Source organism: Chroicocephalus ridibundus, chromosome 1 (genome assembly GCF_963924245.1).
Source record: "Chroicocephalus ridibundus chromosome 1, bChrRid1.1, whole genome shotgun sequence".
Classification (NCBI taxonomy): Eukaryota; Metazoa; Chordata; class Aves; order Charadriiformes; family Laridae; genus Chroicocephalus; species Chroicocephalus ridibundus.
In genome coordinates, this window is record NC_086284.1 from 192,966,488 (window position 1) to 193,109,628 (window position 143,141).

A 143,141-nucleotide genomic window follows, 5' to 3' on the forward strand; every position below is an offset into this window, starting at 1 on the left:
GCTGACATGAAAAACACAAATATAACAGATATCGGAAATGCATAAAGCATGTTAGACAAAGCCAGAAGGCCCAGCAAATCATTTTGTTATAGGTGGGAAGTCTTTGATTCTCAGAAAAAAAACAAAGTTGGAACTAAGTGTACCATAAACTAATGTATTTTAAATCCACAATGTGGACAGAAGGAAACTTCTCCACAGTTTGTTCTTTTTAGCATTGCAAAACCTGCAATAAAAAGAGGAGGAAAATCCTCAGAGATGAACACAGGCAGAGACCTGTGACAAAGTGTACAAAAGCATGAGAAATCGTCACTTGTGCAAACAGCAACATGAGGGACCTGAAGAGCCAGCTAAAATGGGGAGAGAAAGGTGTCTGAGAGCGTAACGCCAGGACCTGCTGCTGCAGCCCAAACAACACGCCAGGTTCTGAGTTAAAAAGACAATATATTTATTTTTCAAAAAACTCTCGGACCCCTTTGCAAGAATGAGAACAGGGGCAGGAAAAGATACGACATTCAAGAGGCAGTCATGCCAAGCGTTAAGAAACTAGTATCCAAGCAAGATAAAAAAAACCTCCCACGCAAAACCTTCTGGTCCAAATACCTTGAAAATCAGCCTGAAATTGTTTGAAAGCAGTTGTGGGTAATGTAAAATGCTTGGTATTTTCAGGCAGTAAAGTGCTTATCCTACAGGTTCGTTACGCAGCAGAAGAGTTTGATCACCCAAGTGCAGGGGGTCAGTTCATGTTTCCCAGTTTCCACTGTGTTCACTACTTTGTGTATGTAAATCTCAGGTGCAGCCATTTATAATTTCACCAAGCATAAGTCTTATAAAACTTCCTCTGGCGCAGCACTGACCAGCGCTCTGGCAGAATGAGCATTATTCCTTAAAAAAGAAAACCAGCTGATGTTATACAAACTCTTTTTATCACACTGTTTTCTAACAACTTTTCAGCTAAATTAATTTCTTGGCGAGAAATAGCCATTTACCGGACAAAATTTCATTTACCGGACAAAATTTCATGTTTTTCAAAAAGCGGATTACCAGAAATCTAAATCATCTTTTTCTTTTTTTTTTTTTTTTTCTCCTTTTTCCCTTAAAAACCCAAAACATTTCAGGATTGTCCCAGTGGTGGTTCATGAACGCTGTAGCTGTCTTCAGTCCCCTCTGTTGCCCAGGTTTTCTAGCTGGACTAGGTATCATGTAACGGGTCCTACAGCCAGGAACTCATACAGCAGGTCAAGGGAGGAGCAGTTTGTTTAAGAAGCCCACACAGCTGAAGGTTTTGGAGTACGAAGCATGCAGACTACTGCTCCCGTGAGACACTTGAGGTATCAAAACAAAACCATTTTCAATTGAAACCATGAGCTTCATTTTTCATCATAGAGCACAATTTTCATTAAGAAAAATAATTTCTGGGCAGCTCCAAAAACAACAGCCCAGTGGCATACACAGTTCAATGGCTTATTAAAATCAAAGTGGGGAATTTGCATGTTATGAAATTGGGGCATGGCCAGGATATTCTCGGAAAAAAAAAAGAACCAGGGGACTTTCGCTAATCATTAACAGTCATGGATGCCAGTGATAACACCTCGTCCAAAACCTGTTACCTCCGAAGTGATGCACCTCCCCAGGACCCTGTGAAGGAGGTAATCAAGAAGGATTCAGGGGAAACTTAACAATTAATAGATGCCTATTTTTGCCAAAGCTGAGTAAAACTCCTTTCTTTTGCCAACAAGCAAATGATTCAACATGCATACCTCTTTCTCCGTCTGCATTAAGATGGAACACTCTCCTACATTTGATTGTTAGTATTATTAGAAATAATGAATCAACAGACAAGATGCGTATTAGCAAGAAAAGCATCGGACCTGTTCAGCACAAACTGAAGCAGCTCCCACAAGTGCATATTTGAAAACCCAACCGAGTGCGGCACAGCAACTCAAAGTACTTTAAGATTGCTAAAAAGCTCTTTGTTCCCTCAACATCAGGCAGCTGGAGTTGTTTACCACTGCGGGATTTATTGGCAGCCCTGAACTTGTAAAGGCTCTCAGAAAGCGGGCACTACCTTAGGGTCATATTGCAGCGTCTTAATGAAGTTTTCCCAGCAAAATATTTGCCGCCCAATGGCTCTAACAGCCAGGACCTTTCTTTTCTCTCAGTGTTTTTTCAGCATTCTCAGAGAGTACGTGAGAGGCAGGATAAGAGGAAACGGCGAAGCCCTGGGGAGCATCGCCAGGAGGTGGGTGACTGTCTCGAGAGCAATCTCCAGCCCGGCGGGCTGGCACCCTGCCCCAGCGCTGCCTTCGGCGGAGGGGTGCCAAGGACAGGTGACTGGGGCAGACAGGAGGACACGAAGCAGCCACCGAGTCTATCTGTAATTGCTACAACCGTCCTAATGTTTCAGCAGGCTCTGAGACAGAGAAAGGCTGGCTGAGGCACATTGAGGAAGGGTTAGATAACAAAGACAGTGGCTTGCCAAGAGTAAAAGCCCAATCTGAAGAGGAAAGCCTGTAATAGCTTGTCAAATCTATATAATAGGTCAAAAATCTGCAGGAAAATCCCCCATTAAAAGATTATAGTTGCAGAGCTGTCTAAAAGAGGGGAATATTTGAGCCTTCCTACATTGCCATTCACTACAAACTTCGTATTACTTTTCTAAGCCCATTCAAACTCTCAAGACAGATTTTTTACAGAACTTCTGTACCTACAAAAAACAAAAAAGCGAAACTCAAGTGAGAAAACATGCAAAAAAAAAAGGTTAGGATGATCAATGATTCATTTCCAAGCTGTCTAGTGTTTGCTAACTAGCACTTTTTAAGCAGAATTTATAAAGATATTAATATATTTATAGTTCATAGTGCTTAGCTCTTTGTATATTCATTCTATATTCATTTTTCTATAGAATGAAAAATATCTTTCTGTATTCATTTTGCCTTGGACATTAAAAGATCTGTTGGCATCAGACTCCTTTCCTAAAAATTTTATATCTTCACTGATTTACATTTACAGTGTTCCTTCAGGTGAGAGAAAGTCCTAAAACACAACCCTCTCTTACACAAAAGCTACATTTGAAAGTATAACTACACGCTATTCCCTAAACCCCACTTGTTAATGTTCAGTCCTTTAATTATTTGCTGACAGATGAGAAAAACATCAAACTGCACACTGGTTTTGAATTCAGAAACTAGCGTTTGGCCTCTGCCTACGCTGTGAGATTAAGACAGGCTTGCAGACAGGCACGAGGACGTTGAGCCTCACGCCATGCTCACCACCCGTGGACGGATGCTTTCCATACAGATGGAAAGTGCCTATTAGTTTCACTCAAAGCACTCATGCTTAGGGCAACCCATGAATACGCTCTGGCCGTAGACTGGTCCAGGGAACCCGACCTCCCGAGTGCTCATCTGTTCAGGTCACTCAAGTGTGCGCGGGTACCAAGGCAGTGACCAGACCCAAGCTTTCCTCACAAGCATACACTGAATATCCACCTGCGCCCACAGCCAAGCACATACCTGCTCCTAAACAACGGGGAGGCTGGGCTTGAGCAAGGGCTTGAAACTAAAATAGCAGGTTAGACACCTCAATGGTGCTGCTTCCACACACGGCTGCAGCAGTGTATTGCACGTTACCCATCCATGTCCACAATTATTTCTTCAGGAAAGAGCAGAACTCTGTAAAATTCACTCTATTTGCAACAGTATACAAAGAATCTCGGTCAGACACAGTAGAGAAAAGTATTACTTGGATGCAAACTGTGCTGCTTGTATTTGCCTATGACAACAATAAAAAATACAACACTTAGGTGGAATTGCTGACTCTCTGGTCTTTTGACTTTAAAATATAATATCGATATTGACTTTAGATCTTGCCTGATTTACTTTAATTTGAGCCGGGCCTCTACAGAAACCTGTTGCCTAGGTAACAAATGCTGTGCACCATAATAAGGCAAATTGCTGTTGAAATAAATAGTAATTATGGCCCTGGTTTCAAAAGTATTATCTTTCTCTTTATTTTAAACTATCCTCGGGTAAGGCAGTAAGCACCGGCTTTGTTCATTCGCGTGGTCTCATTGCTTGGCAGCTGGGGGAAGGGAGAGCACAGACTCACCTCCGCATCTCCCCTCTGCTCCCCCAGCAGCGCTAAGCGTGTACGTATAGATATTTCCAAATGGTATTTAATTCCTCGAGAGCGCATCAATACAAAGTGTGAAATTCCCATCAGGAAAGAGCAGGGGTTGACGTTACTCCTGCTCGGCATCTCTTACAAGCATTGCTTGCGGATGAGCGCCGTGAGCGAGGCTTGGCTCACCCGAGGTCTCACAGGCTTTTCCAGGCAGCCTGCAGAGTCCTGCCCTGGCCTGGGGCCTTGCATACCCTGTCACATCCATCCGGCACCGCATCCGTTCAGCACATACGGCTCTCCGTCTCATAGTTTGGTGATTCACAGACAAGTATGAGCTCGAAGGAGTGAATAACAATGTCATGCCTAATATTCATCTATTTGTACTCATAAAGTATTTGCACTGGAAAAACAAATGTGGAAGGGGGTTTTCATGGCTGCTTTCACTTTTTCCTCCCTTCATCAGTTTTTTGTGGAGCATGGTGGTCTTGGCTCTCATAATGTACCACAACCAGCTGTAGCCTGTCCAGCTGCCCTGGTGGGTGCCCCAGATGGGCTGGGAGGGGGCACCAACCACGGGGAGCACTCATTCACCCACCACCTGGGGCTCCTGACACAGCCCCACCACAGCACGCAGCCCAGCCAAAGGCCCGCATCCCACCTTTCTCCATAGTAATCAGGCCCCAGAGCAAGGAAAACCACTGCCAAGCAGATACGTGAGGAGTGAACTGCAGTAAGACCCCACGAGAGACTCTGTAACCCCGTCACATGTAGGAAGCATCAGCCAACATATCTGTGGGAAAGGGGTGTACAGCATCCCTGCTTGGACTTATCACCCACGCCGTGAAAGAAGGATGCTCAGGTTATCACTCCACACGACTGCTCCTCTGCAATCCGCAGATGAGGACTGATGCTCCTCCTGTTCCCCTTTGCAGGGAGTGGGCTGCAGAGGACAAACATATTCAGCTGTACAAGGTATCTGTCTGAAAAGAGTGACAGCAAGTGCATCCCTAGATACACTTGCTAGCTTCTACTGACACCAGATTTACTGGGTTGTAATGAACTAAAAAAACTAACCTGCGGTTCTCCCAGGTTGGTAGACCTCTGGAGTCATGGCACTGTCTTTAAAACATTCTTCATCTTAATGATTTTCTTGTGATTTCCCTGGTGTTTCTACCTCTGTCATATGTTTGCTTCCCAGAGCGTTCAGGCGTTCTGCCTAATAATCCTGATTTAATAACACTGATGTGGCAGCAACCAGGGAAGTGAAAGGATATGAATAAAATAAATATTCTAAATGCCACTCTGCTCAGGAAGGTATCTTCTCTCCTTTAGGAGGAGCTAAGTCCTGGGGTGAGGGCAGACTTGGCTTTGGGCAGAAGAGGTAAGGCCAGTCCTCCTCTTGGCTTCTCCTCCACTCTCAGGAGGAGCTGCAGCCCATGGGGACACCCCCGCATGGTCATATCTTCGCATCAGGTTTTTCCAGCATGGCTCAGATTTGGTCAAGGCTCCTTTCAAATTGGGGCCAGGGGTACATTGTGGATATCCTTATACGCCTATTCCTGGTAAGCTTTGCACACCTCTTTGGAAATTCAATAGGAGTTTGGAAAGCAAACTGAGCTGAAGCAGCAGTCGGTGTGGTGTAAGCTCTGGGACACTGCCCAGGCAATGGGTGCTTAGTCAGGCTTTAAAAGCTCCACACTGAGAATAGAAAGATCAGCCATGGAAAGTGAATTTTCACCTACTTTGGCTACTTTTTGAGACTTCCAAAAATGTGCAGAGCATGGATTCATTGCCCCGTTGAGAAAGAATAACATTTTCTAGAACTATCAGCCTGGCTTATTTAATGAGCCCTGAAACCACTTAAAAAGTGCGTGTGTGTGCGTGCGTGCATGTACGTACTGAGGGCAGGGAGGCAGAGGGAATCAGAGACACTTTATCAGAAAACATGATCTGTTCTTTACGGAGTTTGACACACACAATCTTATCTAATTATTCAGAACATTTAACATCACCTAACTCCGGATAAAAATCTCTTTCCTCCTCCCCTGCCCCCTCTTTGCTGAAACTTAATACATGGAGACTAATACGGCACAAAACCGTCTCATTGAGCTTTAAGATGTAAGACGACAACTCGCGACCTTTGCCATTGATTGCCAGCCAAGTTACATACGTCTCGGAGTCTCAGCGGGCCACCATTTGTCACCGCGCTGACAGTGAAATACGGCTCAGCCTATTGTTCTGCAGAAGTAACCTCAGCACGGGCCGGTGTCAACGGGGGGCAGTTCGCAGGACGTTCCCCAGGAGACCCTGTTGTGCTGTGTACCCTGGATAATCCATGGGGTCTGGGAGAAGCCACAGCCATTGGGGTGATGAGAGAGCTACTCCTTGGAACAGCTCTGGAAACCAGGAGTGCCAGCCCTGCCAGCCCAGAAAGGGTGGACAAACATCATGCTTTGGTAAAGATCATTACAGCTTGGATGAAAAAAGGCTTCCTCACCAGAACAGTGTATTTCTGCAGTAGGCTGCTGTTCGCGAATCCTGTGCTCTCCAAACTGGGGGTTGCCGAGTGCCTCCTATGCACATTTCATCAGGCAAAGGAAAGAAACTCTGAATCAGGCTGTTTACTTGGGTGTAGCTGCTCTTCCACTGTGCTGGCCAAATTTGCCTTGTAGGCTTAGAAACACAGCTAAAAGCCAAGCAGGCTGTCAGACAGCTATGCTACATCATTTGGTGCCCACAACTGAAGGGGTACACTTGCAAGGATGCTTTGCGTTATGTGAAACAGGGGTGCACATAGTCCAAGCAACCGGGGGCTTAATCTGATTCCTGCTGTGTGGGAAAGCTGTTTACCTCCAGTTACTCTCTGAGCGATTGAGTTTCCTAACTGGCTCCTTAAGTCCCAAATGAACGTCCTTCAAACCTCCATTTAACACTAGAGACACAGAAAAAACCCCCACTCCTGACTTTCTACATTTCTACAGATGAGTATACCAGAACAACCTACATTTTGGCAACACTGAACTGTTTAAACACTCATCTTCCATTTCAATCCTAGTAGCACTGCTCCGTACCTACCACCACAATATTGTGGTCCTTGCTTATCCTTTGAGAACTGACTTGATAACTAGGAATGCTTTTAATCGCATAGAAACCATACTGTGATGAAGATGCCGGTATCCCAATTAATGTTCTGATTAAGTATCCATTTGCACCTATTTGGGATGGCAGAGTTGTTTTCCTGTCAACTCAAGAACTGCAAGAAAACCATGTGCACCCACATCAATGGTCCAGTGCCACCAGCATCTCCAGCAGTGACAGCCTCTGACCTTCCAACTCTTTCAACTGGACTGCTGGGTCATCTAAATAAAGTCGCTCTCGGTTATTCCCAGCTGAGGGTGCTTCTGATCACACACATAAAATATTCAGAGGAGGCAGAGACTGCCTCTTACCACCTATGTGAAAGCTCTAATCAATGCTCTTACAGTGCTCAGTATTTATGCAACGCCAAACAGAAGCACAAGAGAAAATGGCAAGAAACACCTTGGAAATGAGAGGTCTGGAATCCCATCCCACCAGGCGGTGGAAGGATCTGAGTGCTGATCCCCCTCACCTCAAGGTGAGTCCCCAGACGGACAAGTTACCGAACAGAAAGAGAAGGAAAGCTCTCCAGATTGGTTATGAGAAACAAGATGGGGGTACCCCAGCTCCTAACTTAGCCAAGGTTTCCAGGCCCACAGGGTAGTACCCTGGACGTGGTACCTTCCCATCTTTTAACATCCTGGGCTGCCAAGTTTATCTCACATGGTGATTCTATATATAAAAACGGACAAGCGCATACGCTTTGGTAAAAGAATAAAAGCCTTAATTCTAAGTGCAAATATTTGTACTTCTGCTTCTAAGCACTATGGTATTTGACACTGCTCAAATTAAAGCCCCAAATGTTAATCCGAGGCTCTAGCAGCAGCAGCATGAATACAGGCTTTCTTCTTTGTTTTCCCAGTGACCTTAACCATTTTCTCTAGAAACAAAAATTCTTCCCTAGGATGTCTCCATGATTTCTGGCTCGTCAAAGGAGTATGGCTGTGATAAATCCAGCAGGGACTCTCTCTTGTCACATGTAAAAAGACCGACCATTTCTCTTTCTTGTGTTTAGCCATATATCATTGCAGAGTAAAGAGGAAGGGATTCCGGTGGGGTTTTTTTCTATTTTGGTCATTGGTGTCTTACTGGGAAAAAACCCCATAATTATTAATTATGCTAGGAGGTTTTATTCACGTTAGTATTTTCAAACTCTAAAATTAGCTTACAAAATTAGTGTCCCTAATTTAATAATTTAACAGTAGAGTAATAATAATTACTAACTACTAATAATTACTCATAATAATGTCCCTAATTTAATAGCTTAACAGTAGAGTAGCAATCAGAAGAATATAATAAAGACTGTACCATGTCAGATGGATAGGTCCACGCACCCCAGTACTCTATCTGACAGCAAGCTAACCTTAGAGGCCTATGGAAGACTATTAAAACAGGGTCAGCACCCTGTAATACCCCCTCAGGCTCCAACAATTTGCAGATGCTGAGTTTCAGTTTGCATATAATAGACCTTGGTGGGTTTTTCTTCCTTGGGTTTTTCAGGAGAGAAAAGTCACGCGTAAGACTGGAAAATACACTGAGGAAATGAGATAAATATCAGAACTCTGCTAAAGTCAATAGATTTACATTTGAATAAAGCTGGTGGTAGAGAAAAAATACAGGTACATTTTAAAATAGACTATGGACAGGCACAAGAAATTATCTTGACTGGAATCAACAGGAATATGTCATGATATTGTTTTATTCATTTTCAAGCTGACTCCCAGCTTCAGAATGTAAACTCCAAGTAGTCTATAGTTTCCCTACATACTGTTGAACGTCTGCATTCTTCCGTTTGATTTCATTTCAGCACATTTGGGGTGTTTTTATCACATAAACAGTAAGATCTACAGCAGTACAATTTGTGTTTTCATTTCTGAAATCAAGCTAATACCTCTTGGATATAATGCATGTCCTACAAAAAAAAATAGAATAAAAAAAAAACCCTGCCATTTGTGTGCATTGTAGGGAGAGGTCATAGTAGAAAAGTCAAACCATCTCAAAGAAGGTAGTCAACTCACTTCTGCATGGAGATGCACCAGTGGTGTGCAACGCCACTAGCCAGGTGTGCTGGCCACTTCTGAAGAGCTGAAGAGTGGGTGCAATGGCCCCACCATCTCCACCCTCCATTCCTTACTCCCAGAAATTAGGGAAGCAGTGAGCATGCGTGGCTTGGGTGCATTGCAGAATTTCAGAGGAGAGGGCAATAATCCTGGCGGTCAGGGATGGGACAATTTGGAAAGTGAGCGTACAGTACTGGCTAGGTCTCTGAAGGATTATCTACAATCTGTCTCCTTTTAGATTATTGTCCTACCCTTTCCCTCAAGAATTTTCTAAAGCAGAGCTACACCAAAAAGAACAAAGGATCGTGTTATGATGGATATGACACAGAAATGTATATTTTTACTTTCACAGTATGAAACCAAACTGTGCTGCCCTTCTAAAAATCCTTGGATTTGCATGTGATCAAGCTAAAAAAACATCCTGAGAAAGGAGATTTGAATTCTGAATGTCATGGGGCCGCTACAATCACAGGATACATCTCCACCATACTCACCGTGAGTGTTTCCAGTCCTGAGAGATGTCTCCGAGCTAGTTTTAGCTTAGTTGTGCTACTGGCAACAGCATAGCATGGACTAAAACAGGCCAAAATACTTGAGGCCCTGGCAATTTTACAGTTCATAATGAAGCTCATATGAAGCAGTTCCTTATTGCCATGAAGAACACCGATCATTAAGTTGTGTTGTGTAAAACATGAAGAAGAGGTTCAGTCCTGGGTATAACCATCCATCAACTTCTGTCTTCTGAAACCATTTCAAGAGCCTTAGCCCAGTTTCGAGTGAACATGTTCAGGCCACAGAAACACTGTCACACCTTGTACCTACTCACATCTCACTTGAGCAGTTGCAGAGGGGCCGTACTTTTGCTCTGAGAAATAGTTCCTCTGTCAGAGCACTGCAGTTCATCAGTGCAGCAGCATTAGGGAGAATGTAATTATGTTCTTCAGAAAGAAAGAAAAATTCAGACTTACAGTGACATTGCTTCGGGGAGTAAAATTTTAAACAACCGCTCCCTGTTTCAAGACTATAAATAACTCAAATCTCTTAACTTGTTATGCTATGACTGCCTGAAATAACATGTGTTCGTCTCCCGTATTTCTAAAAGTAACAAGAGGACCGCTTCTGTGAAAAGCAAGACAGGACAGCCAGTAGCAGAGAAAGTCTCATCCATGAACTTAATTGCATCCTTACAGCTGAAACTTAATCAGAACTTTAGCTATACAGAAAGCCAACAAATAATAATGGCAGGGTGACATTATGTACCTATATAACAGAAGAGGTTCTCTAGTCTTCACATTCAAAGCCAGATTATTTAAGCAGCCATCTACTGAATACCATTCCCTTCATTAGGAAACAAAGTGCGTATAAATATATATATATATATATATATATAAATATATACTTATACTAAGTATAAAGGTAATTTCAAATAAAGAGGCACTGGCATGTAAATGTGCTGATGACAATCCTTCTAGTCCCAATCCCGTCTAGTCTTACAACAGCCTCAATAAGCCTTTTTATGGAATACCTGTCTATAGACCTCTTGGTGCTGCTTCAGAGGAACTTAGAAAAAAAGAGGTTCTTTTTAAAATGGGATGTGTTTCCTGTGGTAAAGAAAAGATCAGATTCAGTGGTGAGTATAGTGGTGTCCCTTCATACAAGTGCCTTGAAGGAGAAGACCTGCAGGTAGTTCTGTGTCTTGGCGTTGTAGATTATGGACCCTTACAACTTGTACTGAGTAGTTCATTTTTGTGTGTGTTCTCCTGTGTTTTCTGGAGCACAAGTTAGAATGTATCACGGAAGGTGTCAGTTATAAATGCATAATTATTACCTGGAACTTCTTCCTAAAACAGAACATCAAAATGGCAAGATCAGACTTGAGATGACAGTAATCACTCCTGTTGTTAAACTGCAATGTTTATTTCAAGTAATAAAAAATCAACTAACATTTGGGCTAATTAAAAAATGAGCAGTGATAAGCTGAAGGTATCCATCATTGTAATATTTGCATCATCCTTGCAGAAAACAATATTCTTCTTAAGAAATTGGGGAAGTTTACTTGGAGATAGTGTATTTTCCTCCAGAAAACGTTTCTATACGAAAAGGTAAGTCCCAAAAAATTTCTAAATCTTTCTTCAAAACTCACTTTTAAATAAGATTCTATTTATTCAAATTCACAAACTTTCCTTTCTGAAATGCAAAGTATAACAAAAAACATGAAGCTGACTTCCATGAAGCAAGATGATGAAATCTCTTCCAATATGATTTCCAGCTCTCGGATTTCTCCAAAATACTGTTTTAAAGCCCAGGTCTCTACTAGGAAAATTTTTGTTATCAAAGTCTACAACAAACTAGTTTTAAGTTTGCCTAATCATATAGGCCCTCACTGCTTTTATCAAATACATTGTGCCTCTTCAAATAGTTAATTACATTTGTAAGATTCAAAATATTCTCACAGTTATTACAGTTTGGTTTGGCATTCACTTTTGCCTGCAGTGTTTTATGTATTTTCTTAGTTTCTTTCTGTATTTTTGCCCCATAAAGTTCTTTCTGAAATTTATGGTGTCATCTTGCCTCCAAACAGACTTTTGTAGTATCTTTCCACTCTCTGAATTATTATGGTAGAGTTTCTCCAGTTTATGTGAAGTGTTGCATTAACCAGTGTGTTTCTACCTTGCAGTGCTGGGAGTCAGCCTTGAGACAAAAGCCACTGCCCTAAGGAGAAGTTAGCCCCACAGACTGTTTCATTTGGTCGATGCCTGGACTCGATGACCTTAAAGGTCCCTTCCAACCCAGACGATTCTATGATTCTATGATTTATGGGGAAGCCTCGCCTTGCAGAACAACCGTCCAGCCTCTAAACACCCTGGACCAAACCTGTTCGCAGAGAGGTAAGGTGTGCACCTGGGGGAAGGTAGTGAAGGTGAAGAGTTGGAGCCTTCCGAGGATGCTGCTAGTGGCGCCTCACTTCATCCTGCCTCTGAACTCAGCCACACAAGAGCTGAGTCCACACGTCCACCCACAGAGCTGCCGGGAAATAAACACGTACCAGTTCTGAGAAATGCCAACGGAAAGCTGAAGCTGCAAGACAGCAATGTACAGTGTCTGGTATCTGTTCTTTGGGAGTACCTGTTGACTTATCTTTTTCATTTCCATCTTCTGGGCTGTACCTTTTTAAGACTTTGAGTTATAACCATCCTCCCGCTCCTAGACTTTGCAATTGAAGTGAGCAGTGCAGTTAGGAGCTGACTCCAGCTGCCTTCAGGAGAAGAACGGGACCATCTAGGTGATGTGTAAGGTTTGCCCTTAGGTTTCTCATTTGCTGTAGTCTTGTCCCCTTTACAGGTAAGTTGGTTTTCCATCTGAGTACCAGTCCACGACAGCTCTCAGGGTGGGATTCACCTAGCATCCATGCTAACCTTCTGAGAAGTCAGCTCTACAGCTGTTGTCCGGGCTGCTGAGGGCATGCTAAAAGTGAAGTCTGAAATAGGCAGAGTGGCCACTCTCCAGATGCGTCCATGTCTCTTCATTGACTACAGATAGGATTTGACTAGTTTACATTACAGGCCAGGCTTTCACACTCTCAAAATTAGGTGAGGTGAATCTCATTTTCAGCAATTACAGGAGCTTGAGCTTTATGTTTTGAATTCTGAGGTGATGAGCTCTGTGAAAAGCAGCTCATCAATGAAATCCGGGGGCCTATGTCAGCTTAACAGCTCTGGTGGGCATCAACAGCAGGCACATCCAAGCACTTGGCTTCTTCCAAGCCCCCTGCACCTTTTGTCTCTACTCTAGGTTTTAATCCAAGCATGCTCTGGGTAGTTTTCTCCCTATAACGATTTCAACAAATACCAAGCACAGGAAGGGTAACAATGGCAGCGTTTTCAGGTTAGTAAAAATCTTCACCAGAATAGCCTGTGAAGACACAGCAGTATAAAGCAAAGCTTTTATTCAAATTTTAACCTTAAAGTCCACCTACACACACAAAAAAAATGTTACCCTCCTTTGGAAGTACCCTGAGAGCAAGTACATTATCCCACTGCAGACTACAGTTAGACCCTTTTCTTTTTCAGCTGGTGTTTTGCAGCGAGGATGCTGACTAACTCCTTCGAAAGCTGATAGTCTGCCAGTACTTTCCCATAATTTCCCTTGAGGGATAAACAGATTCTCCCCAAATTGACCAAGAAAGCACAAGGGCTAGGAATTACACAGCCAGATACATGCAATAAATTGCAAAAACAACGATTGTGCACCTGTGGGTGTGCAGTTCACACCCAGCTCGCATTAATTTGGCTTCTGAGACCTGAGTGATGAACTCTCAGGCTAACTTTGAATGAAAACGTACTCCAAAAGAAACCTGTATACTCTCAAAATCTGAAACGTTATATTATTATTAAGGAAAGTTTATTGGTTTGGAAAAGATTTGTTTTCATGGGCTTCTGGGACTGACATTAAAACATGGTGGAACTAAAAAAACAAAGGGGTTGAATACAGTGACATGGAGAGTGTTCAGAAAAGACACTAAATTTATTAGGATTTGCCAGCTTGGAAAAGTGACAATGAGGGGAAATGTAAAAGGTACAAAGAAATTAAAGTATCATGGAGAAAAAAAAAAGCATGGAAAAATATTCAGTATTTCTAAAGATACGGGAGAAGAGATCCAACAAAATGACAAGGCAGAGGGGTGACAATGCACAGGAGGAAGTGTTGGAGGCTTTTTTCACACGCAGATTCCAGTTAAACAGTGGAACTCATTGGCAGAGGACACTGAAGGGCAGAAACAAAACGTACAAACGTGTACAAGTACAAAGTACAAACCTGAGGGATCAGCAGCTGGCTCAGGATGTCCTCCAGCCACAGACTGTTGGAAACTGGGCAGGAAAACTGGGGAAAACATCCCTGTATGTTTACCTTGCTTTTGGTGTTCGACCCCAAACACATGCTGTGGGCGACTGTCAGCAGTTTCATGGGGTTTTTGGACCTTTGTCCTGATCCAATATAGCAATTTTTATATACTTATGTAGTTGGTGTCTCTCCCTGGATCTCTCCTTCATTGCTGTGGTTATAAATACTTTCTGAAGTTTCCCAGTGTAACCATACCTTCAAAGTGCATTTTCTCAAAGCTGGTGAATTTTCTAATATTTCCCAGGTCCGTTCTTCTCAAGTTATCTATCGGGCTTTTGTCTCCACCAATTCACTAACTTTGTCATATTGAGGACTCTGATCCATATTTCTTGATACAAGCTTTGGGACACAATGAGGCTTCCTCTTCACATGTGTTCTTTCTTAAACCTTATCAAAACAAAATGAATAATTTTTTTGTGAGAGGAATAGGAAAAATATATTTAGTGATATTCTTGCCAATATTAAACAATCAAACTGCAGTAATGAGTAAGCATGTTACGAATACCAAGTAAGGCGAAAGCAATGATTAAAATAAACAAACAGAAAACTCCTTTCAGCAATTTGAGGACCATATTTGATGCAATGCCCTTTTTTAACTAGCCAGCAGAAGTGTGAGTATGAGTAAGACGCAAGAGCTAAAACCAAAACAATAAGCCAGTGTTCAGACTTACAGAAGGAGGAAGTATGAGCAACTTAAAAAGCAACTGAGAAGTGGTAAATAGAGAAAATAATAAATGCAAATAAATCACAGCTGCAGAGGGAATTACAGAAAGTTAAATGTTTGATGATGCGAAATCTAAGGAGTTTAATTTTAAGTGTTAATTATTTCAAGTGCCTTTTGCAGCATGCTGAGTCTAGTGAAACAGTATGAATCACTGTCTAGCCTTAAATACGAACCATAATGGATTTTTTGCCAGTGATGGTGTCTGTTTTCCCATTTTTTCTACTAAAGCAGTCTTCAGGTATTGTTTATTTAAAGGGTTTAACACCCTTCCCCTAGCTTCTGTTTTGTCGTTGTACAGCACACCTCTTCTTTCACAAATGTTTTCATAGCTGACTTTTAAATACGCAGAAGTGAAGTGCTATTTTTCATTCTCCTAAAGGGATGAGCTGTCTTGGTACAAATATTGATAGCACTGGTTTATTGCAGCTGGCAATAGTTTGGTCTTAGAATGGATTCATGCCGCACGTGAAGCCGCAGCAATGTTTTACAAGAAGCTCTGCTTCAGACATTGGCTCCCACACATACGGGATTTGGGCATCCTGGGGCAGTTCTTGGTAAACTCAAAAAGTAAGGACAGCACTGACGTTGCCATAATATGTATTTTTTTTTCATGCCTTGATTCATTAGGCAGTCCCTGGTGATATGCTGGAGTAATGGTTCAGATCCTTCAGAAAAAAAAAAAGACATTCCTTTGCTTTTTTCCCTTTTTCTTGATTCATTGGGTCCAGTAGAATAGAGCACTTCTCAGTGCATGTTATGTATACACCAGAATACCAGAGGTGAAAGGATTCCTCAGATGCACATACCCCGGGCTTTCTCAGAGGTGAATTATGAAATTCAGTTTATATTACAATGAACAATTACACATGGAGAAGTCTTTCATTCCTTCTATTAGCAGCCTTCAACAATTTTTAGAAAAAATTATTCTCAGGCACAAATTAGCAAGAATCACTACATTTCAACATAGCGTGAGCTTTTGCGGGTAGTATAGAGGAACCGAGTAAGTGGCAAGTTTAGACTATTATTGCCTTTAAAGCATGGCTTATGTGAGGATATGCCTCCTGACTTTCAAGCAGAAAGAAAGTGTTAGGAACTTCACTTATGCAGTTGCTTACATAAATCATAGTATGATGTTAAAGTATGTCATTAGAAGCCTGAATATTTGCAACAATCTGGATGCTGCATTGCAAAATTCTGTGGGTAAGAAATGAGCTACTATTTGGCCATGAAGTGTGACACACGTTTATGCCACTATGTAAATAATGACGGTAAAATATGATCTAGATATTATCTCAGAATCCACGAGGTGGCAGTGTCATAGTTTTCTTAGTATCACACCCTGAAACATTAATTTTCTTTTAAAATATCTAAATGTCATTGTGATGTTTATCACCTCAGTTTTGAAAAATTTGGGTTAGTATTTGAGACATCTCCTTCATTTCCAAAAGAGACAATGAAAAATTATTTGCCTAAAAAAAAGGCAGAAATTGTTGTGTAAAGATGGGATCCGGCTTCCTGAGAGGCATTTGTCATGTTCCTGGGTGCTCAGTGCTGCGGCGCCTGCTGAATTCATACACGATCCTATCCCGCAGAGGAATCAGAACATCATACCCTGAAATCGTCCAGTCCTCAAAACCTACTTTCAATTACCGTAGAAAAAGTAAAATAAAAAATTAATGGTGATTTCTCGCTATTTCAGTTTTACTTAGAAAGCCTGATCATTCCCGACTTTGTATTTTGCAAAAATACTGAACGTCAGGCCCCTGTTAGCTTATATCAGATCTCTTTAATAAAAAGCTCCTTGTTTTGAAAGTGGAATACAAAATATGACCCTATGTTCATGAAAAAAATATCTGCATTATATTTTTTAGAATAGTAAGAATGCAGAATCATTAAGAACATGGAAAGGGAGAGATACCCTTGTCCTATTCTAGTCTTCCCAAGGCAACACAACATCCCTATAGCAAATGAAGGAAAAGGTCATGCAGAATCTAACAAGTGGTTTCATTTGAATTCCCTGGCTGCCGTTGCCTTCGCACCCGCTGTAAGGCTGCTCCCGGGCTGTTTTGCTCCATCCCAAGGGCTGGGGTTGTGGCCATCACCCTGGCTGCTGGCTCTGTGCCGAGGCGGAGCCGGGTGGCCCACGCAGAGTTGCCGTCACATTGAGAAGATTAATGCAATTGGATAGATCGCATCCGTCAGGATCTGTCGGACTCCCAGGAGGATGATTAATTAATGTAATCTTCTTTAAACACAGTACATCAATTGCAAACTTTTTTACATCCAATGTCATCTTTCCTCCCTTATTCTAGCAAGCCCTTCAATAAACGCCAGGGATGTGGGGCCATGAATACACATATGGAGTTGTTCTCAGCAAAGTTGGTGCTGGGATTTCCTAACCACCTCTTGGAGCAAGAACTGCACCATCGGCTAGCTCGACCTGTCATCTCCTTCCAAAATTACTAGCTAGGCTCCATGGCAGCTATGGTGCTCTTCTTGAAAACTCACACCTGTGATTGTACCTCTTTCTCTCTTCCGACCACTCCTTGGTGTGATCTTCTCCTCTTTCCCTTTCCAGCTCTCCACATGGCTCTGCCTCTTAATCCCCTTCTCTGGTTTCTCTTCTGGCATAATCCCACCCTCATGTAACATCTCAGCTGTTGTCTCAGTTCTCTTGCTGTTCCAGATTCTGCAGGTAGAGCTCAGCTCGGTGATGAAGGCACCTGCCTGGAGATGCCTACTGGCAGGCATCTGCATGTGAGATGCGTGCTCAGGCCACAATACACGGAGGTATAATTGATACCATCAGCTATTTCAGGAAACATGCAGACTTCTAAAATGAGTCTCTCCATCCCCAAGACACACCTCACCCCTCTGTCCAAGTCAGCCTTTTAGCTTCTCTGTGAACATCTCCCATCTCCAGCAGCTCAGGTCAAATCCAGTTAAGGCACAGCTTTCAGCCTTCCTCAAAGCTTTGTCCTTCTGCAAGCCCAAGGCACATCGCCACCTCAGACCTACCTCCAGATGCTCACACCTGTCCTGTCTCTAAATCACAGGTTCTGTCTGAGCGAGATCTCTGCAGCCTTTCAAACCCACCCGTAGGTACTCAGAGCAGTGGTGCTCAGCTCTAAGACCAGGCAGGGGTATCAGGACAGGCAGAACCAGCTCTGAGTCCCTGCAAAAGGCATGGAGGCTGCTTCCCACCCAGGAGAGAGGCATGTGAGGTTTACACTCAAACTGGTGAGAAAACATAAAGGTTTGATTAGGAAATCCCTTATTGGAAATGTTCAAATTTAGAAATGGCAACCTGCTCCACGTAAAGTAAATGTTGATCAGACTGTTGGAAGTGCCAGGATATCAACAGCGGAAGGAACAACATGGTCCATGCGCCAAAATCTCTGCCATCTCTTGGTGTCTATTTAAGAACTACCTCCAAAACTACGGTGGCAGAAGTAGATCGGTAGTCCAAGTTTATCTCATTAGCCATGCCTTTAATGAAACTTTAATGAAACTGTTAATTATCACAACTAGTGAATTTATCCCTGTATACTTTGCTGCCTCTTTAGTCTTAAAAAAAAAGAGACATAACTCCACAGTGAGCTCTAAAAAAGAGTGACAACTCCACAGTGAGCTCTAATGTTACCTTTAATAATGAGAAAAAACATCAGCAGTCTTGAGCCAAGAAATTTAGGAGAAATTTGGGAGCTGTGTAAGTGTTGGGGTTTTATGTTTTCATCTGTGGGTTTTGTCTGCTTTCTCCTTCAAAACAAAAATGACCTGCTTCAGAATCCCTTGGACAACACCGGAGATAACAAAACTTAGCTGGAATATTTCCACTGAGACTTGATCTAAATTAATTGGTTTTCAAACTTCTGACTCTTGCATTTGCCTCAGTGCTTCTCTGGTAGCACACAGGGAAGGTTGGTTCTTCTTGTCTGACTACCCATCTGTAACTGAGACCCAGATAGGAAGCATTAGATGTCCTGTATCTTGTATGTAGTGTATGTAGAAAAACAGTGATTCGTATTTTAGATGCAGTGAATCACATTCTCCAGCATTTTTCTCTGTGCTGCTGTTTACTACAAAAGGACACCAGACTGACAAGGTCCCTACCTTGGGCATCCCAAAAGGCATGTGAAGTGAACTGGCTCTTGCCCAGGTGAGGGGAGAGGTGGGGAGCAGAGGAGAACCCACCCCTGACCCAGAGCTCACCCCACAGCAGGGTGGTGGGGCTGGAGACCTTCCTTTCCTTCCTAGAAAGAAGCAGCCTTTCCTTTTTATCTCCAGCCACAGCTCCACCCCAGCCACTCCCCGGACATGTTTGGGTTGAGATTAGGCCTCTTCCCTGATTAATGCCAATAGGATGTGTGCAATGAGACACATCGCAGCCTTCTGAGATAATGTTAACAGTTATTATGTCATTATTGTCATTAAATAGCACTAACACATACAAGCAAAATGTTTGCAATACACTTTAGCTCTGAGAAAAGCATTGAAAACTACTTTAAGAAGTAAAAGATCTGCCTAGGCTTGCACATTCAGAGGAAATTGAAAACCCCCAACAAATGTCCACTCTTCCCGCATTGCCTTTGGCACAACTTCTGAGAGTTTCAAAGAGCCGATCCTTTATTTCTCAGAGGAATGAGGGGACAAGCTGAAGTGACCTGGATGCTTCAAAGTGGCCATCTGACCTCACAAGCTGACTTGACCAAGGTGACCGAGGTGACCTCCGTTGTCTGGTGACCAGGATGCTCAAGGTAGATGAACCAAATAACTCTGATTTCTTCCCTGTTTCTCAAGAAATAGCAGCAGACAAAAATTCCTGGATTTCACAGTTATGTGAGCAGCTGTCTAAGCAAATAAGTTACTACTGCATAGATTAACAACACAACATTGGCAAAAGGAATATTTTCAGAACTAGCTTCCTAACTCAAAGTCACAATTTGAAAATCTGTCTTTTTAATTTTATTTTCACAGGAGGCGTACCTTCCTGACCTGTTTAGGCATCAAAAAAAATGTTTCCTTTAGGATTTTGGACATTCAGAAAGATAATTCTGTATTAGACCTACTTTCCTCCCTCTGCTTCTCTAGAGGTTTCCTTCCTGTCTTACCTTAGACAAGACAGTGGTTTTCTCTGTTCCTCAGTCCCTCGTCAGTAAAATGAAGCTAATAGCACTTCTCAGCAGCTTTCTTGGGGAGAATTAAGACAGGAGGAGTTTGAGATGTTCTGCAGTATGGGAGACAGCTATAAGGGGGAAGAGCACATGTAAGAAAGAAGAAAGAAAGGGTAAAATCTTTCTTGTCTCTTAGTTGGGAGTCAAACTTTGGGAGCTAACGTGGGAGTCAATCAGAGCTGGATTTGTCCTGATGGTAATTGCAGCTTTTATAGGATCATTTAAATTGTCTGTCAAATGAAAATATTTCTGTATAATGAGCATGCTATTAAAAACACCCCCTGACAAACCGAGGGCAAGACACAGTCACCATATCTATGAGGGGCTGGAGCTACCACCAAGCCGGGTGAAGAGCAACACACGATGCCTGGGCCTCCTCTGGCCCTCTGCAATGGGCTGGGCAGGTAGGCAGGGCCAGTACCGCCATTGAATTTGGAAAAAAAGCATCACCTTCCAGTTCCTCACTTCTGATGTACTCATTATACAGCTAAATAGCCTGAGCTGGATGGATTTTGTCCTACTGGTCCCCTCTTTCCTGCTGCCCAGTTCTTGGTGGGATGCTTTTGTTCCTTCTTGGAGATAAAATTAAACCTATGAAAGTGACCGAAATCAGGAAGGTGTTCTTACAAAGTCCACATTTTAACTTTGAATTTTGCCTTGAGACCATGTGTTAAAAAACGCTTTGATAACAGATAGAGGAAAGTGAAACATGAAATTGCAGTGCTGAAGTAATCACTTTTGGTTTGGCTCAGCATTACCTAGAAACTCCTTGTTTCATTTGATTTGAAAACGTTCCCAAACTCAAAGTTAAACTTTAAACTCACCTGAGTCCCTGCTGGTATGTTAAACGTGCCTTCTCTCTGGATGTTACACAGCAGTGTTACAAGCTCCCAAAGGAATAAAAAAGGTAATGTTTTAATAATAGTACAAGGACATTCTGATTTTTGCCTTTTTTTTTTTTTTGTGAAGAAACATATTGCTATCAGTATAGATGTGTTGTCAAGGGCACAAATGTTTCCTGGCTACACATTATGGGTGTGCTCCTGCCTGATTTAAAATAATGGGATTTTAACGTTGACTTCATTCTCTATAGTATTAGATTCATAATCAGCACATGTGTCTAATTAAATAATGAAAGCTATTGAAAGGAATAATCTCCTATCAAGATTCTTGTGAGTTGGGCTGTATCCTAAACCAGCCTTATGAAATACAGCTTTTGGCAAATACCATATACTTACATCATTACAGAATCAACAATGTTATTCCAAAGTTAACTTAAAAATGCAGATTCTTTAATGATAATGAACCAAATCCAGGCCTGACTTACAATAAATTGGCTTGGTCACAGAACACATTTCTTTATCTTTAAAAATGTATCAGAATAGGTGTTGTACATAAAATGCGACACATTCTAAACCACATCTGGGAAATAGCTCAAATTTAATGACATTAAGTAAAAAGACACTACGAGTTTTTAGAACTGTGTTCTTTTTCTTCATTGCCATGTAGAAGACAAATTTTATACACTCATACGTGCAGAAAGGACCAGGTTTTCCAAATCAACAAATAATTTTGTGTATAAGCCCCTAGAGGTGGTGAAAAGACGATGATGATGAAACCTAGATCCAGTTCTCCAAAACTAAGCATGCCGGGCAAATTCCCACTGTAAACTACATCAATCTGAGGTTTTGCCAAAGACCTCCACTTTGGTAGTTATGGAACGCTAAGCTGCAAGGTCCCAAGTCTGCAAACACTTATGTGTGCAGCTGATTTCATTACCAAACGTGTTCCGTAATGCCTCTCCTTTCTTTCCACTTGACGCCTGGTCAACATTATGCCAAGGAAATATAGGTCGATGCAGGATCTATTTTTTCCTGTACTCCTTGCTCTTTTGTGGAAGTTTTACAATGATAATTCCTGGGTTTAAAATGCTTTCCTCTCTCTCATATGTTGAAAAAATAGGATCATAGAACATCTCAAGTTGGAAGGGTCCCATAAGGATCATCAAGTCCAACTCCCTCTCATCCCAATAAGATCAAGTCCTCTCAAGACTACCTAAAACTAAATCATATGACTAAGAGCGTCACTCAGGCTCTCCTTGAACTCTGAAAAAATTATTGAGGAAGAATCTTTGAGTTAATCTGATAACAGGCAGAGAGCTATAAATGCAAGGAGTAAGTAAGCAGAAAATAAGGGGATTTTTTTTCCTCAAATCTCTCTCAGTTTCAATCCTCTGAGACAGTGCTTATGGCAGCATTATCTTAGGCAGTAGCATTCCGAGATGCTTTCAGACAGAAGAGAAATCTGAAAGTGACGGTTCTCTTGAACTTGCAGGAGCTCACGATGGTGGTACTTGTGGAAATGGCACGCTGTGGCCCTGCGTTGTAGCCTACGTGTGATGAGCGCAACTACAGAAACCAGGCTGCAAGCGCCCACGGCACTCGGCATCGCCAGACTCAGGTATGTGCTTAACTTTAAGCATCTGATTGTCTCCAGTGAAGCTTATGTCCTTCCAAAGTAGGCTGAATCGGGACTGTGTTTGTTCACGCCTGCTCACACGTGTGTTAGTACAGTCACTCTCTGCCCCTCCCTGCTCACCAGCTGCACACATCGCTGCAGGCAGGATTTTAAGGAGGCAGATTTTCTATTTCCAATGATCGGGCTGCTATGACCTTTGTAAACACAAACAGCAAACTGAAGGGAAAAAAAAAAAAAAAAAAGAAGAGGAAAAGGGTGCACCTGAGTCACAGGAATTGAACTTCTGGAAACTTTCTAGCAGTTGGTCCAAAAATAATCCTGGAAATACCATAATCGGAGTGATTTTACTAAAAGACAAATGCCACATGTTTGCAGTCAAAATAAGGTGGGAAAATGCATTTAAAATGTATCGAAAAGAATATGAAGAAACAGGTTTTTAGACCATTTTAAGGCAACCAAATGTGCAATACCAGTGAACATATGAATATAACACACAAAAAATGCCTCACTTTGTAAATAACTGACTTTTGAATATCATTGGGTTCGTTTCGCGTTATACGAACAAATCTACTGTGCCAAAGTGGCATGTATGCGGTGCCGGCGCTGGGTTTTGCCCCTGTGCTTTGGTGGAGGCAGTTCCCGATGAGCTGTGCTTGGGAAGTTCTCTGCTGCGGGAAAGCCTTTGCTTCTGCTGTGTGAGCTCAGCGAACGCACCCAGGGCTACTGTACTTGTATCCATTTCAGGGACGCGAGCATAACACGGTAAAGGCCAATCAGCTCTCCATCCCTGAAATGATTTCTTGTTTTTGTACGTTCAGGGATACTCATTCAGGGATTTAACGTATTTCAACACCATTAGGAAGGGAGGCGAGGCAAAGGTGGGGAGCAGGGCTGCAACCCACACCACCTCCTCCCAGTTCCCTGGCTGCTTTCTGGAGGGTGAGGTGCCTCCTCGGTTTAAACTAACGTAAATCTCGGCTGCCACGAGCCCACCCTCCTCCTCCTCAGTCTCTGACCTCGTCCTTTGGCAGGCACTAGCACTCATGTTACTGCGTAGCAGATCGATTTGAAGAGCTGATCTGTCTGTAAGCTAATCTTTGTTCTTTTGAGTGATTAATTTTTGCTGGATTCCTGAACTTCATCTACCAGCTTCCCACATGGTCAGTGAGGCACTGGGGCTGGCACAACAGGGACCCAGACCCATGGCAATCCAGACTTCAGATGCCCCAATGCCATCCATATTTTCCTCTGTTCTCAAGCAATCCAGTCAGTCGGTGCCTGCACCGTTCAGATTTTGGAGTCGCTCAGTTGTGGTGTTCAGTCACAACCAGAAAGACAAATAAGGAGAAAACCACCATCAGGTTAAACAAAGGACTTCCCTTTGCTTAGTCAATAAATAGAGAAAGGAAAGCACCTGTGATACGCAGCGCAGTGAGTGGGAACGTGTTTGGTTAGGACCTGTGTTTCCATACAAATGGAGAACTGCCCAGGGTAGCTGGGTGATCAGAGATCAGGATTTCTAGCTGGGGACTTCTGTCTCTGGCTTTGCAAGGGACTTTTGCAGCCACGGGCTGAAATTTCTTCTAGTACCATTGTTGACCCTCTTACAAACAAACAGAAAGTATTTATTTAGCTTGCAGAATCTATGGGGCTTAGTTAATAAATGCCCAGATAATTAATAAATAGCCATAAAGCACAGTGATGATCAAATCTTTGGAGCCTACAGTTCTTAGTAGCAATTGTGATATTTAGCCTGGTTTCCAGAGAGGCAGAGGAACCATCATGGGCATGTTTTCTCCAGAGCCCAATCCCCCAGTCAGCACTGCCTGTCCCTGCCCACCGTGTGCTTTTGTGCGCCCAGGGAAGACAGAAGTGAAAGACGGGTTATGTCAGAGTGACTTCAAGGGACAGAAGAGTCCCAGGGAACTGTGCCTCAGGCACCCCTCCCCTGAGTGCCCCCGGCACTTGCGGCCAGGCTGCCTTCCAGCAGACAAGGGTCTGCAGGCATTACAGTTACACATTACCCCAGCAGGCTGTTGCACTGGTATTTTACCCTTGGATCACTGGTCTGTAAGACGGTTGGGTTGGGTGGAGTCATCTAAGGCTCCTTTTTTTGGATAACACCCTGCAGGGAGACTCAGACTGAGCTACTGCCAAGTCCGCGTTGCAGGGTACTGCGGCAGGAGGGTACCTGATACCCGCCACGGCCGAGCTCCAGTCTGGAGATCTTCGTCTCCTGTCTTCTTAAGCATTAAATTAATTCCTTTCCACTGTCTTGCTCCTTGTGAAATCATTTACTCATGAGTAAGCCCCGCTAAGTCAGAAGTCTCTGGAGTCTCACAATGACATTTTATATCCGCTCCCAAAGGTGTGAATGAGTGCAGCAGAGGACAAAGAGCAAATCCACTGATGGCACCATACAGCTGGGGTGCCATATAGCATAGCATGGTCCTACAGAAACGCATAGTAGACCCATTTTTTGTTCTGCAGGTTTAAAAAAGGTGGTTAGATCCAGGTTCAGAGAGATATTTAAATATCTTTGCCTTATTGAAATTAAATAGGAATTGGGTACGTGGGTGAATCTGGTCTTTGGACTCCATTTTGCTACCTGTAGCAAATAATTTCTTAGGGTCTGAACACAAGTCACAATCAAATCCATAGAACTGAACTGGGCCCTGTAGCGTGCTGGGGAGGCACTACTGCCAATGCACAGAAATATAAATCGTCCTGTGTTTTTATTCCTCATCTTTACATTTGAAAGTTTGACTTAAACATAGCCTTGCATTTCATTTTTCTAACTATGGGTTTGTATTCTTGGACAAGTGGTAGTGGTTGCTCATCAGCTCCCTATCTTGAAACACGTCAGAGCATGTGCCAATGCTCTCCCCGGTGCGTTCCAGTTCTCTTGACTAATAGATCACCCCGACAGACTCTCCTTTACACTTTTGAATTGTTTTTCCAGTGCCGTCAGCTTTCTAAAATGTGTCACACCATCATACTTATGCCAGACGCCTTAAGAGAGTACAGAGGACCAGCTGCTTTTGGGCAGGAGGAAGAAGCAAGAAAAAGTTATAAGAAAAACAGGACGATAAATAGGAAGGTCATACTTTCTTTTTCACCAGTTCCTGCACCTTAAAGGCCCTTCAAGCCTCTGAGCAGCTGTTCATCGTGCACACGCATCATTGCAAGCACAGTGAAGGGAGTATCCAAGGATTACCAAAGCTCCGCTGCAGTGTTGTTGTCTCATACAGCTGACCTAAAATAACATGGCATCGGCCTGGTCAAAATGGAAAGGAAACATCTGTTTCTCCTTTTTATGTCAGTGACAACCCATTTGTGAGCTTTAGAATGGCACAGGCTGTCCCACTGATAACAGCTCGGGCGCTGGCTGTTCAGCCCGGGCAGGTGCGTGGGGAGCTGCGGAGCGGGCTAAGAACAGGTAATGCCTGGGGCCATCCTTAAGAGGATGAACATCACACCAAAATCTTTTCCTTTATCACTTCCTTTCAAAACTAGTGAGGAAGATTCTTCCAAATCTGTTGTAACTATATGGATGCTCACTGATTAACTGATCACTAATCGAAGCCCTGTGAGTAGGATCTAATTGTAACCACGCTTTTCCCTCTAGGGGCTGGCACTGCGCATGCTGCTTCTCAGTCTTCCTTCTCTAACAACTGATTTCCAGTGGCTTCAAACAAATGAGATCAGATCAGCCAGAACATCTGTATCATTGGTTCAATTTTAGCAATTTCATCTTTCAGGGAGCAGAAGGGGGGACTGGTTTTATTTTCACTTGGTGTAATTTTTAGTGCGTTGCTAACACACATGAGATGAGGAAGCAAAAAGTATAACCTCACCCGTAGCCATCCTACACTTTTCTTATGGAAACGCATTGCCTTTCTTGCTATCTCTTGTCATTAAAAGATACTGCAGAGTAAAAATTTCGCAAGTTAAACACATAAAAGGTTACATGCTGCTTCAATCACACGGTTTTGCGGGGAATTGGTTTATAGCTAGGTTAGATGTCTTTATCACTAGTGCCAAAAAGCCCATAGGAAAGAGGAGACAGATAAACAAATTGTGAAAGTGCTGCTGATGCAGATTAGTGGAAGGCTGGCTAACTGCTTTTTAAAAGCATTTTGTTCTGATGCACAGCTTTGTCTCTATACACATCACGGTGACATCCCAGGCCTAAACCAAATATATACAATACTTTATTTAATTTTCTTTTCAAAATGTTTTGATGTAAGGTCTGACATTTTTCCCATGGTTAATCATGAGACTGGGCAATGTTTCTTACAGTTCCTCGCACTTTACTCATGCAAAAGGTTCATCGGTTTAAACGGTATGATTAAGGGGAGCAGAGCTGGGGCCAAAAAAAGGAAGCATGCAAAGGGAAAATAGATGTCTCCAATAACTTCTATTGGAATATGAAGCCTTTCACTTAAAATCTGGTTTAAATCAGTAGCTGCTGAAACTCATTACCACAAAAAAGATGGGTCCCCTGGTTCAGACCCCGGTGTCAAGACTTGCAGTCCATCAGCAGCTCCACAAGTGTACATGGCATTGCTCGGTGACTCAGTTTCTCAGCACCTCTGAAAGACGAAGACACCCTCTGCTTTGCAAACCCTGCGAGGGAGAGACCCCAGCCCAAGCCGTTTAGTACCCTGTAGGAGGCACGTCTTGGGGGGAGATAGCTACTTGATGGTCTGTATTAATTGAGGTCATTTACTCTGAATTACACGTGGACAGATGTTCGGAGCACAGCCAGCGCTGACACTGTGACAGGGGCAATACGAGCCGAATTTGTTCGCTGCTACACAGCCTGTGGGCTCCGGGGAGAAGCCTGGGGATGCCCAAGTCCTGCCCTCTCTCCTGGTAAGGCTTCAGCATCGGTCAGGCGCAGACACCTGTCGGTGCCCGGCGGCCGAGAGCGCAGACGGGGGCCGTGAAACGCCCGGGTGGCGGATGAGGGCCACCAAGGGTCCCCTCGAGGCTCTGCCCGTCTGGAGAGCGACAGCCACCCCTCCTGCCCCCAGGCTGGGGGAGCCTGGCCGGGAGGGATGGGGGGGAAGGAGGGGACGGAGGGAGGGGAGAAGCAGGGAGGGAGGGAGGGAAGGAGGCGCCCCCTCCCTCCTTCCCCCCGCCGCGCACCCGGGCTCCGGCGATGTGGTGAGTCACCGGCAGGTCAGGACCGCGCCGGAGGGGCGGAGGGAGCCGAGGGGGACCGGCTGATTTACCGCTGGGAGCCGCCACCAGCGCGGCGGAGGCGCCGGAGGGAAGGAAGGGCGCGCAGAGCCGCCCCGCAGCCCAGGTGACGGGCGGGAGGCCCCTGCCCGCCGGGGCGCGCAGCCCCCGCCGCCCCCAGGTAGGGACGGCATTGCGGGGCCCGGGGCCGGCGGGGGGCGGCGGGAGGGGAGCGGGCGGAGCGGCGCGGGGTAGCGGAGGTGCCGCCGGGCTGCGCCCCGCTCCGCCCCGCTCCGCCCCGCCCGGGCTGGGCTGGGCTGGGCTGTGCCGCCGTGCCGGCTGGCTGAGGCGAGGACGGCGGGAGCCAGCCCGCCGGGGTGCAGCGCTCGCCCCTCCGGCGGCGGTGCCGGCGCGCAGCCCGCTCCGCTCCGGTAAGGACCGGCGAGCGCGGGGAGGAGACGGGGCGAGCCGGGAGCAGGGGAAGGACGGACGGGGAGCGGCACGGGGGTACCGCGCCGTGCCCCGCCCGGCAACTTGGCGGGAGCCCGGAGCCGCCGCTGCCCTCCCCGGGGCAGGTGAGCCGCGATGCGGGGCCGCCGGCACCGGCCCGCCCCTGCCCGGCCGGGATCCCCCACGTCGCGGTGCGGGGCTCGGCGGGCAGCGCTCCCCGGGCCGCTCGGCGCAGGCTGAGGGCGCTGCCCCGCCGCCCCTGCCCGCCCAGCCGAGCCGGCGGCGGCGGGGCTGTCCGCAAGCGCGGCGGGGGAAGTTCCAACTCGGAAACGGTGGCCCCGAGGTGCGGGTCTGCGGTGGCCGGTGCGGTCGCCGTGCGTGAGGCTGAGGGCTCGGGGTGAGCCTGTGGGATTCCCCGGGCTGGGGAGTCGTGCCGTGTGGGTGTGCGGCGTTCGCGGGCTTCCTTGCGCTCATATTCCACTTTCGGCTTTTTTTTTTTTCTTTTCCATTTTTAAAAGCAGAGTTTGCTTAAAAATGGTAAATAATTTGCACCGCATTCCACCGATGTTTCCATGCCAGCATTAAATTAGGTGGTTTTGGGCTCTATAGATGCTAAGTGCACTCCTTACAAATTGGAAGTTTCACACGTATATCTTAAAATAGCGATTAATAACCGAGTAACAGTGGTGTTTAATAAACCGTGCGTTTGTAACCTGCAGGAGGTTATTCAGGCTGCAGTGCATGCTTTTCCCAAAGAACCTATGCCATGTGTGGTACTTCATTTCCTTTCATCCTACAGGTGCTTTTTGCATTGTCCACCAGCAAAAAGAGGATGGTGTCTTTTTCTTTTTTGTCTGTTTTTTTTTTTTTTTTTTGAGATCTGAGAGGTTTGGATTCATAATCAGGCAAGATAAAGTGTCTCACATGTTTCTCTAAGAGCTGGTTAAATGTTTACAGATCATACACTGCGAGAGCAAAAAGCTAGCTTTTGGCAGGAGCTGCATGTTGAAAACAAAGTAAGTTGGAGAATGACTGTATCGCTTGTTCTTTGTGTGCTCTAATCCTTCTTCAGCGCTGTATGATTCTTTTTCTGACTGTCTTCTAATTCAAACTGAATCATTTGGAAAAAGGAATATTTTGTAAAACATTCATCTCTATTTACAGAAAAGAGAGTCAGCCTCTTTGCCTTTTTGTTGGAGAGTGAATGAATTGTCTTTCTTTATTATCCTATAGGGCTTCCTATAGGGCTTTTTTTTTTCCTTTTTTTTTTTCTCCAGAGGTTAACCACTGCACTTTACTGCTAAACTAAATTGCACATGTTGTGGCTGGAGAGTGGTTGGTGGCGGTGTCGCTCGCTGAGGGGAGGTGGCAGTGCAGCCTGTAGATGGAGGGGAGCGCGGTGAGTCAGGGCAAGCCGGCCAGAAAGCCAAAACTCAGCAGAGGTTCAATGAACAGTTCATGAATGCAAAACTGAGCGGCAAATGTTGTCCTCCCAGGGCTGCCTTTCCCAGCCTGATTTCCCTGTGTTTATAGTTTTCTGGTACCTTAGCTGATGACCTGTAACCTCCTCCCGCTGGTCCAATGCAACTGAAGGGGCCAACCCACCTACTCTTGTTCTTCTGTGATCTGTGAGTGACTGCTCTGGATTTTTCAACTCAGAGGAGACATTCAAAGCCTGCTGCCTCCCAGCTCTGGCTTCCAGGACTCCAGAGAGTAACTGGCACAGCTGGCTGCGGTGCAAGAGCCTTCATGGCCACGAAGTGAACCTGATGCCAGCAACATGCTGGGCTGGGGTAGCCCGAGCGCCCGAGCTGCAGCAGTGGGAGTCCCAGACCTCTGGAAGATCTGCTCTGTAGCACCATTGCTTTGTGGTGGGGACGTGTCTAGACTTTATTCACTTCAGACAGAAAGCATGGAGAGGTTCTGTGTCTCCACGTGTGTTTGTGGAATCTCTAGTGTAAGGGAAATCCTGCTCGGGCTGTCTCAGCGCTACAGAAACACACACTGTTTCTTGAACGAGAAAGAGATAGAGTAGCTGAATAGCGTTCTCTGAAACTACAGGAATGCGAAACCCAGAAGGGAGTTACAGGATCTGTCTGGTGCGAAAGAGAAGGAACAGGTTGCAGCGTGATACTTCAAACAAGCCTTCCTAAGATTTTGGGTGGCAACCACACCTTCGTGGCCGGTTCCTGTGAAACCCTTGTGTCCAGGCTTCCCACCCCCAGCTCCCCGACGCTGCCTCACTGGCTGCCCTTCGAGCCGGTGGCATAATTTCATGTTTCATTAGGCTGTTACCACCAGCCAAGCCATTGACCTGTGTATCTTGTCCGCTGTGGCCACAGCCTGTGATTTTGCCTCACATGCAAAGTTTGTAGCCAGTAGTTAAACCTGTGGTCATGCCATGGCGGCTGCCACACGGTCCCAAGCAGCATGTCAACAGCGAGGAGGCAGGACCACGTGGAGGACTTCACGGGTGGCACCTCTTTGCCTGTCCCTCCCCACGCAGCCAAGCCAGGAAGGTTTCTGTTCTTCTCTCCTTGTAAAAAGGTTGTGTTTTTTCTTGGCAATGGTTTTAACAAATCTATATCTTGTACATAGCGACTGATGCAAGCGAGTTAGCAGAAGCCGTTTTTAAATCAGTTTCCTTACCCAGGGGAAATGTAGTATAGACAGGACCTTCAGGAAACGAATAATTAGGTGACCTTTTTCCCCCCAGAATATCAGGTCTGTTTTATGTAGAGCTGTTTGAAGTCACACAAATTCTCATTACTCTCCAAATCTCTAACCTTGCCTTGTTTAAGATACCTTTTAGGAAATCAAATCAGTGTTTCAATCTAATTTCCAAAGGCATTCAAACACATGGTATGTGTGCTAACTTGTTTCCTCTAGCATTAACAAATCGAGCAAATTGCCAAGCTATTTGCCTTCAGGAAAACTATGATGTTGTACAAGAAGATAAAGTATTTTTTCCCTCCAATTTTAAACATTAGAAAAATAAAGGAGAGGTAGAGTTATCAGACCAAAGTGGTCTAGGATATAACACCTTTGAAGGAAACAGTATTCCCAAATAGATTGCCTTTTTTTTTAATCCGTTCTGACACTTTTTAGTCGTGCTGTGATCTTTTTCAGTCACTTGATGTGGCTGGGTGGTGACCGAGTCCCCTCGGTTCAGGTGCACCTTCCTTGAATTAGTTGCGATTGAGTACAACAGGTATCAGAGTGGGAAACAGAAATGGAAATAAAGAATTTGAGGGGTTTATAGCCCTCAAATTTTAAGGGTTTTATAGCCCTCATATGTTGAGGGTGTGCATAACCCAGGCACTGGGTGCATGTGGTGCAAACGTGGAGGTGGTGGATGCCCCAAAACCCCTCTCTTCTGCCTCTCCCCTCGGTGCGCCGGTCTCCAGGGAAGCAAATGCCTCGGAGCATTTCATTTTTCAGGCAAGTGTCAATAACAGAAGAGTTTCTGTAACGCTGAGGTGTTTCATAAGCTCAAAATACTTAAAAAGATCCCATTTTTTGCGCATCCTACAGCTCCATGATAGTCTCTTCTGCTTGCCCCAAGAAAATGAACATGCGATTGTCCTTTTGTATGGAAGACAGCGGAAGGGATCTCTTTGAATTCGTGATAAATTTGGCTGCAAATGCATGCGAAAGGAAAATTGCCAAATGCTTTCAGAAGATTTTCATTTTGCTCAAGTGTTGACACCACGGCCATTGCCATGGTATTTGATAGCTATCCATTTTGTTGTGTACGTTGTGGCCTTAACCTCTCTTTGAAGGGTCACATTGGCATATCTTTTTTCCAGGAGTCACAGAGAAATAACAATTTCTGTGTAAGTTGCTTCCCTCTACCGTAGCTCCTTCATTTTGACGTTTATCCAACTAAGCAGTATCAGAATCTCTTTGACATGTGCTGGTATTGTTTCTGCGAAGGAGCAGTGACCTAGCTTGATAAATTGAAAAAATCAGCAATATAACTAAATACGTGACATTTATTGAAATTCATTCTTTGCCGTGGAGCTACTTTCTTTCAAAAATATTGAGAATAGTAAGGGATTGCAGCTGCAATTTGATTAAATCTACAGTTGTTACCATTTGCCTTCTGAAAATTGATTCCCTCCCCTCCCCGTCCCCCGGCTTGACATGCTTATTGATTAAAAACTCTGCGCTGGCCTAAGCCAGCAGATATTTGTTAGTGTTTGTGTGCTTCCCATGCGAGTTCGGACAGGCTTTCGACCCTGGAAGCCGACTCTACTCCGAAGCTATTGGAAATGGTAAGGTTCCTTAGCAATTGTTTTAAACTATATGATGACACATCTCTGAACCCCATTGTACGAAGGAAAAATACCTTCTGACTGGAGAGAGATTTCCTGTTTATGTGTGTGTTTGCTGGAATTAAGCCTTCCCCTGTGTGTTGGCTGAGGGTTTTTTTTGGTTTTTTTTTTTTTTTTTTGTAATCCAAAATGGCAACATGGCGAGTCACCTCCAGAGTTTATTTTTTGGACAGGATACAGGTCTTTTATTTTCAAAATAGCATGGCTCTGGAGTTGATGATGAAGCGTAGGGGCCTCTCAGTTATGCTTCTACAAGCAGGCTCAGTTAATTGAGGTGGCATAGTTATAAAGACAGCTAGATTTAGGCAATAAGTAATTAACTTTTATTGACAATTTTATACAATGTGAGTTGTTCGCTTCCCACACAGGAAGATTTTGGCTTCAGGCAGATGTTCTTTCAGCATAAGGATATGAAATTTGCCAAATGGATAATTTATTTTATAAAATGGCTAGAATCATAGCTTTGGTTGTGACTGAAGAGAGTCCCGTAAAATCTTCTGATTCTCTTTATGGAGTGAAGAGTAGCCCAACATGTGGCCTCCAGGCGAGAGCCCAACTGCAGGAGGTTTGCATGCAGGACCCGAAAGGCTTCCAGCTGTGTAGACATGGGCAGGTGACCAAAAAACAAAGTATCTGTAATGCTCCTGCCTCTTGGGATCTGGGGTGCCCATGTTTGTGACCTTGTAGTGTGCCTCTGCACCCTGCGTGCCACAGATGAACCCCCTTCAGGTTTGTTACGAGACTCGAAAAGGCATTTTGCCTATAACAGTAACGAGGCTGGACCACCCTGCATTTAGGGAGTAAAGTTATAGTTATTTATTAAATACAGAGTTAAGGTTTCTGGTTTGCTTCAAATGATGCTCGTTTTAAACAACTGTCTGGGACTGGGAGAAACCTGGACTAATGGACTGATTACACCGAGCGTTCATTAGGGCTGAGAGCCACATGGCCCCAGTGCGGGACGTCTGCGCCCAGCTCCAGCTGTGCCAGCAGCTGCCCCTGCCCACATCTGGCAGAACGTGGCCCTCAGCCTGTCCCTCCGTCACCCACCACAATGGCTCGGACCCACAACGCGTGCCACTTTTCTTTTTACGCCTCCTCTCGTGGTTGCGGTACTTGCCTGGGGGTAACTGTGAGCAAGACTATGGCCTCTTGGTTGTCCCCGGGAGTTGTGCCGCTCTTCACAGGCGCTGGGTTTAGCTCTGCCTTTGTGTGTCTTTGCAAAGTATTTGCCAACTGGATTTCCTCTCCTTCAACTTTAGTGGAAGATCGAGGTATCTTTTTCCACACAAAATTTTTCTTGTTAATATTTGTACAAATTACTAATTCCTGCAGGAGCTATTTATTTTTGTCTAAATTTTGTGGAAACAGAAATCCTTTCCGAGCATGTCTAATGAGCAGATGAAAACAATTACCAGCTACACTTAGAATTCCAGACTTACTTATTTTCCCCTTACTTTAGGAGATATTATTTCTTTCATTTCTTTGTTTATTTTTTAGTTTGTTTGAGCTGGATGCTGAACTTCACCTTTCATTTACATCATTTTTTCCACATTGAAAATGTTCTGGCTAGCATGGTTTCAAGCTTGGTAGAGGTCTGTTGTGCCATGTGAATGTCTAGAGACATACATGGGTTTTTATTCTTTTGTCTTTAGCTTTATGATGAATAAGAAAGCTTTTTGGAAGGGTTGTCCCAAAGTAAATCACCAACATTTCAGAACCATGAGAGATTGGGGTTTCCTTCTCCCCCCCGTCACCCACCCCGTGGATGATCTTATGAGGATAAAGGTAGCAGGTTTCCCAGCCTTTGAGAAAATTCACAGATCTGTGGGTTGTCCCAAATGCACGACTAGAAAAGAACGTTTTGCTCTGTAAAACTGAAATAACTTCACAAGCTTCACCTGTCTTCAGATACATGCTGAGGTAACTGAGGCTTGGATTTCTCTCTATCTTTAAGACTGCTATACAGCCAAAATTGTATTAGGATTCCTGTTATGGGAATTACATACCCTTTTATCTGTTATGGGTATTATTATATCATTTTCATGTGCCTTCATGACATGTGTCTCCTCATCCAAAAATACCAGATTCCATTGGTTAGGTCTGATTAAGCAGAGAGAGGCAGCTTTACTGAAGACAATGAAAGGTGTTGGTAGTTAAATTCATGTCAAGAGTTGATTAATTCGTCTTTCCTAATGTCATTGAAAATGTTAAATGAATTACTGGATTTATATTCAGTTTTCCTGTCTACTTCTAGAAAGTGGGTACTAATTTGAAATGTTATATATTACTGTCCTGCAAAACCTTTGCTTAAACTCTTTAGGTTTATTGCTTTTGCTCTTTGGATTAGAGGCTAATATTTTTCCTGTGGAAAAATGTTTCTTGTTAATACTCAGTATTTCATATCATTCTTAGAAATGCCCAGAGCTGCAGTAAAAAAAAATACAATCGCAATATTAATAATGCTTTAAAAAGTAGGTAGAATGCAAACAGTATTGGACTCCAGTGAAGCAGTGAACCAATGTGAAGCTCCCTGTGTGATTAAGCACTTCTGCATCAGAGAGTATAATCCAAATTTCACCCTGAAAAATATGTTTACCATCCATTCAAATCAGCGGAAAACACTGTGAATGTTTGAGGATGCGATTTAGCCCGCAGTAGCTGATTGAAAACTTTATCTTAACTGTTGCTTAACGCTTCTGATGAAGGGAAACTTTGGCATCCACTTTGCTGTTGCCTTCCCGTACGTGTTCAAGGACAGAGTGCTGCAATGATAATGGGTCTTATCCTTGTTTGTGTTTGCAGCGCTTCCAAACAGTAAATGGAGGGTGTTCCCCCAGCCAGGATGTAGGTGCCTTTGGTTAAACTCGAGGTGTCTGGACACAAGTGAATTCCATCACCTTCAGTGGAAACTATACAAGTGCTGAGAACAGGTAGAGGACCCACGCTTCTCTGTGGCTTCATTCCTATGCTTTGCTTTGTTTTCCTCATTTCCTAGTATTTAGTGTTGATTAAGTATATTGTAGTCAGGATCTGAAATTCCCAAATGTCTGTTTTTCCTGGTATTGCAAACATTGGCCTTACATACGAATCCCCAGAGAACATGCCACGGGGGAAACATTTCACTGTGTCCTCTTGCCTTCTCAGAGGATTAAATAGCTCCTTGTCTGGGGATGTCCTCTCCTGTGACGTTCTCCAGATCTTGCCAGGTCTCTACCTTGGCTTCCCAGTCAGATTTCTACAATGGGAAAATCCTATTGAATCTACCCAACTTGGGAACCTTACTATAAGTTTTTGAGCTGTCCTATGAAATGTAATAGCAGTTCTGTTCGTGCTTCAGAACTGCAATATGTTAAAACCCCACCCATTTTATCTTCCATTAAATCCCGTAGACTTGAGTTACTCTTATTTATATCAGATTCCGTTGGATTTTAGTCTTTATTATCCTGTTCTGATGTATACAAAAGAGATGGATTGCGAGGCATGTCTGTTTGCGAGAAAGGGATGATTCCCTCCCTCTCCTGGTTATGTTCAGAAAGACCTGACCAAGAACAGCTCTCTTTTCTCCTGGATAACTATGGAAGGCTGCATGAGAGGATTAGTTCTGAATGCCGAGCATGCAAACAGAAGGTGGGAGAGATGGGAGCCACACAGGAGGAAGGCAAAGTCAGCACAGAGTGCATAAAATCGCAAAAAATCATTAATGACCTTCTAATTGCAGAACCGAATCCCATGTTTTTCCCGCAGGGCCAAAATGAGAAAACACCGTGCATGGTCATTATCAGTCAGGAGGACTGTTTGCCAGTTCTCTGGAGTTTTCTTTCCTTCTGAAAACACATTTACAAAAATAAGTATGTGTTTGTTCTTCTTCAGATGTAAGCTGACATGATAAAATCAGCTTGGGGAGAGCTCAGAGACATCTTTTGCTGCAATGAAAATTGCTGCATGGTGGTGTTTTTTTTTTTGTTGTTGTTGTTGTTTGTTTTCAGATTGGGGGGTTTTCATATAACATGTTTTGAAAGAACTCCTTTTATGCAAATAACATCACATTTCTCTCGTAAACTAAACACAAGCTGGGCCAACCTCTGCCTGCAGATAAGTGCGCATGGCTTCCAAAGTTCCCCTGACTGCAGCGGGAGGGCTTCCTGCTTATCTGAGGAGAGTACTCGCCCCAAATCCCTGCAGGGCACAAAAATAAGGTAACAACCAGTGAATTGTTCTCGCAGTACAAAAAGCCTTTCAGGAAGCAGCAAGGAGGAATAAGAGGTGGCTAAGGGATAAGAAAGTGCCCCTTTCCCTTCTGGAAAAGCCAAATCTGAAGGTAGGTTATTTACCGAGACCTCCATTGCATGCTATTAATAGGGGTAAAAGCCCATCAGTCAAATCTTTGACTAGGCATGGTTTATAGGGATTTCAAAGACATATGAAAAGATAATGCCCGTGCCCATTAGCTAGTTACTTGGAAATGCAATGTAGGTTAATTCAGTCTTTCTTTAAAGAGTAATGATTATCTTCATTAACAATATATAAGATTTTTAAAGATTTACTCTTCTGCACCTATCATCCCTGTTAAGTTATGCCTTCTCCATCTCAGTATTTACCCTGTATCATCTATTGCTCATTTTAAATGAGGTAATATTGAGATTCTGTCATGTCAACAGATCTTCTGCCTTTCAGGCTGTTTCAAGCACCCCGTTTTCTAGTCCTTAGTCAGCTCAACTATCCCAGGAATCGATGAGAATATTGTTTGCATAAAGACTGTGGAGTCGAGTTTTGGAAAAGGTGGTGGCTTCACAGTAAAGGAATGTAACTTATCCCAACAAACCTTAGGTCTGAAACCAGGCTTTTCGTGTGAAAATGAGGGTGCGTACGAGTTTAGATCTCTCCCATCATCACCCCCAACAGCTGTATCTTTTTCAAGTATAAATTGCTCAAGTGAGTAATTGTTAATCACACGAGCAGTCCATTTATTATTTGAACATGACATACGTGGTGCTAATAAGCAATACAATATAATGTGAATATTTGAAGTAGAAGCAGGGATGTAAAAGAAAATGTTCTTGTTAAGTGACAGTGACCTTTGCTCAGCGCCCAAAGTATTGAATTCAGTGCCATCAACTACTTAACTACTCCTCATGCTCAGGAACAAATGTTGTAATATAACGTCCTAAATTAAAAACATACATTAACTGACGTTTCCAATTTTAACACTGCCTTTTGATTTTCCTTTTGGATAAGCAGACCAAGCTTAAAATTATGGGTAAGATCCAGAGAGGCTACTTTGGCATCTATAATGGGGTTTAGAGTGAGTTCAGGGCGTAAGTCCAAGAAAGAGATCCAGAAAGCTAACACTCACTGGCCACAAAGCTCTCAGGTGCTTAGACTAGCCGTTGCCTGCACTTCGTGCGGAATATTCCCTGGATCTCACCTGAGCTTCAGCTCCGCAGGAGAAGATCACGTGGAGCAGTAAGAGGCCCTCAGTCCTGGCCAGGTTACAGCTCCCAGCCACGCTGGTTTGCAGTGCCCAGACAGGATGGAGCCGGGCACCGCAGACATGTCCTGATGCTCACAGGCGTCCTCCAGTCCCACGCTAAATCCCGGCTCTTCCTCCTGGCCCGCTCAGCTCCGAGGCATGAGGACAGCTGTACCTAGGAGGATTCGCATCCGTGCCTTCCGCTGTCTGCATCTTCCCACTGCGACGGGGGGCGGAGAGCGAGGACCGGCCGTCAGGGTGGGATGCTGGATCTCTCGCGGCAGAAGGGCAGGAGAGCGCAGGCAGGGGCTGCCGGCACCCAGGCAGCAGAGGGGGGCAGAGCCAAGCCCTCGTCCCACGTTTAGACCTTTGGCCAACCTGTTCGTGCAGGGACGGAGACCTTTACGGCAGGCACTGTCCTGCAGCTCAGCTTTGCTGTGCTGTGCCTGTTGCAAACACCAGCATGAAGCCCTTTTTGGAGGTGTTTGGTAAGAATGCGCTCATTTATCCTCGTATCACCCCTATGAGAAAGGTAAATACTCTCTGAAGTTTGGAAACAGTCTCTTTGCTTATCTCACAAACTCCTCGAATCTGGCTCCAGATTTCCAAAGGTGAAATCCTTTGGAATTTGGACCCACTCCAGGGTCTGGACAAGTCCAAAACCTGGTACCAGGCCCTGTATGAACAAGAACCCCTGAGGGCAGTGGTTGAGTGGTTGCACATTTAAGCTCCCCAGGTCCCCCCAAAATGAGGGGGGGAGAGGGGCTGAAAGAAAGTAAATGAAGCAGCTGAAAAATCCGTTCAGAAAAAAAAAGACAAATACGCCATTAGCATGGAAAAACTTGGTCTGCTCAGCCATCCCTGAACACCTTCTTCAAACTGTTGAGCTTCTCAGCATCCTCTGAAGGTCAGCACAATATTTCAGAATAAAAGCTGCGGCTGACGGGCCCTCGCTGAGGGAGATCTGCCAAAATACAGGAGCTGAGGCTGCTCCAGATCAGCCACTCTACTGATTGCAGCTGTGACACTGTTGCCTCTGGTGAGAGCCGGGATGTCAGATAGGCTGGTCCCAGGCCATTTCGGGATTTATGAACACCAATACCGTAAAGTCCTTGGAAGCAGATCATGAATCACAGGTTCACAGCAAGGCAGCAGTCATGCCAATGAGCCGTCATTAACTCAGTTTCTAAACCGAGTGAAAGTAGGGCATCAGTTAAAGTGCACTGCAATAACATAAACTTGCAGTGACAAAAGCGAGGTCAGCATTAAAAAGAAAAGGTCGTAACCTCCTAACCAAACACAGATGGGAAATGAACACTCTCCTTGACATTGCTCCTGCTTGATTATCAAAAAGCTGCTATGAAGCTAAGTACACCATCACGTTATTAACTTTGGTATCAGATAAAGGATGTGTTCTGCTAAGCTAAGGCATAAATATAGACTTCATTACTTTCACTAGGTGGTTTACAAACACAGGCAATTCAGTTTTCTCTGTAGCCATTCTGAGGGTCTGCACCACATTTTTTCATGGGGCAAAGGCTACCAAGTTAGTTTTGCACAGAGGCCGTTTCTGGGGGCTAGTTATCTCAGATAGAACATTAAACGATTGTGGTTATGATGCTTTTGGAGCCAGTTTGAGCATGGAAGGAGTGCAGTCTCCTTTCCAGCACTAAACACGATACATGTGGACAAATCACAGTATCAGCCCAACGGGCTGTGCCAGGCCAGACTGGTTCGGCAGCCTCACGAAAGCTCCTAGATGCAAGGAGGGGCCTTGGAGGCAACCTAAAGGCAACACAGGGCCACAGGCAGAGCTTTTCCCCAGCGTCTCCTTTGGCTGGGTAAGGCAGCCTCCAGCAGTCTCATTCCAGCCCGGGGGCCCAGCACACTCTTACAGATGTGCTGATCTCGCTGGGAACTTGCACAAAGTTTGCCTGTGACATCTTGGCTTGACGAGCTATGTATCAAGCAAGGCATCAGCAACCTATTGGAAATCCTTGACCCTGGGTTTTGTCGCTCATTTGCCTTGTGGCTCTCGGATACGCGTTGACTGAGAAGGCTGAAGTCACGGCACCCGGTGGCATGCTTTATGTGCGCCCTCCGAGCAGACGAGCCGCTGCCTGACACCCTCCTGCCAGCTCCTTCAGAGAAAAGAACAGAGCCAGCACAATTTCTTTTGCTTGGTATCCTAGGTATTTGTACCACACCTTGGAGGAATTCAGGGACTTGATGGGTTTTAGTTGCTGTTATTATTATATTCATTATGTTTACTATGACATCAAAAGGAAGCGGAATAATTTGGTGAGCATGTAGATCCTTTGGTACAGTTTTCATATAATATACTTTATCATCACTATCTGTTGATGTACAGAACTCTTTTTTTTTTTTTTTTTTTAAAAAAGAGATTAATGTTTGGCTATGAAGAGTTATTGTCTCAGGGACTCCTAAGAACCATTAGCACCAAATGACAATTAAACTGCAGGAAATGCCTTGCATCAAGATCACTCATAATTGCTGCTAGAACATTTAGATCAAATCTGTATGCTGTCTTGGTTACTCGTGGCTATCTGCCTTTTAATCTATCTTTTTCATTTTATGACCCATGCCATTCCTTTAATTACCACAGTATGGAAAGCTGTTAGCTTTACACGACAGGAAGGGCTTCCAAAATCTGCTGTGCATTTCTATACAAGAATTCAGGTAGATAGATGTTATAGCCATAAAGCATAAAGTAGAAAATCTAAGTAAGTGGTGAGAGTAGTTAAGGGAATTGAGCTAAAACTGTGCTTGGAGCCAGGTTTGCCAACTTGGCTCTTTACGAAAGGAGGAACTACATTCCAAGGAAATTACACTGTCCCCGTTCTGTACAGACAACCACAAAATGCTCAGACTCATGCAAAAAGTCAATCAACAGGATCGACTCAGAAACTCAAGAAAACTGCTTTCTCCTACTGTAAGGTGTTTTTATCACACCTAAAAAGACTTGCATCTTTACCTGAGCTTGTATGACTTCCTTGGTGAACCAGGGCACATGTCTGCATTTATCTCAGCTGGCTAGAATCAACAAATGTCCTTGCTTTGCATATGCAGTGAAAGTACATTAAGAGATTAATTAGTCTGTCCAAACACATGAAAAATTGGGAGCCAAACCCAAATATCTCCATATTCACTCACCTGAAGCAGAAGACCAACCTTACCCTGTGTTATTGATCATACAATTGTACAATAACAAGCATAACGTGTTATTCTACGCCACACACAGCTCCTTTCCTACTTGGACCGAGTAAGATGTTGTCAGTTGTCAGGCTGAATTATTTGCTGCAGATACCAAGCTTAAGCCTGTGCTAGAACTGGGTTTATTTTAGTACCAGTGTAGTGGTAAAGAGCCACAATAGCATCACAGGTATTTTCTTACTGAAGCTCCACAATTGCTGACTTGCATTTCAGGTGAACATAGTGGATCAATAGTGTTGTGTTGTTCAAAGTTTAGTTTCTGTTTTCCTGCTACCACTAAACAATACAATAATGGGGAAAAAAAATATCCATCCTTATGCATCCAGATGTGGAAAGCTGTTCTCCTGTATTTAAAGATCCAAATTCATCTGGAAACATACGCATGAACAAACAAGGAAGGACTTACCTTATTGTGGGTATTTTCTCTGTGTTTTTCAATTATTCTTTGTATATTTTGCACTTCTTTTCTAGTTCCTGTTCTTTGTGGAACTGATTTCTCAGCCCTTAGAATGAGTACCACTTCCTCGCATGAGAAATTTCCCTGAATCCCAATAAATGCTGTATACCACCTTTTAAATTAGTCTTTTTGAGCAACGTATCTGCTCCACTCGTTTGTAATATATCAGTGAGTCTTTGCCGAGGTTCGTTACAAAAGAACCTGTAGTGCCATTGTAGCCCATCACAACAAAAAAATGATTAAATAAATCCAGTTATGCTACAGACCCAAGATACGAGTTGGATTTAGAATGTTAAGATCTGAAGCAAGTTTCCAAGAAAACACTGTGCTTTATTGGACTGCAGGGGACCTACAGAAAAATATTGCTAAATGAGTATAAGAATAACATTTTCTCCACTGCAAAGGATAGATTAGTGTTCTTGTGTTTTAATGCCTGTTAAAAATAAACCTGTCAGACAACGAAAATGCTTCTATTGATAGCTGCTGTGAATTACAATGGCATGTTGGACCCAGTAATGGACCGTGTATATTAAAGAGCATATTTTATGCTGGGAGAATTGAGATTCTTTTTTCGTATTTCAATATTGTAAGAGAAGGCTTACAGATCGGTTGAACATGCTAATGAAAGCAATTTCTTCTGACACACATGGCTGCACTGGGTATGTAGAGGATTTAGTTAATGGTAGATCCTCCAGCAATTGTCTAGGCTGTGCCCTGCCCACCGGTTCTTCACCATCAGCCGTCTGCATGCACACACACCTCTCGGTGTACCATAGAAACCTCCCAGCTCTGTTATGAATGAATTTATGACCTAAATCACCGCTACTAAGTCCTGTGACTCTATGCACTAGGAAAATGCGTCATGTCAGTGTACGTATCGTGCTGCAGTAAAGTTATGTTCCCATCCTAGTGAGGATGAGTAACCTAAATTAGAGTTAAAATAGTGCTGAAGATGAGGGAACGTGGATTTTAACTCAGATTAGCCATTTGAATTCAACTCAGGGATCATTTGTATGTTTGTTGCTGACTTACTCTCTCCAATTTCCTTGTTCTTTCTGTTATTTTAACTCAAGGTAGCTAATTCAGGTTAGCAATTCTGACTTAAGAACATTTTTAATCTGTGGACATGGGAAATAGATTAACCTCAATAAGTGTGTTACATATAACCAATCTTGTCTACAGATGCAATCGGTTAATTGAAAAGTCTGGTGAAGACACGTCCGCTGTGGGCTCTAGTCTGTTGAAGCTGATGCCAGTGCTGTGACAGATTTGCAACAACAGATTAAAGTTGGATGGATGGAGCTGTTCTCATCTCCCCCTCTCATTTGCCCTGTCCTGTTAAATGATGCTGCTGTCTCCATGGCAGGGCATCTGATCCACAGGGAATCAGGTCCTGAACTGGCACAGATTTCAGTCCAGGATGGCAAAGCAAACTGAACTCTCAGGAGCAGCAATCACTATGGTTATCCTGTATAAATTTGTCACCAGGAGTCTGTCAGAGCCCAAAGTAACAAGATGTACTATCCCACTGGAAAAAATATAAAACTATATTACCAAATATTTCCTGAAAGAGGGGAAAAGGCTACCATTTGCTGACAGTAGAGTTTTTGAAATATGAATTAACATGGCTCTGCTGTTACCTAACCTGAAATGACCTGGCTGAGGCCTAAATGTATTCTTGTACAAACACGCTCTACGTGGGATACGCAGGACCCTGTCATTTCCTTTTCTGTAATAATACAAGGAAAAACGGGATGCACCGAACAACGTACAAAACGCTTTCGTGTCAGTGTGTTGTCTTAGCTTGTGCAGATCTGTGGAGTGCTTTGTGATCAGAGTTAAATGGGACCCGAGTTGTTGAAATGAGGGCTAGGAAAACAAGTGTGACTCTGTTTTCTGGCTTCCTTGCATATGACAGCTTGAACATTACTCCGTAATAAGGCCAGGCCTGACTTGTCAATACGGTGGCAAACAGTGTGAAGAAGAGACAGGATGTTCAATGTTTACAAATTATCACCCTGGCCATAATTAGGGAGAATGAAACTTGTAGGAAAAAGATTGCCATTGGGAAGCCATTAATGGTACACAAACACTGAAGACCAAGCCTGGTGGGAAGCATCAGCCATAGCACTTGAGGTTGCCAGGCACACTAATATGACACATCATTACTAGCCACTTGCAACGGTTGACCAAAATGCATTTTCTCATCAGTTATACAAGCCAGTGTCTGCTGAGGGATGGAAAAATGAGCACATCATGACACAGGCTTTGAAAATATCTCTTACAAAAGAAATAATCCATCCACAGCTATTGCTTGCTGATACTTATCACAGGCCAAAGCTTACAAGTCTTCTGTAGACACATGAAAGACACACTGACACACAAGTCACAGGAAGGTCACAAAAGAATGAACAGCATCCATCATTCAAACCAAGTAGAGAAACAAAGGGATTACTTGTTTTCCCTTTGCAGCTGATAGGCAGCAACTGGTTCTTTGACCTGTATTCAAAAAGTGCATCTACAGCCTAAGTATTTTGGTTCTAATTCAGCAAAACTCTTTTTAAGCACACACAAAAAAGTGCTTAAGTGAGCTGAAATTACATTTTAGTATGTGCTAAGGAGAACTGGGACTTTTGGACCTTTGAAGAGAGGTGGGACTGAATTTTTAATTCTCCAAAGTTTTCCTCCTTCTTTGGGATGTGTTCAAGTGAAATGTGTTTGTAGTGACCTGGTCTGGAGGTTACAGAGAAGCATCTCTGTGCTGCAGACTGCAGCAGTGGAATAGAGAAAGACCCTGGGTCAAATACAGACATAAAGACGTACCAAACATCACAGGAGTCTCACTGGGGAACAGTAGAGTTTATATCATGTGAGGACTGTGAAAAAACAAATACCTAAAAGAAGGAGTTGCACATTGTACTCTTCACATAACTCCTATGTCCTCCCTAAGCTATAAATGTCTCACAGTAGAGGATGTGCCTTCTGATTTCAGGCACCTTGAGGAAAGATTCACAGTGTGCTGCAGATGGGCATTGTGGGGAACCATCTTCCCTAAAGCTGCCCATAAATCTGAGCCTGAGCTTCCCATAGGTGGGAATCAGCAGATTTCTGCCTGGGAGGATGCTTGAAACACCTTAAAAGCATACAAAGGAAGGCACAATGATGGAGCTCAAATATGAGAGCAAAGGTGACTTGGTTTTCATTTATTGCTCATATTTTCCTTTCTGTAGTGATGAAATACAGTACCTATTATTCCTGGCATTCTTTGCATTACACTGAATCCCGCCCTTGCTCTTGCTGTTAAGCTTTTTGGTTCCAATCTTGATTGCTAAAGGAGTCTAAGGAGGAATTTTCTGTCTCCGGAGCACAGATTCAAACCGGAGCTGCTTCACCAGCCGGCTGTGGGCAGAGTAGCCTATCCGAGGATACTGGCCTCACATCCCAAGATGCGGTTTGAGGGAAAGAATAAGTCAGCCAGTATTTATGGCTCTCAATCCCTCTGCAGTGCACACTGGTATTTACTGTTGGACAGTGAGGGATCCTTTTTTTCGGAGACAGGAAGAATGGAGAAGATTGTAAGCTGAAGACTGAGGGGCATACTGGGTGGGAAATATATTTGGGAACATATTAAAACAAGAAGGTAGCACATGATATACTGCAACAAAGTAGGTGCCTGGCTCTCAAGTAACCCTGCATCTTTTTTCCTGTCATGGTGGTCGATCATCCTCATCTAACTATTGTCCCACCTATTGTTTTCTCTCTCCGCTGCAATCCCACCTCTGTTATGTGGGTTTAAACTTGTTGCAGTAAACAATATACCCGCCTCTGCGTTGTGTCAGAAATAGAGCACTTTTGGAATTTTCTGCTTAATCTAGTATTTGTCAGAACATGTTGACTCGTCAGAAGTGAATCTGCAGGAATGTATCAGTTTTTAGCAGTTTCTCGGGGTGGAAGTGCCGGCTGGAAGGAGGCACTTCTGCGCTGCCAGCGCTGGCAGGGCAGGGACGTGGACACGGTAGTTCTTGGATCGGGTGTGACTTCTGGGTGTTTCACGCAAACTACGAAAGCTCTTGGTTTCATCCCAGCCTGGAGCAGGAAAAATTCTGTAATAGCAAGAAGTTTCAGAGGATGAGAAAACTGTTTCCTGCCTTATACAATATATAAGTCAGGGCTCTGTGTACTGGGGCTATTTTCTAATTATAGCAATATCCCTGCTCTTTTTTCTTTTAAACTTAAATCCATGTTTGGTTTGTTTCCAGGATTCTGTTATCACTAATTAATATCAGAAAATGTTGTTGATTTGAAGGAAGATCTTCATTTCTCAATACCAGAAGTGTGACTTGTTCTTACCAGCTAATACTTGCAAATAGCCGGTGTTTCTGATTTTTATCCCCAGCTCTAGATCATGATTCTTATCAGGTAACAGGGAGGAAGAACAATTCTTTGTTTCCAAAACCTATTATTTTGTGTAATTAATGAGGCAAGCCACAGAAAGAGTCCAGTGGACGCTGAAATAAAATGTCACAAGGAATGCAGGAGATTATTGATGGATTGTTTTAACCAATCTAGTGAAAACACTGAATTTATACACAACCGAAGCAGCTGTAGTCTATAGCCATATTTTCATTTAGCCTAAAGTCTTAATGAAATAAAAAGTCAGTACAAATTCCTATTATTAGTTTGTAATTTTCAAGGTTGTCTATTTTAAATCCTTCCAGGGGTCATAAGCATTTCTCTCGTAGCAGCACTTGCTTAACTATAGCCAAACTATAAGTATTTTCCCAAAGTATGTTATCATATTGCTGTTAGAATGCATAATTGTTTTCTCCATGGAGAAGCTAAATTTGGCTTAACAACTGTGTCATGACATTAACAGAAAATGCCTGGTGTGACAAGGCATAGCGTGGACACTGCACCGAAACGCTCATAACCACAGTTCATTTAATTGATCTTCCGAGGGGGTGAAATATCACACTAGTCATCTGCCTTTGGTTTTCCAAGCCACTTCAAACAATTGTGTGGAGAAGTGGGGAAAAAAAAAAAGTGCTAGGTTTTTTGACTTCATCAGTTAATGGCTGTAGGTCACTCGATACCGCTTTGTTTACAACACAGTGATAGGCCTGTATCTTGCAAAGGTTCACCAGAGTGACTTAACTGCTGTGGTACAAGGCCTGAAATAAAACTTGCACATGCCAGGCACCACATGATGCATAAAATATTCTAACGATATATTACAAAACCTTGTCAACACTGGGGAAAATGACTATTCCAAGAAGTGGAGCTGGCTGAAAAAAAACATTCTTTTTTTTCCAAACTGGGCCCTTACGAAAGATAGTGATTTGGGGAGCTGGAGGGAGAGAGGGAGGCGGTTATTCCTTTGGCGTGGTGGAGAAAAGTCTCTTCCTTGGTTAATCAAAAACGTCAGCAGAACAAAAGAGAAGCCCACTTCCAGCTCAGATCTTCACATTATTTCATGTCTTTCCTACTGCTCATTTTTGAGCAGCTGTGCTAAGAACCAGTTCAGCCCCTTGAGCAACTTGCCAAATACTTTATATCCACACACTGAAGCGCTACAAGTGCTTTGTGTGTCCTGGGTGTCCTGAGCAGATTTGCTTTCAGCTGCCTGTGCGCCATCTTGTTCTAAATCGTACCAGTCAGCTGGTTTAATGCTGGTTTAATACCCACGTGGAAGTAGTCGTCTCTCTTCTGCTGCCGTACAACACACCGAGAGGGGTCTTGCAGAATTTATCAGGAGAAAATCCTCTGTGAATTGTTCTGAAAGCAGTGAAATGGGTACCCCCGAAGAACAGTAACTAGCAGTTTCTAGCACAAGACAATTAATGACACTAAGCAAGATTGCGACACTTCTTAAACTGAAATAGTTCAGCTAATACATGCAGCCTAGAGACGGATTTCTGTTGACTCATAAACTGATGATTTAGTGTATGAAATATAACCACTGTTTCATTTAAATATATTTTGACAGATTAAATCTCTGACAATGAAGCCTTTTACTGCGTATCCTTCTGGGTTTATCATATTCCTGTTGGCCTTGCTGCAGAGGAGCCATGGACAATGCAAAGAAGCAGCTAAAAAATCAGAGATGAATTTGAATGTAAAATATGATCTTCCTAACTTCATTGCAGAAACACCGATCCAGAATGTAGTTTTGTACAAGCATCACGTTTATATTGGAGCCGTCAACAAGATTTATGTACTAAATGAAACTCTCCAGAACATCTCTGTGTACAAGACTGGGCCCGTTTTGGAGAACCCTGACTGCGCGCCATGCGAAGACTGCAAAGATAAAGCCAATTTATCTAACAGCGTGTGGAAGGATAATGTCAACATGGCGCTGCTCTTAGAAACTTATTACGATGATCAGCTCATCAGCTGCGGTAGTGTGTCCGGGGGCATCTGCCACCGCCACATCATTCACCCTGACAACCCTGCTGACATCGAAAGCGAGGTGCACTGCATGTATTCACCCCGGGTGGACGGAGAAGCAGATAATTGTCCCGACTGTGTCGTAAGCACTTTAGGAACCAAAGTTTTGGTGACCGAAAAGGACAGGTTTGTCAACTTCTTTGTTGGAAACACTGTGACATCTGCATTTCAGCCTCCTCATGTGCTGCATTCAATATCGGTTAGAAGGTTAAAAGAAACACAGGATGGTTTTGAGTTTCTCACAGATCAATCTTATATAGATATCCTCCCTCAGTTCCGCGACTCGTATCCCATTAGGTATGTCCATGCCTTTGAAAATGATCACTTTGTCTATTTTCTGACTGTCCAGAGAGAATCTCTTGACTCCCAGGCTTTTCACACTAGAATTATCCGCTTCTGCACTTTAGACTCAGAGATGCGTTCTTACATGGAAATGCCTCTTGAGTGTATTTTTACCGAAAAGCGGAGGAAGAGGTCCATCCGCAAGGAGGTATTCAACATTTTGCAAGCTGCCTACGTAAGCAAGCCCGGTGCTGCTCTAGCCCACGAAATGGGCCTTGGGTTGAACGATGATATTCTCTACGGCGTTTTTGCACAAAGCAAACCGGACTCTGCCGAGCCAACCAACAGATCTGCTGTCTGCGCCGTCTCCGTGCGAACCATCAACGAGTTCTTCAACAAGATTGTCGACAAGCAGAACATGAAATGTCTGCAGCACTTTTACAGGAAAGAGAGCAAATACTGCTTGAACAGGGTAAGTGACAATTAATTTGTTACAATCTGGGATGCTGGTTCTCTTTTTGCCTACTCCACTGTCAGGTAGCCGTCCCCTCAGTTTCAGTTACGAAATGTAAGTCCCTGAACATTTGAGATTATTTGGCATTGCTGATGATTCACCTCTGTAAGGATTAGTTCCTGTAAATTGACTATGAAAATCACTGAGGTCCTTACGGTGCTAAGAAAGTATTAGTGGAACAGGGGAAAAAATCCTTTTTTCAAAATTTTATTTGCAAGCAGTTATTTTTCTGCTATCTTGAGAGACTGTGATGCAAATAAATGGAACATTTAGGCAGTTATTTCTTTCAATATCTCAAAAAAGTGTTCATTAACATTCGAATCCATGTGCACTGAGGAGTCCCTGAAAATATCACTCATACTTTAAACTGTGTTAATGCTGAATCACTGCCCTCTTTAGAAAAAAATGAAAGAGGTGGTTTGGAACATGCCATGGAGAGCCAGATTGTAATACCATTACTCATGCTCGATACATAAACGGTCCCACAGAAATCAGTTTTCTTAATGAAAGAAGTGTCTATGAAAAGTGTATCTGAATGAGGATACTGGTAGTCTTGGGTGGGAGGGTTGCCCCTCTGCACACCATGTGTTCAGGTGGTTGCTGCTCTCCAGCCATATGAAGTATTGCAAACGAGGGAAGCACAGAAGTTATTTCTTCCCTTCTGGACAGTGTCTGTGCCGGTCTCATGTCAGCTTTTGTAAAGGAAATGCACAATCTGTGAATCAAGTATTTTTAACGTTTATTTTGAAACCTAAAATGCTAAAACTTTGAATTGTACCTGCTTACGCAGCAGAGCTTTAAATGTCCTCTCTGGGGAGCTTTCTTTTCCCAAATACAAGAAAACTGGAACTCAGAGGTGGTATGAGGTCCTCTCCCAGTAAGCAGGGACAGAGATGTTATGGTGGGCTCTGCTCAGCCTCGTGAGCCAGCGCGGGGCCTGTGTCAGGATAGAACAACAGCTCAGCCTGCATTTGGGCTGGAGGCGATCTCTCGTGCCCCATTGTTGGGATGGCTCCTGGTGAGAGTGGGAACCGCAGGCCTTCATCACCCTGATACCACCAGAGTCCTCCTCAGCATGCGTGCCCAGCACAGGGCGTCAGGACGGGGTGCTGGCACACACCCCTGTTAGAGATGGGAGCCTCCTGCATGACAGAGAACGGCTGCTCTTTACTGCCAGGGGTGAGACGGGGGGTTCTAGGGAGAAGGATCTGTCACAGAGCTGCTGTGGCTTCCCCCCGGGAGTGGGAATGTGCTCCGAGGGGGGTCCGACCCCCTGAGCATCATCACATCAGCCTGGGCGTTCGGGGGACGACTGCTTGTGGCAGGCTCCAGGTGTTAAACTCAGATGTAGGCATTGCCAGCGGGTGCTGATACAGCAACCACAACAGACCTAGCAATTCATTCCCTTTTTTTCTGGAGGCAAGGCAATTTTCAGGAACTAAAGAGAAGTTAGCAAACATTCAGCACAGTAACTTCTTATCTTTCTTCACTGTGTTATTGCTGTCCTAATTTTTCATTTTAGGTCTTAATATCTTTTTTTTTTCCATTTTTCAGTTCGTTTTTTAACAATGAACATCGTTCTTCTCTGAAAGTACTTTTTTTCCTTATTCCTGGGGCATTTTATTTGTGAGCGACTCTCTTTAAAACTTGTGGCCTTTAACTTATCTCATTCTGTTCTTGCCTATACACCTGTTTCATAAGGTGATCTTTTCATAGCAAAGTATACCATTAAAATATTGACAGAATAATTTGCCACTTTTCACATGCTGGGAAGTACTTTTCTGTTTCAAAAGCTTTTACAGAGTCTGCTGCTGCTTTGCATATCAGAACTGAATGTCTTACACTGCAGACGGTTTATTATAGTTGCCCATTTTCAAGAAATGTCATCAGAACTCTGATTTCTGTTACATTAAATTGATAAAAGGAAAAATGTTTCTGTGATTTCTTGTGGTTCCTTTAAATGGCATAAAGGCAGTCAGAATTTTCTGTCCTGATTGTTTGCTTAACACTGAAATATCAAGACTGTCAAGCTTTGTCGTTCCATTTCCTTTGCTTTATTCCAGAGGACTCATTAAGGCTCCAATGAAAAGTGTCCCCTGAGTTCTTTCAGGTTTCAATTGGCCAAAAAGATTGTCAAGAATTTGCCAGGCATCCTTTATACACTTGTTTTTCCCAGGTGTGTAAAACAGACCTGCAAGGTTGGAAGGTGAAGGGAGGGAAGAAGCAGGCAGAAGAAGGAAAGCCCATTATGTCTTATGCTTATGGTTGTGTCAGGAATGTCAACTCTGGTCTTGCAGGATATAAAATAGTAATACTAAAAAAGAATCCCAAACCCCTCAATTCTTCTTAGTCCCTTTTTTTGTACATTATAAAAACGCACATGAGGGCATAACCCATTTTTTCCCCTTTGTAAGTCACCTTCAACTTAAAAGAAAGCTTTTATAAACTGCGAGAGTTTGTCACAGTTTATTTTGGCAAAATTCAAAACTTGCTTTTTGTAATGTAGCCAAGATGATCCTTCTCTTTGATGTTGAAAGAATGAAACCACAGACCACTGATGCAAGTGAAAGGCACTGACCACTGTGAGATTAAGTCATAGGACAGTGAAAGCCGTACAGCAGTGAATATGGTATACCACTGACTTCAACATTAAAAAGAAAAATGAGCCTTTAGCAATGTTTGCAATGGAGTGCTATCTGATAATTTACAGTTAGAGTCTGATTGATGGAGGCCATTTCATGTTACCAAAAAAAGTCCCACAAGACAATTGTACATAATTTTGTTGGACTTTGGGCAGTCCATCTTTTTAAGTGGCTGTCCCTCAGGACTGTTTAGTCTGAGGCTGCTAAAGGTAGAATTAGACCAAAATAAACCAGAATAAAACATCCAAAACACTTCCTCAACCCATTTTTCTCAGATTTTAAGCATTCAGAAAAATAATACTTCAGCTCTTCTTGATGTGGTTGACAAAGTTAGTTAGCTTTTAGCCTTCTCTCCTAAAGGAATGAAGTTTATGTGGACACACTGTTGTATGCCTGGCTTTCTGTTAGTTGTCCTGACAACCTCAACAATAAGAAATCTTAAAGATGTGAATCCAGGTGTGAATCCAGAGACCGATCCAATATACGCTCAGGCTGTAGAAGCCAATGAAGTGTAAGGAGCCCCTTTATAAACATCAGAAGGACTCACAGGGACCAAAGCAGGTATTGCTCACCCAGGGGAAAAGTCTCTGTCAGAACTTAGTTGGACAGCAAAGTCAACCAACCACAAGATACAAACCCAGACACAACAGTGGTTCACTTATTCCAGTGCTCATGGAAAACTTTATAAACTCAAAATAAAACATTTCCAGTTGTGTTTAAGTGAAATACATAAAAAGCCAAAGCCTGGACTCACTGAAGTCAGGGCTAGGAAAAGTGAATCTGATGGCGCATCTGATTGATATCAGATGTACCTCAGCGGAGCTGTGACCAGTTAGCACTTCCTAATAATTTCCTTCAGTGAAGAGCTGGCTGTCACTTCAATGACAGCAAGGAGGAAACAGAACTGGCTTTGAATTAAAAGAAAAATTTGGAGTCATAGTAAAGGGGTTTTATTGCCTAAGTCAGGACAAGGATATCTGAGAGGTAGCTGCTGTGGAGGGTTTTGAATCACTGTTCAGGAATCTCCTCACCCACAATGAGGAGAAAACTGGATGCAGGCTTTTAGCAGAGTTTATTTGGTCACGGTTAGTCACTATCATCAGCCCTGGTGTGGTACTTCTCAAAGCAGAGGAGTACTTAGATGAGGAGACAAATGCTGCTTACTTCATTTGCAGACATGGTCCGGTAGTGTGCACTCTATCGTGGATTAAATGTGATTCTCCAAGTGAGAAAGATGAGTTGAGTTTAGCCGCGACAGTCTCAATTATACATTTGAATTGTCATTAGTTAGATTATGATCTTATGGGCTTTGTTTAGCCTTTCTGCGACTCCTACGTGCTAAACGATTGTGAGCTCAATTCTCCTCTGCTACCCAACTTCAATCACTATTGACTTCAATGGAAAAACACCTCTAAAAATGAAATCCAAATTCAGCTCTGTAAAGTTCCTGTGGTTTTGTTTCTTCTGCAGGTAAGTTCAGGTGAAAACCTAAAGTACTCCATTCACCTTACGGGAAAAGAGAAACCACAGACAGGCTTTTGCTACCATGTTCCCAACAAGTGTCCTAAAGCAAGACAAACTGGTCACCACTCCCATCAAATGAAGGCACAAACAGTTGGAAGAACATTAAATGAAAACAGAAGATCACCAAAACAAAAGATAAAGTGACAGTAAAATAAACACATGGTGATGCTTCTTTATTACCATCACACACATGATAGATGACTAAAATTGGGTTATGCTTATATTGTAATGGAAGCAAATAATTGCTGCCTTCTCTCAGGAAACCGCAAAGGCACTTATTGATCTGTCATCCTAAGGGTACGCCTAGGAATATTTAATAAAATAAACAGAGACAAATAACTCTTTTGAGGCCCCGTAACCGTAATATCCCACACCATTTGGCTTAAAAAATTTTTGGCAGGTTTAAAAATAACACCACATCTCTCTGATTAGGAAGGGTCGATGTAGCTTATTTAGATAATCTCACAGCATGGAGGAAATCTTTTTTATATTACAACTAGAATGTGCCTGAATATTTTCCCTAAAAGTCAGGCACCAGGATCCATTGAATTGGTTCAGTCATCTATTCCTCTGGAAACGCTATATCAAATGGCATACAGCACTCTGCCTGGCACATAGCCTGCGCCCATCTGTACGGATTTTGTGCAAGCTTCTCTATGGCTTCTGACGTCTTGGAAGAATAAGTGAAGAGGGACTGGGTGATGGGCGACGTGCACTGACACCCTTTAGAACAGGCTTAAACCACAGTAGTAAGGTGACAGGCTGCCTCCACCTTCCTGTTCCGTGCTCACTGCCTGCCTGCTGAACGCCCAGGTGGTACCCCGAGGGTCCCCGTTGTCCCCTGAACGATACAGCGCAAGGCAGGGTGTGCTCACCACCCAGCTCCCCTCCGCCACGAGGTACACGGCCATCTCTCCCCCTGGCCATGCAACACCTGACTGGGGCAAACAGCACGGCCTAAGGAGTTGCAGGAAGAGACTGAATTCCGGTTATGAAGGAGGCACAGGCATGGGTATGGGCGCAGATACGGGTATGAGCGTGTAGCGGGTATGGTATGAGCACAGGTATGGGTATGGGTATGGTTACCTCAGGCTGGGCCAGATCCAGCAGAGGTGTAACTAGAGAGGTAAGGGCTGTTCTGTCCCTGGGACGGGCCACGTGGACACCGTCACAAGGGAGTTCCCCAGAAAAAGGCAAGGCAAGGAAACTGGCAGGTCAGGGAGTTTCTTTGGAAAGTACCGCACCGCCCTGAGTGGTAAGTATCTTTGCAGACTCTTCTGAGCTCCAGAAACTATGGGGTCTGGGGGATGACCTGTTATTCAGTCCCTAAGTGCTGCAAAAACTAGAGAGAGTTCCCTTCTCCTGATCTCCTGTTAGAGGCCGGTCTCTGTCTGCCTCCCAGTGCTGCTGCTTGGTGTTTCATCATCTTCGCGATGAAAGCTGGATTTCTCTGTGAAAAAGTAGTATCCGTTAAACTACCATTTTCTGCAAAGGGCACTGCTTTATCAGCCAGACTTACTAATAATGTTCCATTTCCAGACTTTTTAATCAAATTCTTCCACTGAAGGCAGGGTTCCCTATTGGTTATTAGTGTGGAAGAGTGGCTTCGCTGCTTTTCTCTGGAATTGGACAGAAATAATTTCAGGCAGAAAGTAAAGTTATTCTTTTTTTAACATGGATATCTAGATTCTCTGGTCATGTGTTTTTTGTGTCTCTGAGTTTCAGAAGGCCTTTAAATAACACTGAAGACTAGAACTGGACATGGCATAATTTTCTTATCCTATGTAACTTTGCAAATTTGAAAGCCTTTACAGTCTCACAAGAAGAGATGTCTAAAATGTAGACTAGCAGGTATGCCGCATTAAGGACACTCACTAGAGATGTGTAATATTCAGATCTAAGCCTCTTTTTCTGGGTTAAGACCAAATTCTAAGTGTCTTTTGCCCCAGATTAAGTTCCTGTCTAGTCTGCTGATGGCTATTCTGCAATGAGACCGTGTCAGCCCCTCTTGAAAGAGCAGCTTGGATTTCTTTGTAAACAATTCCATGTTCCAGAGAAAGAGAAGCTGATTCTGCAGTGCAGTGCATGCAGATCTAAGTCCTGGATTCATCCCACCTGGCTTTGGTAGGTAGTTGAGACATCTAAGTAAGTAATGAATTTTCCTCAGGTTCTGCTGCCAAGCGATGGAGAGACACATAAATCCTGACAAAGCAGACATCTGCCTTCCAGCTCACTCAGCACCAACCTTACCTCAGCAGTTTCTCTACTTACTCTACTTGATCTGACTCAGGACCACATATTGCTGTCATTATTGCTCACTAAAGCAACAGTAGGTAATTACTATCCAGGAGAGTGCTGCGTTACTCAAACTTTCTAGGTGGCATGTGGGTTTCTGATCTCAGACAGCTTTTGCATCAGAGTGGAATTACTCCTCATTTCCAAACATACGAGTAAAACCAGTCAAATCCCACAGTAAACAATAAAAAAAATACTGCTAAGGAAGAATTTACATGGCATAAATGGTTCAGAAAACAAGTGTAGGTCACAAAGAAATTTACTTGCGCTGTCTATGCAGTGGGTGAAAACAATGACATGTTAGAGGAGGAATGATCTTGGGGAAGTGATAATACACAGCCTGTGGAAATTGGGGCAAATTGCATTATTTTCTCCCGCTTTCTGGACTCCTTTCTATCCCACACATCTCTTGCACCACTGTTTTGGCTAGACATGCAGTCGTTGTGCAATTGTTATCTTGGAATAAGAGTCCGCACACTCAGCATTATCTTAGGATAACTGGTCTACTTGGAATTCACAGCTTTTCTATTTCATCACAGCTTCTGTGTCAATAAGGACTTCTATGAAAAATGCACCTGATGTGCACTACAAACGTACAGCAAAACTGCTTTTATCAACAAATCAAACTGCTTTTATCAACAAATCTCCCATGCATTATTTTATTCCTTCAAAATGTGTAATTAGTCAGCACCTCTCCTTTGATAATCTGTATACTGAGTTAAATGTTAAATTAATATAAGGGAAATCAGCAAAATACGAAGATTACTTAGGTCCATTTTATCTGCTGAATCAATAGGATTTACTTAGTGCTAATGCACTAACCAGATTATGAGAACTAATGCAGCACTCTTCAATGACAAAAGCAAATAACTCTTTGAATGATCTCGACAATAGAACATGTAATCATCTTAATTTGTATTAACTAATTACATTTAACATGGATGTCTTTTTACCTATTACCTTAAGTGGGGCATCAGTACAGTAACTTCCTTCCCCCCTCTCATTTTAGCAGTGAAGCAAATCAAAGCAACAAGTATTAAGAGTTAGTGGGATGATACTGTGTAAAATTTTACATCAATGGAGTTCTTTAAAAAATTTCTCTCTGAGTCATAAAAAATCTGTGTAATCTTTCCATCGACTTCAGCGAGTTCTAGATCAAGTCCTCGAAGTTGAAAGTGTAGCTTAAAGGTAATTAATCCTTCAGTGATTCCCTTTAAATTGTTCCTTATTTTGCAACAAGTAGTATTTTGAAGGGCCGGTTTCCTGTGTAACTCGACCATTTCCAGGCAGTAGCAACACGTAGTAGTGGCCACTGAGCAGTGAGGATTGCTTGATTGTTTCCATCTGAAAGGACTGTTTCCAGTTGCTTGCTTTTTCTTCAAGTCTCCTACTTTGCAGTTGATATGTGAAAAGTTTGTTCTCAGAAAGGGAACATACTTCTCCTGTATTTTATAAAAAAAACCCCTTTGAATTGCTTTCAAATACATGAGGAATATTGGGAAGAGGAGGAAGGAAGAAGAGGGAAACGATTCTTTACTTAAAACAAAAAGAGGAAGAAACTCTTTTACCTTTTAGAGTAAAGCTTTAGTGCCTCAGCAGAAGTTCTTAGAAACAGGAGAAGCCAGTCCTCTGCCACAGGCACGTTCAGTTCTCCCTGAACTTTGGGCTGAGTACACAGCGCCTACACCATCCTTCTGTCTTTTACTGGTCAAGAAGAAACCAGAAGCACGGTGGATCTGCTTCTATGGGAATTGTTTATCACATCTTGTTTGTGTCCACTGGCAAAATTGAGCTGTTCCATTTATTATTCTGTTTTTCCCTTCCTTAGGATTACAAGAAGTGATTGGTAACGGTGTCTGGTGCTACTGTGCAGAAATCTGTTTTACAAAAGCACGTAGCATTTTGAATACTGTGTTTTCAAATACTTTTCTCTTTTGATGTGACTTCTGAGTGATTTCTGAACGTGGAGTTCTGGGGAAGAACAAGTTAGTTGTTTGACAAAATGGGGCTTGAAGAAGAAAGAGTAATTCAGCATACCTAGTACCTATCACGGCCACATTAACGTGGGAATTACCTGTCTTTCTGTGCTGTGAGAGCAGCAGGTGGGGTGCGCACTGCGTATCCCCAGCAAACCGCTCTAATCTAGCTTCCCTGTCGTCTCTACAGCAAATAATAGCTGACTCATCCATTTGGGAATACCTCTTTCTGAGGACTTACTGACCCTATCGATACGACTATGTGCAATAGTTCAATACGGAAGACCCAATCTTTTAATTGATAATATTTGATAAAGGAAGTGAAATGGGAAACTATGAATGCAATGCAATCTTGGTGCCTAGAAGGAATGCTATTTGTGTGCCTTTGGCCTGTTATTGAGCAGTACCTGTGACTAGTACACATGTACGGACAGCCCTATTTAGTTACCCACAGTTGCTTCTCTTGGAAGTGCAGCAGCACATTTTGGGAATCACGCTGAAGTGACGCTGACCCAGCGGGTGAGGAGTCTCACTGTGGACTTGCAGTTGATCGTGTTGGCAAAAGCCAACATGCTACATCCAAAGAATTTCTGTTTCTCATGTTCTTCAGTTCTGGCTGGCTTCTCTTCTGTCTGTTGTATAGCGCTGGAGTTTGTTCACAAGAGATTCTTTTCTGGTCAATTACTTCCAAAAAATAAATGTGTCCATATTTTTTTCCATGTATCATCATTGAATGTGCTCATAACCGTAAAGAATTCAGACACCCTGTGACAGTTGTGTATAGTGAGAGCAGTAAATGTGACTATGATTTTTTAGAATTGCTCGTAGTAAAATCTTGTCCATTTCACAAACTTTCTGTCTTGCAAATTGCAGAGGAAAAATATTTCTTTGTGATAGCACAGTAGAAAGCTATTTATGTATTTCTCCTCTTCTCCATTATGCTTTATTCAGTCTGACCAGCTATGGCATGAAACCACGTGAGAGAGGAGGAGGGATATTGTGCCTTTGCTAAGGGAACTGACAGAAGAAGGCATGAAGTGAACCGAGTCTGTAAATGTGCCAGAAGCCACAAAGTTTGTCCTGGTTATTTTTCTCCTCTCCCCATTTTGTCAAAGAGCTGTAAGTACAGGGATCTTAGTAGTCATCTCTGAGTCCAGAGTTAAAAAAAAAGGTATGCGACAGCTGGGAAGATTTATGAGGTTTATGAAATTTAAGGAGTAATTCCTTTCAAAGATAACGATGACAGACAGGCTAAATTTATAATGTCCCTCACATTTATTTACAGGGGACTGGGAAACAGAAAATACAGGTTCTAACTCCAGCCCTCTTACAGACCTCCAGCATCGCGCCGATCAAGTCACTCATCCTCTTTAGGCAACACCCTGGCTTCACTGAGGTATTGGGGCCAGAATTTCCCTTCGTGTGTTTCACATGGAGAGAAGCCATGATCAGATGCACTTCTCACCTGCAGAGAAATACTGCAAACTACCCAGAAAATTCAAATGTATTACAGAACAGCAAAACTGTGTTGGCTAAAAATACACAAGAAAATTTAGAGTGGAAAATCTGATAAGGTTCTTTTGTGTTCCTCACAGTTACTCTTCCTGTTCAGAGTCTGCTGTTCACATAAATTCTTCACCATTATGTGCTCGATTCCAGTAAGACACACTCCTGAAAACTGCAGTTTTATTATTCATCTTAATTCACTGACCTCCACAACAGAAGAGATAAGCAACTCATACACTGTCTCCGCTTTTAATCGGCTTGGGAATCAATTTGTTATGTAGAGTCATCTATTCATTCACTCTACAGCAGTTTCTCTGTAAAAGGATTTTTGCCATTTGCAGATACCAGGATCCAGCTCATTTAGCAGTAGCCCATTTCCCCCTGCTCTATGTTGTGCCATAGAAATGCTCGAAGGAGAAACATTTTTGGCACTTCTAGGTGCCGACTTCTCTTGAGGGAGACTCCGAGGATACACAGCAGAAAACAGAAGTTGATACTTAGGAGTCTGATTGCTGACAGCCAACAAGTTAAAAGTCATATAAACAAACCAGCAGGAAAGACTCCTGATTATTCCTACTTTCACTCGAGTTCTCCTTCATAACTGTAGTATTTTACAATCGACACTAGGAAATTTTACCTAGTTACTTTCAGACCATTTCTCCAATTTGTCAAATTAAATTTTAATTTTAATGATTCCCTCCAAATCGCTCACAAGACGGAATTAGATGATCTGCAGTTATTAAGTCATTAATTTCTACTTTATTCAAGACATTAAACGTAATATCAAGACAGTACACATAATATCACTTGCTAATTGAGCACTGCACTTAACTAAGAAGAACAGGTTTTGGCCAGGTCTAGAGGGACGAGCCTGGAGGAGCGTTTCTCCAGACTGCAGTTGCTGCAAATTAACAGAAAAGCTCCCTAGAAGTTTTTGGTTAAAATTTTGATTTATTTTTTTTTTCCCTGAGTCCAGCTATTCAGACTAGAGACTAGACTCTATGATCACTTCTATTCTGACACTAACCTAACTGAGTATTTTTTTGAGATTGTCATTAGGGGCTTTAAAATCTCCTCCCCACTTTGCACTTCTGGCTTCAAATGTGCAACTCTGTCCGAAATACTATGTTTATGCTGACTGAATATGATATATAAATTATCAGTTAACTGCCAAACAGCGACAGCTCCTAATAGCCCAGCTCAATGATGTTTAGAGACTTTTTTGGCACGTTCTTCTTCTGTGGACCGAATCCAGGCTAAATTCCGAAATACCACAACTTCCCCCCTGTGAACAAATAAGATAGCGTTGGTTATCTCCTACCCTTCTGGACACGGCCGAAAGGCAGGATTTGCCCACACCTCATTGCATTCCAGTGTCACACCTACACCAGCTTCACAAAGCCCTCGCTATGAGTCACATGCGCACAATTGGCACCTCTCGTCCTACCAGAGAAGCAATATAGCCCAGCCCAAGCACTTACCCGCTCTCTAATCGCCCGTTTCAATAGTTGTGTGATTTGTCACTGGAACTTGGCATAATATCCAGAGTGCATCATCTGACATCAGTTATTTTTCCACATTGACAGCCAAATGGATACTTACGTGTACACTGAGAGAGAGGGAGGGAGGGAGAGATTCAGGCTTCAAAGAGTTAATTTAAAGCAGCTTCTTTGCTGAAGTTTTCTGTGTTATCAATCTTCCTTGAGTTTTCTAAGTAGCCTTTTAATCTCTGCATTTCTACTCAGAGATCAAAGCCTTCCTATTTCTTAAACAGCTAACCTTACATTATGGTTAAGCCTTGAAGCGCCAGGTTTTGTAAGAGAGCCATATGTGGCGCAGTCTGCAGGTTCTTGGGCAGATACCCAAAATTACAACATCTCTGAGGAAGGCTGCGCTGACTTTGTGGCTGAACCGACTTTGGGGAAGCTAGGAAAGGTGTTGGGGCAAGCAGGAAGATCTAGCCACTTGGTAAAAAGAACTCGAACGGGGTGTCATGAGGCGTGTCAGGATGTTCAAATTGTGTCGAGATGACTACACAGGAGGAAGTACTTTTTTAAGGTTAGCACAGAAACATCTCTCCCCAAAGTCATTTGCTTATGGAAAAATAGGAGTTACAGCAAAGAGCAGAGATCCCAAGTTGGGGGAGGGTAAATTCAGAAATCTGGCTTATTTCAAAAAGCATGAAAACTGTACATCTTTCTGCACTTGAACTATTCATACTCATTGTATGAGTAATCTTTGCACAGATGTTTCAGAAATACTTTTAGAATGGATAGGATATGAGTGCAAAGGACAAGCTCTTAGCTTGTTTGGTGGCCAAAGCAAAGGAAAGCTACATTTGTCCCTTGTTGATCAGTCAAAAATATTTAGTGTATACAATGAATGTTCAGTGTGCCTATTGCAAAGCATTAGTTCAGTTCCTGCTGAGCAAAACACACCATACTTTAACAGTTAATACCAAAACTAATACAGCAAACACTTTAGCATGTGGATAACCAAACTGTTAAGTCACTGCTGCATCAGATCTAATGTGGAAGCCTTCTTTCTGTGTCGTTAGGCAGTGCACAGAGATTTCAGTTGCTCTTGTTTGGTCTTACACAGGTTTTTACCTAAACGATACAGTAAATTGACGGAGCATCCAGAGAAAAGCTGGCACCACTGCTGGCTGCAGCTCCTAGGGACCATAGAAAACTTCTCCCGCCAGTGCTGTTGCTGTGTACAGTTCAGAAACGTTACGATTCGACAGCAAAGGACTGAGCTATTAGGTTGAACATTTTGCTCATAGTATTTTCAATGCCTTATTTTTTTCTCCAGATTTCACCAGAGTTAAGCCCGTGAGAAATTCTTCGTTCATTGCTTTCTTTCTCATAGTACTTTGGTTATAGGTAGTAGAAGGAAAACCATCTGAATCAAGAAAATAAGAAAATAGAATTTTACTCCTACTTATTCTTTAAGGCTGTGATCCGGATCTATTGAATTTAGTGGAAAGACTCTGACTGTCTTTAAGAGGTTTAATTCAAGCTTGTTAAAAAAATTTTAAAACGTGTGTAAAATCAAACATAACGAATCAATAAAAAAATTAGGAAAAATGAAGCTCTCTATTGATTTCAACAGAGGGAACCACCATAAGATCCTTTATCATCTCCCTACATATTTATTCATAAAGTATGTCACAGTGGGAACTTGCTAGATGACTTCCAAATTTAAACTGGTTAGGGATCCTTTAGGGGGTTCCTGGTTATTATCTGTACGATCTCACCAAAACAGATGATGTAGTATCAATAGTAATGGCATTATCAGTTAATAGATTACTATTGAATTGTCAGGACAGCAGGTTATATTCTTCTCTGGAGATAACTTAAAGTGTATTGTTCAAGAATTTTTCCAATGAAAATTAAAAACATGTAATCTTTATTCCCAAAGTGAAAGAGAAAATCCTGCAAATGCAGCAACTATTATAGTACACGCAAGACATATAGAGATTGGACAAAATACTGCATGAGCCATAGTTGATCAATATAATAGCCTAAGTAATTATAAAAAGCTGGCTTCCCCATAGTTTCATTTATATATACAATCAGAAACATATTTTTCCTGGCTTATCTCCCTTTTCTCTTTCTCCATCTTTTTCTCCCCTTTTCTGTCTTATCACTGAAAAAGGTGTTGAAAAGAGAATAGAAAGAGACGAATACAGGAAATTGTTATTTTAATGCAAAAAAAGGTTTAAAAAATTGCAACATTTTTAGACAATCATTTTCTAGGAATCACTGTTTTAGAAGCAGGTGTGTTGCTGGGCAGGCTCTGCAGTCAAAGAATTCTGAGATCCTTGGAGAAGCAGCATTACGGAAGTCACTTAAGAGGAAGGATACCTTGATATACGGGCTTATACACATACCATCTGGTTAAATAAAAACCCTATGTCTTACTCCTAATAGACAGGATTAAAAAAAAAAAGTTAAAAGAAACATTCCCGTAACATTAAGAAGTCGTTGCCTTCCTCGTGGAACATCATAACTGATGAAGCAATTAAGTTTGAAACATTTTAAAATACTTTTGGTCAAATGCATTTGTGCTAAATGACTTCACTCTGACAAAGATCTATTCCTACTCGTAAAGACAGTACTCATCTGTACTTCATTTTCTAACAGGCTTTTTCAAGAAACGCTTCATACTGCAGAGCACAAGATGATGAATATCGCTTAGAAGTTACGACTCCTTTGCAGAGGGTTGACTTGTTCATGGGACAGTTCAACAGTGTCCTGTTAACTTCGATATCTGTCTTCACCAAAGGCAACCTCACCGTTGCTAATCTGGGAACGTCAGAGGGCCGCTTCATGCAGGTAACTATTACTATGACACCTTCACAATAAAAAAAAAACAGACCGGAGTTTAGCAGGTGGTGAAAAGTGAGGAGCAGTGTTACCCCAGTTGAGCAGGGCATTAGAAAATTGAAATTGCTGAGTAAAATAAGAGCTTCTGGAATATAAACAAAGTGCCTAATAGAGCATTCAGCATTTTAAGTGTTTATATGGACTTTGTGGTGAGAAGCAATGGTTGTGGAGTAAATTCCACCATGATCTCCACTTAGTCCAGCTGGCTCAGTTCACAGAGCAGTTTTGGTCCATACAAACTAGATTTCTTTCAAAGGAAACTAAACTGACAGCTCAGTCTTGGATACACATCAAATATGCTCCAACCCCAGCTGGGGCAGGAAGGTCCAAAACAGTGATTGATTCTTCAAACAGCTTCTGATATACACTTCATATGGTCATTTGGTCTAGAAGATCAGATTAAACCTAATTAAAATTCCGAGACAGGTTATAGTGTAGAAGAAGGAGCCTCAGCATTAGCTATTTCTATATACTGATGCACTCCTCTGGCACCAAATTACTTGCTAATGTACCCATAGCCTATGACTCACAGCTGTAGAATTGAGATTAGCTCCTCCTCCACCTACTTTCAAGTTTCTCTGAGATTTTCAGGCTCTTGCTCATTCTTTTCTCACTGTTCTTTTGGACAGCAATTCTTCCTGTTCTAAATCAGATTTTCCATAATAAGTGGTAAATCACCCTCCTGAGAAGTCTGTCTCCCTCCACCGAGTACATAACTAATCTAGACAGGTAGATTACACTACATGACTTCTTTGTGGGTGACTAACAAAATAATTCTAACTCACAGGGCCAACAATCTTTTAAAAACTTGGCAGTCAAACTCAAGCATCAGAAGACAAAATACTTTGAAAGCACCAAGGGCTTCCTTTATTCTCCCATCTTATTTCAAGTGCAGTCATCCTGCAGTGGTCAGCCTGGAGAGCCTGGCTTCTCCAGCTGCCACAGGGTCCAGCCTGGATGTGCATCTCAGCCTGGATCCCTCTTGCACCCAAGGACCTGCGTCCTTTTACTCTGCCAGTATTATCTGTCTTCTGGTGGGCTTCCTGAAGTATTGGCAGTCTTTGGCTCTTCTTGCTCCGCAGGCTGCAGAGTTATCAAAGTTAGTAGTGTTGTGTCCCAAACATCAGTACCTGAAACCTGATGAGATTTGCCGTCATGAGCTGCTGTGACCTTCCAGCTTTCCCATTTCCCAAAGGCTTCCATTAGAAAACACTTGGGCCTTTGCACCATTTCACGAAAGTCTTTGTGTGGTGTAAGTCATCAGATAAGATTAACTAACAAGCCTTCCCTTTCTTCTCTCCCTTCTCCTCATTCTGTGTCCTTGCCGCATAGTAAGTGGGATTATATATTGGCCATAGTATTTGTTAACCCAGTCTTGGCACCCTTTTTGGACAAAGGGAATCCTATACCTCCATTTATATCTTCTGCACAGACTGGACTCAGAACCTGCCCCACAATGCAAAATCCATAATGCTCCTACAGGGAGGGAGGTCAAAGCGATTTACCGTAAAGGACTGATGAAAAACTGGAGAAAGTCATATTTCTCTTTCCCCCTAAAAGACAGGAATTTAACAAAATGCTCAGGGACAACCCTGCCAGTTTTACCTGAACTTCCCGTGATGACCTTGGTAGCTCGAAGCTGCGGTTTGTCTTCAGTGCAGGAAAGGCAAATGCTAAGAGCTATGCACTGAGCACAGGAGCAACCTACGCTCTGCTCTTAAATGTAGATACTGGTTCACACAGTGAAAATAAGCAATTTGTTTAACCTTTCTGAAGCCATTTCCTTATCTACAAAATACAGTTAATAACAACTACTGCTTTACTCATAGCATTTCTTCTGGGCTGTCACAAAGCTTTTAGGGAGGTTTGGTGGAAAGAGCAAGGCAGCATTATTTTTATTTGCAACATTCTTTAAATTATTCATTCAAGTCCTGCACCACACACTTCATTCAGACATTTGCCCAACTCAAGGAACAATTAAAATATTTCCAGAATACATTTCCCATTCCAGGTTCAGTTACAGATCAAAAGAAAGGCTATTGTGTAAACTGCACATTGCCATTAGCAGAAATATTCTCATCATTGAATTAGATTGGCTTGAGCTACAGGGGGAAGTCATCATTGGGCTCATATTGTAATAAGTAGGAACTCTTTCTTTGAGGGTTTAGTGAAATCAGCAGGAGAATAAGCATATTGACTACCTTTAATGACGCTACCTTCAAATAAAAAGGTCAGTGTTTGTTTTGCCTTTAAATGATCTTGAAAGTGATAGTAGGTCTGTAGGATACAGAAGACACAGCTTTTTGCAGAATTTGATGTTCACTTGCATTAAATCGTTTTTTTTCACTAGCAGTTATCTAGGAAGTGCTTTCAAACATGTTCATTAGCAAATGTCCAACTAAAGCAGATTTGCAGTGTTTCTATGGAAATATAGCTATTAAATGCAATGAGATGGAGATCATTAAAAATTGAGCTATTAAACGACCATTAGTGAAGTAAAATGGGTTAAAAAAAATCAGGATAATCTAACAATGACTTAATTAATCAAAAAGAAAACCACTAACAATTGCCCACGTTTTTTAGTGAAGAAATGTAATGATGTTCTTTTTTACTTCATTCACAAATCTACTGGAACATATTGCAAAGAATCCTCAGGCTGTCACTTATTTCGCACCTCACTTTTGCACAGTCATTTGCACTCATATTTTTAACTCTTTGTACTTGCAAATATTGAATTTTCCTTTGCAATGTCCTTGTAACTTGTAGCTATTCAGAGCTGACTGTATCCCTTCAGACATAGGTATGTTTCCAGAGAAAATTAGTTGCAAAATTCTACCTGTCAGGGAACCTGTTTTATAGCTGGTTGTATTGTATTCGTATCTTGCAAACGTATTTTCATGCCAGCTATTTAAAAGCAAAAGAAAAAAATATTCACATATAGGTTTCTAAAATTAGAAAATAAGCTCAGCCCTTCCAGTGAATCCAGTTCATCTTGCATCCTCTTTGAAATACCAGACCTTACCATATTTAGACAATTTAGTTTGTGACATAAATTTCAGCACTAACAGTCATCCATGAGATTAAAAGAAATAGTCCTACAGTACTTCTCTCTCTGACAACCGCACCCTGAAGTGCCCAAATATGAAACAGCTTCGTGGAAGTAATGAACTTTTAATTTGCATTTTTGCTGTATTAATTTAGGTCTTCCTTTAATTGTTATGAAACATTTTGGGGAAAAAAAATGTTTAAAACATAGTGGTCATGTCACCTAAATTGAATTGAAGCTTCAAGCCTGAATGAGGTGCAGCAGCAAGCTGCCGATGCTCAACCCAAGAGAAATTTCTTTGAAAATGTTTCTCATATTCTCCCATTATACTTCATATCATAAAATCGTAGAATACCAGGGTGGAAGGGACCTCAAGGATCATCTGGTCCAACCGTCTTGGCAAAAGCACGGTCTAGACAAGATGGTCCAGCACCCTGTGCAATGATGGGGAATCCACCACCTCCCTGGGGAGATTATTCCAATGGGAAGTGGTGGATTCCACTTGCTTTTACTTGCTTATACTTGATCAGCAGCCAGCCGCTTAATTCTCCTTCTTTACCTTCTTTACTTTTTCTTGCAGTCTTTCCATCTCCTTTTGCACTTTATTCTGCTTATCACTCTCTGCCTTCCTGCTGACCCCTCATCTCTGACCCTGTTTCCATCTCCATCCATTTTTCTCTCTTTACGACACAACTACAACACAGCACTGCTGCACAAGACAACAGAAGGTTTAACATGTAGTTTCTGAGAGCAAAGTTCTTCCTTCTGTAGATGATGGCTACCTGATTATGGGGGTTTGATCTATTTAGAACCGTATCACAATGAATAGTTCCTGTCTTTACAAGTGGTTCCGCTGAAGCTTATGGCATCACCCATCAAAACTGTGCTAATGACCCAACTCAGAATATAGCCTGTATTTTGCTTATTTTAAAAAAGCCATCTGGGAGCCAGTAATACTCAGAATGCAAAAGAAGGTGTGCTTTATCCAACCAAGGTATAGTCACTTCTTGTTTGCCATTTGTGCTTTTAGTTCGATTAAAGAGAATTATTCACTTAAACAGCTCTGGAAAGCTCTAACACTGGAAAGGAAATACAGCCTCCTTCACTAAATGTTTATTGTTTTTCAGCCAAAATCGAAAACTAAAATCAAATCGATCTGGATGGTCCAAATACAGAAGATTCATGAGTTCTTTTAAGGAGGATAATTGGGGCCAGGAGGTGAATTCCAAAGCTCTCCTGGAGAGTAATTGCAGCCCATTGACATACTGAGCATGTTTTGGCTGCATCAGAAATGTTAAATCTGTATTTGGCCATGAATAGATTGGAGTTTGTAGTTTACCAAATATTGTGGAGTTTCTGTTACAAAACAGAGCAGTAATAATTTTTCTAAGACAGCTGACATGCATGAGACGGAAAAGAAAAATGGTTTTACTTCCTTCCTAAGCTGGAGCCTGACAACAAGCTTTTTTTTCCCTCCTCCTTTTTTTTTCTGTTGAGAAGTTGCAGCTGTTTCGGCCTTTCTTATTGTGCTTGTTTTCAGAGTGTGACTGGGAACACAGGCTGAAAGTACAGCTGTTGGGTGCAAAGTGAATCAGGTATTTCACAGTGGTTATTTGATTAGAAAACAGCACCCAGTCACACTGCTATAGCTGGGGAATCAGATTTTCAGCTGGGGTGAAGCAGCCTTAGTCCGCTCAAGCCAAAAAAGCTACGCTGAGAATACAACTCGCAAGTGGAAAAGTCACTTTCATTACCAACCAATTTTGGGGAAATTACAGCTTGTCAAAAAAAAACCACCCCATGGTATATTGAGATAAAATATCTTCTGTTCTTGCTCAGTTCCAAGGTGATTTTTTTTTTTTTTTGCCTGGAGCTTGGTATTATTTCAGAGAGTGACTTTTGAGTGATGAAGAAAAGTGCAAAGTTCTTCAGGAAGGGGAAATCTTTCTGATAGCTCTGGGGAGAGTGGGATATGGGAAGGTTTTACAAGATTTATTCTGAAAAACTCACATTTGGTCTGGCCTTAACAATGAACAAGAGACCGATGCCCTTGACGTATGCAGAGGCTGATTTTTGGCATAAAGCTATTTTCGGAAGCAGAATACTGCATGTGGCCCCCACACTGAAGTTGGCCTCTCCGAGGTAAAGCCCAAGCAAATGCACTGCTTGTTGGTGACCTTCTTGAGGAAGAGAGGGAGAGAGAAGTTTTCACTGTACGTTTTACAACTGCTACGGGCAACGACTCTCTTTAGATGCAATTTTCGCAGCAGGGCCATCTCATTCTTCTGACTATACCAGAGAAACTCGGTACACGGTGGGGCATCTCTGGGGTGAGGAGCTCCCCCATGCGCCTTCTCATCTCCATGGGGCAGCAGGACATCCATCCTGTTGGTTCTGGAGGTAAGGAAAGGGTCTTCCCATGGGCATACATACACCCTCAGATGCCGTCAGCCACATGCTGGCTGCAGTCCTGTCCAATCTACTTGGACATATGCCAGCTGTAGCTGAGAAGCCAAGTGTTAGCAAAACATGGTCACGCACTGTCATGTCTGAACAGATTCTGGACTGAAAATGGCTTAGGGCACAAGAACCAAAGCGTGATGGCATAGATAGGCCTCGTTGGAGTAGAGCACGTCACACAACAGGGCACTCACCCTCCTCAGGGCCTCTCTGCGCTTGTTAGACATGAAGCAATACAGAATAATAATTAACCTTATTCAAGGGACCCATTATATCCCGGTGTTTTTAAACCAGATTTTTAGCTAAGAAAAGATGTATGGGGTTAGAATAAAGGTTCAAGAAGCAGAGTTTCCTGTCTCTGACAGGGGCTAAGATGGATAAGGGAGAGGTATGAGGCAAGTAAAAGCACACACTGATACCTCGCCCAGTACCCTCCTGCTTCTGGCACTCAGTGGCCCAGAGATTCCCTGAGCTGGAAATCGCACCCATATCTGGTATTTAATAGTCCTTTATGGACATCTTTTCCCTTAATTTTGCGTATTGTTTTTTTAAATTATTTGCTATTTTGTCCTCCATGGTACACTGTGACAATGACTTCCATAATTTCATTCTGCTTTGAATGGTGAAGAGCTTCCCTTGGTGTTTCCTTAACCTGCTGCCTTATCATTTCATTTGGTACCCCTGGTTCTGCCTGATGAGGAATAGGGACGGGGCTCTGGCTCTCACAGATCAGTAGTTTGGGAAATTTTCACACGCTGAGCACAAACCTGTTGGCTTTCACATTCAAATAGACAGAACACTTGATAGTCAAACTCGTTTCCCAGGAATACGTATGATTAAAACCAAATACCACCACCACCAAACTTTAACACACATCTCATTTCCCTGAAAAGAGAGAAATTAGCATGTGTCATAGCTGCTTTCATAGATTACGTGCCAGGGAACATAATGCATGCTACAGAAATTAGTATAGACAAAAATAATCACATCTGCTTTTTATTTGTAACTGCAGTCAAGGCTTGGAGAAAATTGTCCCAGAATTCAGCAAGAAGAGAGCCAAGCCTTCAGCGTTGCTCTCCTCTTGCGAACAGCAAAGTGGCCAGGCCTCGCCGCTGCAGGAATCGAGGCTCAAAGCCATGGGGCCTGTCAGCAAAATGAGTTGGTGCAGAACAAAGAAGTAGAGAGCTTTGCATCTTTCAGCATGGTCATTCAAATTGAGTTTATACCATTGTATACTGGAAGCCATTTCTACCTTCGAATTGATCAAACTTCTTTTGATCTAGTTCCTGTCCCACTTGACAAACGTAGTCGTAACAAAACCCACCAGTCCAAGTGGCAAGCCATGTTGGAAGCAAGCGCGAGGAGGTCAAGAAATACGTGAGCATGGACCTCAAACCTTACAGAGCCAGAAGGAGGAAAGAGTGGTGGGATGCCCGTGGAGCCATTGCAAAGGTTGTCCTCAGTGCCCACTGCTGCCCTGCCTCTGTGGTCCAGCAAGTCAATACTGGCAGTCTGACCTATTTAAATGCAAACTACGCGCACATGCATTTGTAGGAATATGAATAGCTGCAGTCCTTCCCACTTTATCATTTTTAAACCAACAGAAAAGTGTGGCAAACTCTTGATAGGTAACATTTTCATATCTATAGATCAACTTTTAACAGTTTTATAATAGCAGTCCTTTCTGTGGCAGAAAATGTATCTTGATGCTCCCAGAAAAAAAAAAAATCAAATATTGCATAATGCACAATCCATATAGTCAAATTAAAATTAACACCTGGTGCCAAATAACTGTTTTGAGAGCACACGTGTTTTAATATTCAGTTTGAGTAGAAGAGCTTACACCTTTCAGAGGAGATCCATTATACTCTCCATGGATTAGAATGATATACAGCATTTAGAGAGCTACATATGTGCCCTTTGCAAGGCTACACTTCATATCCCAGGGCATTTGAGGCGTTACACAATAAAGTTAACCCTGAGCCTTTCTCTGCTGGGTAATGGCCTACACCTGCCAGACATCTAGGGAAAAATAACAATATGATACTTAGATGGGATTGCTTTTAGAAGGCCTCTCATTTTTGCAGAAGATATTTCAACATGCAGACAGTAACATTTGTAATTCAATCCTGATGACTAGCAGAACTGAGCATCAGAATGATTTTTAAAAGAAGCTGTTGCATGCTGTTTTTCAACTTAAGTTATTACAGTCTGAATTTGCCATATTATGCATAAACGAACCTGGAGTCAAGTCTTCTTACTTAACATTAATACTAATTGATGGCAATGAAAGAATATTTAAATGAATTACTTTAATGTTGATGGACCTAAGTGATCACTGACTTCCAGTATAAAGGATATATTAATTAATGTATTCATTAATTAACTGTTGGCTGTTATCATCATGGAAGTACTTTGGGCTATGCTGAAAGACCACGTACTTTGCTTTTCTGGTAAATAGAGGGACATAAATATTGTGTTTGCTTTGAGAAGGATGTCTGGGGTTGTAGTTGCTGATAATGAATGTGATTCTCAGGAGGGTTATTCATAAGAACATCAGAAGAGCCACACAGGCTTAAACGAAGGGTCCATCTAGTTCAGTGCGCTGTCTCCAGCAGGGGTGGCAACTGGATGCCAAAGGACCCAGGCAACATATGTAATACCTTCTGCTTCAAGCCTCCAACTATTTTGCATTCTGGGGATTTCCTGAGCTATTGGGTTTTGTCTGCTTAGCTCTTTCCATGTATATGTGGAGTTTCCCTTTGAATGTGTATTCCTCCTGCATTCACGTCCGTTGGCAAGGAGTCTCATAGGTCATCACATATTCCTGGGAAGTCTTACTCTTTTGTTTGCTTTGAACCTGACTCTTGCTTTTGTATTTTGATGGTGTTTGGTACTTTTATTAGAAGAGAGTAAATGATCAGTGTCTACCCACTCAAAATTTTGTATGCCTTTTTCATAGCATTTGCATACCTACCCTGCTCAGTCATTGATCATTACAGCCTTTTGATCATCTTTGTTACCCTTCTCTGAACGTTTTCCCATTTTAACATACTCTTTTTATCATGAGGCAGCCAGAACTGTATGGAGAATTCAAAGTTCAGGCAAGCCATGAATTTGTATGACATCGGCATGTTTTCTGATATGTTCTCTAATCCTTTTCTCATAATTCCTAAGTTTTTATTTGGGGTGGGGTTTTTTTGTTTGACTGCTGCTGAGCAGTGAGATGATGCTTTCATGGAACTATCTATCATATACCGCTTTAAATTAATCTTCTTTGTTGTATTACACCTGCTGTTTTATTGCCTTGACATGCTGTCTTGTAAAGTCCTTCTGACATCCTTCATAGTCCGTCCTCATCCTTATCACCTTGAATACCTTCAGATCATCAGCAAACTTTGTCACTGGACTGTTCAGCCACTTTTCCAACTCCTTTAGGGGTATGTTGAACAGTGTGGATCCCAGCACAGGCACCGTGCAGAACACCTCTGGTGACTCCTCGCCGTGACAAGGACAGACCATTTACTGCTAACATCTGTGTGTTCTCTTTTAGTCAGTTATTTATCAGTGCAAGACCTCCCCTCTCTCCTAACTGCTTGAGTGCAGGCACATAGATATACTTTCATTTCTCTTATGCTCTGGAGAAATTAAATTAATTATTATTTATTGATTACCTAAATTAATTATCTAATTATATGATCTGGTTATTAATTATTAAAATGTAAAAAACAACCACCACCACCACCCCGCAAAAAAAACCCCAAACAACCAAAAAAACTCCAAACCAGCACTTTATAGTCATTGTAAAGAGAAATCCTTCTGTAGTAGTGAACCATTTCCATGGTGGTGTGTCCACGGTAGATTAAAGCCACGCTGTATGCATACCAGCCCAGTCCCAAGCAATAAAAATCAGAGGTTTCTGAGAACGATGCTGGAGTCCTAAACGGCCTCTTCTTCCTGCTGTAGAAGCTGTCTTCAGATTGCCTTTTTCTTCAGGATTATGGTGGATAAGGGTAAGATAGAATTTCAAGGACTGGGCTGATGCATGCAAAAACCACACAGTTATATAGACCAAAAAGAGCATTTTTGCATCTAGTATCTGTTACGGCAGCACTGTAGGCTGGTAGATTAGTTCTAAGCAAACCCCAAACTTTTATTCTGCAGTCCCAAATGAGTTAGGAAGTGTAATTTGAGCGCCCTTTATGTCATGAGGTCAAAGTCTATTCACTCGGGCTTTGAGCAGGTGATTTGACTATCAGCCTCAGGAAAATAAAGGTCGGTCAGTGTTTAAAGTACCAAATAATTTTTCCACGATTGTAGAGATGGGGTCCAAATTTTCGTGTATTGCTCTGAGGTTGCAACGCAGATGTGTTTAAAGGGTTAATGCTGTGGCTCAATCAGAAAGAATGCTTGGCAATAAGAGGAAGCCTGGATTAATGATAGAAAAGAATTCTTAGCATTTTATAGCAGTGGGTATTCGAGATGAGACATGGCTAATGATCAACTAAAAAGGTATTTGCAGCTGTGGTGCTACCTCTCCCCGTAATGCCAACATTAATCAAGCTTTTTTCATGCAGCTTTGCAGTCCATTCTATTTTTCATTGTCCTGAATATAAAAACAGAGCTCATGCCCTAATATACTGAGTCAGAGACCATACTTCTGTGTCACCGAAAATGATCAGACCTTATTGATTTCTAAAAGCTGCACTTTCTGTGCTGTGAAACAAACTCATCGCAAAGTCTTTAACAAAGCCAGTTTCATTGTAAAGGAAAAAAAACCCTCTTGTAACTCCTAACTAAATGCCTCTGGGATGTGAGCACTTATCGCCATATAAACTGCTCATATATTTTATTTTAGTCTTGAATTACAACAAAACATCAGCTGTAATTACAGCATCTCTAAGTCTAGTTTTGGAGTCAGCCATCTTGTTGAAAGACCTTGGCAGTGCGAAAAGCCAGTGAAATCGTGTAAGTCAATGTCGTAGCTGTTCTGTTGCTGCCTTCGGAGTCAGAAGAAAAGCTTCATTATAGTGAAAAATTAAACATTTGACATACAAGTTATTTCCAGAATGGCTTCGATCTTCTTAAATAATGAGCCCCATTGAATCTCAACTTCTCAGCAAAAGTCGATTATCTAAATTCCTTAAGTAAACTACACATGATGCAGCTTTTGAAACACGAACATGATCTTCCCTTATGTAAACAATGCTCTGCCTTTGTTGCCTGATGCTATCGCATTTGGGCGCGCATCCCTCTGGATTGCAGGCCCAAGCCTATAAAATCTCGCTATCGAATATCCACCCCAATCTGCAGATGCTTTATGCCTGTGCTTAACAGCCATGACTCATCCCATTAAAGTCAACAGAGTTACAGTAGTAAAGTTAAGCGTGCGTTTGCAGGAATGGGCCCAAATTCTCAGAAGTATTTAGGTAACTCAAGATGCAGAGATGACTAGTGGGGGAATTTCGTACTGGTGTGACTAATCTCCCTAAGATCTCCTAAAATCAATAGAGAGAGAGAGGAGGGCTCTTGCAAAGGGGCAGCAGGACAACTAAATTAGGCTCCTGTTTTGGACCGTCTTCCAAAGCAGCTTTGTCCCAGACACCCGGCTCCTGCAGAAATCAGCGGGAGCCAGACCTTGAGGTGCCTAGCCATGTCTTCCAAGGAACTTGGCTGCAGCAATAACCACGTCGCCAGCGCTGGGCATCGAGCTCCGTGTACTTGTGTCTCTGTCGTGCTGCTCACAGCGACGACCTGCCCCTGCCATAGTTCTGCGCTCCAATGGCCCCACGTGCACCAGGGCCAGATACTGTTGACAGGGTAAAGTTTACTTTTCAAACTGAAGGACCAAAGTGAAAATAAACGGAAATATCTTTGACTTTTGAAGGCCCAGAGTTCTAAGATTCTTTTGAATAGACGTTGGAGATAAAATTCTCCTTTCTTAAATGTACAGGGCTGACTAAATGGCCCGTCTTCATTTTTTACAGTTGTTTTATTAATACCTGAAATTAAAGGACTAGGAAACATTTAATGACTCCTTCATATTTTCATAAATACAATGTATTTTGAGGATCCTCCAACAGCCATGATTTTGCTGTGTTGAATAAAGTAGATTTTATAGCGCTTTAATCAGATCATGATGGAACATTATGCAAAATATTATGCAATGTAATGCAGAGTAATTAATGCAAGCAGAGAAGTGGTAAGAACATGAGATCGCTGAGCAGCATGCATTTGTGTCACACGCAGCCTGCTGATTTTCCCAATTTCTTTCTTTCTTAGATAGTGGTTTCCCGTTCGGAACCCACAGCTCCACATGTCAGCTTTCAGCTAGACTCCCACCCCATCTCTCCCCAAGTCGTTGTCGAGAATTCATTAGCGGATGATGGCTATACCCTGGTAGTGACTGGGAAAAAGGTGAGTGGTTCATAATCTGATCCTTCTGTGCACCATGTAAACCTGCCTTCAGAGCAGCAACTTTCCGTAAGAGCAACTATTCACACTGCTGCCTTATGCTTTGCATCCTCCCAGCCTTGCCATTCCCCTGGGAACATTGGAAGGACAAGTTTCCTCCAAGACATCTTTTATTTTTCCCTACTAAACAAACCGACAGCCTAATATTGAGAAATGTTTAAATAATGTGAGAGCTGTGATATAAACCAACAAAAGCCAGGAAATGCAAATTTTAAGGCTGAAACCCTGTCCTTAATTCAAGTGCTTGCAAAGAAAAAACACACAATGGCTCAAGGGAAGAATGGTGCTCACAGTTTCCTGGCTTTTGTTGTTTTGTGTCATAACATAACTTTTTAAGGAGGGTTGTGTTTAAAATTGGGAGTCAGTAGCAAGATTTAAAGATTGCTTTAGCATATAGTCTACAAAGGGTTAATAAAAGATGAAGACCTGTCATAAATATACTATTGTCATAAGTAGATACGCATTGTAGAATGGCTTGAAAACATCAGCAGATAATATTACAGATAATCCTAAACTATAATCGTAAGCAATAATTTGAGTTCTATAAGAATTTACAGAAATACATCAGCCATTAGTAAAGATGGTTATTAATCATTTACTAGAAATATATGGGTTATTTATGAGAGTAATCTTCAAGAAAATGTCCAAAATACATTTAAGGAAGGTACTGAAGTGTAAAGAAGTACTTGTGTAGTAATGTAATTGTATACTAATTTTAATATTTTGACTAAAAAGAATTTATTTAGTGACTATTATCATAACTCTTCTGTTATCTTAAATAACATAAATTTTAGTTCATATTTGAGGTATAGTATAGGTTTTTTGACGGTAGGTGTTAAACAGCAAGTACATGGGCAGTCGCATGCTGTTAAGTGTGTCACGGATATTAATACAGCCTCGCCAAAGTTGCAATAGCCACCGTGCCTATTTTTACAAATGTATGAGCTAAGGCGTACTGAGATGCTCTGTTTTTTTCCAAGAACTAATGCAGAGTTGGGAGGAGCACGCTGCTGTTTTCTTTTTCCATCAGCAAAAACTGCGATCTTGCTGTAAACACCAGATGCTGGTAGTAACTGTATATAACATTAAGATGCCTTTAGGGTTTCTCCCAAGCGAGTTTAAAATCATGTCAGTTAAATTACTTATAAGATCCTATAATTACTGAGCTAAAGAGATGTCGAACCGCAGCTTGCACATCTGAAATCTGAGCAGCGCCGCGGCGCGCTGCATAAATAGCGACTCTCCTTAGCGCCTGTATTAAAAGGCTCTGTGCTCCGTGTCTTTCCACCGGCAGATAACGAGGATCCCGCTGCGGGGGCCGGGCTGCCATCACTTCGGGTCCTGCAGCCAGTGCCTGCTGGCGCCTCCCTTCATGCAGTGTGGCTGGTGCAGCTGGCGGTGCCTCAGGTCCCCCGAGTGCCCCGACGGCACCTGGACCCAGGAGACCTGCTTGCCGAGGGTTTATGAGGTAAAACCGTGGGTTTCTCATGTTTGTCTCCGAGGGAAGAACGCCGTCTGCACTCTGCAGACATTTTCTGTTTATTTTTGTGCAGTTATGATAAATGAAGTGTCCACTCTCCTCGATGTCCCCTCGGCCTCAGCGTCCATAAAGGCTCTGGCTGGATGCATGTACTCTCCCTGAACGCTGCAGGCTCAGAGGCTTGTGGCGGACAGGTCTGTGTGACCATCCCAGGGAGAGCCCTGGCCCTGCAAAGCCCTCGTGGTGGGGCAACAACATGGGTCTGAGCCAGCCTGGCAGGGGTCTGATGGGAAAGACCAGTCACAAGATGGAGGGCCCCTCCCCTCAGTCCCTTCTCAAAGAGAGGAGGTGCAGGAAGGCACCCACAACTGCCGCAGCCCGACCCAATGCAGGAGGTCTCTGGCCCTCCTTCCTTATCTGTCCCCACACTGGCTCCAGCCTTGGAGGAATCATAGAATGGTTTGGGTTGGAAGGGACCTTAAAGATCATCTAGTTCCACCCCCCTGCCATGGGCAGGGACACCTCCCACTAGACCAGGCTGCTCAAAGCCCCATCCAGCCTGGCCTTGAACACTTCCAGGGATGGGGCATCCACAGCTTCTCTGAACAACTTGTTCCAGTGTCTCACCACCCTCATAGTAAAAAACTTCTTCCAATATCTAATCTAAATCTCCCTTCTTTCAATTTAAAACCGTTACCCCTCGTCCTATCATTACACTCCCTGATAAAGAGCCCCTTCCCAACCCTCCTGTAGTCCCCTTTAGGTACTGGAAGGCTGCTATAAGGTCTCCCTGGAGCCTTCTCCAGCTGAACAACCCCAACTCTCTCAGCCTGTCTTCATAGGAGAGGTGCTCCAGCCCTCTGATCATCTTCGTGGCCTCCTCTGGACCCGCTCCAACAGGTCCATGTCCTTGTGCTGAGGGCTTCACAGCTGGACGCAGTACTCCAGGTGGGGGCTCACCGGAGCAGAAAAGTCCCTCTCTATCCTACCTCAGCTCTGCGACAAAGCTGCCAACCCAAACACCACCGTGGGGGAGATGTTTTCCCTAACATTCCTCCTTGTTCCCATGGATCCACGCGCCACTGAGGGGGATGAGCCTGTAGCTGTGGCCCTCCCTGGGACGGGGACAGCCGGAGGCGGCTGTCAGCCGGCCGAGGGCCATAAAGGGTGTGCAAGAATGAAACCGCGCAGAGAAGAAGGGCAGAGAGCCACACCGTCACGTTCTGTTTTAGTTTAGCTATGGTTAACGCAGGGTCCATACCAGCCGGCCGTACATGTAACCGGATCATCCCGTGTGAAGTGTGACATTGCTGTGAAGGCGGAAGTTTACAGGGCAGTTAACGGACTAGAAACCCGAGGGAAGGACAAGCTTCAAACTTTCTGGTAGCACTTACACCCATTTACTTTTGTTACTGCATTTAAACTACACAGTGTAATCAAAAATACATTTTCCTTTATAATGCATATAAGCGGAGATGAAAATTTGACATGCCAAACTCTCAGAGAGAAAGGGAGACAAAAGAGCTTTTTAAATAATTAATGTATTTCTTTCAGCCAGGCAGATGATTTAATGTGCAACAACTTTTTAAAGAATAGACAGGCAAAACTGCTAATAATCTAGAAACACATGTTTACAGGGTTTTTTTTTCTTTTCCGTGTTCACCTTTCAGATACAAAATTTAGGACTAACACGGGCAAAATTCAATGAAGCGTCATACGAATCAAACCCAAAATGGATGGCAAGGGGTGTGGGTGTGTGTTTGCCTTGCCTTCCATTGCCAATTACCTTTGGGCAAAGATGATGTAAAAAAATTGCTAACGCAGAATGTGAATAGTTTACTTCCCCTTAATGCAAGAACACATATCTTTCAAAAGGCTGTATTAGATGCTCAAATAGTCCTTTCTGGCCTTAGTTGCTATGAGACTATGAATCACAAATTCGAAGAGATACACTGAGAATTAGTCCCAATACATTTCGATACACCTCTGCAGGACCAAGCTACTCACACCTATACTGCACAGCTTGTTTTGTCTTTCCTTTTAAAGCTCAAACACAAGTAGCATCCCTTAATATTTTTTTCTTAGCAAAACTTTCCAGCAGTGGCTGCACATTGCCATGCCTCCAAAAAGATTTCTAAGGCTCTGAACGACTTAGTTTCTGATTTTCAGAGGTGCTGAGCTCATATAGCCCTCTTTAATTTCAATTACGAGGGTGTGCGCTCAGCAGTTTTAAGAAGCAAGTGCCTGGAGCCCGTGCAGAGATGCTTAGACCGAGAGGTGCATCCCCAAGGCCACCTCTGTGGCCCTGTGAAGTGGCAGGGAGGACCCAGCCATGGGAGCACGTTGTGGACGTGGGGCAGTGGGAGCAGGCGTGGGGCCGGCCGGGTGCTCCCCTTCCCCATGGGGCTCGGTCCTGCCTGCTCAGCACAAGCCCAGTCTAACCCTGTAATGAATATGGATCTGTGGCACTGATGGATCTTAAAGTGAATCTCGAATTACAGCATGCCCACATGGGTAGAAGTTGCTTCTAGAAGGCTTGTAAGGAAAAAAATGCAGCTGAGTATTTAAATCCCTTTGGATTGCTAGCTGCTAAGACAGATTTCATGCTCTACTGGACCATGACATTTAACATTATTACTGAAAAAAATATAAAACAGTTTATTCATCATCTTCTGATCTGTCTTTAAACCCATATGCATAAAATATGAGAAACAAGCTTGTGTTGTTCCTAACAAACGGAGGATGACCTGCTTTGCATAGGATTTGAAATTCAGTCTGAACCCCCCCTAATATTTTGGAACTTTCAGAGTGAGAGATTGCGGGAAGTATGTCATATGATCGCTTTAACCTGAGGGGAGCACAGAGCGTCTCCGACGGTCTGGTCCAATGGACGATAGCTAAGTTTTCAACAGAGTTTTCCCAGGTTATTACACAGAGTGGTGCATGGTGGGGAAAAAAATGAGATTTTTACGCTCATGAGGGATGGCAGAAAAGAAACCCAGAATTTTCCAAGGAGTTCTGCAGATCCTTCATCTCCCTGCCCTACTTTAAGCACTTTTCCTTGGAGCTGTGGGTGGCAGGGAGCATCCCCCAGCCCTGCGGGGAGCGCGGAGCTCCAGCTCTGCCTGAGCATCCCCCCTGCTACAGACAGCGCTGCAGCGCTGGTGCCAGGACGTGTCCCCACCGTAACCTGGCTCCCACCCCATGCCTCGGCTCCAAAGCGGGCTCCCATCCACCGCCTCTGCCAGCAGTGAGGCATGTTTTTGTCAGCTGAGACAGGCGGTGGTAGAAGGAAAGCCAGGGGACTCGGAGGAGGTTCCTCGGAGATCACTTGGTGCTGGAACAAATTGCAGGCATCTGTGTGCGGCACTCGGATCGCGCTGAGAGGTGAACGGCATAAAAGAAGAAATAAATTGGTCTCCCTTCTGATTCTTTGTTGTGGTTAAGAACCTGACCTGGTTTGTTGTTGTTTTTACAGTGAGTCATTTTAGCTGGCTTTTATCTCAGATGTATCAAGAACATCGGGCCTTCTGCTGCCTGTTTAGGTTGGAGGTTTTGCTGGAAATTTCACATGTGGCCTGTACATGTTCTTGCCGCTTAATTAAAATGAATGGGCCGTTGAAACTTTAATAAATAGATAGTTTCTTCTAACAATTTATAAGGTATGTGAGTGGATATTAGCATAATGGCTGTCAACATAAACAAAAGAAAAAACGATACTTTACAGTTTTCCAAAAAGGAAAAGTTAACTTTCTCTCCCTTAACCCAAAGTCCAGAGAGCAGCAGGGAGAAGCAGGACATCACGCCTCGCAGCGGGACTTACTCCATCTTATCAGTGTAGCTTCCTTGCTATAGAGAGCTTTTGAATCCTAAATTTCTTAGCATTTAGAACTGATTTGGGTTTTGCTTACTTTCTGTTACCACCTGTGTGATGTAAGCACACAGACGATGCCTACGTATACCTCAGCTGAAAGTCCAGGAGGTTCACTATTCATTCCTGGCTACTCTCCCAAGAAAAAGTCTGCAAAACCACATTTGACTTTCAGTGGTTTCATCGTATGGAACAAGGGAAAAAAAAGTAAAGAAATGAATGCAAACAGTCCGGGGGGATTTCTGCAGAACTTAAATAAAAAGTATAAGATTTAGTTTATTTTTTGCTATCTACTTAGAAGTCTTGCCTCCTAAATTTGCTGGCAGAATGCAGTAAATACTTTCACTCTCCCTCAGTGCAGGCACATGGGTTGCTATCACAAGTCTCTTTTGGCAGATAAGATCACTCAAAACCAGTTAAGTGCCTTCAGTTTTTATTCTGTATGGCTTTGTGAAGCCTGATTTTAACGCCCTTATTTTGCTAACTTATGGATTACATTTCAGACTCTGCAAATGCCACACGTCAATGCATTATTGTACAAAACATGAGACATCCTGTACCCCCACAGAGCAATTCCAGTTTCTGCTGGGGTTTTGTTACTCCAAAAATAGTGTGCTGAGATACTAAGTAAAGTGGAAAACTAGGATCTGAAGTCAATCCAGATTTCAAAGGAAAAAAACCCCAAAGAAATAAGGGAAAGTTAAACTTGGGAATAGCACAGACTCCATAGGAGTCTCCACAGCACTGTTCCACGCTCTTAGCTGCAGTGTTGTGTGTCAGGGGGCTGTATGAGCATCACTCCTTTTTTATGAGATATGTGCAAAAGTACTGTTCCTGTATAGGTTCCCTGTTCTTTGGTCATTGAGAGCTGATTCTGAGCTCATTAAAATGGGAAAGATTCCTACTGGCTTCAGTGCATTTTAGATCAGACTCTTTGTCTGGTTTCTGATGGGGGCAGTAAATTTCCCCATATAGAATATATGGTATAATTCTTTTGAAGTACTCTTCATCTGCCTTTCTATCTACAATAGTTCATTTATGAGAGTCTTGAAGTATAGCTACGAGAGAGTTGAAAAGAAATGTGCTGTCTTACTGGATTTCCAGATGAAATAATAGCCAAGTATCTCTCAAACATTTTCCTTTCAGCTTGAAAATGAAGTCGGGTCATTTGAAAAGCACAGCTGTATTGCATTTTAGGGGCAAAATTACTATCAGTAAAGCATTAAGTCCGAGACATTTAGGCACTATGACCACAAGTATGAATTCAGTCTTTCATTTTCTGTTTGTCCAGTGGTACTGGTAAGTTTGCAAAATTATGCAGTATTGTTAAAAGTCTCCATAAACCCTGAACCAATGTCTTTTTTTTTTTTTTTTTTTACTGGCAGAACTGACCAGTACTTTTACTGAGTTTTGTAAGACTTCTATAGTGTTCCTACATTTTTCCCACCATTGTTATATTTTACAGGACAATTTACAATATGTAGAAAAAAAAGCATTTCCTTTGTAGATTGTCTGTGTGTTTCTGAGGGGTAGGGTTTTTTTTAACTCGGAATTAGAGGTGACCAAATGTAAAAGATTTAAGGAAAGAATAGCAGAAGTCACATTAACTTTATCACAGCCAACACGATATCGGATTTTGGTGTCTTTGAAGCTACTTCACTCTGAACCTGACTTTCATCAAGCTGACAAAAAAATGGTCATTTTGGGGCTCTTTTGTGTTCAGCATTCAGCTTCTAACAAAATAAGTACATTGTATGTTTAACATGCCAGAAATAAGATGTGCAAGACAAGAACGGCAGGATTTAAAAGACTATTACAATGCACAGCTTGTTCAGTGCCCCTAAACACTATCCTTCAAAGCTTTCTAGTATAGGTTTTGTTATTTATTGCTACTGTCAGAGAAAGCTCATAATGTGACAAATGAAAGGTGAAGAACAATTAAGATGAATGGTAGGACATAGTCTACCAGAAGAAATGCTTTTCTAAAATTATACCTTTGCACATTCTTTAAGTCCATTTGAAGTTCAAGAAAACCTGATGTAACTAACACAATATTTTTTTCAACAGATTCTTCCAAACAGCGCTCCCTTAGAAGGTGGGACAAAACTTACACTGTGCGGATGGGACTTTGGATTCAGCAAAAATCATAGATTTGAATTAAAAAATACAGTAGTCCACATCGGAGGACAAATTTGTGCTCTGGAAGCAAGATCTAGCAACAAAAACAAGTAAGAAACATAAAATATGAGTTTCCCTTTATACAGATGTTCTTTATGGGGTATGGATTTTTTTATGATATAAACACTCGGTCTGTAAGTGTCATCTCCGATTCTGAAATTTCAAACAGGAAGCAATCCCTTGGTTTGATCAGCTCCCCAGGAAAAAAGTGCTCAAAATGGAAATCAAATAAATGTTAATAACGATAGCTCCTGTAGCAGCTTTTTCTGGTTTGTCTGCAAAATGCTGTTCAACATCTGTGGGAGCTGGCAAGAATGAAACTATTCAAAGGTTTGAAAAGGGGGCAGGTTCCTTTGGCCAGGATCCTGCTGGGCTCAGTTGTGTCACCTCCGTCTTCCTGATCTGTGAAGCTGCTGGAGAGTAATGTGAGAAGATGCAGGTATTTCGTCATCCAGAGGCTTATGACCCTCAGCTGCACTTCTCCTCCTCCTCCTCAGAAATATGTCTTTGAGACAGCGGGATAATGGCTTATGTTTAAGACAGAGGTTATTCTGTTGTTATCTTGAAAAAATAGGAAGTTCAATTAATATCCTCTCTCAGTTCAAGGCATATGACTATCTACTGCCAAAGCAATGTGCAAACCATGGCACAGCTTCCCTATTCATATATACAGCAGCAAAAACATCACCCTCCAGAAGTATTGAGCACTCTCCTAACTGCTACACTGAACAGTCTTGATGCAAACAAAATGATTTAAGGAGACTACCTCATATATGAGACTGTGTAAATGTAATGTAATACATTGACATATGCATCAACAAAAGTTCAAGTTTAATTTTTGGTTATATTTAAATTTATGCAACAAACTTGTGTATATGATGCATTTTTTCTAATCCTGTTGTCTGCCAAAATTTGGCACTAAAGGAAAATTCCAAAAACCAAGTCAGCCATTGAGTGGGAAGTATTTGTTTTCTCTAGCATGCTTCTTTTTTTCTGAAATTTATCTGGTATATTAAAAGGATTTTCTCTGGCCAAGTATAAACACCACAGTGTTTGTATTTTGTATTGAAGAAGACAACCACAGTTCTTCTGGCTGTTACTTCTGAAATGTCCCTGATGTGCGTAGAGTGATGATTTGTTTAGTATGGATCCTCCATTGTTATGAATTTGAGTTGGTTCTATTTTAATACAAAAAAATCAAGCCAGAAAAAAAATGTAATCTCATCTTTTTTCCTTGTTTTCCAAAGGCTGGAATGCACAGTTCCTGCTGCAAAGAATCCAAGTTTTAATATATCCAGTAGTGTTTCTGTTGGACATGGCAAAACACTATTCAATACATTTTCATATGTGGTAAGCACTATGATTAAAACTTTATTGTCAAAATTAGCTTCAATATTAATGGGACGGAGACTCCTCATGAGTCCAGTCCAGTATGGTAATTCCTGTTTGCTTTATTATTACTTCATGGAAATGCTAATAAATGTTTTAAGTTTCTTCCTCTTCACATTTTGAAAATAATTTAACAATTCACTGTTCTTATTTTCACCCCTGTCTCAGAATCCTGTAATAACAAGTATCTCTCCCACCTACGGCCCCAAATCTGGAGGAACATTGCTAACTGTGGCTGGAAAATACCTAAACAGTGGAAAATCCAGAAGGATTTTTGTTGGTGAGAAACCATGCACCTTGAAAAGGTAATGGACTTACGAAAACGTGATGCATTTAATATTTAAATGGCTTTATTAAAATGTCTTGGAGTGAAAAAAACTGCAGACATGCATTGCTCTCCTCTCCGTGGGTTGCGTATCGGAGAATTGACACTGCAATAAGCATTGTATTCTGGATTACATCCTGACTTCAGGATGTCTGAAAGGTTCCTAGAAGGGAGTACAGTTCCCTAGAAGACTTGTTTATTCTGTAATGCCTTCATTAACCTCATTAAAAGGTTGCATAGAGAAGTAGCAAATCAGCTTCTAATGGACTAGAAACTGCCAGATTCCCATAATTCTTTGTCACCCTAACTCCCGCACACTCAGCCCTCTCGTGTATTAGCAAGAGCTGCTCTTCATGCAGCAGCTCCCAGTGAGTGTCCAGTGGGTGCAGGTTACCATTTCCTACTGGTTTGTTTGGTGGAAACCTGACCAGTGTGGGAATGGGTATCCCATGCAGAGGAGCAGCTACTTCTGCGCTACTACCACTGAGCAGCCTCCAAACCAGAGGCAGCATCCTTTTGGGACTTTTCCTGGTATATATAAAATTGTTTTGAGGATTAAGCCAGAATTTCTTGTGGCTCTGTACTGGATCCAGTAGGAACTCAGTCAAGAATCTTCGACATGCTCTGTGTGAAAATGCCTTCAGTCCCAGCTGAGTATAAATGTTAAATACCAAGCACAGATTCTCTGTTATGGGCAGCCATTCTACCATCAAATCCAGTGCAAATCCTGTGACCAAGGACAGAATCTGGCCCGCTGTGTCCCAGAAGCTCGATGCCCAGCAATTCCTCTAAATTTTGAGTCTCTCCTACTGGTTATGTAAAGTTGTAGTGGTGAAACATCACACTTGTGGAGAACATGGGGAAGCAATAGCCTATTAGTTAACGTCAGACTCAAAGTCAGGAGAGCTAAATTTTATTCTTTGCTGCTAAATGATTTATTGTATGCTTTTTATCAAATCAGCTAAGTCTGACTAAATCGAGAAAGGGATTTAGGTATTCAAGTCTGATATTTAATCACTACTGAGATCTTCAAAACTTCTGTTCAGTGTCTACTTTAAGGTGGCATTTATTGGTGTCATCACCTCAGCTGGTCAGCTAAGGGACAGATATATAAACCTTTTGGGAGTGATTCATCTGATCCATTTGAGACACCTACTGTGGGGGTGAGATGACAGCCTGTTCAGAGGCAGACATTTGCTTTGGTCAGGTGGACCTCTAGGTATCGAACCATAGTTGGGCCTTATCCAGTAAGCATCCCCAGCACCCCTCTTTCTCACCAGCCAGGTTGTCTGAAGACTTCTACAGAGGTCTTTGCCAGTTTCCCAGGGCAGGTATTTCTCTACCTAATCCGACAGCTTTCCACAGTTCTGAGAACAGCTAGATCAAGCGTTTATTTTTTCCTTTTGAAGGTGGTAAAAAGCTTCCAGATACATATAAATGAATCACTAACCCCTACAGCACACGGTGAACCCCACCTCCTGGAAAGCTTCAGAAGTGGCAGCAAATGCCCCTTTTGTCTAATCTGGAGACAGTCTCTCACATGCTTTGAGAATGGCCTCACTTGAAGGGCTCCTGGATGTGGTTGGGCCCAAATCACTGAAACCAGCTGGTAGAGTTACATTTGCTTCTCTGATCAGCTGCCGTCCTCACCTCTGATGTGCCCTGCTCCCTGCGGCCACACTTCATGTGCTTCAAGTACTTCAAGCTTCAGGATCCTTCAACCCCTCCACTGCCCGCTCATCCGCTGAGCTCAGTGTAGGAGGAGGGCTTCCAGGGCCAAGCATGAGAGAGCAAGGGAGAGGTGAATATCCCAGACACTCTGCCTGTGTGCTGAATTCAGCCAGCTCTTCCTGAAATTTCACCTTCTCCTCCCTTCTGTTTGCCCTTTGCCTGTCCCTCATCACCAAGTCAGCAGGTGGCCCCAGGGCAGGACATCTCTGACATCCCCCACCATCACCTTTTCTTGGGTTTTTTTACACAGGGTAAATCTCGTGGATTTGAAAGAGAAAGACATTATCCCTTGGTTACAGCAGAACAAGTAATTCTCCTGAAACTTGGAGTGTGCTGTTGTTTTCCAGGCTGGAAGCTGCCTGTACAGGGCACAGGGGCTGTTGTGGCTGTCACCAGCACTGGGGAAACATCTTCCAGCAGGCAAAGTCCAAGTCGACAAAATTAAGATGAATCCTGAGCCTAAGCGGTGGTGGTGCTGTTTCTACCCGATGCCATGCTTATTTGTTGCAATATGATCATCCAGTGGGGGAATCAGTGACATTTTTTTACAAGCGGACCCTTAGGTGGGGTTGGGTCTCACTAAAGGACAGTGTTTCAAACCGAGTACAAGTTTTATAATGCTGACAAACAAGCCTTTTTTGGTCCTTCCAGCATATCGGCGAGCACTGTGGAGTGCTACACTCCGGCACAACGAATTCCCCAGGAATATCGCGTGAGGGTGGGAATCGACGAAGCTATTCGAGACGCAAGCGGTCATTTCACATACAGAGAAGACCCCGTTGTTTTAAAAATTCATCCAGCCAAATCTTTTCTTAGGTCAGTAAAAGTTTCTCAGAGAAATAAGGAAAGTAATGAATGAGAGAAGAATGGCTACGCTGTGCAGCAATCTATCAAAAGAAATTGCATTTTTATCTCTATCTGCCATGCCAATTGCTTCTATTATGGTGCAGTTGCAGAGGGCAGATCATTTCCTTTCAGAGGTGAAGGAGAAGGGGGAAGGGTGCCTCTTTTCTTTATGTGATTTAACTACTAGCTGCTGCTGAGCGTACCTGTGATGTCCCGCTGTGTGATACCTACTGTACAGCTAAGGGTGTCTCCTGTGCTGCGTCTGGACATTACGCTGATTAGTGAGGAAAATCATTAAATGTGACAAGTCAGTGGTACTCAGGAGAGCAAATGGATTTTAAAATAGTCTAAATCCAGTGCTACATAAATATTATGAATATATATGTATGGTAGTATGTGTGTGTTTTTAAGTGACATATTTATGGTCTCGGTAGCTCTAATCCAAGCCATCTGCCTTTGCCAAAAAAATGTCAGCAGTAAAAAAGACACCTTTTTCAGCACCACTGAAAGCAATAAGTTAAGTAAGTTAGCAAATACTAAGTACAAGCATACGCCCTCCTTTAAAATGCACACATTTGTTTTATATCCTGGCATACCACAATTTTAAAAATTATTTTTCTTTTCTTGTATTTGATTAGCTGTTATGGCAAGCGTAGAATTTGTTTCCCAGAAAAAGAATCTCACTGCTCAGAGCTATGTATTTGCATTCATCCCATATATCCCTAATTCTGGTTTTATGTTGTCATTTACTCTAAAATATAATTTGTAATTAAGATTATCATAGCAGATGTATCATTATCCTACTCATCTTTTTTTTTTCTTTTAATTTTTCCTAGTGGTGGAAGTACAATCACAGCTCAGGGAATCAACTTGAACTCAGTGTGCTTTCCTCAGATGGTGATTACTGTACCTAAACTGGGAATGAACTTCTCTGTGGTGAGTCAGTCTTGGAGAAGACAATCTGTTTTCTTGTCATTTTCGCGTGGTGAATGGCACAGAATTTTCAGTTAAAATACTTTGATTTTTGCCTTGAAACTTTGGGGCTTCCACCAACATTGTGGTGTTTTCTGCACAAACTGTTTCCACTGCAAAGGCAAAACTCAACAACAAATTTGAAATTAAGCTGGGAGTAGAACAACAGTTTCCAAGGAACCTCTTCCAAAGAAATAAGGCTTTTACAGTATCTGATAACAAGATTTCTATATTGCAATTTAACAGTGCAAATTCAGTGCCTAAACACAGAACAATGCAATACAGGTATGTCAGATTACATGGCAAGTTCAAGTGCTACTGTGATAGGTAGAAAATACATTCAAAGGGTGACTGTGGATATAAAAGGAAAATGGAGCAACCATCAAAGAAAAAGTAAATATGTAAAATCAAAAGTAAGTATTATTGTGAAGAATTTCTGATTGCCAAATTACCTTTTGGGGCAAAGCTTTCCCAGCTTATCAAAGTTCAGCAACTAAGTTTTAAGAGAAGTTTGGGCTTTTGCAGTTGGGTACCTCTGCATGAACAGGGTGTTAGTCAGGGATCTGAGCCTTCTTTTGTTACCTCAGTTGATAATACACAGTGTCTAAATCTAAATAAGGTGTTCAGATATGACCGTGTGTTCTACTTTAATTTTTATAAGGCAAAGTTGTCATTTATTGGCTAGTTGTACTGGAACTGTTTCCTGTAAGCTTTTGCCTACACATTTATCTTGCACCTCCAACATTTTCTCATCCTGTAAGGTCTGTTTAGCCTAACTGAAGCTAAATTGACCTGCACTCTTTATGACATGCTACACTACTGCTCATATCCTCATCTTATTTCTAATGATCATCATACACTATTTCCTGTACTGAATTCTAAGTATTAGACCTAGGTTTGCTCAAAGCATTTTAAATGGTATGTCTGCAAATTTGCAGTCTTTTATAGCTTCAAGGTCATAATATTCTTCATGATCCTAATTTGTATAATATTATGAGTGTCAGGACCTGAATTTCAGCTGGATGTAATCATGACTTGTAATTTAATGGGTTCGGATTTTAATCTGAAAATCAGTGCCCCTGCAATGAAACACGGTGTTCAATGTTATCAAAAAGACACTTTACACATGAGTTGGAAAGCAAAACATTTCAGTGAAATCAACCAAATTCAAAATTTATTAGGTTTTGAGTAATGTGGGCATGATTATTTCTAAGTACAAAAGATTTCCAAAGAAAAGATCATTGCTGAAATCATCTCTTTAGATTTTGCTTTGTGTGGATTTGAGCCGCCTTTCTTTTGAAGTACAGATCATTCACTTGCTTTCTCTCTTCCCCTGTAAGAATATGCAATATTGCTTCTCTTCAGGCCCTGATTCTGCATGCCTTGTTTGTCAAATATTTGGGACTTCCTCAGAATTTGAACAGATTTGAAAGGATCTGAAGCTTTAAAGAACTAAATCCACTGTCCGAAAGTGACTGGCAGCTCCAGGCAATGAACGCTGTGGAGTTTGCTCTCTCCCCCAGACACTGGAGAGCAACCTTCCCTTTGAGCAGTGGTTTGCTGCCATCCTGCCTTTTAACCTGCTGTTGAAAAAAAACATGGACCTAGACAGTCAGAATTATCTCACTTTTTCTTTTCATACCTTGCAGTGTGCGTGATTATTTGCCAACACAGAAGAGGCAGGTCTGACCCTCCTTTTCCATAAGGATATCTGTCCCCTATTACTGCCGATCTCTAAGAATCTGCCACAGTGTAAAAGCAGCTGTACACAAGTTCATTCTCCCTGCACAGAGGGTAGAATATAACCTCAAACAGATTATAATACAGAGTGTTTTATACTTTTACACTGCCCAGGCAATATGTTTTGCTCTATTGAAATTAAAGGCTTCTGGCACTTGGTGGCTTTCCCTGCCTCTGTGGCAGCCCAGCTCTGCTTGCCATTTGTTCTGCCGCTAGTCTTTACCTCCAGCTTATTTCTCAAGGAAGGATATTAGTTCTTAGGGAGAAGGGGCAGATTTATAAGTGGCAAAACAAGATTGTACTGTGTAACTGAGGAAATTGCTGTCGGAGGATACCTATGGCTGCAGCCTGCCCCATCCTGTGTTGGAGATTCTGGGCCCTATGCATGAGCGATATGCCAAAAAAACAGCTTTCATCCAGTCATTACAAAAATAAACAACAATGAGGAACTATTTCCAGCAGGGATCCAGAGCAGTGCAATGACCAGCTATTCCATAAAGGAGAATACAGGTTGTGGTCCTGAATAGAACAAATCCAGACAAACAGTACAATACAAACGAAAATGATCAAGAAGTCCTATAGCTGAGGTTATATATCTTTTTGCTTCCTTAGTTTGTGAGAGAAGAGCTAACTGAGTCAATTTTTTAATTGCTATTTAAGCCCTCTTTCTTTTCAGTTTTCTCTCACCAGCCTCCTCCAAGAAGCTGCTTTTGTCAGCATTCAGAAACTCTGGCTCTTGGGAAGACCAAAGCCAGCAATGAAACACATCCCAAAGCATCAAAGGAAAGTACAGCTGGGAGGGACCACAAAGACCTAGCCTGGCCCGCTTCCCTGCGGCAGGAGCAAATGTACGCAGACCATTGCCTGACGGATATTTGTCTAAGCTGTTATTAAAGCTCCTTGTGAAAGAAATTTCACAACCTTGCTTAAACAAGCTTTGGAGAGAGCTGCTCTACCTGCTTACCTGGTGGTTTGGAAAGACTTCTTTCTAATAATTAACCCAAATCCTAGCTGCTAATTAGCTATCTTCTTGCTTAACCCTCAGTGGACACAAACAACAGATTAACAGTCTCTCCTGCTAATTTTACATATTTGCACTACATTATGATTCAGCCTTTCTCTTTTCCAGTTAAAACAAACCAAACCAAACCGCTCCAAATTCTCCCTATGAGTGTTGTTTCCTAGAGCTCTGCTCGTCCTTTCTACCACCTCCCAGACCCTCTCTCATTTGCCTAAAACTGGTGGTGCCCAATTTAAAAGAGGTCTCACCTTTTCCTGTCAGTTATCTGTCCCCAGACCCTTAATTCACTCCCTCAGGCTTAATTGTAGCCTAGAGCCCTGATGGAGTCGCGGTGTGAGTGGAGGGTCACTTCTGTAAGCAGCAGGAGCCGTTGGGGATGCTCTGCATCCCAAAGCTGGGAGCAGAGCCAGCTGACATGCCCTGGGGCGTTTGCTCTTCTCTGCCTCTTTCTTTCCATCCCGGTGGAAGAGACAAGCAGTACAAGAGTAACTTGTAAAAGAGTTTTTCTGGAACAACTCTCCATAAGAAATGCAGTTTCACTGACTGAAAAGTTTTGGGGGCAATATGTCAGCCCCCTATAGAAGAAACGTTAAAGTTGAGGCTTTTCAGCTTTCACATTTGAAGTTCAGTATTTCTTCTATAAGGTAAAAATACCTTGCTTCAGCTTTATCATTTTCATTTCATATTTATTTCAATTTTCTTAAAATTATTCAATACTGTGTTCATACTAGTTGTGTTTATATTAGATTCTGGGTTAACATTATCAAAATAATACTTTTTGCCTTCTTCGAATTTGGTATTTCAACGAGTGAAAAAACTGTTCTAGAGTTATTGAACCATATGTTTCAATACTTGCAATGTGTTTCTTTTTCATTTCTATTTCATGAGTTCTTTTGACCATTTGTTCTGACTAGGAACAAAAAGTATGAATTTAGGCAGTGCTGCATAAATTCCCAACAGCTCTAGATAATTCATGAGGATACACAAACCATCTTATTTCTGCTCAGACTCTGTTCCTGTGTGAGGTGTGCAAGGAGCGGGAAGCAGCTCATTCCTTCCTTTCACTTTGCATTGTGCCTGTAAAAAAGCCTTGCACAGTTTGGAAGGGTGTTTGATTAGGAGCTTGTTTACATAGTAAGTGGCTTCTAACCTCTGCTATAAGTCGTGCTAGATGATTCTTCTGCGTCTGAAGCACTTGAGGCCAATATATTCTCTTTGAAAGCCTGTACTTTGCATTGATTCCGCAATAGTGAACAAGTGGTCATTCGGGGATCCTTTGCTACAGTATTTTTAATATTCCATCCATTAACTAATTTGGATATATATTCCCACTGTTTAATCTCTTCTAACCATGAATGTCACAAGATATGGAAGGTTGCAAAATCAGGGAGAAGCACCCTTTAATGTATGACCTTCAACAGCTGACCCTGTAGCTATGCAAGATCATCTCTTTCCACAGACTTTTAATTATCTCTTCAGTAAGTAATCTCTTGAATGATCTTTAGGATTTCTTAATTGTGCCCTGCTAGATGCCATTTCCTGCTGTATTACAGGAGAGTTTTAAAATACTCTAAAGTTCCTTCAATGTTTACAAGTCTGTGAACAATCTATACTCATAACACTCATCAAAATGCCTAGAGTTCACCTGCAAGTGTCTACCTTAGATTTATTAAATAATGATAGAAGAAATTCCCTGGAAACTGTGGATGGTGAGCGTGTGATTATTGAAGATGTTCCTGACTACCTATCCGAAGACACTCAGGGTTGGATCCTCTATCTATATTTACTCTGTGCCATAAAGCTGCCACAGAAGCCCAGCAAAGAGTTTCCCTCATGAAGGGGAACCATTGGCCTTTCTTTGTGTGCCGAATCTGCATCTCACATACATCTCCTGCCAAGGAAAGAGTGCAGCAGGGAGTGGCAGGGAAAAGCCCACCCTGTGAAATCACCAGGGTGCCAGGGATGTGGTGCTAGCAGGTACATTGACCATCCCAAGCCCAGGGAGGAATTTACACTCCCAGTCAGTATTGGTCGTGTTGTGCAAAGGGCTGTCTCTCAGACCCCGAAGCAAGAGAGGTTTTGCTCTGCCTTCTGGTCCAATGATCTGATAGACAAGAAATATCATCTCCCATGCGTTCATCCAAGAAGACAACAAGAAAAAAAATGCTGCCGAACCATTAGGACCATTCATTGCACTACTTGAAATGGCAGCAAAAGGCAATAAGTTCTCTGAAAAATCTTCAAGATACCCTGCTTGAGTGTCACTACTCAGTTTCTCAGGCCTACATGGAAAACCCTTCTGAATGGGCTTTCCTCAAGTTAGATCTGAATTCTCATCTCTTTCTATTGAGAAATCATCCTTTGGCAAAGACGGTTGGAGAATCTCCCAGTCTGTCTTTAACCTCATTCATCTTTCATTCCTCACTGGAACTCCAAAATTTTACTTTTCATGAAAGGAAAAATTGGCCGTTTTTTCCCTTCTGACTGCTACAGATCCTGTAAAACACATCCAGCTGCCCCTCTGTTATCTGGGTCAGCTGCTGGGAGACCTCTGGAGCTCAGAGATCCTCCCTCATACTTTTCCTGTTGTTCTATCAGTTGAAAAAAAATTGAATTGGGCACCAAAGTTCAGATTCTGTAGGTCAGGTTTGAATTAATTACCTCAAGGGTCATATTTTACAAATGAAACAAGAATACATACCTTTAAGTGATGAGTCATATGCATTGTGCAATGGATTATTATTCCCTTGGGGTATAGTATTTACTTATGCTTGTGAAATGCTCCATGATTTTTACGTCTTTTCTTCCTTATTGTCTTCAGATACAGATTATAGTCTCAAGAAGAACGTAGGCTTAGCTTTTAAAGTGAATGTACTTTAAAGCCTAATTAAATAAAAGTTAAAGGTGCTGGGTGATAGGCAGTATCTTAATTGAGAAGGCAATAGATTGAATTAGGGTTTTTTTCTTATAGATCCTCAATCCAATATTTCTTGAAAACTAAACCGTCATATTCTTCAATTGCTAAAACCAATTTCAAGGTAGAAATGTCATGTCAAATCATGTACCAATAAGGGCATTGCAAATAAGATTTTTCTTGACCTTACCAATCAGTCACGTTGCATCCCCTCCAAAGAGTATTATTAGATTTTTATCATTTTCTGAAAGCTTCCTCTTCAGAGACCAGCCTGATAAAGTAAAGTATCTGATTCTAATAGATAGCCACAAACAAAGTTATGAATACCACTGCTATTCATTTAAGGGACATCACTACTCTACAGTAGATAAAAAGTCTAATGAATTTACAGTAATCAAATAAATATAATGATTACCTGGGACATATTTGGGTTTATAATTATATATATTTTAGTAATCCTTTTTTAGAATCGACACAATATGATAGATATCTTTACGGATATTCATGTATCATGGAAAAGTATGGCTTGATCATCCATTATACTAATGATGTATCTTACTATTACCATACTGATTCAAATGAATTTCTAGATCCATGTGATATAACAAAGCCTGGGATGTGGTCAATGGTGTATAAAAAGGTATTCAAAAGAGGAAGAACAGTCTAATACCGTAAGCAAATGGAGCAAACATCTGCCTTGTCTTGTGTCCCACAGATTACCTTGTTGTCAGGGGGGATGTACAAATATTTCTGAATTTGTGCTAGGAATCTAAATGGGCTGTTAGTTACACGGGTGCAAGTGCCATTAGCATCACTGAGAGCTGCACCAAGTTATTTAGCTGCGTGCCAAACTGACAGCTCACAGACACATAACCCTTGTAGTAGAGCTCTAAAACTCCAATGCTCAATTTCAGAGCCTTGAAAATGTTTCCCTTGGCAGATTCAAGATTTCCCAATATTATGCACAGAAACATGAATTGCTGTGGTGATAAGAAAAAGTGCTGATTTGTAGATAGATAATTGAATCCTACTTTTCAAGCTAATGAGGGTATAGAACTGATATAGGTTGAACGGTTATGTCACTCATTTGAAACAGCAAAATTACATTGCATTAATTTAGCATATTAGAGACAAATGTAAACTAATTTCACAGCTCCTTCAGGCAGCATTTTGTAACAAGAATGAAAAAAAACAGAAAAAAATACATTTTTTGGCCTTCTCTAGATGCGCAAAGGTATTCAACAGCACAGGTCTTCAACAGTTAGTTTTCTAGGGAAATTTGTTGTAGAACAAATGTAAGATTTATGGTGACTAGGAACTAAGCCCCATTCTTACCAGGGCACATGTCAGCCACTCTATTTATATCTTAAAAAAAAAAATAGTGTAATCGCTCTCAGGGCACAGTGGACAGGGAACTACTTACAGAAGGTTTATACAGTTGGAAGAGAAATGCTTCTATGGAGCTGAAGCAACTCTGTGCCAGAAGTCCTTCAACCATATCCGCGGTAGGCAGCATGAAAGGGAGGCACAGAGAAGGGAGAACACCATGCAATCGCAAACAAGCCACTCTGTGATTTGCGTGATGCTGCCCAGCACCCACCGTGCCTCCCATCGATGCTTGTGGATGTGCTGTTGACGTTATAATCAAATCAGTCGTGTAGAAACCTACAGAGTCAAGAGAGAGAAGCTGACCCTTCTAGAGCACCGTTAATCTAATTGAAGCTGTTGTCTAAATCAGATCAGATGAATCCCACTCTAGATGACCTGTTTCCTTCTGTTGCCTGTAAAGGCAGTTTAGACAACTAACTCCACTGCAGGTGTCTGGATGCAGGCTGGATAAATCCCATCTGCAAGGATTCACAATATCCCTGCAAACAGACTAAACTCAGCTTCAGATCAGGCTGCCTGCAAACCTCTGCTGCCCTTGCTTGCAACCCAGCAATCCTTTCAGGAAGGACCTGGGTCTGTCGTGTCTGTCCCATGAGTCCTGTGTCAAGGCAGTATGGGGTAGGGGGAAGAACCCCGGCCAGACATTTCACATGCACAAAGCATGCCCTGGCAGGTCTTCTGAATTGTGGGGTGCACCAGCAGCTTTTCCCCAGGAAGCACCTCTAGAGCAGGCCTTCACGAGGAGTAACAGCAGAGTGAGGGGCAAGCGTTGGCTTCATGCCTGTTGTCAGGTGGCTCCTGCGCAGCAGTGAGGGGTAAGCATCTCATCCCCACTGATCCAAGGGGCATGAGATACAGCACGTCCCACAGCCAACACTCCTAGGAGGGACTAACATTACACCAGTGTACTTAAACACCGAATACCACGTGTCTGGGGCCTTACACGTACATTTTTTGAAAGAATATACACTTTGCTGAGCTTCCATGGACCAGAATCCCATGGTGGTTTCGGCTTTAAAGCAATTTTTCGCAGCATCCACAGTGTCTTTCTGGAAACATGGCGGCTTAGCTATGCTCTGGGTAGACAGTGCTTTACTTTGGTTTTCCACTATTTCAGTCAGATTCATTGGCCCTATTTTTGCCTTTTTCTCTGGTCCCTTGCTATTGCTTTGGTAGTGTGAAAGGAAGAGAAATCCTTGTGGCAGTCACTCTGACATAGGCCGGGTAAGCTGAGTTATGGCTGCTTTGTGTCCAGCTCAGTGCATCAGGATAGCCTTCTGATGGTCCTTGGCTTTGGAAATCATTTTCCATTAATTATCTGCAAAATATTTACTTTAAAAGTGCTGTGAACAATCAGGCCAGGAAGCTTGTTTACTTGAACATTTCCTCAACAAGAGTGCAAACACCATTGACATGAAGTTTTTATACTTTTCTCCCAGCTCTAAATAAACGCTGTGTAGCACTGATCAGGATTTTGCTTTGGTTAAAGAAGAACAAGACCTCTGGTGTTTATTTTTTCAATATATGTGTATTGTTAAAGAACAGTTACGTTCATCAGTGACTTCCTATGCACGTACTTGCTCAATTACCTCTTTCTTTCTTTCTTACAGGCGTGTAGCCACCGCTCTAGCTCAGAGATAATCTGCTGTACAACTCCTTCACTGAAAGCCTTCAATCTCCAACCACCCTTTGTAACCAAAGTGTTCTTTATTTTTGATGGTGTCAGCTCTTTGTACTTTGATTTTGATTATGTAAATAATCCTGTATTTAAGCATTTTGAAAAGCCAGTGTTCATCTCAAGAGGCAACCAAAACATTCTGGAAATTAAGGTAAGAAGTGTTGAAATACGAATACATTTTTCAATGTTTTGCAAGTGCACGTCAGCAGTGTAGTGTGGAACAGACATTTTGATGAAATAAAGGAAGCCCTAAGGAAGCACAGGCAGAGAGAGACGGAGAGCAGTGCGTTCAGTACCGCGTTCTTCCGAGCCCCCAGCTGTCACACTTAAAAGATGCAGAGCTGTAACCAAAGATATAGCAGAGTGGTTGTTGATGGCATCAGGTGGGGTAGGAGAGGGGCTTTCCTTGTCCTCATTGTAGGACCACACTGCGTCAGCTTCTGATTGCAATGAGCTGCGTCACCGGTTCAGGTTTAAACGCAGCCAGCAGCCCAGAACCTGAAGCGTGTGGTCTGCGCACGAGTGCCAGCTCTTACTGTCACAGGGTTTTGTGTCCTTCCTCACAAAAGACATGGAGTTGCCTTTACAAAGTGGCCTAGCAGCTTTGGCTCTCTAGAGCGGAGGGAAGCTCTGGCCTGTGCACAAAGTCACTCGTGAGAATCAGTCACCACTGTAGCCTAAATATTTACGGATCCATGAAAAATGCAAAGTTGATGCTCAGAGCCCGTTAAAGGAGGACTGAGAATGGTCTACACAGCACTGAGAAACATCTCTTAGGAATGTGGGGCCCTCGCAGGCACAGGCTGCTCTTTACTAGAGTGCTGCAGAGAAAGTTAATTCAATTTTGTGAGAGTCCGATTTCCTGAAATCTAGTGCTTTTCTGAGTTAGGGCATCAAATAGGAACAGTATAAATTAGAAACAGTATTTCTAATTTATAATGGATGTTTATGAGAATGTATTATTATGTACATGAAATTTATATAGAATATCTATAATTTATATAGAATATAATGTATTAAAATGCTTTACAGAAGAGATTCAGCCTTAATGCTGGTGTCATCTCTTTTTGTAGCTGCTCCATAGCTCTGTACGCCCAAACTCTTTTCCGCTATGACAAACATGAAATCTTGAAGCCCTGAGGTCCTTGACTCCAAGATGATGGTCCAGTGGGCCAGCTCCTAAGCTGCAGGAAAGCAAAGGGGATTTACCTCAGAGCCTCAGCCATGCTGAGTTCCAGTCAAACTCTCTTAATATTGATCTGTCTCCACAAAGCGTGTTGGGAAAATTCCAAAGAATAATCAATCTGATTTTTATTTTTTTGTTTTGTTTTTCTACTTGGAACTTGTGGCCGTACAATCACCCCTTCCTGAATGCAGAGCAATTCTGTTCAGTTATGGAGAAACGCTAGAAAGAGTTCTGGTGTGCGGGTCAATGGAGAGCTGGGAATATATAGCTGCTGCATGGCTCAGTGCCTCTGTGCAGTGACAGCAGTGTTTTCCAGTATTTTCCAGGTCATGCATATCAACCAATTGGAAAGAAGACTAATTTGAGAAGAATCATAGAATAACTTAGATTGGAAGGAGCCTCTGGAGGTCTTTGTAATCTAAACCCCTTGCTCAAAACGGGGCTAAGTTAAAAATTAGGTCAGGTTGTCTATGGCCTTGTCTAGATGACTTTTAAAGATCTCCAAGAATGGAGATTTGACAGCTTTAAAAACCCAGCTTCACTAGCCTTGGATTGTGCATCCTGTGCTTCAGCTCTTCCTAGTTCAGTGGCTCTCTGCTGTACTTCATCCAGTTTCTCAGTATCTCTCTTGTTCTGTGGGGTTCAAAATTGGACACAGTTCTCCAGATGTGGTCTCACAAGTGCCTCACAAGGTCCTCACAAGAGGAAAACAATCACCTTCAATCTAATGGCTTTGCTGCTGCTAAAGTATGTGGTGAGCTTTCATCACAACAGTGGCACGCTGCTGCCTCGTTTCACGTTGTGGTCCATGAGGACCACAAGTCCTTTTCTGTAGAGTGTCTTTCTACCCTGCGGTCCCTATCCTGTCCTGGTGCATGGGGTCATTCCACCTGAGGTGCAGGACTTTGTATCCATCTTTGTTGAATTTATGAGGTTCCTGCTGGCCTACTCCTCCAGCTTGCCACAGTCACTCTGAGCAGTGATCCTGTCCTCCAGTATTTCAGTCATTTTCCTAAATTTGATCTCATCTGAAAGCACAAGGACAGTGTATCCTGTCCCTTTGTCCAGGTTGCTGATAAAGATTTTAAGCAGCATTGGTCCCAGTATCAGCCATTGAGGAATGCCACTTGTTAGACTTCTAACCTTTGAGCTGATGGCCAGTCAGTTTTTCACCCACTTTACGGTCCATCCGTCCAGTCCGTATCATCCCAATTTGTTTTCAGTGCTAGGAGAGACTGTGTCAAGGTAAACGTCCAGTGCTCGCCCTTCATCTACAGAACCAGTCATCTCCTCATAGAAGGCCATCAGGCTGCTTAGGCAAAATCCACTCTAGGAACCTATGCTGGCTTTTCCCAGTTGCGTTCTTGTCCTTCCTCTGCCTGGAAAAATATCCATGAGGACTTGCTCCATAATATTCCCAGGGACTGAGGTTAAAAATTAGGTGTTTTTTAACATTCTTCTTTCTTTTACTCTTGAACCTTTTATTCTTCCTTAAGGACAAGCCCCTAGTGCTCTTTATTGCTGGGAAGAAGCCATTCAGATGAGAAAGGCTGGCTGAGGACTGTCCCACTGACAACTGACCAGTGTCACAATTTTGTAGCATTGATGTCACCTGTAGTCATGGCACCCGAGGCAGATACCTACCTAAGCCTAATGTCCTGATTATTTCCTGGCAACCAGCTGGAGAAGAACATTAGTGAAAGCTGGTCTCCTAGAACAAAGCATGAACAAGCACCAATTTAACATCTTCCTCTAAATAACATTAGTTATAGTGGGATGCTTCTATCAAAACAGTGAGGCGACTTTCAGAAATTATAGTCGAGAGCCAAAAGATCATTACAAGCCATATTGGCAACACTTCTCCCTCGTCCCATACCCGCATTCAAAAATACACACAAGTTTACATGCCTCATGATCATATTTTGTGCAGTAATTAAGCAAGCTCAGCATGAAATTAAATGGCAGCTTGCTTCAGTGAACAGTCTGTTCTACCAAACCAAAGTTCTTTTATCTTTTTCTTAATTAGTTTCAGAGGGGCGGAGGGAGCTTTATCACAAGTTTTTCAGTCAAACTAATCTAGTGTGACATATTTGGCTTTCATCAAATGACAGTAGGTACTGATTGAAAGGTTCTGTTTGGTTTCCCCTGATGACCATAAGATGTTTTTGTAAGAAAATGTTACACACAAGAAAACTTTAAGTCTTCTAAAACACAGTCAGGGCACTGTGTGCCACTGAATGCCAGCCCTTCTTGTCTTCAGTGCCAGCCCTTTTGTCTTCCACGCTCCTGAGCCTCTCAGGGTCCCACATCATCACTGTCTTCCTCTGCCAAGTATGTGGCTCTTTGAAGTCTCTCAGTGCCCACCATGCCCCAGTCAGAGGGGTCATGGCAGAGTGGCTTGAGGCACTTCTCTGCTTCAACACTGTGAAGACACCACTTCAGAAGTGCTCCCTTCTGCCGCCAACATGGGAAGCTCTCAGGGCAGGAGAAATTCTGGTGTTTCTCTGTAAGACCTGAGTCTGCTGAAGAGGACAGAGTCTACTTGCTGCCTCCCATAAGAGCCACTGACCCAGACCTGCAAGCTGGCCTGTTGACAGCCCAGTGTGTCCTAGCTGTGAAAAAAAAAAACAAACAAACAAGTAAATAAGGAAAGAAACAGCTTCTTACCTCAGTCTGCCTAGAGGTCTGGAGTTGTGCTTGTGCACCAAGCTGGTGCGGGGTCTCTGTGCGTGCTTCCAGAGGAGGCCTAGGAATGGGCCACTGGATGACTAGGGTGTATGTATAAATATAAATCTTCCACTAGAGGAAGAAGTAGCGCAATTGTCATTTCATGTTACACATCGCATCTGAGATCTTGGCTCTCCTCTGGCACATCTGCCCTAAAATTAAGAGTAGGACAAGGCTTAATAAATTGCGTACTCTATTCCTAAACCAGAACAACACATTCTTTATGAGACAATCTTAAGGAACTCTTCTTGTCTATTTATAGGTCACTCTATTTTCAATCTTCTTCCACAATGTATAGAAAATTGTGTTTCAATGTCTGATCCAAGAGAGTGCAGTATGGAAACCTGGGTAGTTGTGAGCAAGCTAAAGTGGAAGCTCTACAGCTGCAGAAACTCCCAGTCCTTCCCAAGTCAGCCCGCTCTGCTTAGGAACCTCAAAAATTCTGCTGACACCAATCTCAAAATCCATGCCTTGGTTTGTGGTCCTTCCACTGCTTTAGACTTTCACCCAGATTGTTCCCATCTCTCTAAAGTCGTGTGGTAGTTGGTCTATCAGATTGGTTTGCAACAGCCACTCAGTCCAGTAACTAGCTTCTGCAACTTGCATGCAAAGCCATTGCTCAGCAAAAAGGGGGTAATACACATTTTAAAATAGAAAATATTGTTTCCTGGTTCTCAGAGAAGTCGGTTTCCTCCTTTTCTTAAAATCATAGGCAAATCCTGTGGTCCTTAGAAGAAAAAAAACACTGCTGAAAGAGTTTTGAAACTCTTAATATATTGAGATATTATACCGAATACACTTGAAACCATAATATAATAAAGGTAGTATAATGGTAATGGTTATAAGTAAAAACTAATATATTTGTTGTAACTGGCTAAGGACCACCTTAGGAAACGTCAATATGATTTTTTTTGCCTTGGGTAAGTATGAGTTTTGGTGGAGAAAAAATTCTAAGTTTTGGTGTAGAAGAAACAGAGGCCACTCACGTACACTCTCCAGAATAGTACACTTATCCTAGAGATGGAAGACCCACAGTCAAGTCTTTTGAGTTACGTCATTCAAAGGAAAAGATTTGAACATGGATGGCTCACAATCTGCAGCAAGCTTCCACACTAATAAGCAATAAACTTTGATATTTATTTAATTAACACCAAACAGAATGGCTCCAAGTAGACAGAAGATAGAGTGCTAAATGGACTTTTTTGGCCAGCAATTAAAAACCATTCACCTTGGGTGTGGCTTTGCCAGTCAAAAGAGGACGTTGGACTGGCTCTCCTATATTTTTATTAATATTTTCCTGGGGCTCAGTTTGATTCTGCAGCAGACCCAAGACATATTCCAAAGTAAGATATTTTTGACACTCATAATGGGATTCTTCTTGTCTTTCCAGTATACGAGGCCTTATAGCAGTGTCAGCCATGACACCTTCCTCCCTTCTTGTGAGAAACTCCCGGATCCAGACCACATGAATAGCCTGTATTAGTGTTACTCCCCACTGCTCCCCTTCTACTCCCCTTTATATGCCTGTTCTTTCATCTTAAGCTGAGCCGTACACAGGGTGGGGCAGCTTTTTAAATATTGATGGACTCCTCAGCACAAAAGATCCTGAACTTGGCCTTTGGACACTACTATGACAATACCAGAAGGAATAATCATAGAATCATAGAATCATAGGGTTGGAAGGGACCTCTGGAGATCATCTAGTCCAACCCCCTGCCAGACCAGGGTCACCTACAGCAGGTTGCACAGGAACGCATCCAGGCGGGTTTTGAATGTCTCCAGAGACGGAGACTCCACCACCTCTCTGGGCAGCCTGTTCCAGTGCTCTGCCACCCTCAAAGGAAAGAAGTTCCTCCTCATGTTTAGGTGGAACTTCCTATGCTCAAGTTTGTGCCCATTATCTCTTGTCCTGTCCCCGGGCACCACTGAAAACAGCCTGTCCCCATCCTCCTGACACCCACCCTTTAAGTATTTATAAGTGTTGATAAGATCCCCCCTCAGCCGTCTTTTTTCCAGACTGAAGAGACCCAAATCCCTCAGCCTTTCTTCATAAGAGAGGTGTTTCAGTCCCCTAATCATCCTCGTAGCTCTCTGCTGCACCCTCTCCAGCAGTTCCCTGTCCTTCTTGAACCGGGGAGCCCAGAACTGGACACAGTACTCCAGATGCGGCCTCACCAAGGCAGAGTAGAGGGGGAGGATGACCTCCCTCGACCTGCTGGCCACACTCTTCTTGATGCACCCCAGGATGCCATTGGCCTTCTTGGCCACAAGGGCACATTGCTGGCCAATGGCCATCCTGTTGTCCACCAGGACTCCCAGGTCTCTTTCAGCTGAGCTGCTCTCCAGCAGGTCAGCCCCCAACTTGTACTGGTGCATGGGGTTATTCCTCCCCAGGTGCAGCACCCTACACTTGCCCTTATTGAATTTCATAAGGTTCCTCTTTGCCCAACTCTCCAGCCTGTCCAGGTCTCTCGGTATGGCGGCACAGCCTTCTGGTGTGTCATCCACCCCTCCCAGCTTTGTGTCATCAGCAAACTTGCTGAGGGTGCACTCTATCCCCTTAAATAATATTTTATCCAAGTCTGGGATGCGAAAGCAGGTTTTCTGAGTAGGGAGTGTGCTTTTCATGCTGTCATTTTTACCAGGGTTTGTTCCTCTTTGGTCTGTGGAATGTGATTTTAACAGATTTGTGCATTTTTATGAATATAATTAATTAGTTCTTTTTGAAAGCTTCACTCCTGCTATCACAACCACTTGCAAAACAAAATGTTTGAGATGCCTTTACTTTGTGGATAATATAATGCCAGTTTTGTATAAACAACAGGGTCACATAATGCTTCCTTTCTTGTGCAAATTATGCAAAAATCTGAACAGGACCAACAGAATTTATCCCTCGGACATTTACATTTTTAGAAGTCTGTATGGGCTGTATGAGTATTAGTGACAGCAGATTTTATCTGTAAACTTTATCATCCCCCTCTGGCCTGTCTGTCAAACTCCCATTTACATGAAGAAACCTGATACATGCATATTGACAGGGCAATGTAAATTTGCATTAGTCTTTTATTTCACAATTGTTTTTCCATTTAAAAAATTCTAACGTAATGAAAGGACTTCTTAACTTTTATGAGATGGTTATGTAATATGAAATTGATTTTTTTTTTCCAAGGGAAATTATATTGATTCAGAAGCTGTTAAAGGAGAGGTGCTAAAAGTTGGAAATAAAAGCTGCGAAAACCTCCTCCTGCAGTCGGAATCAATTCTGTGTACGGTTCCCAGCGATCTCCTGAAATCCAACAGCGAGCTAAATATAGAGGTGAGGCAACTACACCACACATGAGATATTAATACCATTTTTATTATTATTCCCAATGTCACTATTGAGCATATAAACTTTAAATTTAAGCCTAAGCCTTTGTTTACAGAGATCTCTCTATCCCTGTTTGTTTGGGATGGAAATTCAAATAATATCGACTCTTTTAAAAGAATTATTATCAGCATCATTGTTATTACCTGTTTGTACAGAGGCTTTATGGAGCTTTAGGCACAAAGCAGGACCTCGGCTAAGCACAGAAATAAAATCATAGTTATTAATCCAAGCACAAGAGGAAACACATGGGGAAGAATGGGAAACTGTGATGGAGTAGGTTTACTTCGGTGTTCACAAGTCCTTTTTTCAGCAAAAAATTCTGCTGCAGTCAAGAGGATCAGGTCCTTTCTGAAAGAATTTTTTTGTCTGCTTTTTGTAATTTCATTTCACTTCTTTTTGTAAGATGCAGACACTTAGGACAAATGTTTGAGTTCTAAAATTATTGTTCTAAAGGTGGTCTCACTAGAGTCATTCAAAGCCCTACTGCAAATTTAAATTGTAGAAAGTTTTGACCTACTGATTCATAGAATAAGGCAGAAATCTTTCAGCATCTTTGTATTTTTTAAAAAAACATAAAAAAGGAAAATCACAGTGGAAGGGGATTACCCTTAAACTATGAAATTTGATGATCATGGACGCTGATTCACTGAAAACAGTGGAAACTTTGCCAGTCATGTAAACGTGACTACGATCAAACACTATGTAAGCTCTTTGGAGCAGAGACCCTCTATTTTTAGTGTGTCTTTATGGCATTCATCTCAATAGGATCCTGGGCCGTGAACGGTATTCCTATGTGCTACCGCAGTCTAAATAAATAGTAATAACTAATGTGCTTTACTAATACAGTAAATATTAATTTAGTTTAATATTAATTTACTTTGAAAACTGCAAATTAAATTTCTTGGATGTATCAGGCAAACTGTAAAATTACACGCAGCTCTTCTTTTTGGCAAATCTGTTTCCCAGTCCAGTAAATGCCTAGTTTCATAGAATACTCGTGCATATGTTGCATTCTGTACCTGTTCATATTTTTACATATGCAACCAGGACTGGCACTACATTTAGTCAGCTCTACTATGGGATATTTCCTTAACCTCTAAGAAACAGATATGCATGACATATATTTCCTACGTAGAAAAGAACACAACATAAAGGGGTTAAATAAGGTTTCTGCTTGTTTACTGGCAAGGAGCCTCAGAAATTGCAGTCTGCCCAGCGAAGAAGAAAATTTGCTCTTTTGACGGGCAAATCCATCATTACAGTACCCAGAGGAATGAATTCCAGGGGAGGAAGAGAAAAGATGGCCAAATGCATTCCAACTGACTGAGCTAGTGCTGTGTGACCTAAACCAGTTTTTTCCTTGTTAGCTGCTTGGTGTTTGGTTGTTGATTTTTGGGATTGTGTTTTTGTTTTGTTTTGTTTCTTTAAACTGTTGACAAGCTAGAAGCTGGCAAGGGACAGGCTCACGTGACCTTGGGAACTAAAAAGCAGGCACACTGTCAACAGAGAGTTTGATGTTACAGCATATTTACACCAGAAGGTCGCATATTTACACCAGAAGGTCACATATTAAAGACATTTGGGCTAGTTTTTTTAACATAGGTCTCAGCCCATATATCCATAGGCCTATACATTTCCCTGCACCATTTGAGTAAAAGCATAAATTTAGCATTTTGAATAAACATCTGGTAGCAGTGTGACCTTGTTATCCAGAGGGCGTGTGTGAGTGCGTGCCATGTGTGTGGTGTAGCACATACATAGCTGTGTCACTACCAGAGCTCTTGAAGGCATGTAATGCATCATAAAAATGGAGATCTGCTTTCGCATACACCAATATAATAAATTTCTCCATTCCCAGTATCTTATCGCAGTACAGCATCAAGATTTAAATCAATCGAGACTTAATACATAGGGGATATATCAGCTCATACTTTAGCAGTAATAATCTACTTCTTTCTTGTCTTTTGAAATCATGCTATTTTTTTTTCTTTTTTTTTTTTTCAGTGGAAGCAAGAAGTTTTGTCAACAGTTATCGGAAAAGTGCTAATCCGGCAAGATCAGAATTTCACTGGGCTAATTGCTGGAGTTGTTTCAACATCAGTTTTAATTTTGATCTTTTTGGGTTTTTTCCTCTGGAGAAGGAAGAAGAAACAAATTAAAGGTCCATCATAGTCAATTCCATCAAATGATTCCATAATTGTACCTTAGATTTTAAAAACTGACATCAGTTTATGCTTTGCTTAACTGCCATGCAATGTCCTGTTATAACCTGTCAGCAGACGTTTCACAACCAAGTCCAATGTTTACTTGCATTTCAGCCCTTGGCTCTTGCCTGAGCTGGGTGAAGGGCCACACTATGCCTGAAGGAGAATGATTTTGGAGAAACTCTGAGCTATTAAGAAAAATTAGAAACTTCTCTTCCCCAATCAGCCTTGGAATAGGGGATGAGTAAATGACATGCATGGAATCACGAGTACTTCAGCTTCATCCAGTTGCCTTGTAGTCCTCCAGGCTGTGCCTAGGTTGTGCAAGACAGAGCGCTGCAGTGTTCTGGTTCACCCAAATCAAGAACTTGGTCAGAGTGTGCCTCCTCTCTGGCCGCCGTGTCTGGTTTCCTTCCAGTGGGAACCACTGCACTACGCAAGGGGGAAGGAAGAGGGGAGCTAGTATATAAGCAGGTCTTGTTCTGACACGGTATCACAGTCAGATCATGAAGCTGGCCTCAGAGGCTTCAAAGCTTTCTTGGAACTTCCACTGTGTCCAAGAGCAGCACTTTAACAGAAGTTACAGCAATTCTTGTGCTGTTCAAGTAGCTGAAGCTCAGGTTCGGCGCATGTCTGCCTCAGCAACAACCTGACCCTATTCACGGCAGAGCAGACATCTTAACCTTAAATAAATAGCTAAATGAATGCTGGCACGCAGTAAACATGAGGGTTTTCCAATATTTCTTTCTCCTCCCGCTTCAGATCTGGGAAGCGACCTAGTGCGCTATGATGGCAGAGTGCACACTCCCCACCTGGACAGGCTGGTGAGCGCGAGGAGTGTAAGTCCAACGACAGAAATGGTTTCAAGCGAATCTGTAGACTACAGATCAACTTTTCTAGAAGGTACGCCTCTATTATGAATCTATACGGATGATACCATTTTATACTTCTTGCTTTTCATGTCTTCAGATTATAGCTGGTTTGACCAATATCTTAATTTCACTTTTCCATCTGGTTTGTCTGTGTCCCCATTGTTCAGGACTTCCATGTGTTCACAGGTTTGATATTTGAATTGAGATTCTCAGATGCTTCCCAAGATTAATATGCAATGATTTTTATTTTCACTCAGGTTGGAGGAGTATATAAAACACTATTAGTAAAAAATCACTGAAAGTATACTCCACAATTAACTAGGAGTTGGTGGTTATCGTGATTTTGAGTTATCATGGGGTTCATCACACCATGCGCAAATCCACTCTGAAAAACTGATTTCAAGGATAGCTTCAAGTGGCTGTAGGTTTAGTATGTCTCAGTGACTTCATGCAGTCATTATAAAGCTCTGTCAGCCCAATATGCAACACGAAGTTTTGTAAACTGATATTCTTTGGTCTGTTCATGCATTTCCTGTAAAATGGTGTGTTGTACGATGCAGAAATGTTCATTTTTAAAATTACACTAAGGGGACATGAAAACTGACAGATCGAGTGGAGGTCCGTGCGTGCTGGGATGCCAGGCTCAGAAAACACCCTGTTCACTTTCAGGGCTGTGGGCAGGAGGGAAGAATAACCCTACGCTGAATACATTTTTGTGCCTTATAACACCATTCTCCAGAAGAGCACTCTGCTGCAATTATCATACTTATCATACCACTTTTGGCTGAACGTGTCCTTTAAGACATGTGTAACCCATGTTCTGTGATTACCATTGAAGAGTCTTTAAGTATTAGGAGTTACCATATTATGATATTTGAGGTATCACTGGTTTTTTTCAGTCTTGGTGTAGACATAGTCTTGTACTATTTCAGATGCTGCCATATACAACTCAATAGAAATCACTCCAAATCCTTATTCTACCTTAGTAATCCCCAATTGCAGAGCTGTTGGAGGGCCAGACCCGTTCCCAGCTTCCTTAATGATTCTTTAATTGCTGCCACCAGCTCTCACAGGAAGTTTCTTGATTGAAAGATTCCCAAAGGAAAAGGAAAGCCTGTGCCAGTGGTTAGAAGGGAAAGTGGTACACGAGACAAAACTGTGCAAAGATCCTTGGTGGAAGGTAAATCTGTAGTGGTCCTGGGGCCACTGTGCGCTGGCAAAGTACAGCAGAGAGCGCACCAAAGGAGGAGGTGTGTTCTCTTAATGTTCCTGTAGGAATGTTCGATTAACGCCAAAGAACAAAATGACAGGAGCAGTAGAAAACATGCAGGTTTACATATAGCAGCTGTAAAAATTATTTTGCAACCATGGCTAGAGTATTTTACTGTGATTATTAGATAGATATTTGCCCTTGTTAACACAAACGTGGCTTTGTAAATGGAAGAGTTAGTATTTTTGCTTCTAGATACAGCAGCACGGAGTTTTTCTTGGCACATAGAGTGATAACAGCACTGTATGAAAACTTCCCAGGTTTTATACATGAACATATAAAGCATGTCTGTGCAACACCTTTTACTCTTTGTGATAAAATACCTGATAATTTCTTTTGTTAAATTTATTCCCTTTTTTTTTTTTTTAACCTTGGGCTAAATTCTGCTCATTCATTCCACTCGAATCATTCCAGACTGAAATTGGTGTAAATGAAACTAAATGCCTTGATTCTATTACATCAAATACTAGAAAATATTCTTTTAAACAACAGCAATTTAAAATACCTGAACAACATGCTGTTGACAAAAATAATTTTCTCAAATCATGGCTTGACTGAACCATTTTAATTTCTGCTATTTTAAATCAGCTGGCTCATGTTATTTTCATGAGTAGCACCAACTGTATTATCTTCAGCAGTTACAGGATATGAATCACCTCTAGGCATTTCCCTGGTTGAATATTTACCATTGGATAAATATAGCTAGTCACCAGCAGTTTGGAAACCTTCATGAAATGTAAAGTTCCCTACCAAATTAGAACATGACAATAATAAAAGGTTGCATGTTTTTAATTGTTCACTACTTCCTCCTTCCATATCACTGTCGTTTTTCCATTTTACTCTTGTTACTCCCAATTACTAGAAATGCTATAACCTACGCTTGGCAAGATATGACAAGGCTTCATTCCATCCACTCAGAAAAGTGGAAGTTTTGCCATTTCCTTTCATAAAAGTAGAGCTGATACGAGTATAAATTTTTAGTGATACAGTTTTCCTGGAGTTTGGCAGATTAGCAATGCATATTTTCATTTTCCCCTTGTGACCGAAACTTCTGCAAAGCCAAGCCACTTCCAAACTGATAAATTCAAACCCTTGCTCACCAATGAAAGCAAACTCTTCATTTTCCAAGGTGGAGTCTGAAAGGATTATAACAGTTTTTGTTCATCTTGCAGATCAGTTTCCAAGTATGTCTCAGAATGGATCGTGCAGACCTGCCCAGTATCCTCACTCCGACCTCTCCCCAATTCTGTCCAGTGGAGACTCAGATTTAGCCAGTCCACTTCTCCAAACTAATGTCCACATAGACATCAGTGCCTTAAACCCTGACCTGGTCAAAGAAGTGCAGCATGTGGTTATTGGTGCTGACAGCCTGATTGTGCACTTCAGTGAAGTAATAGGAAGAGGTGGGTACTGCGACTCTTACCTTCACATTGCTGTTCTTTTTGCGCAGCCATTCATTACAAACCACTCTGAATAAGGTGTCTACATGGAGGCTTTTCAAGCTCATTGCCTCTTACAGCACTGCTATCCCATGCACCAAATCAAGGGGAGAACTAAGGAGCTCTCCTTTGAAGTCGGATGAAGGGTTGTGCATTCGATCAGTTGGAGAAGATACCAGAGGGAGGAAGGAGTCTGCCAGTTAATGGGACTCCTTTGAACTCCAAGACTTGCTGGTTCCCCCTCAGCTGCCTCACTCTCACCCTTTTCCAGGCTACAGAAAAGCTCAGCCAGGGCTTCTCATCTGTGAGGCTGCAGTGCTGCAGAATATTGCTCGAGCCTGAGGCACATGCCCAAACAACAGGGGATGCTGAGGTGGGGGCACCGGAGACCTTAAACTCGGAGCCTGAGAGCTGGCAGGATTGCTGCGTGACACAGAAAATTCCTGCAGTCACTACTGCGTTCAGTAAAAGTCCCCATGGGCCAAGTGAAACACTCACACCCCTTTTGCCTCCGCAAGTTTCCCCCAGCTCTGAGGAATTTGCTGTTTGTTTCCTCCTGCCAATGGCTCTCCGTTCCCCATCATTCCTCTCTCATCCCAGCTGCAGTAATGAGTAGCTCCTGATTCACTTCCCCTTATTTTTGTCCCTCATACAGCAAATCCCTTATTTTTCTGAATTTCTCCCATCACTCCTATTCCTCTACATCTCCATAAGCAGGTTCCCTCCTTCTTTCATAGCCCAAGCCAGTATTTCTGTTAGGGGCATTTATTAAACTCTCTACTATCGATTACCTATTAGTAACCCAAGCAGAAACTGGCTTTTCAGTTCTTCTGCGGATCATGCAGGAGAGGTCTCTTTTTGAGTATCAGAATACTGATAAAAATTTGGCTTTAAATGATGTTCCTAATGCCTCTTCTGCAGGAAAATAGTCACAAATCAAACAGTCAGTGTGTTTCCCTTCCATGTATTGCACTTCATCATTCCCAAAGCAAGGGTGGGCCTTTTTCTTTTCTTTCTTGTTTCAGAAAAGGCCAAGTAATTTCCCATTTTTTAAATGTTGAAAAATACCGGGAATGACACCGATATAATTAACCATTTTTTAATTTTCTCCTTCATAACTAGAAATAGGCCAAACCCAAAAATATTTCAGACACACCCAATCCAAGCTTTAGGATTTGTGCCGAGGCTCCAAAAAATCTGTGGTCTGGTGGGATTTTAGTTGCTTTTATAAAACAAACTTTGTATTAATTTTACCCCCAGCCAAAATCAAAGCCAACTGGGCTCTGACCAGTGCTTATGACTGGAACCTAGTAGAATTAATCAGATAGTATTGCTCCCTGAAGAACTCACACTTGACAAAAAAAATATTTTGCTTTCTAACTGCAAATATTATTTTAAAAGTACCCAGTAAATACTACATCTGTGAAGGAAAGGCACCATTACATGTACATCATTTGATCTGGATAAATTAACGCACATGCCTGGAGCTCAAAGTCCTCTGTGTGTCCCAAACAGGTTGAGTTGACTTCTCATAGTAGGTTTCCCCACTCTGCAGACTACCCCATTTGCTTGACAGAAAAACACAGCATCAGGAAGGATTTCCATGTCCCTGGCAGTTTATTTCACTGCTTTGACCATTAGCAAGAAGACAAATTTCGCTCGTCATGTTTTAGTGATATTTTGCACTAGGAACTAGGCCATAGCAGAGACCACAGACTGCCGCCTAGGGATGTGGTCAGTCCGTGATTGGTAGAGCGACTCCCAAACCTTTCATGGCCAACATAACACTCAGCATTTTCCATGGAATAGCAAGACCTGAGAGACTAAGCCCACAGTGACCCTCCTTATGCAACTTTCCACTGAAGAGGCATCAAAGCTGTACAATCCAGTGAACCATTCAGCATGGGCTCGCAGATCACTTGAGAACCACCGATCCAGTGGTCACGTCAGCTCCCTGCTCTCTTGTGCCTTCCAGTGCCCTCCTTTTACATATATCAAACAGGAGAGCATGGTGGGAATGGGCTGAGATGGGTTTTGTGTGCACAGTCATTACAAGAACATGAAGCAGTTGTGGCGCCAGCCTTGTCTTTAGTTATACTCTCCATCTAGGTCAAGAAATATCAATTATGCTGCAAATAGAGTTTTCATTTTATGTAATGATGGTTTTATGTAATGGTGGTTTTATGTGTTAGTTATGAAGTTTACATTACAAGTGTTGGGAATTGGACAGAAACAGAGTGTGATCACTTTCTTAAAGCATAATTGCTACCCAGTGGAAAATACCAGAAAGCTAATTTTACTTATTAAAGCTAATCTTGCTCTTTTTTCACACAGGACATTTTGGGTGTGTGTACCACGGGACACTGCTGGATAATGATGGCAGGAAAATTCATTGCGCTGTGAAGTCACTGAATAGTGAGTTACATGTTTAATAGTGAGAAACTACCATAATTCCAAAGATTACCTAGGTGAACTAATTAATTACAGTGAAGTGTGCTTTCATAAGATTTTTAGTTGCAGCTGGATCAGATTTATCTCTGGAGCAATTCCAAAAATGAGGGAAAGGCAATGTCATTTTTTATTCTACTGACTACTGAATATTTGGGTTTGGAAGTTAAATTGCTAGAGAGCAGGCAAGGCTGCTGGAAAAACAGGAAGAGACTATAACATTTATTAAAGGCTTTACTCAGGTGTTGTTATTCAATTCTAAATAATTCATAATAAGAAAATGAGAAACGGAATGAAAATCACCAACAAGCTGTATTTGGTCATTGTAAGAAAACCGATGCACATAACCTAGTTGTAATGAGAGAGGTGGGGAGCACGTTTGTCGCTTTTCATTATCACTTTGTTATGCAATGACATGCTGTACAGAAATGAACTGTAGTTTGTTTGGGTTTTTTTAATTAATTCATTTTATTACTGCATTTCTCAGGGATTACAGACCTGGAAGAAGTAGCTCAGTTTCTGAAAGAAGGAATAATCATGAAAGATTTCACTCATCCCAATGTTCTGTCACTGCTGGGAATCTGTTTGCCCAATGAAGGATCCCCCTTAGTCGTTCTTCCATACATGAAACACGGAGATCTTCGAAACTTCATTAGGAATGAGACTCATGTAAGTACATGGCGAGGTCTACCAAACGGTAATGCAAGTCTAGCCACGCCCTGCTCCAACACCACAGGTTATAAGCTCTGATAATTACATTACGTCTATAACTTGCCGCTGTTACTACACCTTAACCTTTAGCGCTTGCCTAGGCTGGCACTGAGCCCGACCACAGCACTGCCACTCCTGCCCTTCCCCCTCAAATTCCTCTCCAGGATGTTTCCCAGAAATTATCAGCAATAAGTATTTCTCATTTCCCATCCATAAGCCTCTTTATAAACAAATGTGTTTATGAGATGTAAGTCAAGGGGCCCAACCATCTGCTGGTCTAAACTGGCATATCTCTGTTGACTTCGGCACAGCTGTGCCAGTCATCACCATCTGCTCCTCCAGCTCCTAGGTAAGGGATCCTCATGTCCAGCTAGAGACGCAGTCCCATTGTTAACCAATATTTTTTCTTCTTATGTTAAGAGACAAAACCAGCAATTGTTATACAAACTATGAGTACGCTCTTACCAGAGATTTTCCCTGTTTTCACTGAAAGACCGCAGATTTCTCAAACATGCCTCACTGCTTTCTCTCAAGTATGAGACCACAGGTCTCGCCTCGGGTAGTATAAGCCCACTTTATGCTGTAGTATTTCACCCATTTCTCACTGCTAGGACAATATAAAGCGACTTCTAAGCTAATGGGATTTCACCCCTGCCTCTATGGCAACCAACAATTGCCAGTAAAATTTATTTAAAAAAAAGCACCTTGACAAATTGTTGCGGGAGTTAAGCTTTCTGAGGTAGGGATCTCTTCCCTTTTTAGCTTGTTTTATTCTACATGCACCAGGGACCTTGTTTATGAATAGTGCCGTGGTCCTTCCTGAAATAAGTAGAACAATGCCACAGTTGGAACAGGATTGTTCCACAGGAGAATATGATATCGAGCAATGTCAACAACACAAAAATCTGCGGGACCTTACTATTACATAACAAGTCATGCTGTTGGGTAAAAGAATTACAGGTTATCATTATTTCTGTATTTAACATTTACAATAAGGTCTAACCCGTGCACTGCAGACCAGCAGAAAGAGTTACCAATCTTTGTAGAAAATCTTCCTCTGGTAACTGCTAAGGTCTCATTTGCCTTTTCCATGGCACCTTACTGATGACAGCTTGTGCTTATTTTGCCCCAGATAGGACTCTCTCCTTTCTTGGTCATTTCCTGCTGATGAGCTCCAAGTTCATAGTTAGCACTTTCTACGGAGTTACATGCTATTACTCTCAGTTCACAAATGTGAATTTTGTGTATCAGCTGCGATGGCGAGGTTTCAGCACACTGTTCCACGTCCCAGCCCAGGTCATGCTGCTTATGCTGCAAACTCCACTCTTCTGGAGTCTGTCAGTTTTTTGATTTCTTAACGCGCGTTTCCTCCCTGGAGGTAAGAACTTGACTTAAACTTATGCCAGTTCTACTACAAGCACCAGCCTGTCTTGATCATTCTGGTGGCGAGATAGGTGTGTCAAAAACTGAGAGTCACAGCAAAAAACAGTCTGCTCCTTGGGCTTCTGCATTCATTGTATCACAAATGTTTGTTTTTTACAGAACCCAACAGTAAAAGATTTAATTGGATTTGGCCTTCAGGTCGCAAAAGGGATGAAATACCTTGCAAGCAAAAAGTTTGTCCATAGAGACTTGGCAGCAAGAAACTGTATGTAAGTACAAACGTCACATTCCAGCCACGTTATCACACTCTTCTGTGTAAGACAGTGAAATGAGATAAATGAAAGTTTCCAGGATTTTGCTGTTTTAGTCAAAATAGGGTGTTTTTTTCATTGTTCCATAATTATACTGGTGTTTGTCTTGCATACTGATGAGCTGCTATTCAGCTTGCTAAGGGCTCACTTCTTACACATAAGCTTTTTTTGAGTGTGGGAAATATGAATAGCTGAGGTGAAAGTGTAGTCTCTCAAAATCATTGGTTAGAGAGTATAAAAGGCATCTCCTAAGGGAAGTTAAACTGCCGTTGTCTCAACTTGCTGTGCTTCCACCCAGCCTCTTCAAAATCAGCACGTCTCTGCTGCCGCACCTAGCAGGAGGGAGAGGAACCCAGGGGAACTTTGTGAGAAAAACAGGAACACAAAGAAACACCAGTGAGGCCTCTTAACAGTAATCTTTCATTATATGAGTATGAGCTTACTTTGGCTCAATTGCGCACACAAATTAACATTAAAAAAATCAGAGCATGGAAAGAATCTTACTAGTGTCTGAGTAGCCAGACAGTTCAGTTTTACACAGAGACTAACTGATATGGGAGTTGCTGATACTATTATGCTGATTCATCACCTATGTTGCGAATTAATGAGGTACAGGACTAAACGTTAGAGTTTATTTTTAGCATGTCATAAGCTGGAACTCTGGCTGCAAAAATGTTATTCACCTGTGACTTCTTGTTCTTTTTCAAAGGGTGCACACTCCTGCAGCTGAACAGCCTCTGAAAAAGAACATTTTCTTGCAGCTGCTGTTTTTTAAGGGGGGAAAAAAGCCACAATCAACATGATTTTCAGGCTTCCTAAGAAAGAAGGAATTGGGTTACTGGATAGAAATTCTGGTTCATCTCATCAAAGTCCAAATAGTGGCAACAAGACATTCCCCTGGCCTACTGTCTCCTCCGTAGGTGAGGAGGGAACAGGTATTGGGATGTCTCACATTGCCAGACAAAAGGCTGCTTTTGTACTTCTATATGGCTCAGCACTTCAGAGCCTGGAGAGCCACTGCCACCTGAGAGGATGTAGGGTTGAAGAGCCACATTGCCCAGTGGCCATGTGCAATCCAGCACTCAGAAGCACAGCCCTTGCCACAATGGTGATGCCCATTAGAAAGGAAGCCAGGATGCAAATACAGTCCCCATGGACTCTTGACTCTATTCCAGCATCCTGGAAGAGGTGCGGGAATCTGCTGTGGCATAAACTGTCCACTGCTGACCCATCAAAGTTCTCTTCCTACTCCCTTCCTTGGTATTGGTTTAGTTATTACATCAGTCAACACAGCAGATGGTTGTGTGCCATTCAGAGGGACTTCAACAGACCAGACAATTGTCCAGGCAGAAAGCTCATAAATTCAGGACAGGGAAATGCCACCACGTGTAGAAGCTGAGAGACGGGATCGTTTAGCCTGGAGAAGGCTCAGGGGGATCTTATCCATGTGTATAAATACCTGATATGGTGGAGTAAAGAAGATGAAGCCAGATTATTAGCGGGGCCCAGGGACAGGCCAAGAGGCAGTGGGCACAAATTGGAATAGAGAAAATTGCATTTAAACACAGGAAGAAACAGTTTTATTGTGAGGATGACTGAACACTGCCACAGGTTGCCCAGAGAGGTTGTAGAGTCTCCATCCTTGGAGATACTCAAAACCCAACTGGTCATGGTCCTGGGCAACCTGCAGCAGCCGACCCTGCTTTGAGCGGGGGAGGTAGTGGTGAAATAGATGAACTTTTGGATGAACTAGATGAACTCTGTCCATTTTCTGACAATGATACCACTTTATCAGGACAAACACCAAGCTTAGGAGGAGCAAAGCTAGGGAGATCTTCTGGTATGGCTGAGCTGTAACCCCAGCAGAACTTTCTTTATACCATCATTCTTTCCCAGCACAGACACCAAGCGCACCCTTAGTTACAGAACTACATTGTTATATATGGGCAGTCACAGAGATAATGGTGGGTCCTTCCTTATCCAAATTGAGAGTGAATAGGAAAGGTGATGCCTTGACTTGGAAATAAAAATGGGAGGTTCCTCAGGATATGGAAGAAGAAACAACAGTGGAAGAAATGATGTAGCACTAAATCAGGATGTATTAGCAAAGATCTTTTCATACAGAGCAATTGTTTTAAAAGAACTGTAATTCAAATTATATTATCAAAACAATATCAGTAATTTCCTGAGTTCATTCACTGTGTTAAATGGGTGTCAAGTATACTTTGCTGCACTTTTTCTTTCATTGTTACATTACTTAATAGATCCAAGATAAAGTACTGCCTTCCAAAATCATGGTCTCAAAAATGCAAGATGCTCATTATACTCCACCATCACTGTAAATCGCAGCTGCTCAGTTGCAGATAATACTTTTTGTCATTTCTCTAGGTTGGATGAAAAATTCACTGTCAAGGTTGCTGATTTTGGTCTTGCTAGAGATGTCTATGATAAAGAATACTACAGTGTGCACAACAAAACAGGAGCTAAACTGCCAGTGAAATGGATGGCTTTAGAAAGTTTACAAACTCAGAAGTTCACAACAAAGTCAGATGTGGTAATGTACAAACATATTTGTATCACCTATTAATTTATCTTACACTGCTTGAGGCATCCCTCTAGTATTTAATGAATGGACTAACTCCAAACCAAAACTTATATTTGAATCTAACTTTAGTTCGCATAAGAATAAGAGACTGTTAATACATCCCAAAAGGGTATTTGTCCCAATCACAAAGCAACAAGATGTTGACCTGATTATCTCTTACTGGTCAGGAAAGAGTTAGGAGTTTAATCCCGCTCCAAGGGAAACTAAGGACATTGCGAGAAGCCAAGTTGGAGCTGAACCCTGCTATAGGCGGGGCTCTGGAAAGCTTGACAAAACAGGTTAACTTTGACACTCGTAAAATTTAATAGTTCTCAAAAAGACTTCATTTGCTTTATAAACACTTACTGCCTGCCTACAGCAATCGCAAGTATTACCTGGCTATTTATGAAGAAGAAATTATAAGATGAAGTCATTAGTTGGCTGGATCACTTTGTATTTTAGCTCTCCTTTCAATCCAGATTCAAATTAGCCTGTGATGCATAGAATTTTCACCACGTATATTCTCTTCAGTATGTATTTACACAGGGTTAGTCAGCTCATGTAAATTGGCAGAGCTCCATTAACCTCAAAAGAGGTCTGCCAATTTATACCAGCTAAGTAGCAGGCCTATAGGCTTTTATTTTCTTTCATTTACTTAACTGAGTTTCTCCGGCTCTAATTTAAGTGGCTCCTCAAGTCCCTACAGCATTTATTAGCCCACTTAAAAGAAAGCTGAATGCAGTAAAATAACTTTTCAAAGGGAAAATCCATGCAGTTGAATGCTTAAATCTGTCAAACCATCTTCTAAAACTGGAATGTAAAGCCCTCCAACCCTATCACTTATTATTTATTTCTTTGTTTTCGTAGTGGTCCTTTGGTGTGTTGTTATGGGAACTTATGACAAGAGGGGCACCACCTTATCCTGATGTAAATTCTTTTGATATCACTGTTTACTTATTACAAGGAAGAAGGCTGCTACAACCTGAATACTGCCCCGACCCACTGTAAGTAAACAGTTTGCAAAGCCTTCTGCAAATGCTGCTAATTCTGATATTATAGTGAGACTGGAGGAGGAAAGTGGGTGGGTTTTTTTTTCCTTTCTACGTGATTTCATAATTGAACACTTCTTTTATTTGAATGGCAGGTATGAAGTCATGCTGAAGTGCTGGCATCCAAAACCTGAGATGCGTCCAGCATTTTCTGAACTTGTTTCAAAAATATCAACGATCTTCTCCACTTTTATTGGGGAACACTACGTTCATGTCAATGCTACTTATGTCAACGTGAAGTGCGTTGCTCCCTATCCTTCTCTTTTATCATCACAAGACAACACAGACATGGATGTTGACACATGACGGGTATGTCTGAAAGAGAGGAAAATCCATTCTTAGTTGTATGAACAAAAAGCGAAACATTTTGTCCACTAGTTTTTACTGCCCGGTCTTTGTGAGAACACTGTTGCACATGTTTATGTTGTTGCCCAAGTTGCACTAGTACAAGGACGTGATACCATGTTGTTTAAGGCTATGGGATTCTATAAACCATCACAGTGATTTCCGAGTATTTGGACAACTGCGTCAATTTACCAAATGGAAACGTTGTGTGCTACCATCCAGAGCTAGTTCCCACTAGCTCTCATTAATGTGTGCTCAGACCCAAGAACAAAGATCCATCATTAATGCCATGAAGGAGAAAGAATACCAATCAGGACGGCTGGAAGGACTGTTACTGTTGCATGTACTTTAGGATAATGAGCAGTGCAGAAATGGCGTTCACACAAAAGGCTAAGACAAACAATGAGAGTTACAAGAGTTTAAAATGTATTTTCCTCCTGCACAGTCCAAACTTTGGATTTTTGCACTACATCAACCAGGTTTCTTAGAACATAGACAGCCAAGAGAGCCAGCCTCATGGTAAATGTCTTAACAGAAATCAACATCAAAAAGCGGTGTGCGGTAAAGTATGTCAGCCTTGCCAGTCCTCTGGTGTTGTCAGACGGTACATAAAATGAAGGGAAAATCATCTAGCTTAAAGCATTTCTAGTGTCAACTTTACTCCAGCATTCAACCACTTCTCTGAGTAACAAAGCCTGTATCGGCAGATCTCTTGCTGAAAAATGCAAAGCCTCCATTTCTTTCAATAAAGAATTAACCACTCTCTGAGACTGAAAACTCGAAGGCATCCATATTAAATGCCAGGCTAATCCCTGGGATGTAGGGACGCATTATTCTAGAGAGGAAGAGGAGACAGGCAGGCTGGCAGCCTTACGGAGCTGCTGTCTGGTGAGTCACACAGCGAGTAGCTGAAGCTCTGCCACCTACCCTTGGGTGGAGCGGCTGCCAAAGGTGAGTAAAGAGCGGAGGCGTTGCACCAGCCCTGACCTAAAAAGACTGTGCCGTAGCAGGAATGTTGACAACTTCTTCGTGCCAGCCCTGAAGAGCTGAGAAGACCCATCAAAAGAAGAAACAGCTCTAGGCCCCCCCCAAACCTCTTCTTGGATCGCACAGCCCAGTGAGTTATGATACCTACTTTTATTTCTAAATTATGACCAGAGAAACAATTTTGAAAAGAGATAGTAAATAAAACTCGCATTCATTAGGGAAGAGTACTATAGCTTTAGGGCAAGCATCACATGTCATTTCTGTTCCTGTGGAATTCTGTGCATACTACTGTATAGCTTGTTTAGTATAGGATAGAACTGGGTTTGTTGGTGTAAACACATAAAGTATTCTATTTTTATATTAAAAAAAAAAAGTTTATTTTTAATGACATTTACAAAGTTTGGTTAGGCCACAAAATACTGCACTGTGAACATTTCAGAAAATGTGTGTCAACGTACATGATTCATAAATTGTAGCAACCTTAAAAAAAATACTGTGTAAATATTAAAAAGGAAAAGAACTGACTGTAAACACACTCCACCCTGAGTAAAATATCTCCGTTGCTGCAAGCCAACCATTTTAAGATCTTCAAAGAGAGGTAGTGCAGATAAAGAACTGATATAAGGGAGATATATTGTTCTTGGGAGACAGTGTTATAACTGAAAGATTTATAATGAGGGCAGAGCGTGTAGGCAAACTACGAGCAGATAATATTGTATTGTGTTTCATCACCACTTTCATTTCAGAAACGAACTTTCATGTCTGCTGAGAGCAATACTAATTGTAGATTGCTCAAGGACAAAAGGCTTTGCTGCAGGCAAAAAAAAAATCATCTCGATGGTTGTTAAAACAGCTAAGGAAGTTTATGACACATAGATTTGGAGAAGATACTCCAAACTTGTACATACATGCTTGAGGAACGCTGCAATGTGAAACAGAGGACATTTTTACTATTTATGAACTTTGGCTTAATAAAGTTAATGTTGTGTCTGGGACACCTGTAAGAATACGTGATTCTGGTAAGGATTTGATGTTAGTAAGTTCATATATCTGCAAAAGAGCTGAATGGTACTTATGTTTATAGTTGTTGTTATGACCTAATAAACATGTTATTAAAATGAATTATTGTAATACTTTACGTTCCGAGTGCTGTAATTACTGTTAACATTTGACTCCTAAGCTGATAAAAGTCTCTATGCTTTTTCTGATTAACATGGGAAAAGCAGCCTGCGGGACTGTGCAAGGAAACAACTCCGAAACATAAAAATATGGAGAGCGCCCCCGTAAATCAAACACGCGGTTCATCAGCCTCCCACCCATTAACAGATGCCCCGGAGAAAAGTGCAGAATATTCTGTCGTGAACAGCCATGGCACAGCCCGTTTGGTTAGAAAGTCTCTTCCCCAACCACAGGCTGCGCCCCCGCAGAGCCTTCAAGTTCGTCATGCATTTAGTGTCGGGGGAGACATCTGAAGCTCGGAATTGAGGCATCATAAAGAGTAGCTGCTTGGCCCAACAAGGATGCCAGCGCCTGCGTTCGGCATCCAAGCTCCCTGATCAGTCATGAGCCACAAGAAACTTCAGGCACCTGAAGCCATGTCCCTCATGGTCATCCATCAGGTGTTTCCTCTCTGCAAGGTGCTTAGTATCTGTGACACCTGGAGAGAGAAGGCATTGCGGTCCCCAGGGGTTTTCCGGGGGGACAGGAGCCAGCCCCACTCTTCTCCCACCCGTGTCCTCCCAGTTACGCTAGATGCCTCCCACTGAATTCAAAGTTCACTTCTGTGAAGTGCGTTTTAAACAGGTCCCCACAAACACTGCAACACACGCTGTGCCTCTCATAAGCCAGACGACACTACAAGCTCGTTTCTCCATCAGCTTACCTCAGGGGGACCTTTTATACTTAGCTCAGAAATATTTTAATGCACAAAGTCTCAGCTGATTAAAACCAGCATTTATATGCTCCTGTAATTTCAAAATATCAAGCAAACCAACATCAAAACATGTTTTCTCCAGACACACTTACTTTTTAATAGAAAACGTATATGCTCAGTTTCAACTCAAAGTGTATTTTGGAGAAAAAAGGCATTGAAAATAGGATGAAAACATTCTTCTGTTGCGTGACAAGCCCAACGTAGCTAAACGGTCTGATATTTTTTAATTCTAATTATTTACACCTAATTTATTCTCCAATACATTTTCCGGATTTCCCTGAAAAGTCAGTCAAAAAATCTCCAAGGTTTTCCTGCAGTCCGCTGTTGATAACAGGGTCTTCAATCTCAACCAGCGTCATACACGGCCAAATGATGGCCTGAACGTAAATACCGCATTTGTAACACATTCCTCTCGTTACTTCGCATGATTTCTGAGGGATGCTTCATATTGCATTTTTGAAAGGGTCAACGGAATCACAAGCTTCCCATGCTCCGTGGTGTTTCATCCTGGTAACTTTGTTTACAGCAGGTACCCACTGCAGCAGATCTTCAGCTGACTGAGGCTGGCAGCCCTCCCCCAGCAGGAACATTAACACGGGACGTGGCCCGTCATCAAAAAGTTGCGTAACAGATACCCTACACAAGAGCCAAGAGATTAAAAAAATAGGGAGGAATATCCTCACCCCACGGAAACTTGCCTGTTGATTTCACACAAACTTGGTTTGTTTTTTTTTTTAGCGCACTATTAACCGTTTCAAATAATTTGCCTATAGTAAGGAAGATTTTTAATACATCCAACAACATTAAAGGTCTTTAAAAGGCAAGCAAAACAGCATGCTCTACCATTGGGCTGCTAAGGCTTTGCATATTGCTGATCTTCTGTCTCGTGTTAAATTCAGTCAGGAGGAATGGACTTAAATGCCTGATATAACTAAACAAAGAGGAAAAGTACATTGCAATTTTCGTTACAGTGGCAGAAGGAGTACGGGTGAGCAACTGCAAACCGGCATCAAAATAATTTTAAGCCTAAAAATGAAATTCTCCCTTCCGAAATTTCATTTCCGGAATTCACCCGTGACACCATATCACAGGAAAAGGCCATAGGAGATAAATGAAATACAAATCCTAAGGGGATTTTTACTCACTAAACAAAACACCTATTCCTCAGAAATTTCAATTTCCATTATTTTTAACAAATAGGTCATGAACTGAGTATTCCCAGCATTGAAGAAAGACACAGGAAATCTTAGGATTTTGCCAGACCGATTAGTAAAAACATTTACAAGAAATTGTGATCTCAGAGGCAGCAGGGAGAATTCAGAGCAACGTGATTGACTCAGCAGACACCAGTCCAGCGGAGATCAGCCTCTCGCCCTGGCACTGGAGCTGCGTGCTCCCACATTAAACCTGAACTCGCCTTTCGAAATCCCCATCCACCTGCTAACGCTCAAGGTCTCATCACTTCCAACAAGGATGCCAGCAGGCTCTTTTTCTGAGGAAGGTCAAGCACTTGTAGGCACTCCATGACCTCCTGGGGGACAGAGAGAAATGGTTTCTGTTTCGTACGGAAAACGCTGCTTCCCTGGCTGGGGTTATTAACTTTGGTGCTTCTCTTTCCAGCGCCGGCAGCCTCCTCACCACACACCGTGCCTGGGGAGAGACCCTCAGCCGAGGGTGAGTCCCTGACGGGGTCAGCCCAGGGAGACCCTCCCGGCTGAAGGGCAATCAGGTGCCATCCAGCCAAATCAGGCTTAAACGGGAGACTCTGACACGCACACCACGCTGGGCTTTTAGTTTTTCAGTTGCTAATTTGAGGTTAGAGGGAGGAAGAGAGGCACTGTTCAGATTTCTTTTCCCCCTGCTGTCACCTCACCCCTTCTTCCCTGGGTCCGGAGTTGGCACAGGAAGCCTTGGGGCAGAAGAGTGACCCTCTGGGTCTGCAGCCTTACGGGGTTCCCGAATTCAACAAAGGAGCACAGTTGTAATTAGGGATTTCAGTAAATATAGCCAGAAACCGTAGGTCAGGTTTGATAGGATTTTGTTTGTACAATATAAGGTAGAATGCCAAAGAGTGATTTATTTAATCTGGTTTCCACGTGCTTTTCTCTCTCAGTAGTGAGTGCTCAGCCACAGCCTGGTGCCGTTAGGGGGTTCACTGGTATCTGCCGAACCAGAGAGGTGGTGGAGCCTCCTTTCCTGGAGACATTCAAAACCCGCCTGGATGCGTTCCTGTCCAGCCTGCTCTCGGGGATCCCGCTTTGGGGGTTGGACTGGATGATCTCTGAAGATCCTTTCCAACCCCTACAATTCTGTGATTTTGTGAGCGTCTTCTCACATCCATTACAACAGTTTAACAGAGGAGACATCCTCGCTCGGGCCTCGGAGGCCCTGTGCGTTTCTACAAACTCTTATGTGCTAACACTTGCCAGAGTTCTAATTACCAAGCACACGTTGAGCCCCTCTCTGGTACAAATGACAGCTGAATGTCCTCCTTTAGGATGTGAAAAGCGCTATTGCCAAGAACTTTAGGGTGCGTGACCAAACATGGACACCTCAGCTGTCATGAGGTTGCAGCTCACTGGGGCAGTTGGCATGCTTTGCAAGTGCAACAAAGCTGAACATAAACGCTAAAAATACAGTCTGAGTTTTAATTAGGAAGGAAAAAAAGGCCTTTCAGACAAGTGGTATATTCTCTATCTTTTGTGCAGCTCAGAAAAAAATGAAGGCAATTTAAGAAAGACTGGAGCTGCAGCCTGTTGGAGCTCATGGGGCAGAATTCACACAAACACGTGCGATGATGTGACAACCCCTATACCCTGGTCCGCAAGTGGGACATAACAAGGAGTGAGTCACATCCAACTCCAATTGTATGCTAATGGTTTTCTTAAGAAAAGCTTTTTCTTAGAAGAGGCTACTGCTACAGGAAGAACAATCACCTTCAGAAGTGAAAAACACTCTCCCCATGTAACTTTTGCATGAAAGGCTGAGAGGCCTGGGTCTGTTTAGCCTGGAGAAGAAAAGACCAAGAGGAGATCTCACCAATGCTTATCAATATCTAAAGGGTGGGTGTCAGGAGGATGGGGCCAGACTCTTCTCAGTGGCGCCCGGTGACAGGACAAGGGGCAACAGGCACGATCTGGAAAACAGAAAGTTCCACCTCAACATGAGAAGGAACTTCTTTCCTTTGAGGGTGGCAGAGCACTGGAACAGGCTGCCCAGAGAGGTGATAGAGTAGCCGTCTCTGGAGACATTCAAAACCCTCCTGAGTGCATTCCTGTCCAACCTGCTCTAGGTGACCCTGCTTTGGCAGGGGGTTGGACTAGATGGTCTCCGAAGGTCCCTTCCAACCCCTATCATTCTGTGATTCTGTGATTTTGCAGAGAAATATCATTATCTGAAAAGTTTCTTCATTCATTTTCAGTTCCTGGAAACACACCTATTGAAATTAGCTTCTCTACCGAATTCCTAGCCATGCCTACATAACATACCTGCCACCTGGCCACAGGAGCCATAACAGCATTCGTAGTATTTCCCTCAAAGATCAACAATAATTGTAAAAATGCTCCAACGTTGCTTGTGTCCTCCCTACACCAAATTACTGCAGCTGTTGGCAGAACCTGTGAACAGCAGCTCTGAATTGGATGTGAAGGGGGTAAAAGTTTGTCAGGCCCACGCAGTCCCCATGAGCACTGAATCACGGCGCTGACGTGACGAAAACAAACTCACCTCGCTGACAGCTGTAAACCTGGGCTGCTGTATGAAATGCAGGTAAATAAACGGCATCTATGTCAGGACTACTTCTATTTCTTTTTGTGAATATTATTTTTTTCTCAAAAATATCCTGGAAAAATACTCGCGCATCTGCAAAAACAATGATAAAATACATTTGCTAGGTATCTTGATATTAATTTACAGCAGCAGGGTTTTCTTAAGACCATCACAAAAAAACAAAGTAAATTATTTCAAAATATGTTTCAGTCTATGTCATATGTCTAGGAGAATGAATGCCTTCAAAATACATCTGCCAGCCTATTTGGATAAATGAAGGGAATTCTCGTAGCCATTCTGGGCATGTTGAAATAGGTTTTGTTTCTTCTCAGAGCTGAGTTAGTTGAGAGGAGTCCAGGGAAACTGATTTTGGATTATGTGGCAGAAACTAGAGTTTTCTGCAGTACTTGAGGGTTCTTCTGTCCACCAGAACTGATTTACCAAATACTTCATCTTACTTCTTGTCTCTAGTGTCTTCACACTACCAGAAAGCATCACGATATGGAGGTTCTGTGTGCAAATATCTACCCAATATTATTTTCTGCAGTCAATCCTGAATAGGAAGATAATGTCTAGATGGTGCTGATCAATATAAACAAATTCGTATTGCTGCACTGAACAAATCATTATTAACACAGGACTTTTCCCATGCACCCCCTTCCAAAGTTCCTATAGTACTTACCACGACTGCATTAAAATTTATGTAGTCCTATATTTTACTCATTAAAACCCTGAATGGTGTTAAAATAGTAACTTTATTGCAATGAAATTGGTGTCCATGAAGGTAAACGGCCCGTACTGAAAGACGATGACAAATGTCCTCCCTTAATGAAATGCTTTGCTTAGATAATATTTGTCATACTCTACTTATGTACTAGTCTGTCAAGCAGATATTATAAAACAGACTCATTCATAAAGTGCAATGTACAGGAGCAACACTCTGGTATTTTTAACCTGAATTCAGACTAACAAGTTCTCATTTCAGTGAAAACTTAAAAAAACAAAATCCCACCTGAATGAGAATACAGAAACTTTGTCAATCGTTCATACATTCAGCCACAATCAGGAATTTAGAGACTGCAATGAGATCAAAGGATTGTACTGCTCGAGGTACGCAACACTATTTTCTACAAGTTTAATGTCACTCCTCCCCGCCCCCCTTACTTAGTTATATCCCACCCCTAACCGCTAGGTCAAATTTTATGAGGAACATTTCTGAAAGCTGGAAGAGCTTTCTCTGGAAAGAAGCCATGTGTTTGAAGCGTTTGACTCCTTCAAGATCTGAAATGCTTCCCAGTGTTGTTTTTTTTCGCTTCCCAGAGGTATTGCAAGTTCCAAATATCTAAGCATAAAGCGACAGACTTGCACGGTTGCAAGGGAACTTCTGTTTAGTGGTAAAGCACAACTGAGAGGTAAGCTGCGCCAGTCAGATACAGGGGATCGGAATGAGGAGCGCTGCTGCTTTGGCTTATCTATGCTTTGCAATGCCAATGTTGTGTTTTTCATGTACGTGAAAGGTATCCACAACTTCAGACGCTTACGTTGTGAAGTGGGTTTTCTTTAGATACTGACTGCATATATAATACACCTTCCCACAGAGCCAAGCTGCACTTGAGAGAATAGGAGAGAGATTCCTCAGCCTACAATAATTTATACTTCAAGACCAGGGAAAACTGATAAAGGGCTGTTGAAAAAGAGGCAAATCCATCCTGCCTCTGTGATCAGCTGAGATAACATCAGTACATTGCCCAACACGAAGGTATTATCCAGCAACAGGGACCACAGCACACAGCTCAAAAAATCAATCACTCTGAGGAGGACTGGTTAAGGAAATCAATACCAAAATTACTCGCGATTAGGAAATACTGAAACATTGGGAGAATTCTCTAATAGAAATGTCATCATAAAAGCCTCCTTGTTTCCTTCCTTGATGCTTCTAATCAAACACTGCTCTATTTAAACAGCTAGGGACAATTTCAGCCCGCTGTGACAATGCCTAGCGCCAAGGCCTAAGGAGGAAAGATGACCAGAGAATGAGCAGAAAGAACCAATTTTGGAGATAAGAGTTTTCCTTTGTAACCATGCTAAGAAGAAGTATAATGAATATTACTACCCAGAGTGGAGGGAGTGCTTTTCATCAATAAATTTCAAAGCACTTGCGCAGAAATACAGGGCTGAAAGAAACAGCAGGAGATCATTTGGTCCATCCCATGTCATTAAGAAAGGGTGAACGCACCTAAGCTGCCTTGGCAAACATTTGTCTACTGTGTTGTATTTAAAAAAAAAACAACAAAAAAACCCAAAAACTGTAAAAACTACCAGGATTTTAGGGCTTCATTATCTGTAGAGTGCTAAAGTTCTCCTGCATTTCTTTTCTAAATCACCCTTGCTGCAGCATGAGACCCACCCTCCTCCTTTTTTGCCTCAACACTGGCTACACAGCTGACAAATGACTGTCACGTTATCTCCAGAAAACTTTTAACCAAAGATCTTCCATCTTAATTTCCCCTTTTCTGGGCTAAAAAGTTTTTTTTCAACCTTTACTCAGATCCTTTGTTTTCTAAACATTTTAACTCTCTTCTTGCTGGTTCTTCAAGTCTATCCACTTTTCTTAAGTCTGGTGCCGAGGATGGACTCGGTACTACTTTATAGAGTGATTAGGTCAGCAGCTCTGTTGCTCATGGCTAAAGAAAGCCACCAGTGATATAATTCAAGTTGTCTGGAAAAGCAAGAGACTACAGCACATTACGTGCTTAGAGGTTTTGTCCACAAACAGATGTAGATTGAGAAGTATGTCTCCAGGAGCTAACAAAGCAAATTAATAACTTGCTCGAGGATCCTTCTGGTTATACAAGTTAGATGGGTCTGCAATCCTCTGGCTCCTCTTTTTTCTTTTTTAAGTATATATCCTACATTTGTCTCGGGACAATGTCCCTTCCCTAACTAATTCCTCTGCGATTACCTTAGTTGAACCATTGCAGTCAGGCAAGCTGCCTCACTTGTAGGACAGCTTCCACCCAAAGAGCTACAGCAAAGCCAGGAGTGGGAACTCAGCTGGAACCCCAATCCTTCAATCCCTTTAGCCCACGTTACCCAATGAAATTCACTTAAAGGAATGATGACTCTTCATATTTTTGAGTGCATACGTATTCTGATGTTTCACACTTGCTTGGTCTCTATTTTAACTAACTTTCATCAATTAACTTTGAATAACTTGCATAATCCAGCCAGGCAGCACCAGAATGAGTAAAGCAAAGGATTTCTCGAGCATTTATTCATGAGATGGGTCAGGCAGAAACCGGGCCAAACCCAGGGAGCAGCGCGAAGCTAAGAGCACAAGAGAGACGTTGTTTGCGGTGTAATAAGGAGTTACGATATTTGGAAAGATGGAAACATCAGACTTGGGTAGGTAAGGGAGGAGGTGCGCTGGGGCTCCCTGTTTGCAATGTTACACTAACACTACTGCCAGGCTCCCCCTCACGTCAAACCCGAGGCGTGGAAAAATGCCCAGGGGCCCCGAGAGGTGACTCTTTCTACCGAGTGCTCTCCGAGCCCACCTGCCCTGCCAGAGAGCTCCGTCATGGCTGCAGCCGGCGGGCGAGGGATGCAGAGGTATCTCCCTCAAACCAGTGAGAGGAGACGGCATGTCTTCAGCAGTGCTTACACAGGCACTGGCAATGGCTCATACTGTACAAAGTCTGTCACAGCAGTAAAAACTCACGCACGCAGTCATTGAACGTCAGCTCCCTCTACTGTAAACACTTTGGCATACATTACTCCACCACCCCAGCAGCCCCCAAAACGGTCAGTTTTCATAAAGGTACTACTCTGAAGCACCATGACTAAGACCACGGGAAAAATGCATCCCGCAGAACCGACAGACAGAAAGGCAGCACGGATTTTTCTTTTCAGTTCTTGTGGTTATGATAATCGGGTTTTCAATCTTCTTGTATGCTGCAAATATCCATCTCTAGTTTGTCTCAAAACTAGAATAAATTTCATGATCTTAATCTAATATCTTACAAACAACTGTAGACTACAGTCTACAGAGCAGTCTGCTGCAGTAACTGCAGTCTTGCCTTTATTAGTCACAATATTCATTTCTGACAGAAAATGTAATGGCGTGGACCCTAACCTCTGCTGATCATTATCCTACTTATGATGTTTTGTCTTCCTGAAAAGGTTAAAAATCTCACAAGTCTCAACAGCCGATGGTGGTGCTCATCCATACCGAGGGCTATTCTTGGTTCCAGCAGAAATCAGAGCCGTTTGCAGCACAGCTCAGTAACACAGTCCCATTGACTGATAAGATTTACGCAAAAGTATGACTCAAAAGGACAGAAATTGTTGTTCGGCCCAGACTGAATTCAATTAATAATTTAAACCCAAAAATACAAGAGGCTGGCTATTTTCAGGGAAATATTTTTGGTTTTGAAATTGACCTTATTTTTTTAATGTTAGACTAAACAAAAGTTTAATTTCAGATTAAACCAGTGCTCATGGTTTTACTTGGCATGAAATCCAATTAAGCGATCAAAGTATCAAAAGTCAGCCAAGACATCAAGGAAGAAAAGGACAGCAGAGAAGCTCCGAGACTTGCCCAAGAATGGATAGCCAGAGCTTGTAGTGAAATTTTAATGTAATGGAAAGCACAGACACTAGATCACAAAGAATCCAGACACCTGGAGAAGGGATCAATAGCCTATCCATAAAAATGGCCCACTTATTGATTGTAAAAAAGGAGCTGGAAGAAGATATTAAAGTCCTAAGACAGGGATGGAGAGCTGAGTGTTGAGATTCTAATTTCTTTGAATGTTGAAGAACAGAGGCAAGGAGGAAGATGAAAGAGAGAGAACGGATAAAAATATGATCAAGAAAGGTCAGCTCAGAGAACAAGGAAGCATCAAGGGGATGGGCTGAAAGCACTGGAAGTATTGAGCTAGCAAGTATCTCCCAAGTAAGGGCCCTGAGATATGGCCAGTGCTGCCTTAGACAGCAGAAGAAAGGTAAGGGAGGCCAGGACACCAGTGTTCCCCACAAGCATGGGTTGGAGAGATTTCAAAATCCCCCCGCTTCTTACAGTATCCTATCTGCGGCTGCATGGAGGGTCACATCTCATCCTTAGCTGTGGGCCCCCTAGAGTCCCTGAAGACAGATAATGAGAGAAAAGGGATAAAAAGCAGAAAGTGAGTTTGATCAATTTAATGTTGACTTTGTACTATTCTTTGATAGGAACGGAATAGTTAAAGCAAATAAAGCTGCTTTGAAATAGGAATTGACAGGACAAAATATAGCAAGTACATCAGAGGAACTTTATCAGAATTACGCCACAACTCATTAATCTGTATCACAGTAATAATGTTACTTTAAAGTTAACAGCAGTATTTCAAAGCAGAAGGTCTTCTGGATCTCTAGTAACTCCCTGCAAACCCTTTACAGCTAATCAGTATCATTGCTTCAAAAGAAATTAAACTGTCTCCACCCAGTAACTCTACTGGCATTTGATCTACAATTGGCTTGAAGTTAAAAATTAATTACCCTTCCAACGTATTGATTACATGACTATAAACATAAAAGCAGCAGCCCAGAACAATGTACACTGACCCTCTGTTGAAACAGCGTGTTTGTTTTCAAAAGGAAGCTAATTAAGACAAGTTCCCTAGAAGAGGGAGACAGCAGTAAAACTAAAACCAACAGTGCCATCTAGTGCATCGCTGCCTTCAGAGAGCCCCATGCAGAACCACGGCCGTCACTCTTCATTTCAGCGATTTCCTAACGTTAAGGAGAAAGGACTGATAAATTACTGCTCCACTTCTGAAAGCCTGAAGTCCCGAGTCTTACTGTCGGGGAATACACGACTTCCAGAAGAAGAAAATCTGACATCATATTTACATTTCTAAAATTAATAAAACTATAAAGGCAAACCTACTTGATTAGTGGATTTAACTACTAACTGTGAATTAACTGAAATTTTAAAAAAGTTCTACATTGACAGAAATTCCCAGGTTTGTACTGCTCTGTTTCACAGTAGCTACACTGGAACATCTCTGTTGTCTTTAGATGGTATCTTTATAATATGCACTAAAACACATTAGATGAGAATCTCTGGATATCTTTCATGACTTTTTATTAGGTGTATATGTACAGTGAGCAAAAATAGAAAGCAAAAAAGGACAGTACCATTTTATTTTTGTAGTGTAGTATCTGTTTAGGATCTGCTAAATATACCCCTTGCTAATGGATATTGATCAAGTTTACCAGAAAAATGTAAGAAGCCATTCACTGTTCTTTGCCCATATGTCCCTGACAAAGCATGCAGGGATTGCTTCTGAACCCTCTTCTCTAGAAGAGCCAGGGTCCAACCCACGTGAGGAGCCCTGGAAGAAGTCACAATTCCACAGAATTGCTCTCCCATTTTGTTGCCACCCAAATTTCTTTCCCTGTGGCTGCTTTAATGCCCCCTATTATTAAATCTTCCCTTTCAGGAACACCAAATACTGACTTGGCTTCCTTTTCCCCAAACTCTGTAGAGTCTTCCCACTACCTCTAACATCATACTTGGCCCTCTACACTACACTAACATAGATCCATTGTCAGCTCTTAACATAGATTGTCTTAAACTACAAAAGGGAGCCTAAAATAAAGGCTATATATCCTGCAGCAGGGAAAGAAAGATTACAATCTCTATGCCAATTGCCTCAGATTCCTTTCTACTCCAAGGACTCATATTTCACTGGGGTTTTTTGCACCCATAGCCTGGTATCACTAATCTGTAATCCATACAAAATAGTGTCAGGCACGTCTCAGATGACACTGGGCACACAGATGTGCACAGCACGCATCCTTCGGATTTTGCAGCTTAGCCAAGACCGAAATTCCTCCCTGTCTTCTTCATGAGCTCCTCCCCTGACATCGGGGAACTAGTCCCTCCACACCCACAGAAACCACTTCACTGTTTGTTTTGGTTTCCCTGTTGTTTTGTTTTCTTTGGCTAACAGAAATGCCCCTAAATGTTAAAACATACAACAAAACACTCGGGCTGACACAGACCTGGCCCATTTTAGCCATCTCCCCTCTGCCTCTAGCCACGGGCAGGAGCAGGCCCTCACCACCGTCCCTCCCAGCCTCGGCCATTCGCAGGGCTGGTTGCCAGCAGGTGACCCCACCAGGTCCTCCACTGCACACACGACAAAACACCAATTTTGCCACGTTTAGAGGGCTGCAACAGACTTTTATGACTAGACAGAGGGTTTATTAATGGCCCATTAGAAAAATCCTTCCCTGGAATATAGCCCAAGATGAGAGGCAGGCTGTATTGCACAGAAACTGTAAAGGGCAATGAGCTGTAAGGAAAAAACACGACATGAGATCTGCTTCCCTCTCCTCACCACGCTCCCATTTCCCCACTCCTTTCCTAGGTCTTCTCTTTGTTCCTTGTCTCGCAGAAGCCCCAGCACACAAGGCAGGGAGCAATGGCGGCAGCAGTAATCCAACGTGACTCAGAGCAAACAAAAGACTGTGACTAAAAGGAATGTAAGGCCAAACCCAGAAATAAGTAAGTAGCAATGAAGAGTAAAAACTACCAGAAATGAACACATACAGGTCCGAGCATCACATGCTTCACAAAGGAACAGCCAGAAAACAACATCCAGCACCGTGCAAGGATGCAGGTCACATGAGGAAGCTGGACTCAGTTACAGCAGGTCTGCAAATAAGCTCAACTAGGTTTAGAAACTTTGCTTGTCATGTCATCACGTCAGCAAGCAGCGCATGAAAACAATGGTTCACCTGTGTCTCACCACCTCCTGCCTATTATCGTTCCTTCTAGGTCTTTCATAGGTTATCACTCGCATCCTGACATTAAATTTTCAAGAAAACTCTTTGTCTTCTCCCGTGTTGCACTTGAAACATCTACAAAGGCTCCTTGCTGCTCTCCTTTGCCTCTTCCCCTAAAAATGACTTTTGACTTGAGGCCCCCAAAAATTTGGAAAAGAATAGTGAGAATAGAGACCCCTCTTCATCAGACTAGATGGTGTTACCTTACATATATCCCACTTCTGTTTGTATCTCTTCATCACCTCATCCTACGCATCACAACAGGGATGAGACTCCCTTTTTTGCTATATATCCTGATCTGACATGAGAGACTAAAACCAGAAGTTCAAAATCTTTTGGTGAGGAAGGAAGTGGAGGACAGTATTGCAAAAGCCTGAGCTTACCATCTGGAAAGAAAGTACATGAGGCTTTCTGTGAAACAAATGATCCGTATCAGTCAGGGATATCATTATAACATCAGCAACAGGAGTCGCAAATGCAACTTCTCTAAGGCAAATGCAATTCTCTAAAAGTTGAAAACTGGTCAAAGCACATGTGGAATAAAACTTTGTTCCCTTTCCAGGGTCAAAAGCATTTTCTTTAGTTCAAAATAGTTCATCTAGATATTGAAATTCTTTAGTGAGTTATTAATTACTACCAAAATACAGTTCTGGTTTTAGTATTTTCCACTCCCAACTAGTTCACACAAAATGCTCGCTAAAGGGCCACAAAGAGGAAAATAGCAGCATTGTTTTCAGAGTAAACATAATGTTTTACTTCTCTATGTATTTCTTGAACACGGAGAAGTGAAAGTAGTATAATCTGACCTTTAATCTTCGTGTTACTTTTGTTCTGAGTTGTTCTTCTTAACCAAATGATTACTTCATGGGCGGGTGGGGTGGAGGGTGGATTATGGTGGGATGTATTTCCTCTGGCTTTGCATTAGACTTGTGCATTAGACTTTTGTCCATTGCCTTTCATGCCAGTTGAGGGAGAATTTGACCAACTACCTCTATAACCCAATTTACTGCAACAGAAAAAAGAAGACACCTTTTTTTTTTCCCTTTTTACAAGCTTCTCAGGCATAGAGAGAATTATTAACCTAATCAAAATCCCATTCCCATAGAGATGATCAATAGTGGTAATGCTTGGGGAAGGGGGCCAGAATTCTTCTTTGTAAACCACTGAATAAAGGGGTGTCAATATGAAGCCTATGAAGCCAATTGCAACCGAGTACAAAACAAGCATGAAATACAATGATGGATAATTCCTGCATTGAGCTTTGTTATGCTTCTGATATTAATTTTGCTCTTTGCAACAGACCTCCGTACCACTATATAATCCAATTAAGTGTAAAATTGAAGCCTCAGAATATGGGAGGGGGGGGTCAAGTTAAACGAGATAAATATCATCTTGAGACACTGTACAGAGATGTAAAACTTGGTATTCCCTCCCACGTGAGGCACACTGCCCATTTGTCTGTAACCTTCTCCCTTGATTCCCAATCGTTTAATCTTACCTGAAAAGGCGCACGATCATTATCAACTTCAGAATCCAGCTGGGTGAAATCCTGGCTTTCTTGTAGTCAGAGACCTACTAATTTCTACAGCACCAGAAAATTGAGAACAATGCAATTATTACACTCATATAGGGGATCACTTTCACTAAAGGAGAATGGTAAGATAAATTCCTCGGTTTCTTTTACATCTAAGGTGGTTTCACTGCATCCCTGTGCAGAGATAAGAAATGACAGATCTTCCAAGGAAGCAGATCTCAGTCTTTCAGGCCACAGATGAGTTCTGCAGGACAAGGTTTACATAACTGCTATAGGCAAATTGCACCACCATCTGCACCAGTCTCCCATTAAACAGTGTAGAATGAAAAAAAAAACCAAACCAAACAAATTATTTTAATAGATTAATGTGATTTTATCAATACACAACATGGCAACTGTTTCAAAGTAGATGACTGAAGTTATGTTCCCACATCAACATTTGGACATTGTCCTAATTTTCACAAGTGTTTGACATTCAGGACTTCTACTGACGTCAGAAGCAAGTGTACTCAAGTACTAATTTTGTGCATCATTCAGGGGCCAAACAATTAAAAATAAAATTACACTGTAATTACTTAATTATCTTCATTACTTAAAAATCCTAACTTGTCTTCCTACTATTTCTTCTAATATGTGACATAAAATCAAAAATTAAGCACCCACACCCCTGTTAAGCAGCCTGAAATACCTCTGTCTCTGAGGCATTTTTCTCTACACAGGCAGAGGAATTCTCAGCCCTTCAGTCACATCTGCTTGCGCTGTTTACTTCTACTGAGATTTTATCTTCATAAGACATTCAGTTCTACAGAGAGTAAAAGAAAAAGGAATTTGGACTCCTCCAGTGAATCTCAACTTCATTAAACAAATCAGCACATTTGCCATGTCCTGTTGAAAAATAAAATTGCCAAACAATGTCTCCTTTAAAATAAAGGTAAATAAATCAGCTAAAAGACTACACTTTCCTTTTTCAGAAAGGAATAACTGAAAATATAAACAGGAACCGGGCTCAGTTAGAGGGAAGGAAAGGAATTTTTGTGTTTTGTCGTGGAGCTTTTCAGAATCAGGTGGCTGCTCTATTCCTGTAACGAGTCAATGGCTGGGGAGAGCAGTGCTCCAACTCCTTTGCTTTCCTCAGTTCTATTTGCTTTCTCCTAGCACCATTGCTGCTTTCTTCTGGTCCTCCCTTCTCTTCCCAACCTATCCTGATACAGAGGAAACGCAAACAAATGATGTACACTAAAGGAGAGCTTGACCAGTTCAGGTTGGAGAAGTCTCAGAGCTATTGTAAGGCACACAGTTATCTTAAAGACCCCCTTTAGCCATTATGGGATGCAGAACCCTTACACTTTGATTCTTCCCGACTTCCTAATCCCCAGCCTGTCCTCTCCTTTTGTTAATCCCAATCCTGCTCCATTTTTGTATTATCAATAACTACTGATACAGCATTCCTGATGTCCAAGTAAGAGCTGCAATAGAGGCAGTACAGAAATACAGCCCTCTTGGTACGAAGTCCTTTGTGCCCATGTGTGTGATTTCCCTCCCCGAGTACAGGTTCCCTGAGAAGCACATAGTGATGCTGAATTACAAGTGTCCTTTCTCCCTTCCCTTAGCCTTTGTAACTTCAGCTGTCCTCTGTGTTTTCCCCTTAGCCCTTGTCCCCCTTCCTTGGCCCATCACCTCCTTGCCCTTTGATCTTCTAATACTGAAAGGGGATTTGGCTGTCACAACACAGGCACCTAATATTTAGACAGCTGGGGCTGAACTAGCCACCTAACTACAGCCAATAATCTTATCCTACGACAGACATCTTAACTAGGTCAGATGAACCTCACCCTTGGAGTGCTTATTTCTCCTTGCTGATGTAACGCGAGCCGAGGTTCACCAACTCAGACTCAGGTGTTTATAAATTATCAAAAATACTCCCCAAATAATCCCATTTTAGATACTCTACTAAACTTTTTTACAGACCTTCTATTTGACCCTCGTCTTCCCTGTTTCATTAATACCCACTCTAACCTCAGTAATTTCCCTGGTACTTTTTCTTCGCTCCCTTTTAAAAGACAGATTCCCTTCTGTACTCCATCTTCGCTGGATCCAGTTCATTACACTCCAATTACACCCTCTCTTCTTTGGATCTTCTATGGAGTCACTTCCATTCTCACTTGAGTTTCTCTCCATCAGTTGCCAAACAGGGAAAGGGCCCAGAGAACCATGCCATGCAATGTCAGAGAGGATTGCTTCAGGAGCTTTCTTGCTACCTTCTTCTGCAACACAGACCACAAGACTCCTTAAATCCTTACTGAACTGTAGAATATACCTTTTAGAAAAATGGTCAATCTTTACTTTAAAATTGCTAGTGCCATTGTTGCCTTGGTTAAATTGTTCCAGTAGTCATCTACTCGGACAATTAATACTAAGTTTATTTATTAATACTAAGTTTATTTTTAGTCTGAATTTGTCCTGTTTTAACTTCTGGCCATGAATCCTGTAATATCCTAATACATCAAAACATCCTATTAACAACTTTCCAATCTCCCAATAAGTACTCACAAACCTTTAAGCTTTTTGCTGATAAACTAGCCAGATTGGATTGCTCATATTTTCCAGGCCCTCATTATTCTTTGAACCCTTTGCAATTCATAAATGTTCTCCTTGAAACCCCTCTAGCTGTACCCGTCTATGGCTAATTTATTTATCTTTGAAAAACAGGCTGTAAAATAGACATGCTAATACTTTTCTTTCCAAAGCACTGTCACAGCCCATGGCTATGATATAATTTATTCACAAAATATTTATCACTGTAGCACACACTAATGTTTAAGTTAGCAACTTTTCCACAGACACTGTAAACAATGCTAGAGAAAACTTTTCTAGTTCTCCTATTTTACCTGAAAACTCCTGTGCCGTAATTTAAACCCTTAAAATTGCTCAATACTGGCAATCCATCATGCACTGCTAACTTCAAGAATGCTTTTAGAATGCACTTTTACTACACTGCTGTTCCTTAGGTTGCATCAGAATTAAATAAATTAGCATTGAGAGAAGATATTCTGTAACGAAAGATGTTTTAAAAGCAGTCACTAATCTTCTTTGCTTGACAGTACTTCATTTTACATTTTAGAAGGAAATCAGAATTCTTTCATCAGAGAATTTTAGATGAAGTGCTTTTGCAAGTCTGTCAACTTTATCAAACAGCAGACTCAAGGAGTCACAAGGGCAGGTGAAGAAAAGAAGTTGGCAGGTAGAGACAACATTTTAAAAGCTAACACCGTGGCTTTTAAATAGTTAACATACTAAGACAGCAAATATAACAAACATGTTAGGAGAAACCTACCAACACATACCCCTCGTATGAAGATTACAGGCTTCAGAATCAGTAGCACAAGAAATTTTTTGGCACCTCTGAAAACCTGTACATAATTTGGATTATATAAGTATTGCTCCTTCCAAAAGATAGCTTGGGACTGACTAGAACCAAAAGTAGATGTTTTCGCATACAGCACTTCCTCTTTATCATCTTGATGCCTTAAGCTCTTTGCAGATGCTGCTGCACTATTGCCTGTTGCCTTCAAAGACCTGCAACCTCCTTATCTCTGCTGGAGCAGGAGTAGCAGCCAACAAGACTTCGGTGTATTTCCTTCCTTTGGTTGCCTTCCTCTAAAGAGCTCTAAAGTACTCAACACTTGCTCTTTTTCACCCTACTTTTGTGCATTCCCATGTCTGAATAAAAATTATGTATTAAAATAAATAATCCCGCTCTTAGTTCTTAAGAGACCATATCTGCTTAGGAGCGCCTCGATTTATGGGAGAACTAAATCTTATTGTCACCAGTGAAGTAAACTCCTGGCCTGTATTTTAAGATAAATCTAAGAAACAACATGGGTATCTAATTCCTAAAACATAGGTACATGTCAAAAGAAAGGCAAATGCAAAACTCTGAATTTGAATTACATAAGGCAAGATATATAGCTGACTATTCTTGGAGGGGACGGGGGGAGAGAAAGAAGCCAAGAAAGCTCCCAAGAATAGAACAGAGTAGGAAGTCACAGAGCAAGCCTGGATAAGATCTGAATGCAATCCTAAGAGGAACCTAAAAAGAGTTTGTAGGGTAAGTGTGGTAATAAAGGCCCCTAAAACTGACCAAAAAATCCACTCCAAATATCGAGTTTGTCATCTAAACAATTATGACATGCATAGTTTCCATGAAAAACATAGAATATGATGCAAAATTAATAAAACTTGTAAAAATATTGTGGTTGTGAACCATAAAGAATGTTGTGACAATTTTAAAAATGCCATAGTATGCAAGATCGTGAACCTGATTATCAAAAAAAAAAAAAAAAACCCAAAGGACAGTAAATTCTAAGGTATCAACAAAAATCTTGATATAAGACGGACGTTTACAGTGAAAACAACCATTGACTTGAGCAACCTCCCCAGGAAAGTTGTAGAGTCTGCATCACTGGAGGTTTTCAAGACGCAATTGGACAGGGCACTAGATAATCTCACCTATGCTCCTTTTCCCTTGAAAGGTTGGACCAGATGATCTTTCAAGGTCCCTTCCAACCTGGGCTATTCTATGACACTAAATGGGACCTCCACACTAGGCAAAGGGCTACCAAGTCATTCTCTTGAACGTCTGTTGTGGCCTAAAAGATCCTAAGTGTTATCTAAGACAGAAGCTCAGTCTCAGGTTTGTTCTATAGTTGCACTTTATTGTAGTTTTCTTCCTGTCACAGCTTGCTTTACAACACCACTGTAAGGATTTAACATACAAATTCTCTAGAACAAACCTATTTGGTTTGGCTGCTAAGCTTCTATAAGGTACAAAGACCAAATTGCAAGGTTTGCAAACACCAGCTACCCCAAAATACAGACGCAAATTGGTAGGCAATTCCCAAGGCCCTGAGATCTGATCCATATTTGGAAATCTCAGGAACTGGAGTATGCCTCCCACCAGCCCGCAGGAATGTGAGGATTTATACCAACATGCGGCAGGATGAAGGGAGATGCTTCCCACAGAAAGGAGCAGGCAGCAGGGACACCGCCTGCCACACCTTTCTGGGCACTCCTCCTGTCCCACTGCCAGGAGCACCATCTGAGCAGGGCTCAGAGCTTGGCCAGAGTCCACCTTTGTCCTAGGAAGTGGAGTGTGGTACATCCTCCAGATTAAACAACTAGGCACCAAATATACCTCTCATCAATTTGTCATCTGAACAGATGCAATAGGCCAAGTGTCAATCACCTGCCTTGAATAAGAAGAATGAAAATGTAGTTTTATTTTTTTTTGCATGGTTTATCTCAATCTGCGGGGCCAGTGCAGAAGTTCAGAGGAAGTGTGCTGTGCTAACCCCGATGCCCCATTGCCTCCTCGCCAGTCTTCAGGATGGCTTCAGCACAGAAACTGCACTTTGACAGCCCTGCAGGGAGACCTTGCAGGAAGGATTGCTGTGCCCTTCCTCCCAGTGCTACTCAAGGGCCAGGTGTCTGGCCCTACAGAGTCAATACAGAAAGAAATGACAGCACCAGTACAGCAAAATAGCAAGGTACTTGATTGGTAGCTCTATCACATCTGATCAGATCAAGAAGAACTCAATACCTGGGGGGTTTTTTGTTTGTTTTTCTCTCATTGCATCGGTAAACCACACACTGCTCACCAGACAGATCTGCTAGCCCACAGTGAGCTTCATGTAGTAGGACCAGACATCTACTAAGACATGAACTAGCTAGTTAGCAATAGAATGTTTTGCTGTTCTGTATGTGATTGTAGTGCAAATTAACCTTTGATCAACGTGTAGAGACACTGGCACATGAAAAAGATTGCTAATGTGGGTGAATTCTATAGCATGAGATTTACTGGATGGAAATTGGCTGCATTCAATTTAAAACAGCAACTAAAGATGTATGACTCCAGACAAGATGTATATAAATTCCAAAGTAACTCAGGTATCACTGATATTTCCTAATCTTGACATCCTTAATCTTGACATCTTTAAGCCTCACATCCTGAAATTTGTCCTGCATCTTCAGGATTATTTTAGTCGTCCTTTAATTCCCTCTGAAATTTCCATGTTCTTCCTGAAAAGACACACAAGCACTCCAAAACACTGACTCACAAGGCAAGAACGGTACTTATTTCTGCATGATTATTCGTTTCTCATTAAGTCCTAAGGTCACAGTAAAGCACCTGCCAGGGTACTACACAGAAGGTTCCCATTAGTATCTACGATGACTACACAGTCCTCCTCTGAATCATTCACTTCATCATGCTAATTTCAGCAAACTTCAAGAAAAAACCTGGTGTAAACAAGGTACATCCAACAGATAGATATATTAACTTATGAGAAACCTATTCATGTTTATCTGGTAAGATCTACCTTTTTGAACTATCCTTTTAATACATATTAAATAAAGCAACATGCTTGTCAACATCCCCTGGCTGGCAAATCCCAAGGTGTGTTAAAAATTAATAGGAGCATTTCACAGACCTCCTCAGCTAATTATTGTTAAGACTCCTGGGTGGAATTTATAAAGTCCTGTTGCGTGAAACAATGTTGTGCAATGCCTTCCCCTGCTACAGTCCATTACCTTTTATTATTGCATCCAAATAATATACATGAGATGTTCCAAAACCAAACATCCTTTAGATGTACCTTTTCTGCTCTACACTTCATCACTCTGCATCTAGCAAAGGCCTTATCAAACATTGGATTTGGTTGTCCTTTATTTTGTTCCCGACATGAATAAACTACCATCCATTATCTTTACTGCTACAGGTATTTTAAGTCTCTCCAACTTTTCTGAATCAGTCATGTTGTCCAACTTGTACATTCATTATTTTGACTATTTTTCACTTTCATCCTTTGTTCATATACTAAGTTTTGGTGCCATCGTAATTTCCACATACCCATTTGACTGTAACAGCTTCTTGGCCAATATCACTTTCCTTCATTTCCACGCAACAGTCTTGTTAGAGCATCTAGAATAATAGCCTTGAAAAATTCTACAGATATTGGCAATATTTTGCTATACTGCATGTGACAGCATCAATCATTGTGTACAAATACTCATGCAAGAAAGACAGATGTGGATGAACTCTATAGCATAACAAGATCCTTTAGCTAGAAGCTGGCTACATTCATACCACTAACCATGACTGACTTAGATGTATCTTGATACCTATGATTTTCCAGGCAATGATCAGCGTTTCCTTGTCCATCATAACTGGGGCGACGTACACGGTGCTGGACATTAAGAAAATGTATTTTTTAAATGTTACCGAAGAGTTATCACTTGACATATAATTCCTCCACCATACTTCCTTCAGTTTGAAATACTGATAGAAACTTTATTCTTCCCACACATTAGGAACAGACCATTAAGAAGTTCAACATATTCTCTAACAAGATCAGGTTGTTCATGGCATGGCAGACCATACTTTGTTTAAAGAATTAAAACTTTAACTTATAAATAATTCTTATTCTTCTGAAACTTCTCTGACTTTGAAACTGCTAATGGAGACTTGCACAATACACCAGCCATACTTTTTCCATCCTGAAGAACAAGGTCTAGCCATCAGTTTCAACATCATACAAGACTCTACCCACTAACTTTGTTACACTAATCATATAATCTTTCTCAAGCTCCAAATTGTCTTACATACTTGAGTTTCCTAACATTAATATGCAATAAACCGAAATATATACCCCCGACATACAATGTAACTTTTGGATTTACTTCATAATGCTTTAGGGTTGTCCTTTTTTAGAATGTGGCATGAGGATATTTATTTTGTTCTCTCAGCTGCCCTTGCTCTTGTATCATCCAGGAAATTGGCACCCATATTAATGAGATTAAGCCTACAGACTTTATCCCGGTGTTCCACAAACCCCAAGCACTCTCCTTGCCCAACATGAGTATTTCCTGTGTTCTTTCCACTTTTGATCATGGAACAGGAAGGGTTTCTCAAAAAGGTCACCTGACTCCTCTCTTTGGTTTCCTTTTTAGGCCTCTGCAGTTTTTCACCTACTGCAGAATGGAGCCTGCGACTGTCTCCCTGTTGCCAGAACAGATCATTATCAAAGCAGCTCCTCCTGCTCATCCCTTTTCTCAGCCTAATTTTGCTCCTGCAAGAAAACAAAACCTCCCACTGTCTACCTGACCCTTGCAGAACAGTCCAGCAAAACTCGCTAGAATGCAGTCACCGGGGAGGACAACCACCTCCTGCGCCACGGCTGGCTGGAAGCGAGGAAACATTCCCGAGAAGCAAGGAAGCATTCCCAGGAAGCACCAGCGCTTATGGCCTTGTCCTCTCACCGCTCCCCGGGCAATTCCCTGCCCCTGGGTTGCTGTTGGAA

General features: G+C 42.2%; 1 protein-coding gene across 4 annotated transcripts; it reads left to right on the forward strand.

Moving 5' to 3' along the window:
* The first annotated feature begins 27,828 nt into the window (after window positions 1–27,828).
* MET (MET proto-oncogene, receptor tyrosine kinase) lies at window positions 27,829–120,846 on the forward strand. Of its 4 annotated transcripts, XM_063323231.1 has the most exons (22): window positions 28,122–28,216; window positions 35,378–35,505; window positions 47,723–48,937; window positions 63,071–63,262; window positions 75,102–75,236; window positions 76,588–76,761; window positions 82,712–82,872; window positions 84,070–84,172; window positions 84,380–84,516; window positions 86,919–87,083; window positions 87,950–88,049; window positions 96,760–96,978; window positions 103,910–104,056; window positions 106,115–106,271; window positions 107,077–107,217; window positions 109,629–109,859; window positions 112,230–112,310; window positions 112,831–113,012; window positions 114,597–114,706; window positions 117,137–117,302; window positions 118,200–118,336; window positions 118,477–120,846. In XM_063323231.1, the coding sequence occupies exons 3-22, from the start codon at window positions 47,738–47,740 to the stop codon at window positions 118,685–118,687; spliced, it is 4,149 nt and encodes a 1,382-aa protein (XP_063179301.1). In that variant the 5' UTR covers window positions 28,122–28,216; window positions 35,378–35,505; window positions 47,723–47,737; the 3' UTR covers window positions 118,688–120,846. The 4 variants fall into 4 exon arrangements, with proteins under 4 accessions (XP_063179304.1, XP_063179302.1, XP_063179301.1 ...); XM_063323234.1 differs by lacking the exons at window positions 28,122–28,216; window positions 35,378–35,505 and adding an exon at window positions 27,829–27,966; XM_063323232.1 differs by lacking the exon at window positions 35,378–35,505 and having other exon boundaries at window positions 28,097–28,216.
* Window positions 120,847–143,141: the final 22,295 nt, after the last annotated feature.

Bases quoted from the DNA above. Each gene is read 5' to 3' on its own strand.
- MET (XM_063323234.1), top strand. From the start codon at position 47,738: ATGAAGCCTTTTACTGCGTATCCTTCTGGGTTTATCATATTCCTGTTG. The intron at 48,938-63,070 runs GTAAGTGACAAT...ATTTTCTAACAG, and splicing joins GCAAATACTGCTTGAACAGG to GCTTTTTCAAGAAACGCTTC. The intron at 114,707-117,136 runs GTAAGTACAAAC...TCATTTCTCTAG, and splicing joins TTGGCAGCAAGAAACTGTAT to GTTGGATGAAAAATTCACTG.